This window comes from Lagopus leucura, unplaced genomic scaffold (assembly GCF_019238085.1).
Source record: "Lagopus leucura isolate 7727_CA_CO unplaced genomic scaffold, USGS_WTPT01 Super-Scaffold_100004, whole genome shotgun sequence".
In the NCBI taxonomy this organism is placed as follows: Eukaryota; Metazoa; Chordata; class Aves; order Galliformes; family Phasianidae; genus Lagopus; species Lagopus leucura.
Genome location: NW_024962264.1, coordinates 53737567 through 53865666, shown reverse-complemented (window position 1 = coordinate 53865666; position 128100 = coordinate 53737567). Strand labels below are relative to the sequence as shown.

The window sequence follows — 128100 nt, the reverse complement described above, 5'->3', positions numbered from 1 at the left end:
CTAGTCCCTTCTCCAGCTTCACTGCACTGCTTTAGGTGCATTTCTGCAAGTCAATATCATTCTTATAGTGAGGGGCCCAATACTGAATACAATATTTGATGTGTGGTTTCAGCAGTGCAGAGTAAAGATGGATGATCATTTCTCTAGTCCTGCTAGCCACACTATGTCTGATACCATTGACCTCCTTGGCCACCTTAGCATATTGTTAGCTTGTGTTCAGCCATTGACCAGCACCCCTGGATTCTTTTTTGCTGGGCAATTTTCTAGTCCCTCTTCCTCAAGCCTGTTTTGTTGCATGCTGTTGTTACAATCTGGGCCCAGGGCCCAGCATTCAGCCTCCTTGAATGTTGCATTAGACTCAGCTCATCAATCTAGCATATCCAGTTCCCTCTGCAAAGTCTTTCTACCCTCAAGCAGATCAGCGAAGCCACCTAACCTAGTACCATTCATGAAACTGAGGATGTGATCCATCCTCTCATCCAGATTACTGAAAAAATGATCAAACAAAACTGGACCTAGCACCAAGCCCTGAGGAATGCCACTGGTGACCAGTTACCAATTGGATTGAATTTCATTTGCTAGGAGTCCAGCCATCTAGATTGCTTCATCCAGTGAACTGTACATCATCTAAGCCTTGAGCAGCTGATCTCTCCAGGAAAATACTGTAGGAGACACTGTCAAGCACATTTCTAAATCTGAGTAAACAACATCCACAGTCTTTCCCTCATATACTACAGAGATCATCTTGTCATAGGAGGAGTTCAGGTTAGTCAGACAGAATCTGCCCTTCATAAGCCCATGCTAGCTTCTTCTGATCACTTGATTGTCCCATTGTGCCATATGATAGCACTCAAGATGATCTGCTCCATAACCATCCCTGGTACCAAAGTCAGAGAGGCCTGTAATTTCCTAGATTGTCCTACCCATCTTTCTTGTAGTCTAGGTTTAAAGATGGGATTAGATGACTGGTTTACATTCACATTTTTGTTAAGGAAGCAGTGAATGGTTAGTCTCTTGTGAAGTCCAGGATGAAGAGATAAGATTCAGTAAAAAGCTGTTAGAGTTGCTATCATATTACAATTAAAAGGTGATGATCTGAAAGAGCAAGCTCTACAAGCATTCCACAGTCTTTTGGCTCTCTGAAGTAGCAAGAGTAAGACTTCACTGCACCAGTAGCCTGGAAGTATCTATTCCTTAGAAAGGCTAGGGTCATGGTCAACACTGGATTTGGATAAAGATTGTGAAGAGTCAAGTATCGGACATGTGAAGAGTTGCTAAATTCCCAGGAATTAAATGCTTATTAATTTGTGTTGATATTTAAACTTATTGATGTGATAAAACTGAAATAACTCATTATCACAAAGAAAGTGTCAGAGATTCCTCCTGCAGGAAATCAATGAGCTGTAGTTATTGTTTTCTTTCAGCACATAGCAACACTGAATTCGGATCCAGTTGAAGTCCTTGACACTGTACACACAAACTTGACAACAGCAGTCAACCTTAATCCTCTCTCAAGCATTTCTTCAGCTCAACTTTGATTTAAAATTTAAAACGTCACTTGAACCCATACGTACCCATACATACATACATACATACTATCCATACATACTACCTTGTCCTGCCAGAGTGTGATTGCACAAATCAAGGAAAAAAGCCACATCATTGTTTAAAAAAATAAGAAGGTGCATCTTCAAAAATAATTTCTCTATATTGACAGATTACTCAGAGTTGCTAGAAAATTCATTATCTTGATAGCAGCTGCAAGTTCATTTTTCTGAGTGTTGCAAACTAGCCTGAACTCTATTTTTTCCACAAATGAAAGCTAATCAGTATTGGTTGAAGACTGAAGGTAAGTGATTTGAATAAAATTCAAGTAGTAGAGGGCTTGAATCCATAGCCTTTCCTCCGCAAACATATCAAGGTGTAGCTGTAACCCAAACTCTAGCCTGGCACATAAAGTAGGTAACAAATACTGTTCTCAAACCCAGGAGAGGAAAAAGAACAACAACAGCAACAAAAAAAAGAAAACAGAACTCTGTATAGTTCTTAAATTTCACCAAATTTAAGAGTTGAAACAGCTTTGAAAGACCTTCTTCCTAAAGTTGGTAAATAGATTTTAACCCTACCAATAGTATGTCTCTCAGGCAAGCAGCACAGTTACAAAAATTGAGGAAAAAGCATTGTCACTGAACGGTAACTGTTTCTAATTTGTTTATACAGAATGAACTGAAATTCAGCAGCTTATAAAGAGGCTCTAGAGACTTTTCTTACCAAAGACATAAATCTTCCATATTGTCTTCAATAACTATATTGAAAAAACTTTGGTATCAGACACAACTTTCTAGATAGGCAAGATTCATTGGCCTTCTACGTAAGGACAGAAATTATTCATATGAAGCAGTTTTAGTTAATCATCTACCTTTTTAAGATTTGCAATTTTATAATAGAATTGCTATAAAAGCAACATTCTCTGAAAATGACAGTAATCTACCACTGTTTTAACTGTGCAAGGATTTCTCTAAACACTTGGAGAACCAAGAACAACACTTTCTTGTTAACCTCTAACTATTCACTGTTCATGTAGCTGGTCTAGCTAAACTCTTATCAAAATAACAGCTCCTAGTTTCCAGGACTTTAAGCCCAACTATAATCCTAAATAACAATATCCAGATGGATCAGAAACCTAAGACTCCTAGAAAATTAATGGGAAGTGAGTCACAGTTGCAAGTGGCGTTTCCCAGATCATATCTTCCAGCCCATCTGAATTAATTAAATTCACTTACAGCTACATTAGTTTTACAGAAGCTATTTTCCATAATCGTAACCCAGCCATAACTTTATTCTTCAAAGGAGCAAGCTGCCTCCAACTCTCTGAAACATCCAGTTAAGCTGCTCACAATAACTGATCATAACTTTCCTTTTAAATCTTCATTCCTGCATATGGCTTTGCATACTCTCATTTTTTGAAACATCACAGAAGTTGGGAAAGTAGTCTCAGGTGAACTATGGTTTGCTTCTGTTTGCTTCTGTTGTTATAATTGTTTAATTACTGAGGTGATTCTGTAATCTGTGCTACCTTTAACTTTTTTGTGTATATAGCATTTCCTATAAGCATGATAGCCAAATATTGTAAAAAAAAAAGCATAAATTCCCAGTGACTGATAGATAGGAGCAACAGTTATTCATGTACTGGTTTCATAATTTTTTGGTATCTGTATTTCACGTCATAACACCATGTAGTGCTCTGGAATTAAAGAGTTAACGCTCCAGTTCAGTATATCATGGATAGTTCTGAGTACCTGGAGAATTAACTCTTTAATTCCCAGTGCACTACATGGTGTTATGATGTGGAAAACCAATAACAAACAGGCTCATGTCCCTACCTTTTCCTCTTTTCCCCTTTTTCCCTTTCCCGGGGCATGGGTCCATGGGTCTCCCCACCCTGCTAGTCATAGAACTGGGCTGAACCTGCCCATAAACTGTTGACAATTCCCTTTGCTTTCCTGAGATGATTAAGAATTAAACAGGGTCAGAAACAACCAAAATGGGTCAGAATCAAAATCCTGCCTCCAATTTTTGGACAGTACTTTGGCTGGGCTCACCAGAGCAGCAGGCTGCCACCAGTTCCTCTTGTCCCTCTCACAATTCTCAGTTTCAGGGCCCAAGTACATGAGCAAACTGTAGTCTCCTACTACCAGAGGTTCAGGTACCTGTGCTCAAAGCAGGTGAGGAAACCAGCCACCATATCTCTGCTGTGTGCTCCAGCAGACTTCTTCAAGCAGAGCTCTAGACCCCAAGATCCTTTCAAGGCTGCCAGGCCAAAGCTGCTTTGCAACAAAGAACTTCTTCACTCAGTCTTTCTTTTCAGTACCATTTGAATTCCCTTTTGTAGATAAACTATACAGTGATACCTCATAGAGAAGCAAGGCAAGATTTCCACTAAGGACAGCAAGCACTGACCTACTTGTGCACTTTATAGGCTTCATCATGCTGGAACCATCCTGCAAAAGTTTGTACCAGAGAGTAGATCCATGTTTTGACTGCGATCATGGGAAAACTTCCTTTTACTCCCATTTGAAGAGTTTTCAGTTGGAAGAGTGCATGTCAAGTGAAGTGACTCAGATGTGCACACTGTATTGGAGTAAGAAGGGCCAACAGCAGAGTGCAGGAACAGCTCCTAGAAAAGCTGGGCCTGAGAAAGGAAGCAGAGCAGGTCAAACATTATATAAAGTTCATTCTGATAATCACAGAGCACAGAGTATTTAGTTTATATTATTACAAAAAAAACCCAAACAAACAAAATAAAAACCAACCAAATATTTCTAATCTTCTAGCAAGGAAGATACAGAAAAAAAAAAAAAAAGACAGAACTAGGTCATTCTTTGCAATGGTGAAATGTGACAATGTGGTATATGCTAACAAGTTTAGAATCAAGAAAAAAAGGTTAGTGGTTATTTTTACTCCACCTGGTTACATATGTTGTTTAATTCATGTATAGCTCACAAAAAAGTGGTTGCATTTTTCATTATAATAAATGCCCATAATATTTTGAAATATCTTCTATAAAATAATGGATTGAGCTCTTCACAGTCATAAAGAAGATGTTTCAGTAGGTCTGTACCCACAGTACCAGATCTCTATGAAAGAATTAATGCAAAATGTGTAATTAATCTTCCTTTGTTCAAATCAAATTAAAAAGTATTTAGTCAGTGCATACCAGAATATAGTCTAAGAGCTTTAAAATGATATGAATACTTAAAAACTACATGGAAGCAGGCAAAAACCTTTCTTTGTAGAATCAAATTAACTCAAATGGATTATAGGTGGATTGAAATGAAATTGGTCCTATTATTAATTCTCCCCCCCCCCACATTTGCAAATAGATACCAAATCAAATCTCTTTTCATCCATTCAATTGGATAAAAGATATTTTTGTAATCTGTGTTTTCTTGCTCTTTGTTGTTACTGACCAATTTGTCAGAAAACATTTTGTCCAAAAATTGTTTCAGGTAACACATTTTCTGCAAATTTTGCCTATTTCTTTTTTATTATAAAGAAAAAAAAAGCAAGTTTTCAGTTTTTAGCAAAACTTTTCTATTTTCCATGAACGATGCGTTTTCTAAATGAAGGACCTTTCTTTAAAACCAATGGCTCTGTTGTTCTACAGTGTTGATGGCGCAGTTTTCATAACTACCATAAGACCCAAACACTCTGCTAAGTATTTTTTTCTTTCTATAGGTTCAATAGTTACAACATTACAACTCTGAGGAACCTGTTGCACGCCAATTTGTGCGCCCACATCATTAATTAGTCTTTTACTTATCATTAGAACCAGCTGTAGGTATCTTCTAGAACTGAGTATGAGAAACATGTGTCTGTGTTTTGAGCATAACCTAATTACCAGAAACATCTAATGATGTGTTAAAAGGCACATGGGAACAAATGTGTTATTAACAGAAGAGACATTTGGCAGCAACAGCACTGTCCTTTCACAACCACAAAAGCCAAATCTTCTCTTACATTTCTCAGAAAAGGAGAGGGGAATTATTATTTCATGCAATTAAAATACAAGAGTTGGAAGTTACAGTTGGAAGTGAAAGGACCAATAAAGTCATCAACGTATGTTACTCATAACCCAGGAGAAAAAATAAAAATTTTATATGAACTATAACCTTCAGATGTTTGTGATTCTTAACAGGTGCACTGAAGCAGTTTCCTGAACAGCATAGCTAATGGAATTTGTTTTGCCACGGATCATATCCCATGTCTGAGTGCAACATCTACCTGAAATTTTTCTCATGATAAGGTATGCGTAAGAGTGTTCCATAGAGATTCACTTGTGGCTGACAAGATTAAGTGACACCTGTAGCTTTTCCCTTACTCCATTTTGTGTCCTTTTTACACACCTGGTGTCTCTCTTTCATGATATTTGCATAAGCACTTTAAAAAGCATTTAAAGCTTATATTAGCTTCCAGATCTACCAAATATGTAGAAAAAGATGGAACTTTGAATAAAAACCCTAAACAACTGCTCAGCAAGAAACAGCCCTGAACACTGCTGATGATTCAAAGCAGTAAATCTATTTAAGCTTATCAGGTCCAGTTATAGCATGAGCAGATCTGTAAGCAACCACTTATTTTCAAAGCTTTTGCCTTTTTGGTCTTTACCTTGGAATAAAGAAATGGGGAATTAATAAAATGACAAGTAAGGAAAAAATTAGGACATGTCTATGAAAGAGAATTGTCATTAGGTGTGCTTGTCAATACCTGCAACAGTAGCTACAGTAATGGAGTCTTTCAGGTATTCATTCTGATGCTGAAAAGAAAAGACTGACTGAATCTATGTCTTGTTTATGTAATATTTAATAGCTGGAAGACATAACATTCTCACAAGTTCACTCACACTTCATTCTGCTTAATGAATTACAGTATTTCACTCTTTACTCCCTATTTTGCCCTAATACAGAAATGACTTCAGAAGAAGAGATTCTCTTGTCCTGGAACAGGCATAGCCCAAGAGAGATTAGTATGTAGAAATATAGCATCTTTTTTTCCCATATTTTGATCATGCATAAGTGGGCCCCATTAGGCTGCAATGTTAAAATTGCCTCCTGCAGTGCAAAGCAGAAATTAATAATTTGCCTTAAGATGACTCATTTACAAAGTAAAAATGAAAAGGAATTGGTAATAGCAATGCCAAAACCGACCAGAAATGTCTCATTTTTATTTTTATTTTTTGAATTCGTTTGCTGCAAACCAATAATGCTATTTAGTGTACAGGCTATCAATTAAGAATTGTTCTCCTACAATACTTTGTAACTCTTTTGGAAAAATATATTTTATCATTCTGGTTCATTTTCATTCATAACACCTCAAAAATAATAACAATTTATCAGTAGGTAGGACAAGCAAAATATTGGTGAAAGCATTCAGAAAGTAAAAAGGAACTGTGACAAAGTTTGCTAGAAGTTTAGGTGAACTTTAAAGGAAATTGAATATTTATCTATAGTAAGCAGCTTTCAGCAGAATTTAGGAACAAGGCAGTGCTTATAACTAATACTTGGAAGGTGAGCACTGAAAGAGAGTGAAAAGTAAAAGAATTAATTTAAAGATGGTGATAGTAAGTGGAAAATTATATAAAACAGCAGCAGACTGAAAAAAATTACCCAGAAAAGTTGTGGATGCCCCATCTGTGGAAGTGTTCAAGAACGGGTTTGGTAAGGCTCTGGGCAGTCTAGTGTAAGGTGTCCCTGCCCACAGCAGGGAGGTTGGAACTAAATGATCTTTAATGTCCCTTCCAACCCAAGCCATTCTACTCTATGATTGTGTGAATATTTCATGTTTCTGTGATTCTATGCCTCAAGTACAGGCACAACTCTTCTGTCCATCTGATAACCCCATCCAGATCCAAGGCCTCCTAACTGCTCCACAGATCTCCTACTTGACTACTGGTCTGTCTTAGTGCTCACTTGTTTCATAGGCATTTCACACTTGTGGATTCCCCAGATATGAGCAGAGACCCTCTGTTTGCCTGACACTCTGACCTGGACCCAGTAGGTTTAGCTCGTGAATGAGACATGTACCTTCTGCAAGGCAGGTTTGGGGAAAACGTAGACAGGCATGAAAAGGAGGTAATCCCAATGTTTAGAGTTCAGTAAAACATGGTGACTGAAGTTCATTGGAAGTTACTGAGATGAATTATATGAATACTGATGCAAAATTGTAAAAGAATTAATGAACTAGTATTTTAACAGATTGTACCGATAGAGTTGTACTAACACAAAGACACAAGATAATATTAAGCCATTATCTGAAATAGGTCTCAATTTTCTGCAAGATGAACAGAAAGTCTATCTTTCTAGCTGTAACCTGCAAACTGCTTGGGGGATAAAAATATGAAAGAAGGAGCTAAAGTTGAGATCTGGGACAATGTTAGCTCAGGAACACATGAGTATGAACTATCTATTAGTAAACTGAGGGTAAAATAAGAAGATGCTGAACTTAGCCACTTTGCTGAAGAAGAAACTTACCTTTATATAAACAAAGATCATAAGCTATCTTAAGATTATCAGAATTACTGAAGTTGGATGTGACAGCAATTTGATGTGCAGAGAAAAATTCCTTTGTCTGTTTTCTGTGATTTTAGGTACAGAACGTAAGCAACCTCACTGTAATAATATCCATATACAAAAAAAAACATTGAATATTTCTGATCCATACTCCATTTCCAAATTGATTCAGTTTATCAACTTGTGTTTATAAATATTTATCAGACATACAACATGACTGGCTTGACAGGAACAAACCAGATGGAGTGTATTGACTAGCAAATATAAATAGACACTGAAGTCATTAAACTCCACAACAATTTGCAATGGAATTCAGGCTGAAGTGAGTACAGAGATCAGACTTCAAAGCATGGCAACTGCATTTAACTGTTCTCAACTATTTTATAAAGACTTTCAAAGTGCAGCAAAACAGAGCAGTACTGCAATGTTTTCGGAGGTCTGGGGTTCTTGTGGGTGTTGGCCTGATGCCATAATGCAAACAGAGCTACTTCAGAGGCTGCCTTCTCTAATACACAGTATTTCCTACCTGTAAGCTCCCCCTCTTCTCCAATCAAGTCTAGCTTCTTGCCACTATTTTCTGAGAGAAATCTCTTCTGTCTTTTCATTTGGGTAACATACTGGTTGCTGGGATGGAGTTAATTTTCTTCTGAGCAGCTGTGTGATGCTATGTTTTACATTTGTAGATAAAACAGTATTGGTAACATATTGGTGTTCTGACTACTGCTAAGTAGATCTTACATGGACTGGTGGTTTTCTCTTTTTCACCTTGCACATGTGCCCACAGCTAGTGGTGGTTAAGAAGCTGGGAGGGGATATATCTGGGGCAGCTGACCAAGATAAACTACAGCAATATTTCACACTGTAGGACACTGTGCTCTGCAGTAAAAACTCAGGGAAAAAAACAAAGATGGATGTTTGTGGTTATGGCATTTGTTTTCCCTAGTAACTGCTAATTGTGCTTAGACTTCGCTTTCCAAGTGGCTAGGAAATAGCCATTAAATTCCGTATTTAGCTTTGCTTGAACATGTGGCTTTGGTTCACTTACTGAACTGTAAACTGTCATTATTTCAATCTGTACATTTTCTCAGCTTCCTTCTACCTTGTCTCCATGCCACTGGAGAAGAGAATGAACAAGAGGCTGTGTGGGTGCTTGGATGTTGGCCAGGCTCAGCCTGCCACAGAGCACTCAGCTTATATAACTTTTCGAGCTAGAACAAAAGCATTTGACATTCGTGTCAGGGAATCCTCTATAAGGTTCAATTACTTTGCTAAATAATCTTATAAATGCCTTACTATACAGTACTAACTGCTTCCTTATAAACTATTTTAAGGTCGAATTATGTGATTGTTCTTTTCAGCTCTACTATCTAGTTCCATAATTAAATCTTTTCTTTTTGAAGCTGCTTTATAATTATAATGTATGAAACAGAGGGCACCATTCAAAAGATTGCAAACAAGGGGTGCATGCTGACTCGTGCTCCACCTCTGTGCAGGATATAATACAAAGTAATTCCGTACACTCTTGGCTGTCTTTTTTCAGAGAGGCCTTTCAAATAACTTTGAGGGCCACAAACCACACACAGCTTGTCATATTCTTCATTTTATTATTAGATAATATGAAAGTAGCCACAAGTCACAACAACTGAAGTTGTAGGTCACCTCAGCTTCTCCCAGACCGTGTTCCCCATCCATGCACTCAACAGTCTACCCAGATACATACCACAGTTTTCCAGAGCCATCTGAATAACGGGTTGTCTGGACTATAACTGTCCCATTTTGTTGCCATGGAGGAATACTGAACATTGCCCTCTCTTAGATGTAAGTAGAAGGCACAGACATGGTTATCTAAATCTGCATGTACCCTGCCAGTTTCTTCCTGCACATGTTGTATCTCAAATCTGCCCAGGACATACATACAAGTATTTAACTGTGTATGCGTATCTGCACTATCATTTTATAGTGCCATCTGACAGAAAGCCACAGATATGTAGCTGTGAACTATTGGATTAATTGCAGAGTTTTTTAGAATAAAATTTTGTGGTAATTGTGCAGTATTGGCTGCTACTGTCTAGCCTAGAAATGTGTGTTTGTGTCTACATTGTGGAAAATCAGCATATCTGTACAATTACTTTATAATATAAGATAAATATCCATTTAAGAGAAATTTCTAAAATATCCTGCAAGTATACACGTTTTTTCACAGTGATCTTTATTGCCTTTTGATTTTAACGTTCTCATTGCCCACACTACCTGCACTAACATTACCAAACATATTTTTCGTACTATCAAAATCCTTAGTTTCAAGTTTTGCATAAAATATCAATACTGTTGATTCATCCCTTTTTCTCCACAGGACATGATTTAATTTCACATCAATTTGTTTAATGAAAAAAAGGAGTGACTCTGCCAAAAATGAATGCTAAAAATCAATTAGAATGCTTTATCAGTGGCAGTGATAGTCATATCCTTTTACTAATGAAGGGACACAGAAAATCAGAGCTAATCCAATACCTATTACTACTAGCAGACTTTGTACTTGAGTTAACTACGGGGGTTTTATGCTGGCATATTAGGATTTGCCCACTATCAGTATGAAGTCTGTGGAAGATTAAATAGACAGTTAATTAAGTCCAATGGAGTGAAAATGGAATTATCAATTTAAATAATCAAAAATAACTTTGGTATCTTATCCTTTTATATTTAGTTAGGTATTTAGTTTTGTTTCATCAGCATAAACAATTCATACAGCATAACTTCAACTCAAAGCCAGGACAACCAAATATAAGAACACATACATTTATTTTAGATATTTGGAAAGTCCAGCATAACAGTAGATTTTTTTTTTCCAAGAATGAAATATTGTTCTTGTTTAATCATGGAAATAATTCCCATTTAATTCAGTGGTGACAAGAGTTTACCCTGTGAATTCTGCATAAAAGTATACTAGTTAGTGTATTTTTATGAACCCTGGGATGTTAGCCAGAAGAAGCCGCTAACCCAGTTTTCAAGTAGGACCATCATCCATTCTTGTTCAGGTCAACAATAGCTTTGTCTAGTCAAGTCCTGAAAACTTCAAGATTGAAGTTTTAACAGTCTTTCAGAGTAGATGATAAGCTGCTGCTGTATCAAAGTAATGCAATTTAAAGCCTGACCTTCAAACCTTTAACACTGAGAATTTACATACAGCTCAGAGGTGTTCACTTCTCAAAATCAGATCCATCTTGCCTTCAATGAGTTTAGGTCTAAATTTTTCAGTTGTAATCTCTCTGGTTCTTTCATATGTGGTTTATTGTTAAGAATGGCACCTATTTCTTGAACATGCAGACAATGTGAACACTCTGAGTGACATGGCCCAATTCCAGGACCTGCTATATTGCCAAATACTAACATAATTCGTGTTATGTAGTATTTGTCTTAAAATCCAAAGAAATTACACAAAGTTTTGGGTAAAATGTTTTCACTAGCCTCAGTTGCACAAAATTTCAGAATGGCAGTGTCGAGAAAGGACTTCTGGAAGTCATCTGATTCAAGGCCCCACTCAAGCATCTAGGAAGGTTGCCCAGAACCATGTTGAGGCAGCTTTTGAAGATTTCCAAGGAGGGAGACGCCACAACCAATGTGGGCAACTCATTCTGTAGGTCAGTAAACTTCAAAGTGACTGACATCTTTGACCAGATCCATCTTTTTTTTTTTTTTCTTTTTTCTTTTTTATCTAAAATACACAGCTAAAGTCTGAAACAATATGCTTTTAAACATAGGCCAACTAGTGCATTAAAGTGGAGTCCAAAGTGCACAAAGAGATGTGTCTTTATAGTGGCGAGTCCTGAAGTCAATAAAGTTAAATTATTAAGGATTTTAAAATTAATCAGCAATTTATCTTAGGCTTGAAGTATTGTACTAATTCTCTTTAGCAAGAATTTCACTTGCCTCACAAGTGCCATAATATGCTGCATTTTCCAAAGTTTTTAAAAAATCTTTGAAGATTCAGATAATTTGGCTGTGAAATTTTCGAAACTTCAGTAACATATTTAAACTTAATTTTAAACTAAAAATTTATGGTGTTTTTGATAATCCTAGCAGAAACTGCCTACAACTGCTGAATATCTATTCCCAACAAGATGTCTATCTAACATACTATGGTCGTGAGCTATCACTGACTAACAAAAGCAGATGCACACCTTTTGTGCCATCTTTGTACTTTTCATCCATTTCCCTAGGTGATGTACGAGACAAAGACATACTTCTCAAGTTTAGCAGTGAACTTGATGAATCTAATTGCATTATAATGTAAGAAAGACAAAAATGGAATTAAAGGTAAATCTCCTTCCCTCTCTTTCTCTCCCTTCCTTCCTTTCTCTACCTCTTTCAAAATGATATAATTTGTTAGAGTTTAAATTTAGTAGAAACCCTTACAAACATTTTTGTGCTCTCTGTAGAACACAATCCATTGGACTTTCCTGTTTCATCTAAGTGTATCTGGAGGGAAGAAAGGAGTTTTCTGTCAAATGTTTGTGGTTTGATTTTCCTTGTGGTTAAAGAGCAAATAATTCATCCAAATCTGTCCTGAGGGTAATATTTAGAAATATAGTCACAATAAAATACAGACAGTAGTAAATTGGATTTACAGCCCAAAAAATTTGGCTGTGAAGACACGCAAGTTAGAGGTAAAAGATAGCATAGAATAAAAAGAGAGAAAAGGTAGAATTGCTGCTTTTTTTAGTGAGAGTATCTTCCCATACCTTATACTGTGGACAGTTATGTGATCCTCTTTCTCTTGGATATTTATAATTGGATTGTGAAATTATCATTTATAACCGTATTCAGGACATTTGAACTAATTATCAGAGCTGAAAAATCTATTTTGATCTTTGCATCTCTAACATACAATGGTCAGAAATAGTATGTGATCAAATATTCTGTCAGATTTGTGCATAAAATTGGAATTTTCATGATAATTGGAATAAAGTTGACATGTACTTCAGAGAACAGTTCAAATGTATTTACCAAGATGTGAGTTTCATTTGTTTTGTATTATTTTATGACAGCCCATAGCAATCCTTGTAAGACCTAATTTTTTAAATTGGCTTATTGAATTATATCTTGTTCTTCTATTTTTCTTTAAGCTTAACAATATACAAACAAGATATCCTAAGGGAAGGAGCAATGTACTTGCAAGATACTATAAGGAACACATTCCTCTTTTTTAATGCTCTTGACATAAAGCCAAAATCTGAAGCTGTTTGTTTCTGCAGCTTTTTTCTAGTTTTGCTTTCAAAGATTCCACTGGTGATAGGACAGACCTGATTTCTGAATTATGAACTTTGTTTGCCAGTGTTACAGGTTGGAACTTCTGAAAAGCAAAATCATTGGGTGACGTATAGAGGAGACTTTACGAAATAATTTTTTAAAACCTATTTTTTAAAAATACATGTAGGGAAGACAAGAATGAAACCACAGTAGAATTTTTTTTTTTAATAAAAGTAGCACATGTTTCCAAACAATTAGATAGAACAAATTAATGTAGGGATGACTAAGCATAGGGCTGATTTAGTAGTAAATCTACATGATTAGAAACCGCAAAAAACAAGATTGATTTTTCTACCAGAAGTTGTGGATTCAGCAAATACTATATGTTGTGGAGAAGTAGTCTGAATTTACCAAAAGACACCAATTTTCCGGTAGAGTTCTTGTCTCTTCTGATAGCATCTCAGAAGACAGTCTGAAAACTTTCCATACGGACAGTATCACAGCCAGAATGCCTCTTTCTTAGCATTTTAACATTTAGACAGAGTAAAATATGCTTTCCCTATTCTGTATTTGGAGAGAAGTAAAGGTCAGGGATTTGAGTAGCAAAATTCTCCTATGTACACTAACTGTCTGAATCCAAGCTGATGTGAAAATTGTCTATTACCTAAATAAAGATGAAAAACAGATACTGATAGGAAAGTGACAACAGTGAATATAATTTTATTAACATTTATACAATATTAGAGTCATAGTTAAGTAAAACTGTTGAATGTGAACACCATTGTAAGATTAAATTGAGAATATTGAATTTTGGGAATGTGTTTGTTTGGCTTCATATGAAAACCACCATCTAAGCCTAAAAGAATGCTGAATTAAAATTGTCCTGTATTGGCTTCATTTTATTTTCCATCAAAATTCTGAAGAAGCATAATACTAGTTTTAATGACAGATTAACAAGAGTTATTTGTGTGATTTAAGTAACCTTGATTTATGCCATTTGATGATTTACATGTATTTTGTAAGTGACGCTATCACACTTTTTTGTTAAAAACAATATAACTACATGCATTTATATTGTAATGAAACCAGATTATCACAGATGTTTTAGTTTTCAAATAGTACAGGATGCTACCTTTAGATACCCGCAAATACTCACGTGGCTAAAATACAGAGCTCTGATCGTAAATTCAACAAGCAGGTAGTTGCTTTCGAATGGCCAGATTATTCTAAAAGCCATTCTGTTGCATGGCACAAAGTGGTAGAGAAGTGCATCTACCCGGCCCAGATCTAGATGCTACAACCTACAAAATTATTAGAACAAATTTTTTAAATGCAGAGCGAGTTACTTTTGAACTGCAGATCTGAAGAGTCGGCTAATACTGGAAGCACATAATCAGGAAGTAGGAAGCTCACATTTCCATCCAGCCTGAAGAGATTTAAAACCATGTATCCTCTGTCCTGGAAGAACACCCAAACTCTCAGACTATGGGATTTTTCTGAGCTTTCTACTGAAACTGTGCCAAAGGCAGGAAATCAAAAGATTCATTAAGCATAGATGAGAATCTTGTGTCATTAAGCTGCAGCATTTTTCACCTTGAGGTACAGACCTTCCAGTTGTAGTTTCTGAATGCAGAACAGCTCGTGAAAGTTAAATGGAGCAGCTGTAACTACTGAATTATTATATAAAGGGCATTTTGAGGATGAGGTGTCAAGTCAGTGGGCTTTTTTTTTTTTTTTTTTAGGACACTAGGACTAAATTAAGTTCAGTCTCCCTGTTTGTGTCTTCTGACAGATGTGGCCGTCAACGGATACCTTTCAAAGTCAGTCAAAATACAAGTCAGCAAAGTGACTAGCAATTTAGAGGTGTCCTTCATATTTCCTGATGCCACAAATGTTTTATTAAAATATGGCATGTTTTTAGCACTTCATTTTAATTGTCCGATGCTTCTGAAAGTGGTGGAGGCTGCTAGCTGAATTAAACCAGAGCAGTTTCATGTTCTTTCAGCATCTAGATTTCAATCCAAAATTGACTGGTTTGCAATAACATAACTTGCAGAACTGTACTTCATGCATCTGTACAGGGTTTCTTTGTATTTGTCTTTCAGTTCTAAAAAGTAAAACGTCAATTGTCTTTCAATAATTTCGTATAATTTTTCTGAATGATACAACAGCATTCCAAAACCTTCGTATTCCTACATTTAATGTTTATTCATTGCTGCATATTGTAATCATTTCTCTTTTAATACTTTGTGCTCCAAATTAATGATCAGGGCACAGCAAATTTGCTTGCCTCTTAATTAACTATTATTAATAAATGATTTATTATCAATTTAAAGCAAAGAATTTGTTTGATGCTTTAAAAACAAAAAAATATATATAACCCAAGGACACAAAACAACTGACACCTCCCCATCAATCACATAAACAAACAAACAAGCAGAGAAATCATAACTGCTAAAAGCTCAGTTGTAGCAGCAGCTTGGTTTTGAGTGACTGACAGAGTTCAAGCTATGAGTTACATGTTTATAGACAGTGCCCATTTGCTTTAGTTTCTTCTGTTCCAGCAGCAGTGGTATTTACAAGGGTGCTCCAAAAGTAATGCCTCCTATTTTATTATGTTGGCCAATGATGTCAGATGATGGTATGGCAATAGAACCAATATTCCATTATATGTTATTGCCACATGACAGGTGGCAGCAGAGAAGCAGTCTGACAAATTGGCATCTGATGTGGAAGTGCAAATGAAGCAAATGTGTGTCACAATTCCTCCATGAAGAAGAAATGGCACCCACTAATATTTATCAAGAGTTCCTGAACACTTATGGAGACCAAAAAGCGGATGTGAACATAGTGAGGTGCATTTCAGTAGTAGCAACAGCAGGTCACCTCTGCTGGTGCAGATTTTTTAGTGTAATAATCAGACTCTTGTGAAAGAGTGTTTTGTAAGTGGGAATTTTGTGTATCAAGAGAAAAAGAGTGATTGCGCTCCTTGTATCTGTTGTGGATTCCTTGGAAATAAACAAGAGGCATTACTTTTGGAGCAAACTACATAAAACATCACCATACATTGAATGAAAATTCCAGAAGGCAACCACTTAAGTATCTAAATGTTTAATTTAGATACTTAAGTGGTTGCCTTCTGGAATTTTCATGCTCAGAGCAGTGGCTGATCCTCTTCTCTCTCTAACCCTTCCTTAGGCTTCTCTGTATCGTATAAGAAATTTGTATGCACTGAGGTCCATGAAATTTATTGATCTCTCTCCAAAACACAAGAGAAGTTTGGTATGCAGAAAGCACAATTCACAACAGACATTGAGCTGTACAAGATGTTCCTCAGTTAGCTGATTGGGAAAGCTGGACATTAAGATATCTACTGGAGAATTCATTAAAATCAGAACCCCTAATACTAGATGGGTGTGCTAAAAGGTTTATTTTCTCCCCTCCTTCTTGTCTATTATGAATTTTACTAATTATTTAGTTTAATTGTCGTACATTCTTCTGAAACTTACATTGCTGCTGCCACAGAAGAATAAATTTGAGTTCTAATATTAACATATTTTCTCCCTACACTTTTGGTTGAAGGCTGAGAGCCAGGGCTGAAAGTGTGGGGAGGAGATATACTCTTCTCCTAGCTCTCTGTTGTCTGGGGGTAGATGTACTTTGAAAATAGACTACAAATGATCCTCTGTAAGCAGAAATATGGAGAATGAAAGGCAATCCTGGCAGAGTTAGGTGCAAGCAATATATTTTATTTGAGGCAAAATTTACACGCTGAAGGAAAATCTCGTTATCAGTCAGTTAAGTACTCTGGGAATTTATTTAGTGGAAGTATAAGAGTTAACATACTAAACATTAAAATATAGCCATTACACAGCCTGTATTTTTATATGCTATAAATGCTATATATGCTATATATAATGCCATATGCTATATATGGCTGTATCTTCAGACCATTTCCCAGTGAACAGTTAAAATGCTGTTTTAGTAACAGACAAGATAGGTCAAAAATACATCAAAAATATGTGAACATGAAGATGTAGTGATTAAAAACTATGAGTATGTCCAAAATGTTTGCAGGGTTTAAAAGATCTATGTTTGAAACTTAAGCATATCCTCTTCCTTAGGGAATACTTAGAATACGTGTATAGTTCAGTGCAGGTTTGAGGTTCCAGAAAACTCACGGAATGTATAATAAATAACTAAATTTAATTCCTTAGCATTTACATTCTGTTTATGTAGTCTCAGCTATGGGAATAAATTGTTACAGTTTGCAACAGGAGAAAGTCACATTTTACTTTGAGAAACTGCAGAAATGTAAAACACACTGAAATTTTCATTCAGTTTATAGGAGTAACAATTATATAACACCAAGCATAGAATTTAATAGCCACATAATCTAAAAGGGAAAAAGTAGTTAACATTTTATTCTAACTAGAAGAAATAAGACTACAGTAACTTTAATGACATGAATTATTCTTATTAAAGGAAAAAAAATACGTCAGCATAACTTATCTTTTAATGTGGCAAGCACAAAATATTCTGCAAGAGCCTAGTTAGTGATTCTAACTGGTATAAAACAGCCATACAACATCAAATTAATCAATTCAGCCATACGGTTATAGACATCTGTTGAGGTCCTATTTCCTTAACTGCCATTTTCTCATATTCAAGGTTCCCACTTTTGCAGACATTCTCTTTCACTAAGAGGGACCCTAAGCATGGCACAAATAAACAGCTCATTTGATTCCGTGTCCTCCAGTTTGAGCTCTCAAATTTTTCCATTTTCAGATTACTAATAAAGCCAATGATATATGAGTCAGCTGGTATCTGTTGAGCATTGCCAAACTATTACCTGATAAAAATAAAATTTTGCTAAATTGGTTGTAAATCTTAGATTGGTAAATTAAGATCTCAGAAAGAGCGAGTTCTATCATAAAATGAAATCCTTATTCCCACTAATATAAAACAACATTCAGTTCAGAAAGATTCCTAGCAGAAGATCCAAGAATACTTTTACTCTGCTATCTGGCAGATTCCCAGTATCTATTCTCTATGCATTAACAAAAGCAGGTATTTGCAGTCTTTCTTACAGCTCCAGGAAGATGAGATCTTTGAATGCCCCATCAAAATATGTAACTCCTCACTTTTCTCTGCTAATAGAGCCTTTTCTACTTTCTCTGTGATTGAAGTTATTATTTACTGTAACCAAGCCAAAACACGTCAGCGTCACCAGCCCTCTCCTGATATGTCAGTGGGAGACTTGAATATTTTCCTCTCCTACCTCTTCCTACAGTTCCAGCCTTACAGCATAGTCAAGTGGAGTGAAGTGGCTTCCCATTTTGAGCTGTAGCTGGTGTGGGGACTTAGTAAGCAGGGAGTGTGGGTGATATTACACTACTGACAGTGCTGCACCTCCCCTTGGCTCCACGTGCTCTGAAGGACCTATGGTGAACACACCCTTAGAGTCACTGCAGCCCTGCTGCTATATGTTGGCAAGGACACTTGCCGCATAACCTCAGTAAGTCAGGCAACCTTATATGACCTAGCTTGCTATCTGGATGCATTAAAATACCTGTTGGCAGTTGCTTGTGCTGGAGATACGATGGTCTGGGGAGTGGCTTAAAGACAAATGTGCTCTGGGTGGAACATTCTAGCCTCCTCTCCACATATATTTTGGCTTTCCCTTTAGCAAAAAAAAAGCCCAGTAAGCCTATTATTCCTCAGGTCATTTCTAAGGACTGACATAGAAACAAGAATATATTAACTCTCATCAGGATTTGTGAGATTTGGTCCTACTACAAAACATAACAATCTCTTTAACAAGGCAATTAAACTAGCTTGGGGAAAAAAATTCTTAATGTGTTAGCTACAAGAGAAACTGCTTGATCACCCAGCTGCTTGAATTTCCCATTTTCAGAACATTGAAGCATCTATAAATCAGTAAGCTACTTTTATTTTTTTACTTGTTGGTAAACTGGTGAAACTTTAAATATATTTATAAATGCTCATATTTTCTATATTAACAGCAAGGTATTATATATAATATATATTAGCAGCAAGTTCAATACACAACACACCTGAGCCCACTGAATTTTTTCTGATTTTTTTTGTCATCTTATTTCTCTTCAGACTACTTCACCTCAGCTTCAGTTTCTTAATGAAAAACAGTCATTTCTCGTGCTGAATTGATTAAACATCTTACTGAACTTCATACTTAGGTGCGAGATAAACATCCCATTCTACCTCTTATTTACACTTTATAACGTTACCAAAAAGCATGCAAATGATGCTGTCTAAGCAGTTGAATATTTTAACAAGTACCAGTGAATTTGAACTATGACATTAAGTTGATAATTTTCTATATTTTAAATACACAGAGACACAGTGCAAGTTCAAATCAAAGCCATTCAAAATCAAAGGTAAATCTGTGTAATTACTACTTAATTTCATGTTATTCTTTCACTTAGATTTGTGTGTAAGCAGAATCAAAATTATGCAAAATTATGCACAGTCAGAAAATTTATTACTTAATTAGTAAGTTCAATTTCAAAAGCTTAATTGGGTTATAGGGAGAAGTTTATCCAAGAAACAGCCTCTTCATCGTGAAGTTCGTTGTGGGTAAGATTTGAGCCTGGAAGAATTACCTGAACCAGTCAATAGCTTTGCTATGGCATAGCCTAAACTATTTAAAGTATTCAATAGTTAAGATGGTAGTTGCTGTTAGAGAATCACTGGGATACAGGGCAGGTAGTTATACATATCCTTGGTACAAAGGTTCAATGACAATTTGGACTAAAATCCCTTTCTCATGCGTACTTTGGGGAAAGTTCAGTACAGGGTGAAGACAGTTTGAAAGCAGGGTGACTCCACTCATTTTAAAGGTTTGTTCTTCAGCATCAGCTTCTGTTTTATCTTGGTTGAGAGCACATGTTCTCCCTGAAAATGTATAAACATGCACCCAGGTTACTGTGGCAGAACTTCCTATAAGAAAGTGTTCAAACTGCAGCAGATCTAACCATAAAGGTTTGTAAGGTAGCAATTTCATCTCTTGATCTAGGTTAAATTGCTGCCCAAAGCATTATTTTTGTTATTTGTTTAAAAGCCTGGGGAAACTCCAAGCCCTGTTTCCCACAAGCTTTGAAGTTTTTCTCTACCTTACCTCAACTTCCTTCTATAGAAAGTGAATCTATCAGAATCCAGCTATGATTCTACTGTATCTGCTGACCTATTAGCAGTTGACAGTTCATTTTGCAGGGTTCCTGCAGCTCACAGCTTCTCTACATCCTGCTCTGAACTCTACTGCAGCCAGTCTGAGCAGCACTCAGCCTGTCATAAGCTGTTGCAGCAGTTGTCCTGTTTCTATACTGCAAAACTTCAGCTCTTCTGAAAATCTTTACTAAATCTTCTCTTAGTAAAGATTCAGCAGGACGTTTATGACGCATATATCAGCTGAAAGAGAGGCAGCTGGGGTTTGTATGGCAATAAGTGTTAGAATTCATTGCCAGGGATTGCAAAATACACCATACAGCCAACTAAAATTGTCAGGATGCATTTTTGAAAATTTGATGATATTTCAAAAAGATTTTCTCTACCTTTTACAATGATTAGATGTGACTAAGCAACATGAAGAAAATGAAAGCGCTAATTGTGTCTGGGCAGCTACATAAATGAACAATAAATCCATTTTCACTGAATAGGAAAGAGATGAAGAACTATCTTGGTGAGAGAACTGAGTCTCACTCAGTGGTTGAGGACAGGAGCATGTTCCTAGTGTGATAGGAAAAAGCTTGCTTAAATGCCAGCGGAGCAGAATCTTGGAAAACCACTTATATACCTTATGCACGTACCTTGTAACTTAGCTAGTTTCTATTTTGATCACTAATTGCTTTTTAAAACATTATCTAGAGTTATGGAAAAGTGATCACTGTTTGAATGAAACTATAAAACCTGTCACATCCAGTTTTGATTTCAGTGATCCCAAATACTGTATATTGTCTTCTGTATCTGAGTTGCTCCTGCTAAAACGCATGGCAGAGTTTTGCACGGAGTAGGGTAACAGGCTTTAACTTGAACTTAATGCTCACCATTATATAGCATGGAAGTTAATCTGATACAGTATGAAGATTCTCACATTTACAGTTTTGTAAACTGACTACTATGCTTTAATTTACCTAATACTCAGTGTTGAGTATTGATAGCAACAAAGTGAATGGTACCTCTTGGAATATGGCTCCAATGTAGTAAAGAAAGAAAAAAAATTTATTTTCCACTGAGCTGTAACAGATGGAAAATAAGCCAACCTCTAATTATTGAGAAATTTTACACAGTTTTTCCTCCAGGGGTTCCTAACTGCTTAACAAACTTCATTATTCCATCGTCTGAAGCAGTTACCAATTCCTGCATATATAATATCAGTCCTGTGACCTTGATGTATTTATTTCCATTGACTGCGTGACAGATCCCTCACCAAAGAAATTTCAGAGGCAGAGACAAATTGACAATGGAATTACTTATGAGATAACTGATTGGGTACATTTTTGTGGATAAATTTTGGGGTGTATATACTCCTTTGGATAAAACATTTCTGCCAACAAGTTTTCAGATGGTTTTAATGGGGCCTTCAAGAAAGGAAGCATAAAGATAGCAGAAATTGCTAGAATAAACTCTGTATGGAAGTACAGGATGAAAAAAAGAAAGATCTCTGTGTTGGCTATTCTAGAGCCCACAGAGAGATGGCTCTTGTAGCTCGTGGACATTTCCTTGTTGATTGCTACCCATAACTGAAAATTATTAAAATAGCTGCTTGTGGACAAGAGAGGGACAAGAATCATGATCACAGTCAAGGGCAAATGCAGAGTCCTACACTTGGGGAGGAATAATGGCATGCATCAGCGCAAGTTAGGGGCTGACCTGATGGAAAGGAGCTTTTAGGAGAAGGGCCTAGGAGTCCTGGTGGCCCATGAGCCATCAGTGTGCCCCTGTGGCCAAGAAGTGCAAATGATACCTTGGTGTGCATTAAAAATAGTATGGCCAGCAGGTTAAGGGAGGTTCTCCTACCCCTCTACTCTGTCCTTGCCAGCCACATCTGGAGTGCAGTGTCCAGTTTTGGGCTCCTCAGTTCAAAAAAGAAAAGGAACTACTGAAGAAAGCACACCAGAGGGCCGCAAAGCCACAGAACAAGGGGCAATGGGCACCAACTGTAACACTAAGCATTCTAAACAAACAGGAGGAAAAACTTTACCTTTGTAGGGTACAGAACACAGGGACGGGAGCCAAGAGATATTATGGAGTCTCCTTCCCTGAAGATATTCAGAACTCACTTAGACACTTTCCTGTGCAACCTACAGTAGGGAACCTTCTTTAACTGGGAGCTGGATTAAATGCTCTCCAGAGGTCCCTTCCAGCCCCTATGATTCTGGCAGTCTGTGATGCTGTGTAAATTTATAAAACACAAACCAAATTTATCCTAGTTACTTCTAGGAATTTGAATAGATTTCCTAATTTCAGACCCTGGTTGCCATCAACACCTTTTCTAGTTGATAGAAAATACCTGAGAAACATTTGGCCCACAGAAGGGCAAATCATGTTCCTGGAGATGCACGATTTGCTTTTTATCAAAGGTGTCTCCTTCTTCTAGCAGAAGCACAGTGCAACAGGGCTCCCATGAAGCTGTAATACATCCCAACAAATGTTGGGTATAACGGAGTAAAATGGCCTAAGGAAAATGAATCCAAAAACTTCAAATACACAGTCTCAGTTGTAATTCAGTTAACAGACTTTCAAATTAGTCAGAAAAATGTGATCAAAGCATCACATTAAGGAACTATTAAGAGGAATACACTTTGATCATGACTAATGAGGTGAAAGCAGAGGAAAGAAAAAAGAGAAAACCTCAGTGAAATTAAAAGATAATTAAGTATAAGAATTAATCTGCCTCTATAACATTTTATTGACAGGGCAAAGATTGGTATTAGTACATATTTAGACAGATATGGTCTTTTCAGCAAGTTCTATGCGTAAAAGCTGGGTTACTTTTCCCATGAATAAGTATCCATCTAACATAAAAGCTGTAGGTTTAAAATCGATGGTTTAGATATACTTTTTTTCTAAACACAAATGTAACTATCAAGCCTAAATTCTAGGTTTTTGGAAAAACTGTTGAAGCTTTAGTGATCCAAACAAGAACTAACACTGGTAGAATGCTGTATGTATTGATTAAGCTTTGTATCAGTCTGTGAGAGATTAAATAAGCGTTCCCTTCTGTTGACAGGAAAACAGAAACACATGGATTAAATGGATTTTCTAGTAAGAGTAGTAATAGTATAAATTTTTAGGTCTATGATTCATTTGCCAGATAGCACAGTGCTTCTGTGATAATCCCCTTAATAAGAAATCTGATATAGGTGCATTTTGTAGTGCAAAGAACTATAGCCATGCTACTAGACGTAAAGGATGAGGTATCTCCTTTGTTCTCTGAAGGACAAACACAATAAAACAGTATGATAATAAGGCTAGATTTATGAAAGTATTCATTATGAAAGTACTCATTTATCACCACTTATCTTCATATTTTATTGATCTGAAACAGGCTGTGCTACAAAAAAACCATATCTTATAAACAGTACTGAATCAACAGCTTCAAAGTACCATTACAGCTGTTGGTAGAATAAAAAAACTGTAAATATGATGCACAAAAATAATCAATGTCTTAAGTTAAATTTCAACCCAGTAGAACTTAACTGTCAGCAGCTGGTGCATTTCTATAAGCAGTATAAAATGCTGAACTTTTAGACATTATAGTGATGTTTCTTTATACTTTTCTGTGACCACTAATGGTTGCATCCTCAGTTGACTTAAGTCAGCACGTCCCTGTCAGCTCCATGCCCTATTAGCTGAGTGAACACATTTTACACCATCTGAGAGTCCCTTTTACAATTTTTTTTCCTCACAGAGTATTTGATTTTAAATTATAGAAAACAACAACAAAAAAATACATCATACACTTTGCTATTCACACGTGGACAGAACGCATAACTACCCAGCATCCATCTGTCATGGTTCTATGTTTTTGTTTTTGTTTTTTTTCTTTTGCTACCTATCCCTGTACATTACAGCAGTCACGGGATCTGACCCTTCCGGGTGGGGGAGCGCTCTCTTGCTGCCTGGCAGTGGGTGCTGGAGGGTGCTTTCCTAGCCATTCCAAGCTTTTCAGGTTTGACTCGGTCCCGGGAACTCTCTCTCTCATCTTGTCTGATTTATTCATCTCAATTGCAATTAAATTGTATCTATTGTGTTATCTTGTATTCCAATATTATAGTAAAATAAGTTTTCCTCCATAGATTGCTGCCGCTGCTCTTTTCCTCCCTTCCTTCCTTCCCGTTTTTGTGGGACTGGGGTGGGGGGGGGACGGCAGAGGCCTGTCGCCCCTGTCATGGACATAGATTGATCTGGTCAACTCCGTGACACCATCTCTTCCAAAATAAATGCTCAGCCACCATGTGTCAATCACAAACTCTGTGACCAAAGATCAACTTATGAACTTAGAAATTTCAACATTTCTAATGCAATTTTCATGACAATACCAAAAAAAGGCTGATATTATTTTTCAGTTTTTCAAAAACCAATTTTTCACTGTTTTTTTTTTTTTTTTTTTTTCCCCCCTAAGCTGGTATGCAGAGCATTTAAATAAGAAATAAGGAATTGGCTGATAATTTGGCATAGGAACAACCTTCTGCTTTATTCATTTAATTCAGTAATTTTTATGTTTTATTTTTTTGCCTTACCAGAAAGTCGAGCATTTCAATGAATAATCTTTTTTTTTTTTTTTTTTTTTTGCTATTTGATAATTAAAATCTTAAAACTGATACAGTTGCTGGACTAAAGGCCTACATTTTAGAATCATAAAAGCTGCTGGGGCTCATACTGGGGACAAGAATAGCTCATTACCTATGAGTAACCAAGGAGAGCACTGGGTAATAAAAAGAAGCTAATAGCACATCTATAATATAGAAGGAATTAAAACATAAATCAAAAGCAGATTGACTTCTTAGTCTGACAGATTCAGAAAATTCAGAACATTTCCAGTCTCTGGTTAAAAGTAAGAACAGTAGTACATGCAGGTACAGACTCTTTGAAGAGCGTGAATACAAAATATAAGGATAGCATCAGCCTCCAACCTGAAGAATATCTATGTCAACAATAGTCATAAAACATCACAAACCCAGGTAACAATAACCCTTTCCTTTCGAGAGGGAAGAGAACAGGAAATCAGAAATGTGATGGGCCTCTTCTCATTCTTTAAGGAAAATATGAACTGCTCCATAGTTAATTACCATAGCAGTCCAGCTATCGAGTTTTCCATTATCATCTTCACATCACTGGATTACTGTTGCTTTCTTTTCTGCTCAAAATATGGCAATGAAATACAGTTTAATAAAGTGTACCCAGCCAAGCCTTTCCTTGAAAACTGTCATTCACCTGGTATGAATAACAACACTCAGTTCTCTAGTTCTGCAGTATACTCATAAAAGCCATGTATATGAAAACATCAATATTTAATTTCAGTATAGAGTATCTTACAATGAAACACTATTACATTTTCCAGGTATTAATTTTTAAGTGTTTACATCAGACTAACACATTGCTCAGGTTCACAGAGCAGGCAATGATCCATTACTTCACCCATCAGCATCATTTGTGCTTTCCCAGTTCCTGCTGCTTTTGAAATAAACTTTCATTTTTTCCTCATACTCAGAGAAAATTTATGCTAGAGGCAGAAAGATACAGACAAAAACGTACCTACCACTAACTGAACTGTGTTTTTGTATGTCATAACTAAAATGTATTGATTGCAGACTTTATAATCTAAAACCTATATCTTCTTAAGTGTAATAAAACAGTCACACTTAGGAAGAGATGTTTTTCTCTCTTGCCAGAATCGTAAGAAAAAAAAACCCTTGGACTTCTTTCCTTTTTCTTTCTGAAATATTGGTATGCTGGTGAAGAATTAAAACTTCACAGGTATGTTTATAAATACGTTCCTGTCATTAGAAAGCAAAACCTTTGGATAGCTGAGATCTGACCCAATGCCCTTTTTTTTTTTTTTTTTTTTCTGATGTTCCACTTTATGCTCAGTATTTCTGTGATGTGCAAATGCACATTAATGTGTAGTAAATAAAAAACCCTCTGTCTTTTGATTACCTGGAGCCCTTACCATAATTACAATTCATCTATTTTCGCATTTTTGAAGTATCCACTGTAAAAATTCTGGAATTTTATGCAGTCCCTTCAGATCTCATTTTATACTTGATGTACTGTAGTTTGACAGTAAGGCATTTTTTGATAACATTTAAGTACAATGAATGAATAGATAGCATAAATCTGAAGTTTTTAATATATTAAAATCAGATTTCTGAATCAAAAATCTGTAGTCTTTAATATTGAATAGAGGTAGAGGAACACTATTATATTTATTACTTCAAAAATCCTATAGTTGGAAATATAAGAAATTGAAATTAGATAACTGAAAAGAAATTCACAGCTATGGTAATCCAACACTTAACCCAGTAACAATCCATAAGCAAATTCTCCTCTGAAGCTGGGGTCTGTCTTGCCTAACCTCCAATACTTGATAAGATCTGGTAAAAAATTCCAGTGTGTTTTACGGATTCAAACTTAAAAACATTTCCATTAATTAAGTTTAGAAACATTTCTGGTTCTGTTTTCTTTCATTTCAGTGTAGTTTGTCATTCACAAATGAGAAGAGGTAGAAAAACAAAAGGCTATCAACGTCTCAGAAGATGTGGATGAATTATTAAGTATGCAAAAAACTTGACAAATTTACAGTTTTCCCATAACTTTAATGCTTAGAAGTCGAAAGAGGCAGGTTCGTTTCCCTTAGATCTTTGACATAAGAGTAGCGTATGAGGGCTGTTCTGAAAGTAATGCCCCCTATTCATTGATGTTGACACATAACATCAGAGGTGGGTGTTGGTGATATGGCCGCAGAGGTTGAACCTTCTCATGTTGTTGCTGCACGACAGATGGCAGCAGAGGGGCAATCTGACAGGATGGTGTCTGATGTGGAAGAGTGTATGAAGAGTATGAAGCAAAGGCGTGTCATTGAATTCCTCCATGTGGAATAAATGTGTCCATTGACATTCATCGATGCTTGCTGAACACTGAAGGACACCAGAAAGTGGATGCGAGTACAGTGAGGTGGTGGTGGGGTGCTTCACAGTGGTGACAGTGGGTCACCCTCACTGGTATAGATTGTTACAAGAACAGCATGCAGGCTTTTGTTCATCCTTGGTGAAAACACACAGCTGATAGTGGTGACTGTGTTGAAAGAGTGTTTTGTAGCTGAGAATTTGCTCTATCAAGTACTATCATTATGCTCATTCTATCTGTTGTAGTTTCCTTGGAAATAAATGAGGCATTACTTTCGGAGTTACCTACATAGATGTGAAAAGACTACTGACTGAATGTTAAGACTGCTGTTTAAATCTTAAAATCAGGTAAACTTTGCTGAATTAAGTCATTAAAATGGAGTGATTGTAAGGACTGTTTGTCAGAAACTACGACTACTGGTGTATCTACTACACCTAGTAGATAGGACTGTTTAAGGAAGTCATGGACCAAAATATTTTTCCTCAATAAAAACAGAGATGAAATGGATCTGATGGCTCTGATAATTCTCAAGGGCTGCCCCTGAATTAAATCATATTTTGGAACTTTCCCTGTAGAAGGTGAAACAAATTATTTTAAAACAAATATTTTAAAACCTCTGTGCTACATTTAATTCCAGGGTGATGACATCATCTCTCATTATGGGAATTTTTTTTTTTTTTTTAAACAAAAGTTATATTCCTGGAATACACAGCTTTCAAATTTTTAACGTGATTTTCTTCTTCTGCTTGTGCTCCTTTTTGCTATTAACAAAAAACAAAAAACAAAAAAAAAAAAAAACAAAAAACAAGGAAATGCTTCTAGATCACTGTAAAGAATACTGTGTTGTTTCTAGCACTCATCAAAATAATCAGGATGAAGTGGTTTGCTGTCTACCTGCACAGAGCTCAAACTTTTTATATATTGATACTGTTGCTAGGAGAAACATGAACTCAACAGCTTGAACCAGAGATACTCAAACTAATTGACTATCTGAGCATAGGAACTGCAAAGTTAGATTTGTTACAAAACACTGTTTTACAATCACTGTATATTTTACCTAATTAATGCTTAATTAGAAGCTAAGGGTCAGTTTGGTTTATAATTATATATGATAAAACAGTTCTACAGGTACTGCTCTAATACAGAATTTCTTTAGGCATACCAAGTTGGGTTAAGGGTATTCAAGCTAGCTGAGGCATTTTCTATGAAGCAAGGTGCCCTATTTTAACAATTCTCTGCTACACAGATCAGGACAGCAAGCTCAACTGTGAAGATAGCTGAGCCCTTCTATATCAGCACATAAAACAACAGTGAAGGTTGAAAAGAAGGATAACAAATATTCCCTTCATTTAAGAAGTTGTTTTTGAAAGCCTGTAAGGCAGAAAATTCTTAACAGCAAAGGAAAAAGCTTAGAAAAATGCATATAAATTAGCAATTGGCAGCGGAAATGGGCTCTGAATTCACAGTTACCTTTAATGGATGCTAACTCATTTAACTAGAAAAAGAGCTTGAGAGATGTGGTTTGTAATTACCATTAAGCCACAATGCAAATCATGGTAAGTAGTGCAAATCTACTACTTTATTTTTATCCAAGAAATACAAGCAATTGTTGCTTGTCACTTACTGTGATTATGTGAATATGACCCATGCTTATCAAACATTAACTGAAGGAAATTTGTGGAAAGATTTCATTAACTTTATGAAGTTTGGAACTAGCCCTGAGATTATCTATTCTGCCTACAAGATTTTCTTGACTTCAAATTGAATAAGGCATTTGAACTGCAGGCACTAACATATAATGAATGGGCATATCTGAAATAAATGCCTCTGTCATCATACAACTAAACATTTTATGATCAACTTCCCTCTGCTTTTCTTGCAGCTCAGCTGCCTTTTTCAGGTGTCTTGAAACCTGAAAGGTACCTGTTCTTTGCTATATTTCGGTGTTTAAGACAGCACCCTTGGGGCACACTTATCAAGTGTCCAAGTGCTGTTTTATTCCTCCCTGTTCATGAAAGTCCTGCAAGCTTTAACAGTGAATGAATTATTGAGTATGTGTAGCTTGCAGAATGAAATGTGCACCAGAAATAATATTTGACTTAATTTCTTGCATAATTCTGAATAAAACAACAAATTGTAGATCCATTATAGGGAGAGTACAGAGGAACCCTAAGCATAATAGCCCCTAGAGAGAGACAAATGAGACAGAGGGAGTGAGAAATATCCTGAAAATATACTCTGGTTCCATTATTAAAATGTTTGCATGTAATTACAGGATGTACTGGAAGTATATTTTTAGACTTCATCAGCCAAAGTAATGGCAGATACTAAAAATATTTCAAATTATGATTAGACACTGTTCTCCCCCCTTCTTGGGATGCTTGAATGTGCTGACGTGAGGCCTAAATTACACTCTATGCGTAGTGAGGACAATATTTACAACATCTTTGAGTATCCTGCTGGACAAAATATTCATTGTGCAGCTAGACAAGTACGTAACAGCATGGCTGAACAATTGACTGACCAGTCAGACTCAAAAGACAATAGTAAGTGGTGTTACACTGTGCCAGTTGCTATGAGGATTTCCTGGGGCTCCATTTTTGAGCCAGATCTCTTCAATGTTTTTCTAAATTGTCTGCAGATAGGATTCATGTGCATACTATGTTTGCAATGTTTAGGAGGAATTGTTGAAGAGAGACTATAGAGAGATCATGACAAATTAGAGACCTGGGCTTTCTTTTCTCTAAAAGACAAAGTGCCAGATTCTGCACCTGCAATGGAGCAACCCTGGCTATATGCACAGACTGGGGGATGAGAGGCTGGAGAACAGTGCAGCAGAAAGAGATCAGAGTTAAAGCTGGCAGCAAGTTGAACCTGAGCCAGCAGCATGCCCTGACAGCCAAAAGGGCCAACCACAACCCAGAGTGCATCAGGCCCAGCACTGCCAGCTGTGTGAGGGATTGTTCTACTCTGTGCTGTGTGGAGCCAAGAATTGGACTTCATGATCCCTGTAGAATTTAGCTTCAGATATTCTATGATTCAATGAACATCACTCCAGATTACAAGTCTCAAAGCTCAATAACTTAATTCATCAATAGTTCTACCTTTGCTGTGATTCATATTATCTTCGTTGTGTATTTATATCCATCACAAGCAGCAGTTCTGATTTTAGGTATCTACCAAAAAAGTACTTTTTGGCTGTTTATGTTTTTTAAATGTGTTCAAACATTTTTCTGAGAAAGATATGCTGCCATCCAGAATTTCTCTCAGCCTCACTATGTTGATTTGACTGGATATTTGTCTAGTTCAATGTATTTAAGTTAGCAGCAGTCTTACATAAAAGAATTTATGGAATTAACACTTAATTCTCTTTTTTTTTTTCCCCTCCTCATTTTTGAACTAAAAACTAAGGAAGAAAATTCTCCTTTAAGGGCCAAGATAGGCAATGGAAAGTAAGAAAATTCTATGTTACATAAACTGGAAGATGAAGTGCTTCTTGCTTTTGATACTATCACCCTTCTGAAAGGTGATAAACGTAGAAATCTGAAAAATTGACTAAATTAGACTATTACCTGTGACTGAAAATCTTTCTCGGAATTGTGTGCAACAGAGTTAATTTAGGAAATTCTGAACTTCCCACTACTTCATTACATATTAGAAAATATTTTCTTTGCCATTTGTACTGTGGCTTGCTCCAAAAAGTTAAATCACACAGGAGCGTTCTTCACATATATTATCAATGGCACTCAGTTTGTGAATCTCAATGATTAGCAAAGTCCACACTTTACGCACAGAAAAAATGTGAGAAAGGGTATCCAAATTAAGTAGTTTCATTTTTGAGCTAGAATGAATTCCAGGCAAACAGTAAGAAAAAGATGACTTCTGAGATAATGAAATTCATATGAAATCTATGTGAAGAACTTAACAGTGGGTCTTCCTCAAAGTTGTAATAATAGGCTCTTATTTTGAAGCTGCTATCATTGCTGCCTTTTCCAATATGGCACATATTGAGTAAGGGAAGGTAGACTCATTTCCTTGCAATGCAGAGGTCACTCCAAAAGTAATGTCTCCTACTCAGCTCCACAGAAACTATGACAGACACAAAGGAGCTTACTCTTACTCTCATAAGAGTTACATTACCTTTAAAAGACAGACAAACAAACAACAACAAACAACAACAAAAAACAACCAAAACCACCTCTTTCTTCCTCCACTGTATTTCTCAACACACTTTAGAAAGTGGCCAAGGGTAACAAACTTCTTTTTGATAAGCTGTAGTTCCTTTAAGTAAATCAGTTTTAATTAAAATAACATCATCTGTGCTCCATGTCTCTCCTTCCTCACATATTTGTCTCAACATATCTGTCTATATGACTTCTGATAATTAATCATATCACTGTACTCACCAAAAGGATTTTTTCAGCGTTTCTCCCTGTGTAGTATCCATCTTCCAGTGAGCCTGCAACAAAAACAGACAAGCATCAATAAAGTTTTGTTGTGCAATGGCTATGCAGCTGAGCAGAGGTGCCCAGAAAAGATACACAACATCAAGTTTCAAAGACAAAAATTCAGAAAGCTGTAATAGCTTGTCATATACCTGAAATATTAAGCATCTTTCTAATTCTGCTCACCTGCGTTTTTAACTGCAACTTGTCTGCATGGTTTTAAGGTGCATTTCTGCAATCCTCAGCTTTGCTACTTGTGACTGAAAGGTCTGAGAGCTGAATACTCCAGCAAGAATCACGCTTAACCAGAACACAGTTGTCTCTCTCCTTTTCTCATTTTACGCTTCCACTAAGAAAAGACACCTAATAGAACTTCACCTAAACTTCAGCAGACCTCAAGTTCTTGTGCTGGGGTCCTAGGAGCAGCAGTTCCTCTAGAGCTTTGCTCCTGGCTTCACAAGGCAGAAAACAGTAGCAGGTGCTTCCTATAACTTCCTAAATAGACTGATCAATCAACAAATGATTCCTATTATCTATTAATGGATGATTATTGGTGGCGTTAGCCTCAGCCAAGAACCAATTCTTTAGGTCTGCTGCTTCTTTCTTTTAGTAAAATTAATCTTTTTTCTTTGTTTCACTGAATGTTTGTTTTATATGTAGTGTTCAGCTGTTACTATAAAATCATTGTTATTTGTACCTATGCATATATAACAGCACTGTAAATCTTCTCTTGTCTTGAAGTTTTAGAAGAATAACGGTTTCACATCAGTTTATAATGATATACTCTCACCTTCTGAAGAGAAAAGCTTTAGAATTGAATTAGTGGGGTTGAAGTAAATTTCAGCATCACAAGTGAAATCACCTTTTTTTGTTGTTGTTTGTTTGTTTTCTGCTACCTAATGAAAGCAGAGAATTACTGTCTTTATAAGAGTGACAAACCAAGTTGTAAAACTTGCTTAAATAATTTTTACACCATACATCCTTTTATCTACCTCATTTTCTGCTGCAACTAGCAAGTTGCAAAATAGCAGGAAAAAGCTAGTGTCAAAACTAGCTAAAATTGTTCCTCTAGACTCTGAAACTTATATCTCTGCCATTACTGGCTCAAATAAATTACTTTTCCCACCTGACAGTCTGTATACATATGCTGAGGCAACAGCTTTATAACAATGGGGAAATCCTTCTGTATTTCTTAATAGCTAATATCTGTGATTGGGATCCCAGGTGCACGGAGAGCTTACTGAAAAAGTGAGAAGGGTAAAAGGGGCACTCTTCAAGAATAGTGGTCTTTGCATGTAAAAGTCTTGCTGGTGACAAATATTAGAGGCAATAAACAGGACTTGATAAAGCCATGATTTCAATATCTGTGTGAGGAAGTAAAGTCTAGGGAGAGTCTGAGCTGAGTTCAGAAAGCTCCATATGGAGAATCTGGTATTGATCTGGGGTTGGAGATACGATGTGAGTAAATAAGATGCACCAAAGAAACACCAGATCCATATCAGACTGTTAGCTGACTGAAATTACCTGGTAAAGATTTATCTATCTGTTAGCTCCTAGGGGCTGAAAGTAACAAAGTTTGTCTTCATCTAGATGGCAAAAGCAAAATATAGATCAAAACTATGTTGTGAGGCAGAAATAAATTTAAGCAGAGTTAAGATATGCAATCTCAAACATTTAGTGCAGGAGTTGGGATATTTAAGAATGGGGTATGAAAAAGAAAAAAAAAAAAAAAGGGAAAGAAACTTGATGCATATTTAAAAGAACTCCCATTAATCTAACAAGCCAGTAAACCAGAAATGTATGTTTTTCCTTTCTAAGGACCTGAGGGATTGAAAGACTTCTGCTATGTTCTGAGTACTTTGTACTAACTTCTACGAAAAAGATTCATTTGTGACCTAGGCCATCTTTTGAAGGGGAGGAAGAAAGACTCATGGATTTTATTCTGGTTTGGTTGATTTGTGTCTGGAGAATCCCGCAGGATGCGATAGTGGGAAAAAGCCTTATCTATATGAACCCTAACAAGGCACACAAATATCAATACTCAGGTTTTGGAGCTTTGGTCTTGCATTACACGCAGTGTTACGTCGATTGTGGAAATTGAAGCTGCATTGTCCATAGATTCATTGGCAGAAATATTAAGAGTTTCTTAAGTCATCCAGAACCTAAGCTAATTTTTGGAACTGTGATATCAGATGTTGCCTATATAGTAATGTTGAGAGATGTATTCAACAACAAGCAGGATTAGTACTTATTTCTGCATGGGCTTTCTCCATTTATAGGAGAAATTGTATTCTGGCAGTGCAGCCACTATAAATTGCAAGTAGAGGAGGAATAATGCAGCTTATGGCATCTTTAATAAACTTTAATGGCTAACAAAAGATAATGACATAAAACAATCTTATTACTTTCCAACTGAAACTGGTCTTCTCATCTCTGATCTCTAAATAGTGTTTGGAATCCATAAAAATGACATAATACTTAATCAAGTTCCAGTATAGAAATCTCTTGACTCTTCTCTGAGTCTTTTTAAAATTACAGTGTGTGCTCTGTTAATCAAGGCCCTGATGCTGAGAACAGAAATCATTGTCTACCTGGTAATGGACATCTGTGCCCATTTAATGCAGAGAGTGACAACGTACACTAATCTTACTACACTGGTACAGAGCATACAGCTTAATACTTTGTCTAGAGGTTCAAATTTTCCAAAACAAATCAATTGTGTTATTCAGTCTCGTGGAATTCTTACGTGAAGAAATGCAATTAAACATGCAAATCAACTCAGTTGGACTTCAGCTGCTCTAAAAACTACCTCCAAGCTGTTCTGTCTTTCAGCCAAGGTGAGGCTTTCTTCTTTCAGGATGAACACTCTATATCCAATTTAGAACATCTCTGAAACTACCGTATCAGTGAATGGCCTCTGAAGAGTATCCCAATTTTCATTGTGATTTTCCAGAAAATAATTGGGAAAGGAAAGATAGGTTAGGATTGGCTGAAAATCAATTAGATCACAAAGCTATCATAATTTAATTACAGTCTTAGTGGGTCTTTTTTTCTGTCTTAAATGTAGTAAAGTGAAATATCATTATCCACAATAAACTGGGGTAGATCTGTGTAGACATAGGAAGTGTTGTTGCATCTCCTGGGAAGAGGAAATAATACAGTGAACATACACTGAATTACTGGTTGCTGAAAGAATGCATCAGCAATTGCATGACAAGCTTTTGTGTTTCTAGTGGCAGCTGTTGGGTGATCTGAGTGTAAGAAGTTTCCAGCACTGTCATTACATCAGAATGGTGTGAATTATAAACAAATGTTACTCTGGCAGATGCTTGTAGTGAGCTGCAACATCCTTAGGAGCTGCTTCCCTGTATCCTATTTCTTTTTCCCATCTCCACAGAACCCCCAGTGTCTGGACACCATTTCATCAGATTTGTGTGCTAATTGTTTATCCAGCTAATTACATCCAGTTGTATGTAATAAAAAATAATGGGGAAAATACTTTTTTCAATCTTTAGGTAGATCTGAAACTAGAATAGGAGAAACAGTTACTGAAAAATGCTTTCGTATTTTTTCTTTTATTAAACTACATCATAGCAAAATAGTGTATTTCTCTCTAGTGCAGTTCATTCTGAATTTAAGGACCACCAAATTTCTAAAGCCGGTCTTAAGTAGTGTTGTGTGCTTAGGGCTTGGATGAAAACATGCCTCTGCCAGCAGAAAACTTTAATAAGTTCTGAAATTAAAACTGAAGCATACAATATAAATGCAGCATTCTGTTTGTAGGTCTTTGGTCTCATTCTCCATTTTCTCTGTTTAGGCTCCGGGCAGTTCAGGGAGTTTAATTTACACCAATTACATGTGATTCTTATGTGTATTTTGTAAGGCTTGGGACAATTAGGGATGTAATCATCTCTGTGTCTGAATCAGTGATGGGTTTCATTTCAAATGCATTCATTATGCAGTGTGTACTTCAAAGGCTGGTATATTTGATGACTTTTTTGTTTACTTCTAGCTTACAAACTAGGATATACCTTGTCTATTAACAGTATAGCTTTAGATTCTTGGTAATGCAAAAATCAAAGAAAAATAAAGCTCTGACAGATTGCCCTTTTAAAATTATCATAAACATAATCCAGTCAATAAAATACACCATTTATCTGGGATTGAATTCTGTTCATCTAACAAAAACCCAACAATTCTGTAATAATGAGCTACACACCAGGCTAAAGTGGCTTCAATGTCTTTTATTCATTCATTATGTTCCTGTAGTAACCAACAAAGAGGCAAATATTCTTTACGTAAGACCTGCCTTTACTACTAATTTCCTTATTATGAATTAAAGCTGTGTTTTTGGTGTTATTTTCTAACAACAAATCAGCTCCTTGTTAGCGTTTCCTAATACTGCATTTTTCTGCTTTGTGATAGGAAAATGAATTTTTGAGTTGAATTAGAGAGATCAGACTGCTAGTCTTGTTCCCAGCCAGATCTGATAGTGCTCATACTCACAAATAAAACCCTGCATGGCTTGAATCTGAGCATCTGGCCCTTGTGAGTACTGCAGTGAAAGTGAAAGGCACCTTGAAATAAAAAACACACAGCTTCTAGAGCTTTCAAAATACAAAGCACAAACACAGTGGTAGTGGAAATGCCTCAGTACACAGGTGCTGGATACAGGTTTTCCAGGGGGAGCCTCTGTCCTTGGAAATAATTGCTCCTAGGAATGAGCGTATGCTTGTTTTTCTCAGAGAAACGCTTGCTGGCTTGGAAAGAGGCAAGGAAAGGACAGCAGAAGAGAGCATCTCCTTTTCATTACCTACCAATGATGTTTCTCAGGTGCTTCATTTGTGTAGGATATACAGGTTAAATTTCCAGATCTGTCCTGGAAATTCAAGAGATTGAAAATCTTGTTCATCTCCTCTAACAACTCTGTAAGGGCCAGACTTTGAGCGAGAGCCATCCTCCTCCTCTCTGAAGACTTGCATTTTTACATGGCTTACCAATCAAAAGGAAACAAATGAAAAAAATAAACAAAACAAAACAGCTTTTGTGATACTGGGCAGGGCTCTTACACTTTGTCTTCTTCATAAAATACCTGAAATATATGTTTTCTTCTTTTCTTTCCTTTTTTTTTCAGCGCCTAGCACCATGAATCACAAATTGAAAAAAACATTTTATTTTATTATGTGTCAGAGGAATAGGGCCTGTGGGACACATTCTCTTGTATGTGACTCCCAAGTTTACTGTCTGCAGGAACAAAGATGTTCTGAACAGAATTAATTCTAGTGATTATTAATAGTGACACTTTCACACACTTTCACATATTCTCATAGAAAACTGATTCACAAATACTTGGCGTAAGAGTTTATAAGAGCAGGGCTCAGGACAGCAGATCATCTCCTTTCAGAGAGTTAACTAGCGTAAGGTACATTGAGAGTCCTGCTTGTTTCTCAGAGATTAAGTTAAATGCTTCTTTGCAATTCATAAGAAGGAATTATCAAAGGTCAGCTGGCAGGTTGGAAAAAAAAATCTTTTTTCTAAGCAGAAAAATATTCCTGTCTAGCTAATCCATTAGTGACTTAAATTAGGCATTTTGTATTTCACAGCAATAAGTGGACCATAAGTCCAATTTTATTCAGCAGTATTGCTCTTTTGACCCTTAAAATCTCTGTAAATATAAAACCAAATGACATGGTTAAATAAAGAATGAGCAAGTTTGTAACACAGTCACTCAAACCTACAAAAGTTTATAAATTCATGGCCTGTGATATTCTCCTTTCATCTCTTGCTACCTTCCCTCAAAGTTATTCAACTTTACTTGACTTAAAATATTCCCTGTAGCTTAATCTTTGTAATAAACAGGGTTACCAGAGACTAAATTATCTTTGTTTGAAATACTGCAGGTAGGTAAAATTAATACCAAAATTTAGGATTCTGTTAAAATGTTGGTGAGTAAACACCACTGGTTTTCTCACAGCGCATGCTGAAGGTGCTTGCTACATTCTCTCTGCCTCTTCTTGCTATCAGCTTTACATTCACTTTTTAAAAATTGATTTCCATTGGCAATACTCTGTACTGACCATGCTTCAGGAACTGGCAGTGGAAAGATACAATGGATTTCATTGGAAGAGGCCTTAAACATCACCTAGTTCCAAGCCTGCAGCTGTCTTCAAGCCCCCTTCAGCAGTGTGTGGTGAGATGAGAAGCTATCACTCACATGCAATTGTGGCTAGTGGGGCTTGTCTAGTCCTCTATGGTTCCTCTGGACATGGCAGTTTCTGTCACTCCTATTACTAGTGAAGGTGTTAGACAATTTCTGTACTAAAATAGATGAAATTCTCTTTCAATATCATCACAATTAATGAGTCAGTTTTTAGAGGCTATTGAATGACGTGTGCTGAAGACGACTTCTTCATATATACCAAGAATTTGCTGTGTAGGAGTCTCGTGAAAGTGATGAACTTGTCTGTATTTTTGACATTATAAATCCTGTGTTTTTTTCTGAAATTAACATCTGCAAACTACAGATTTGACCATTAGTCAGTGGTTCATCATCATGACAAGCATCTGAATTCAACAGAATAGATTTAAGAAGTGTTGAAGAGTGTTGCTGAACAGAACTTGATTTAGAATCTTGTCTATCTAGAGCCTGAATTATGAGAAAGAGATCCTAATATTGAAACTTTTTTTCCCCCCTAAAAGTGTATCCTGAACATTTAAGCCTGGAGAATTCTGCATACTGAAATAGGGATTAGGAAAAAATGGCACAAAAGAAATGCACAGAGTAGAGGAAGAGAATATTTTACTATAACCATGAAAATTGAAATCATTGCAGAGAATGATTTAAAGTCACCTTCCAGTAAAACAAACCAGAAGGCTTGTGATCTGTTTCAGAAGCTTAGTGGAGGAGAAAGGGCACTCACCCTGTGCTCTAAGTATTCTCCCAGCTCTGCAGTTTCACGTCAGCTCACTTCTTTGATTCCAGTGGAACATATGCTTTGGCAAGCCAGCCCAGCTGATTTGCCCCAAATGGCACATTTATGACCTCTTTCTCTCTCTTTCAACTTCCTTCCAAAATGTTAGACCTGGTTGTCTGTTCTTCTTTCTTGTGATTTCATACACAATTTAATGAGACAAAGGTGGGTAGTTCAAGTTTCATTGGACTGTGCAGAATCATTTGTTGGCACAACTGATAACCTTTGGGATGTTTTGGGATGTACATAGAGGGAGCGTGGGAGGTGTTGCTTTATTTACCTCTGACTTGGGACAGGATTCTGTTACTCAGCTGATGCTGCTTGACATACTTACAACATCTTGAACGATAATGACCCCTATATTTACCTGCCAGTCGCAATGATTCAATAAGAGCTAAATCTAAGATACTGCAGTTTTTGCCGTAACCTTGAAAAACAAGTGTTTGTGCAGGCAGCAAAGCTTAAACACACTTTGTGTTGCATTGGACTTGTATTGGTCCCGTTATAGAATAGAACAGGTTTTTGAGCAGTTGAGGTACTTCTAGGTTTTGCTGGAGTTTCTCCTCAGTATCAGCATTATGTTGGCAGATTCTGTCTATAGCTATAAAACATAAAAACTTACGTACTGAGGTATGTTTTCTTTTTTAAGTGGAGTTCAAACAGCCAAGAGACTCCAAAAGTTTTTGTAAAGGTGGAAAATGTGTAAGACAAAGTGCCTAAGAGAACCAGAGTAAAGACGCTTCTTTTCTTGTTGTCTGTTGCTTAGGTTTAGGTTCGACTTCCCCACCAACCCAACTTCATTCCAAATCAAGGTCATGCATATCTGAAAGGCTCACAGATATTTTCAGCAAACTTAAGTTGAAATTTTTCAAAGGCTTTTGCTGAGATTCTATTTTTCTTCTGAGTATTTTATACAGCTGTATTTTCTCTCTTGATAATACATGCTGTTGTTTTGAATATGATTTTAACATGGTATGAAATTGTTTGAGTGCTACAGGGTCTGCTGCTACTGACCTGTGGAGTAAATGTTTCAAAGAGCTTCAATGAGCGCTTCTGAAATTCTTATGGCTTATGGAAACCCTGGCATCAGCTACTTCATTCATGTGGGACAATTGATTCTTTTTTTCTTATTCACTTACTCTTTTTCCACGTGTTTTCAGTTTGTCATAAACATTTTCTATAACTATAGATCTATATACTATAAACTATAAACTATAGATCACCTACCTTGCAGAATACAAGAATTTAAACCTCTTATTTTACAAAGTTACTTCAAGTTCCATTATTTCTAGAAAGCGGGTGAGATTAAATTGATATAAGGAATAAAATGTAACTATATTTATAAGCCTGAACAAATTAAACCCGAGAAGTCTGTTTCTCTCTGATGGACTTGAGTACTACGAATTAATTTCCTCTGTGCCTCCTCTCACCCATGCAAATGCCTACCACAAATAACAACACCATTTATTTTGCTTCTCTCTTATTCCAGGAGGATAAAAACATACTCCAAACCTCACCAAAGCCAGTATCAACATCAGTTAGAACTTTCCTCTATCTTACCTCTACAGTTGTATGTTAGTTGCAATCATTCCTTTTTTAATTATCCTGGGAAACAGCTGGTTTCTAATTCATTCAGCTGGATAGTTATACATACATAGAATTACATTTATGATCATTTGTTTATCTGCTCATGTAAATGTGTGTGGAAAAACAAGCAAGCAAATGTTAGCGTCATTACATTTAATGCACTGACCATTTATTTTTCTGTATGCAAAAGGAAGAGTTGCTCACTTAGCTGGCGGAATGGTGCAGACTGCAAAGAGGAGGTAATTAGTGCAACCTTAGGGACTTATTGCCTGGTAAAATTGTGTGGTTGTTTTGAATACAAACCTGCTTGAGTATGAGGCAAGCTTGTCTATCAAGCGCTTCAATGCAAAAACCTGAAAGTGTCTGTGTAGGCCAAGAGGAATGTCATACAAAGGGATATAAGTGAAGGCAGGTATTGCTCTGAGAGTAATGTGCCCCAGATGTCTGGATTTTTATTCTGCTTTTCTAAAAAGAGGAGAGGTTTATGATACAGAAAATCGTACGGGGAGTGTAACAGGCAGAAAGGGATAAGACAGACTATTTTTTTACACGTCTCAAACGAAAAATTGTTTCGGATGTTTCAATGTGATTTCCCTGATACAAAAGGTTACAGAACACACACAAGTCATCTCCCTCAAATACCTTTGGCAAAGGAGATTGCTTTCCCTGATGCTACCTGCTTACTGCAAGTATTCTGCTAAGTTAGAAACATCAGGGCTCTTTTCTGGGCTTCTCAGGCACATTTAGCAGGAATGGGAGAAAGACAGCGAATGTGCCATATCCCCAGCAGCCATGGATTTGTACTGAAGTTTGATGGATACAGTGCTTGAAAAGAGATTTTCTGGGCCTCTGACCTCTCTGGATTTGTTGCAGATGATCCTTCATCATTGAACATTTCAAAATCTTTTTCATACTTTGAGATCAGAATATTATCTATAAAGCTTAGTTTGAAAAGTAATCAACCCTCTCTCCAGGGAGACTACTACTTTTAAATGCTACTCCTTGAAACTCGTCCTTAATGTCAATGTGTCTACTAATCATTTTAGAGCACCTGAGGAGATTTGGGCATTTTACTTAATTCGGGAATGAAATTGCTTACATTCTTGCACATGCACACTGCTTCCTTCTCCCTTTGCTGAGTGGACACTGAGTTCTCAGAGCAACAGCAATAAGGCAATACAGCCCACATTATACTTGGAAATAAGTACTATTTACATTAAAAACTCCTGAAATTTCAACATAGTTGTCATGGAAACACTATTTTATTTTTTTTTAATCCGTTTTAAATGTGTAATAAAAACCTAAATTCTCAGTCACATTCTAGTCAGTGGTACACATTTTAAAGATCTACTGGGAACAGGTTCTACTCTTCGTTTTCACATCTCATCACTTGCAGTCTGCAACTGTCATTAAATTATGTTTGCAATTTGCAACATTAAAAGAAAAGTCTATAAAACTACTCAGTATTACCATTTTTATTACCCTTTCCAGTTTTATGAGAGCTATGCAATTTGAATATTTTTTTTCCTGGACTTCCTCATGTTTCAGTAATTAAATTATGAGATTTTGTAGCTTTATAAGACAAAGCCAAGATTTTTTATACCAATACATTTAAACCATGTTTAGATATAAAGATCAACCCCAAAATATTCTGCTTGCATTGTCAATAAATGTTAGTTCTGTGCACTTATTCTTTTGATTCATCAGCTTAACATGATTTTGAAGCAATCTTTAAAGATATCTTTCAGCAATGCCAACCACATGAGATTTCACCTCAATATGTTTATTAGCATACATCAAAATTCACAATTATTTTAAGGATAATTTTGTTAACATTTAAGCTACTTGATTTGAAATGAAAATGTGGCTCTCTTCCTTCCAAGTTTTGAAAAAAGCAAAGGCTAAAACTGCCCTTAATGCAATTCTTTTCTTTAATGATCCTTAGAAATAAGGAAGACGAGACCTTGATACAGACTGGCACATTTCAAAGACTGAAATCAGCTTTGTTTCTGGCAGCCATGAAAGTTTTCTGAAGAAGCTCTTTCTGCTTTGGAACAAACTATGCAAGAAATTCCAGGAATTTTATGGACAGAGAAAAAGCCGATTCTTTCCTTTTTGATTATTTTGTATTATTATGCTGAGAAGGAAAATTTCTGGAGCTTGACCTGGCTCTACGTCAATCTGATAAACCTTTCTAAGACATTGCCATGACTTACAGAACACAAAGAGTGGCCAAGGACCATAAGTTCCTGGGGCACTCAAAGGGCTCCTTTCTCAAACAGAGGGAACATAACATTAATTTGCTTGGAGAATATTCCAGTCATTAACCTAGATGCACAACACTCATTAATTTTCCTTTTTACTATTATTGCAGTGAGGTATAAATTCATGTTCAAGGCATTTTATGCTACTTTGCACATTTGCAATGCAAACCATTAGCACCGTGACTTCCACAACAAAATGTAAAGCTGCAGCAGTTTTAATGAATGAATCCATCACACGGTGTCTTTCAAAACAATTTTTATAATGGTCATAAATTCTAGAATTGCCATTGCTGATATTGGGAAAACTAAAATGAACAGGAAATTAAAATGTAAATCTGTAGTCCAATCAATAAACTAACAAACCTGAGGCAAATTTTTGAAAATAGTATGTTAAGTGTTGCTTTTTATTTTTTTTTTACTTCAGTGCATGGATTTTCTGACCCAGTATTGCAGTACAGTTCCCTCAGTGCCAGCTCTTTCCTTGGAGCAATACAATTCAAGACAATCACAGCATGAGATCATATTTTTGTCTTCTTGTGTATGGATTGGAGGTGAGAGAAAATTCAGTTTTGCCAAGGTAAATTAAGTTTCTTTCCCTCCTGCCACATTAGCATCGGTGATATTTGCATTTTGTTGATTGTTTACAGATGAGATGAATACAAAGACTTAACAAATAATCTAATTCTGCACAGAACTTACCCCTTCTGCTATCAAGAATACTCTGAAGCTTTACAGTATTTTTAAGGACTAGGTCTGACTCAGGAGAGAGAAGTCCTCTTTAAACAGCATTACCGTAGCAGAAGGATAAAGCTAAACAATGCTGTGAGCCACAGCTCCCCTTGCCACTGAGGTTACCCACAAGTCAGGGAAAGATTCCCTGACTGGGTTTGAGCAATAAGGGCAAAATAAAGAGCTGTACTCCAGGAATTATTTGCATGCTGGCTGCAAATTCCTCTGGCTCAATTGCCTGCAATATATCACACATGAAAAGGTTTTACACTGCCGCATGGAAAAATGTGTACTTTGCAATACGACCTTCTGGAGGGGAAAAAAAAAATGGATGTGTGCCAACATAGGAAATAATATTTAATAAAAAAAAAAAAAAGAGAGAGAGAGAGAAAAGGAAAAGGCAGCAGGAGCAAATAAACCATGCTTACTTCTTAAAAGTGTTCTAAATATTATATAAAAACAACAGGATGGGATTATAAAATATACACACACATACACTACACTACCTTCTTGTCATCTGCAGCATATCCTAATAAAGCAGCAAAAGTTTTAGAATGGCCACTACTGACAGAAGAATTTTTTCTGCCTTCTGCTGCTCTTCAGCGTGGCTGATTAAGCTTTCACCACTACAATTGGGCGTGGGAAACCACTGGAGTCCACAGCATGTATAAATTCATCACAATTCACCTGAGATTGGTGTGGTGAACACGCATGTAGCTTTTGTAGTCATGAGATTATGTTGCAAAACTCTTATCTGAAATCATTCCTGCAACATTGAAGGGTTCCTTGCAACTGAAATTCTGATTCTATGTACATTTTACGCAACAAATCTTAAAAGAACGCTATATTAATGTAAAAATGACCATGAAAAATCCAGAAAAAAAAATTGTTATGGTATCTATACTATGATAAAGCTTTTCCATATATTCTTATTCTGAGTTTGAAAGGTGAATATTTCAGCAATGCACTCTTTCAGGAATGCTAGGTAGCATCATGATGAGCATATTCTCATCCCCAGCTTTGAAACTATTTCAGAATCACTGAGTGTTATTATGTTATGTTAATAATGGAAAAGAATGTCTTTCATCTCCAAAAGCAATTTACAGCTTACAATAAACTGGCACATAAACTGCTCAGAAGGATCACTTTGTGCATTAACTTCCCCTGTGCCTTACAAATATATTTAGCCATGACGTAGAGTCTAAACGTGCTGAGCGGACCATAGAGCCCGATATCCTTTACTTTAACTTCACATGCAATGCAGAATCAAACGTGATGCATTAAATGTTAGAATAGGTCCTTAATACAGGGGGAGTATTTCAGAAATACAATGTGATTTTGAGTAATTTTCAGTGAAAGCTTTGTATTATCTTCCTATCTAAGAAAACAAGAATAGCATGTGAGGGACATTGCTGTATTTTGTTGGCTTTGTACCACAGAATTACTGTTGGAAGCAAACTTAAGCTTTAATTCCAAGGCCAGCTGTTATCTGTGTCTTTACAGCTTTAAATTCAGTGTTTTCAAACATGCTTAGGGAACGCTGATTTTTACTGACTGTTAATCACCTTAATTTATTTAATATTCCATCTCAATTCTTAAGACATAAAATGCACACGCAGGTGCCAGACGTCACCTGCCATCAATCAGTTTCCTTAATGCAATTAGTATATTGGTCAGGATGGGCAAGCAAGCTTGTATTTTCTGTGCCTGGGTTTTTTAATAGGAGCTTTTAGGTACCTGGAGTTTGTTATTCTCTCACTTCACAGATCAATGACAGCACCAGAATAATGCAATAGGTCACTCTGAAAATAAGCCTCCTATTTATTTTGATGGGAACTACAACAGCTACAAAGAGCACAATAACACTATTTGACAGAGCAAATTCTCAGCTACTGTTTTTTCCAACACAGTCACCACCATTAGCTATGCACTTTCATCAGCAAGACCAAGAGTCTCCATGCCACACTTGTAACCATCTGCACCAGTGGAGGTGATCCAGTGTCACCACTGCTGAAATGCATCACCCAGCACCTCACTGTGCTCACATCCACTATTTAGTCTCCATAAACGTTCAGTCAATGAATGTCAGTGGGTGCCATTTTTTTCTGCATAAAGAATTCAATGACACACCTTTGTTTCATCCACACTGTTATGTCAGACGCCATTCTGTCAGACTGCTCCTCTGCTGCCATCTGTCATACGGCATTTAATAGAACACTGGTGAGAAGGTTCAACCTCTGCTGCCGTTCTAGCATCCACCTCTGGCACTGCAGGCTATCAGCATAAAATAGGAGGTAAAATACTTTTGGAGCAGCCCTCTTAGATTACCCACAAAAAAGTGCAAATATTCTATTAGGAATATGCACATATTGTTCTAAAGGGATTTCTATCAAAGTCTAAAAGCAAAGATTCTGGGGATTGAGGAAGAGATTTCTTTTTTGAAGCCTTTACTTTTTTTCTGTTGCATCAGGTTCAGAATCCAGCATCCAATGGGAGTTAGCAGTGCAGGATACTGACAAATAAAAACAATATAATGAGTAGAAAATAACCAGTTCTCTAATGCAGATTAGAAGAAATAATAAAGGTTTTCGTTTATTAATGAAGGTAATGCAGTATTACCTGTCTGTTTCCTGCTTTTTCTGTTTCTTACCAGAGCTGTGCACTGCTTTTGGCTTTCACTGCCACCAATAGAGCTGAAGTAGGCTTTTATTTCTGGAGATGATCTCGAGTATGCTCTCATTTTGGAACTTCTTCCATTTTAATTTGGCTGCAGGCAACTTTGTCAGTCTGAGCTCTATTGAAATCCATGGCAACACTCTCAATGACTGAACCTGCCTATTGTGACAGCTGTCCACCAGCTCCTTACCATTCTGCTATTAGTCATATTGTTACTTCAGATCATTTCTTAATTATTATGCTCTTTCCATACATTTGTGATGACAGGGTTGCCATTCATTTATTTTTGTCTGTGACAGCTATAAGCGACTTGTCACTAGCAGCATTGTAACATATTTATACTGTTTTCTCCTCCATCTCTCCTTCTCTCATCCTCCTGGCTCCTTTCAGGCTCACAGCATTGCTTCTGTAGTTCCACATTTCACAGCCTCTTTGGAGGCCTGGGGCAGCATCCATCAGCAGAGCCATCTCTGCTGGCACCCACCAGCTCCCAGGCTAGAACTCAGCAAGCCTGACGTAGACACACAGTCTTTGTAGAAACTGCATTTTCTCTCATGTTTTCTTCCTCCATCACCATTCTCATCTCATCTCATCTCTCTCTATGCTCCTTTTCATCCTGTTTTCCTTTGCATTTTTGCCTCTCCACTCCCAAACAGGTTTGGTTGTAACGCTGCTGAAAAATGTAAGCTTTCTTTAAAGCCAAACATAGGAGACCTGGAAAAATTTGTAGCTTGAAGCACACCATTAATTTTATCCTTGTGAAGAAAACAATATTTGCATAATTGTTGGTCAGATATTTTTTTCCACTAGTAAGCTTCTGCAAAATAAAGGCTGTACCTTAAGGAACAAACATTTGCCAGTACTTTTGGTTGGATTATTTCCTCTTCAAAAACAGCATATCTACCATAACAGCTCCTGTTTTTCAGTTGCCTTCATAGCCCAGAGACCTGCTGCTGTCACTGAAAGCCCACAGAAATGTGTGAAATAAAGCAGTGAATGTTGCCAGCATTGTCCTTACCGGGCTGCAGGCAGAGGTATTGCTTTGCACATGGCTCCTTAAGCTCCTCCTAATGGATGAAAGCAGGGAAGCCCAAAAATCTTCCTCTGCATCTGATGCTCACTGTATGAAAAAATAAAATAAAAATTAAAGAGAGCCAGGACTTTACTGCTATTGGATTTGAGGCTACTTTTCTTGTAAGAGATGCCCCACTGAAGAAGGTGTATTAATCTTCTGCTACTGTCAACACTTAACTGCAAATTTTCAAGAAGCTCCAGCTAACACAGACTACAAAATTTCTTCACAATTTGATCTTGTTGATCTTAAGGCTTGCCCCATCTATTGCACTCAGAGAATGCAATATTTAGAAGGTGGCTCTGCTGAATTCAACTAAAACACTTAGTTCAGCCACTTCATTTGTACATATAAATTGTATATTTGGAGGTTTTATTTTGCATAATTTTCAATTTTCATCCTCATTGCAGGTTGCTGAAGTGACAGAAATTTTCGTTTTTAAACTGAAGCCACAACATTCATGTGCTCAACAGCCAATAAAGCACACTTGAAGAAACTGGAAAGCCCCATCTTGGCCCTGACCTTACAGCTGCTCTATTGACACATGGACATTCTCCACTCACTCAGGGTTTTGTGTATAACATATTGGTAAGGCACAGCAGCAGTCAGCAGAGAAGCCTGGCCAGCAGTGCCAGTTTTGCAGGGGCTTTAGTAAGTTGCCAGGTTAGTAAACACCAGGTATGGCAGTGTTAGGCTGATTTCCTCACCTCTGGGCTTCAGGACCGCAGCTACTGCCATTTGGGGTCTGCCTGTATAGAGGGGGTGTTGGTGGCTTTGTATTCCAGTAACAAAAACTTCTCATACTTCTGGATTTGCTAACCTCATCACTTTCAAAAGTTAAGTCTTCCACAGAAAACATTTTATATTCATAGCCACCACCCCTTCACATCCTCCTCCATCTCCCCAGATGTCCCTGCACAACCCTGGAACTGAGAAGGTATAAACCAAATGCAACCAATTAAAAAAAAAATCCCCACACTACAACAGGTCCTTCAGTTTTGGAAAGCGGGGATTAAACATTCACAATGTTGCTTACATTGCAAGCTTCCTTCATGCACTGTATGTGAGTTTTGAAGTATAAGGACAATTTCTCACAGGTAGCCACTGATTAAGATTCAGAAACAGACAAACAAACACTGAGTTCTATAAACTGTAAGCAAAAAAATGCCCATCCAACAATAAAAATCCACTGATCCTTCAGTTTGCTTAAGGGATGTGAAAGAGCAGCAATGCAACATACAAATCAGAGCTACAGCAAGCAGCACTGTGTTAATGTGGAACTACTCAAGTACTTAACATAAAAGTGAAATGCCTTCCTTTCAAAAGCTGACATATTTTCTAACCTACAGAAATTTAAAGCCAGTAATTAACATTTAACACATTCTGCTAAACCATCTTTACACATCACCCATGAGCAAAACAGTAATACAGAAAGCTCTTTTTTCAATAAAAGGGAAAATATTTGTACCTTCATATCTTAATCATACACTGATGCAATGCTTGCTTGCATGGAAAACAAGAAGTTCCCTTACAAAAATTTATTTTTTTCCTTATAAATGCTTTCTTCAAAAGATGCCTATGTAATTAAGCACATTTTAAAGTCTAAGTACTTTCTTTTTAACACGTTTCCCTGATAATACATTTAACAGCACTCTGACCAGGTGGATGTACTATCCTACATATGCTGGTGTCATTTCTCCTATAAGCCATAAAGCTACCTGATTTAGCTCTCAGAACCTGAGAGCTGTCAATTTGACCATGAAACAGATGATTTCTCATGTACATCTCTTATTAAAATCAATTCCTTATTAACACAACTTTTTTTCTGCCTGAATCTCCACCCTTGGTATCACTACTGAACCTCTATTAGAGCCAAAAGCTGTGACATGCTCATTGCCCTCTGCCTCCAAAGCCATGCCACCAGCTTTACAAAGCATTTTTTGTCTATCATTTGAGGACAAACTTACTCTTTTATTATAATTCCTATCACCAACTACTGCAGCCTCCAACCTTTTCTGCAGCAAGCAAAGCAGTCTTAAAAGAGATTTTTCTCACTTCAGTATTATCTACTCCCCTTTACGTATCTGATCATTGAATGATTGTTCAACTACTTCCTTTTTGTCTAGCTTCAACAAGCAAAATAAATGTCTATGGTGCTTTTCTTGTTCCACTGGAGCGATCCAAAGGGTTTTACATTAGGTTTAATTAAAAACCTCTGAAAATAAGCTTGTTTTACAATCTATTAGAAAAGAAGATGAGGAACCTTGAAAATTTTGTTTCCAATTTCCTTACACTTAATAACTGTGCTTTTTCACAGCTTAATAACCTGTCTTCCTCTTCTTTTAGTTACATAAATTCCTTTATTTAACATTCTTCATGTGAAACACAAGAGAAGCACGTAGTCTAGAAGTATCAAGGCTGTGCATCTGCTTCCATTACTGCCTACTTAGCACAGTTTATTTCTCAGTTCATCAACATTTAAGCCAAGCTTTGAAGCTATGAAGTATTACATACAGGATTAAAACTGAAGGCAGCTTCAAGACAGACTGAGTAAATATTTCCACACAAACTTATGGAAAAGATGCTAAAAGCCAAGGACAAGCTGCTTCTGAAAGGCATTTGTTTTTACCTTAAGCCATTCATACCTTGTTCATATCTATATACACACACACAGAATTTTCAATAAAGCACAAAGTAACTTGACTTATTTGCCTTAGTATAGATATTTGTAGCTATGAAAAACAGCACATATGCTTCATTAACCTGCAGAGATGCAAGGTCTGGGCTATAACCTAAATAAGGAACCCCAATGATTACACTGGCCCTAATTGCAACACTCAGCATGGAATTATGATCAAGCCACCTGGATTTTGACTTCATAGTTGAAAATGTATTTTTGGCACCAAGGGGAGCCATCAGCTAATACAAGCTTCAACAGCACCTCAAACAGCTGCCGTTGCTCCCCTTCCTCCCCAGTAAAGCAGTGAGTTGTCTAAAGAAGTTTAACAAGCTTGTCCAATAGCTTAAAATGTACATATTTTAAATGTATTTGGACATTCAGTTCAAATTCAATTTTTCTGGAGATACATATAAATGCACATCTACACACGGGGCAGTTCTGAGGTTGGTTACAAACTAAAAGCTAACTAACTCTCAGCCAGTGAAACAGCCCAGCAATTAAACTCAGTTATGCACTCCTCAAAGCATCACTTTGACAATTCATGGACAGAAACTACTCAGAAGAAGCAAGAATTCCACCCAAATCCTAGTAAAACTGTCCTTCAAGTGTTGTTTGTATACAAGATCAGTTCAGGCTACCAAACCAAATGGTAGGGAGGTGCAGTAGAGCTTGCAAGCAATAACTAAATGTACCTGGATGATCCTTGCATTGTAAAACACCTCCTCTGAGTAGTGAGAATGTCAGAGCCAGTCCTGTATTCAGAGAGTATGCTGAACAGTAAAATGCACAAGAGAGGAGTTTGAACTGGGGACAGCAGACAAATGCAGGCAGCCCAGAGACATGTATAAGCACTTTTTTGCTATTAAATACAAAGGGTTCCAGAAAACTGGGTAACAGTTAAAGGAACAAGTAAAACCCCCAACCATGACCTACAAACTCACATTTGTCACAGCATTAAGATGACACAAAATATGATCCTGTTTGTATTGCTAAATCAGCAATTTAAGTAAACTATAATCATAACTGAAAAAAATCATTATATTGCATTTCAAATAAAATAGTTTGACTAATGTTGTAGATAAATTCTAATTTAAATGGAATTGCAGTGCAACTACATGATTTTAATTTTCAAACTACACTTTATTGTGAAAGACTGTACAAGTTGCTTTTAAAAACCAACAAAGCTCTATAGAATATAACTTCGTTTCAAACAAACTCTAGAATTGATGCAATTAACTGAACTATTTGTATTGTCTATTTCAAACACCAAATATTTCTTTTGACTGAAACTGTCACAGTTTTTCAGACATGAAGTAAAATCACGATGACGTTAAATGCAATAATATTTCATTAAAAAACCAACAAATGAAGGCAAAACTGCTGCTGGGGAAAATACCATTTATTACACTTTTAAATACAAATTTGAAATGCATTGTGGACACATCTTCAGAGTTACACGTCAAAAATAAAAATGTACAAAGTTGTGTTTTGCATCGCTCAGCAAGATGAAGCTGGCTGCTCCCCCAGTGACATCAGCAGCCTCACGTGCCCCTCCTTTGCTCCTTCCCATTACACTCAGCCACCAGACAGAAAGAGGGGTAGAGAGACCCTCCACGAAGCCCTTGGTTGGCCAACTGAGACACCCCTGGCAGTGTCAACTTCAGGTTCCGGGCTCCAATCTAGATGGGATGAACTGTAAACATGCTCAGCCTTGTGGGGAATTTCAAAAGGAGGCCCAAGGTGTCTCTTGGAGAAGGGATGAAGAAAAGGCTTCTCTCCTGCAATGCAGGAGAGGCAAAAGAAAGAGGAAGGAAGGCAAAGGCTGAAAAATGCAGTAATAATCGAGTCACTGGTAAGAGGATACAGAGACAGAAGACATCAGCACTCTATCCAAAGCAGTGATTGCTGTGCTAATTTGGCCCAGTCTGGAGAAACCTTTTCTACTGCTAATGGAGCAAATTTGACCCTTTTAGTTCATCAGCTATTCTTTTACTACAGACAGAATGAGGATTATAAGCGTTTGATATGGATGTGTCAGAATTTAATTAAATAGAGTTAGTTTGTTAAGCAAACTTGCAAAAAACAAACAAACAAACAAAAAAAAACCAACAAAAAGAGAAACTTGCAAAGTTTTATCCATTCTGTTTCTCTTTGTGCCTGTACTGATTTTTTTTTAATGCATCAGACTCCTACTGCATACAAAGTACATGCAAAAGTCATCACTTTGGAAAAATACATATGTAACAACTATTAAAGTTTTCTGAACCTAATTTAAAAGGCTTTATATCTTTTATATTTGAAGCCTGTGGTGTTTTCGTTCCTTTTCCCTGTCACTCTTTTCCATCCTAAATACCCTATCTGTACTGTAGGCACTAGTCAAATTCATTATTTTTTTATTAGACATCTTTCACATCCATCTGCTAAGAGAAGTGGAAATATATTGCTTCCCTAGATACGTGGGAATAACTTAGTTTCACACGGAAGGAACTGTTCCTCTAACCTACTTGTAACCTACTGTAGGGAACCTGCTATAGCAGTAGGCTAGACTTGCTGATCTCCAGAGGTCCCTACGAACCCTGACAGTTTGGTGATTCTACAGTTCTGTGGAGACTGATGCTTCAAAAGAAAAAAAAATTAAAAAAAAAAAATCCCAAAACACAAATCACAAAAGTTCATCCTTGTAGGAAGAATAAAGATAATAATGCATACAATCTTTTGCTTGGCAGATTATCTCTGTTCCATCCCTGCATACAGTACCTACAATTTGTAAACAGTCTTTAGAAGCGTTTAATAGCTTTAAGGAATGTGTAATCACAGTTCATATGGATTTGTCCACTGAACGATAACGCTACACAGTAGTCTCATGTTTCCATAACCCAGTTCTAATATTACCAGTACTGTCTGCAGTGAGCAAGGGTCCATCCTGTCCACTGCTTTTAAGAGGTCCGTTCTGAATGGCTAAATTTAGGCCATAAGATTTTTGCTGGTTTTCAAGTTCAACCACTATTGGTTTCCTCAGTATATCTTTTTTGTTGTTGGCAGCTATTGTTTTTTCAGTATTTCTGCTGCTTTTTGGAAGCGTACTGCAAGCATCACTGCTATCTTGTTGGGACTGGTTGTACTGACGTTCCCGGTACGCCAAATAGGCTCTCCTGCTCCTTGAATGTCCTTCACTGTTGCTTGGTCGGCTTTTAGGTACACCATTTTGCACACTTCCTTCAACACTTGTAGGAACATCGTACGCATATTCCCTCAATACTGCAAGCCTGCTAGCACGGTGCCCCTTGCTTCTGTTCTTGTGATGCCGACTTAGGTGCCCATTTGTCCGAAACTGTACCTCTAATGGAGCTACGTGCATTTTGATATCGTTATCCACCGAATGTTCAGTGAGACTGTTATCAAGCTGAGGCCCTGTGTTTAATGGTAGAGAAGTAGAGTGGCACTGAGCTGCCGCAGCTTGTAAATTAGTTAGTTTACAACCTTGAGAAGAATTTTTTAGGCTTGATGCACTTTTATTCGTGCATGAAGATTCTGCACTACTGTTGGTGCACTTTGGGGTCTCCCCGTTGGTTCCACTGGAACTGGATGGCTGAACATTCACTTGCACAGAATATGTACTCCTTCCAGGGCAGCAAGTTGTTATCCATGCATGCCTGACATCTTCCCTGTTAACACAGTGATGCACCATAAGAAAGGCGCTGAGGCTTAAACAAGTTGCCCCAAAAAAACAGCTAAAAATCAGGTCCATAGGATAATACAGGGAAACGGACAGAGCTCCAAAAATCCACAGAGCAATGTACAAAAGCAAAGTAAGGCTCACTCCCATAAGCTGTGCTTGAAAGCTGTGCTCATTCTCTAATGCAGATGTGGACACTAATGACACTGACAAGGAATCTTGATGAGTCAGTTCCCCGTGTTCGTTGGTAGCCAGACGCTGCTGTTCCTCAGCTGGTTCCTTAAGCTCATATTTACGTTCAGGGTGCCGTTTTAGTTGTATGAATATGCTGAGAAAATACATGCAGTTTATGAAAATTATAAAGCTAGCTGGTCCATAAAATGCTCCTAAGCTAGGTTCCCAAGCCATCCAGCAACTGGAAAAAAAAAAAAAAAAAAAGAACATAAAAAGTCAAGACAAACACGTTTTCATAAGTGTCTTATACTTCCATTGGTTCAAAATGGTACCTTGAAATGATCTTGGCTGCATTACATTTTCTGAAGCATTCAAATCACAAAGAATATTCAGAAAAGCAAGACTGAAAGCTTATAACAGAACTGTCAGTTATACGGTACTTACTAAGGTGCATTAGGTCTGCTGCCATAATTTCGGATGTTTGCTGCTGCTGTTATTCCACAAACTATGACAGGGATTCCTCCACCAATAAGGTAGAACCTAAAAAGTAAAACTAATATATCAGTGATTGTTTAAAGGCAATATTTTATTCAGTAACCCTAGAGGAAAAGAGAAAGAGCTTTCCAGGATTCTAGAAATATTTCATCTTTTTAAGAAAAAAATCAGATGAGTTGTGTTTGTGCTCCAGCAAAACTTTTTTTTTTTTTTTTTTTTAAACTCTTCTACACCACAGTTTTGCTCTCCCAATGCAAATCCACTCCTCCTTCAACTTCTAACTTCCCTCTGAGGCACTAAGCATTCAAGGTACATAAAGTTAGAAGGGAGATGCAATAGCTGGCAGTCAGAAGTTATAAATTACTACAAAAGAATATATACACTTAGAAGGAAATAGTTCTTGAAAATGAATTAAGACGAATTTGTTTAATATGGACACTTTTCTGAAGATCAGCCACAAGAACTGGCCATTTGTTTTGTTTTAAAAGGACTGAAGTTGTAGTATACATCTCTTGCTTCCCTCTGGCAGCGTTAATGCAAAATGCATGCTTTCGTAAGAATGAGGGCATATAATGTTAGAGGATCTAGCTTTAACTTTTAATTCCAATTGTCATGAATTCATCTTGAATTACTTAGTGGCAGATCAATAACTGCAAACAATCATTCCAATCAATGCCACTAAGAACAGCACTTCATGTTAATCCTGTCAAAACTCAGATCAAATTCAGATCAACATGCACTGAAAACTATTTTTGTGGTATATACATGGGTAGTTACATGGGTAGTTTGTTTTGTCAACAACAAATATTCATTCCTGCAGTCTTGAATTTGCCCATTGCATTACAAACTATTTTGTCTTAACATAAAACAAAACAGTCTAAAATGAACTAAAGTCTTCCTTGGAGGTTCAGGTAGACTAAATATATTACTCAACTGCCAGGCCAAGAAGGATCACGTTTTGTCACTTGTTTATAAACTGTCAAAATACAGTTAACAGGAGGAAGACAGACAAAACAGATGGTTGTGGCAGACCTTACTCCACTTATCTATCATTACAAATTACTAAATCACTGCCTCAAACGTCTACCACTATTCAAACAAACAGCCAGTTTAACTTGGTTCTACACAAGACAAGCTATTATTAGTGGGGCAGTGAAGTAACATGGATTGTTTGCATATTGTAGTTCAGTCTGCTGTACTGAAGGATCATGTTTATTTACAATCAGCCTTGAACTCCTCTCTACCCTCTACCCAAAAAAACCCACACTGAATTGATTTCAGAAATCTTTTTTATATTGTTTATGACCTGTGACAAAGCTGCATGCACTAACACAAAGAACAGAGGTCATCATCAACAATAATATCTTACATGCAATGAACAAAACACAAAACAAAGCTTATCTGTGCTAGTGGGAAGGATGATTAATGGATATAAAATCCATTTCTCAAAAGGTACCCCCAGGAACTGAAGATCATTGTGTATGCATACTGTCTACCTACCAACTGCAAAGTGAACTTTTTGTAAACACAAAGAATGCAAAGCAGAATAATTTGTATATGGATATACAGTTTTCTTCTCATTTCTCATATACATCTACTGGGGTTTTAATTTGTCCACTTTAAAATATCCTTTGTTAACCTGAAAAGGCAGGTGAGAAGAAGAATCTAAGTAGCACGCAGACAAATTCTGAATTGGTTGTTTTGCCTCTTTCCACTCAAGAAACAGGAAGACTGAAAATAACCAATGACTGGTTCCATACAAACAAGAAACTCCTGCTCAGAAGTCCTTGCCCTCTGCTACAACTGGGGAGGCTTGTTTTGAGCACAAATATAATAGGCAATTGAGTGAAGAAAAATTCTTTCACAGCTGCTGAGCAAAAATATCACACGTTGAGTCAGGAAATCCTGATCTGCAGACAAGAATCCAAGAATACATAACGTATGTTCGCCCTGTTCTTGTACTTCTCTTCAGAGCTATTGATGAGGGTCCAAATCTGAAGAGGTGTATGTTTGTGTTTACATAGAGCTACGTCTGTGAGGCTGGTAATTTTACTAGAAAATTTTCCAGAGAAAGAATGGCATATAGTAATAGCGGATGGGGAAAAAAAATTGCAACAGATGTTAAAATGCCCATTCAATATTGCATGGGCATTGACATGATACCCTACAATAAATGGAAGACTCTTTTTCTTAATATAATGGACAAAATTAAATAATGCAATGGGAATGCTCAGTGGTACCAATACTAACCTTCTGGCTCACATACACTGTAATTCTATATGTTTGTACATTGTACTGCACATTTTAGCTGATACTTAGAAAAATGGTTCATGCTTCTGTATTTCAAAACTAAGCTTTCAAAACACTTGCCTGTGTAACTAATCAAAGTTAATCAATGTCTGCCACCTTGTGGAGAATTCGAGCTTAGCAGTTTTTAATTAATATCTGGAGGCTCAGTGAGCTATGTGTATAAATTACATTAATGTTTACCATTAGAAGTACTTCATAGGGGAAATTTTACAAATTAAAAGTTTGCCCCATTTCAGTGATTTCAGAAACAAATATTCCAAAGAGGAACACTTTACAAAGAACACTACTTTTATTTGATAATGACATTTTTGGAAAAATGTATTAAACCATACTTAAATGCAAGTCTTTGTTAATTTTCTGGTAACAGTTCTCCCCAGTCATTTCCCTATGACAATTTAAAGGAAAGTGTTCCAACCTAAAGCCACAGTCAAAACCTCAGATGCATTGCTGAAACAGTAACATAAGATCAAGCATCCTTCACCTCATCCTCACTACCAACTCCCGGAAACAGAGAAGTCTGGAAGAGGCTTGAATGGCGCTTGGAAAAAAATGCTATTGACTTTACAATTTCCAGTCAGAACATAAGCATGGTGATCTGGCATTGTTCAAACAACAGGCTCACCTCAGCATTGGTCTGGGTGGAGGTGGTGGCTCATCAGTATCTTGACATCTTTTTGCTTTTTTGGTTACTTGCTTGTAAATATTACGAGATGTCACTCCCAGCCACAGTACTGTTGCAAGAGTGGAATAATGGAGAATTATCCCAACCTTAAAAAATAAAAATAAACCCCTAAGCATTTATAGCTTACCAAGCTACAAAATCATCATCTACTGTATAATTGGCATAAAACCTGAATTTCCAAAATTTCAGTTCAAGAAAAGACAGTTTGCTACAATGTTTTCAACTCTCAATCTAATAATTGCAAATTTGAACAAAAGCACTAGGGAGCATTACAGTAAAGGATTAGAAACTTTTAGGAGTCACTGGAGGAAAATAAAACACTTCAAAAAATTTCCACTGACATTGTTCCAAAGAAGCAACTGCGTAACTGAAACATGGCAACGGAATGATAGATGGCTCAATCTCACAAGAACAATCATCACAAAAGAGAAGACCTGATAAAAGCTGTTTGTTTAGAGAAAGCACAGGTCTTTCACTTCAAACACTTCTCATTTCCTCCTTTTAAGTTATCCTGAGGCACTAAAAATAATTATGTTTCTATCTGCAGAAAGCAGTTTTTATATGGTCTGTAAATGTCACATACTTATTACAGAACTGTTACAGAGAGCTGTAAGTCTTGAAAATAGAAGATAAGGTAAAACAACCACTGTGATAGTATTTCTGGCTAAAAAGATCTGCTGCTCTTATGAAGTATTTTTCCAGTTTTCAAATAACAGATTCTTATCTTTAAGGTAGAAAAATGTGATTCTTCGCCTAAATTTAGCATTCTGATGAAAATGCCTATACAGTACTGCTGGTCTGTAGGAGGCAAAGGGGTGTATATGAATATAGTGGTATTAAATGTACCTGACTTTTTCAAAAGACATTAAGCACAATTCCAAAATGTTCACTGCTATAATAAATAAACCTCAAAATATTAAGTTTTCATATTTAAAGTTTCACTTTCCCTAGCAAAATAATGGGAGAGTTAAAATCTTAACATTATTTTCTGGAAATAATTTCAACTTATTTTCTTTTGCTTCTGTGTTTACTTACTGCTTGGCAAATGCTGGCATTCCTGGTCTGAGTTACGCCTCCAATGAACATCACACACGTCAGGAAAATGTGAAAACTCAGGTTAACCAGCATATGCCAGCTTTTCACACTGATCCTGATCAGACTTAAAAAAAAAAAAAAAAAAAAAAAAAAGTTAGACAACATAAAAACAGAGCACAGCTGCATTATCATCTTTCAGAAACGAAATATACAGTCATGTTAAATGAGATGTAATTACTGTTAATGACTGTTTGACTACCATGCATTTTGCAATCAAACAAGCTCTGGACTTCATTACAAGAAATTAACACGCCCTCCTATTAACCAGTTTAATACAACTATTTTGGCCTTGAATCAAAAGAATGTCAGGATCCAAGCTTTCATGTCAACACAAATGTAAAAAGTAGAACATTGTTTAATTTCTCTGTCGTTTTTGAGAGTGGTCATTTCCATCACCACAAAGGAAATGAGAATGATTAAAGAAACCCTAAGTTACAAGACATAGATTATCACACCAAAAAGAATAGATGAAATAGCTACTTCCTTAACAGTTTGTTTGCATCAACAAATTTTATAGGAAAACATGGATACAGATCACTATGTCACGTTCAAAACAGAAAGAAAAGGTTGTTGTAAGCACTAAGAAAGCAGTTTAGTCTTTAATTTTATTCATACCTGTGATGGTATATATAGCTGACTATGATCATCAAGAGGCACATTAGCAAAACCATTGCAGTGGCATAAATTACTGGATGCAAAAGATCAGCTGGCTGTGTATATAATTCAGCTTCTGTCAAGTCCTGACAACAAAACCAGAAGTAACGTTAGTCCATCTCCTTATTCTGTAGCAATGACAGAGGAAAAAAATATATAAATATATACACACAAAATTAACAGGAACCCTACAGATAAAATGCTATGTCCCCACTGTCTCCCCCAGTTAGTTAAGGTAGCTCACAAATACCTCCTGTTCTGGCTGAATGTTATAAACACAGTCATACTTTAAAGCACGCTTAAATGTCATGTATGTAGGAATACAGAGACAAGTTAGCGGTTCTGACAAAAGCAATTTTATTATTTTTAAAATGTATCTAAGTTTGTATAGTGTGTAGAATAACACTGTGTTCCAGTGAAGATTAGCACCTACAATAACTGGGACAATTTAAGAGAAACCACCCTGAGCAAGTTTGCAGATGATGCTGAAGTGGGGGAGCAGATCAGCAGGCTGGAGGATATTAAGGACAGAGAGAAGAGGGCTGGGAAACGTCATGAACTTCATCAAAGGAATAGCTGAACGTTCTGCATCTGGGATGAAATAACTCCCATGAATGCAACAGTATGGGCTAGGTGCTGGACTGAATAGAAAGCAAGGAAAGAAGAACCTGGGGGTGCTGGTAGACAGAACGTGAAAACAAGGGCTGTAGTGTATGCTGCTGACAAGGCCACACTTCACTGTACCAGTGAAAATGACACACAGGTGAATAGAAGCCATTCCCCTCTGCAGCCACCTGTGTAGAACTGTACTCAGCTGGAAGCCTCCTAGCACAAGACAGACACACACAGGATGGTGCAACAGGTGAAGCATACAATGGAGGCTGAAAAGGCTGGATCTCTGAGAAGAAAGATGGGTCAAAAAATCAATATTATTATATTGGACTAGTTATTCTAATAAGAAATCTCATCATTATATTGAGCTATCGACTGGGATAGTACGAAGATGACAAAGTCAAACTTTCTGGAGCTGAACAGAGAAGACTGAGAGGCAATGGATTTCTTATTATGAAGCTAAAAAAGAGAATTCTATGTAGTAGGTAGGTTTCAGCTCAAGTTGAAACAATTTAGTAGGATTGTTTCCCTAATGGTAACAAATTTGAAAAATAGTTCAGTCTTCTGACACAGAATGAACTGCTTTTTCACTGGTATTAGGCAAACATGTCTATTTTTTCCTTTCTGGAATAGACCATACACAGAAACATATCTTCTAGCTACAAATGGTGAGTCACTCAAACTTCAAGAGTTGTGCAAATTTCAAATGCCTGCTGAGGGAAAGGAGAACAAATTCAGCCTTCACAAAAAACAGAGAACATTAGGAAGAAGCTTCAGCTTGCTTTGGAGAAAAATCACAGTGATATACATTCTATTTTTAAGGTTTAGATGAGTAATCTGATTTCATGGGCAGGAGAAGAGTTCTTGAATCAACAATTAACATTAAATTAGAGTTAGCAGTATATTCACTACTCCTTCAATTCTTTTGTCAGAATATAAATTTGTTATTGCTAAGTAACTCACCAACCTCGATACAAATTTGATCAAACTGCTGTTTGATTTTTTTATATTTGTTTTTTTTTTTTCAGCACTTGGAAGAAAACGCTCTGGAAAAGATCATAAAACATTACAACTCAGGCAGCCAGTGGTATCAGAACCTAACGCTGCCCATGGTCCCGCCAGTACTCACCTGGAGATCCTTAGGACCACACTGCAGTGACAAGTATGAGCGAAGGTACTGTTACACAATTGAGAACAAAAATCTTAGGAGAACTCCAGTCACTGCTTCCAAGCTGGTGACAGGTAGCATGATGCCACCTACCATTTATTATAAGTTTAGAGAGCAAAAGCTACAAAATCACAAAATTTAAAATGAATTTCTAAAGTGTTTGAGAAAATTCAGCTGGACCCAATGCCCACTACATCAATGGAACTCTGACCGCACTGTCAATTTTTCATCATATCTACTAAAAAGGAGTGAGGAAGCAAATGTTATTTCTGAGCTAAACTGATCATAAATAAAAATTTGTTTATAAAATGTCAATAAAACAACAGAAGAGATGACATTAAGAACACTAGGGTGTTTACAGCCTAGCAGCACCGGGTTTCTTCTCCAGAAGCACTGCTTTTACTTTCCTCTCCACTGCAGGATGAGAAGTATATCTATACATACACACTAATGAGAGTTCTGATGAGTCTCCTAGTTATCTGTTCTATTATTAAGCAGTAGTTCAAATCATTTCAAAACACATACAGATTTTTATAGCTCTATCTTTCTAGATCACCAGATTAAAAAACCAGGCACTCAAATACAGCTCCCTTATCAGAAAGGAATTTACATTATGTTCTGAAACGTATACAGATATACAAGTACATCTGCTTTTATTTTAAATAGGTATAGAAGAATAAATAATTAAATAACTCAGGTTATTAGCCAGAAGTCATGCAGCCAAGATGATGAATACTGCTTTCAGACCCCTGGCTGCCACTCCTGTTTATGTATTTGATGTATTTGTTAATGATAGCTCTAGAATTAAAAACCAAACTTCTAAAACAGAAATCCAAAAACTTCTTATAAGCCACTGATCTGAATCCAGGCTTATGTACCACTAAGAGAGTCTATTAAGAAAATAGGCTATTGTGGCCTTTTTAAGTTTTCAGTTAAATAATACACAGGCATTATGAAAAGCATCTTCAGCAGCTACTTAGAGAGCCAGAGGTTCTGCAGTATTTTATACTATGTGCAAGGAACAGCTTAACAAATAAGATTTGGTCTTCCTTCTTTCACCTATCCTCTCCTCTCGTCTCTACTGTCTAATGCTTTGAACATTAGATAATATTTAAGGAGTTCTGAGCACACACAACGACAGACATTAGCAGAGAAGGATGAAAGCTGCCTCATACTCTTTTTTGACTTCTGATTGTCAGCAGTTTTCTACATGTCTCACAATATACGTAGATACTGATGCAATTGTGCCATATATAAATTTAGAAAGTCATTTACAGCTGCAGATTAAGTATGTCCTTCATTTTTCTTCCTCCAGATGGCAGAAACATGACCAACTTTAAGCAGAACTTCTCTCTGAACGTATACTATACCTACAGATGAAGTTTAATTCAGTTCTAAAGACAACAAATTCAGCAAGTTAGCATAATGCTTTCTTAAAGCTTTTACAATTTCACCCTGTTTCTTACTAGTTTACCACTTTTATGGCATCACATCTTATACACACTGATGACAGAGCCGGTCAACAGCTGCTGGCCATAAACTGGAAGCTTCCCAGGCCAAATTCCAAACTGAAGAGCTCTGGGAACAAAGAAGAAGTCCTACTTCCTAAGTGAACAGCAGGGAATGAAGGCACCTCTCTCCCTTTTTAAGCAGCTACCATTATATTTTAGAACCTGTTACCTATTCAAGTTGAGATAATGCTGTTTTAAACAACATTTAAAATGTTTTATTTTAGGTAGTAATTATTTATTTGTTCACCTTTTCAACTAATTTCTTTTGGTAACGGACCTACATATTAGGAAGCGAGTAGCTTATTTGTAACAAAACAGCTACAAATTATGGACTATAACAAAAACAACAACAAAAAAGCACACAAAAAGCCAACCCAACAACCTGGGAAGCATTAATAATGTTAATAAATTTTATCCAGCAGACAATAACAACTTCTCCAATATTACTTGCTCTTTATTTTCAGCTGCCATTATTAAAGTTCATAAAAGCACATATGATTAAAGCTCATTAGCATGATTTCTTTCCTATAGTATAGTACTTTCTGCCTAAAAGTTATTTTTATTTCAAATACTCAGCAGTTAATCCCACTTTGACAGTTTTCTTAAACCTCACCTTGAATGAAAACTTATATTTACAGAAGCAGCAACTGAAGATTTCTATGCCTTGTTTTCTTAATAAAGGAACAAGGGAATGCTTACTTTAATGCAAGAACAAAGAACAGTTGTGGTTCCAATACTTTTAAGTTCCAGAAAGAACATGTAATGTTAAGTATCATACCATTAAAACTGCATAGTTGCTGAGGGAGTAGCACTGAATGGTAGTAATGTTTTCATCAGACAGAAGAATGCGACAGCCATCAGACTTCCACCCTCCTTGTCCATTCAGTAGATCAAAGTCCCACTGAGCTGCAACAGCATCTGCTCCATGTGCAATACGCCTTAGTGTCACATTTATAGGAACATGGTGACTGGCTGGGTTCAAACCGTCTATGACAAAATAAATGCAGTTGAACATAAATTTCTCAGCTGGCCAAGTGCTAAAAAAAAATCTCTCATTTTTTAGACACGCACAAACTTGATGCAAATAAGTCATCAAAAGTGTCTCAAAGATCATAAAAATGTAATATAAAAAACAAACCTATCTTGGTGAGAATGACTGGTGTCACAACTGTACGACGTTTCCCATCATCAGCAAGGTTTGTTGAATTTCCTGTTGCTGGAAAAAGCTTTCCATTGCGAAATGCAATAAGCTGAAGCTTGTAGACAGACTCATCTGCTGGTCTGATTTCTCTTTTTTGCTTCTGGGTGAAAAGAGAAGCTGGCAGCTGGATAGAAGCCTCTATGATTGTATTCTAGAAATAAAGAGATTGTAAAAGTTTTAAAGACAAAGTGAAATTTTCTTTACAAACAACTCCTCCACCTGAACACTGTCAGAAATGAAAGCACTGCAACAAATTTATTTGACAGCACTTCCAAATAATCCACAGTAGAAGGCCCGAATCTATTGAAAGTCTTATCCCTCTCTTAAAAAGGAAGGAGAAGTGCTAAGACTCTGTAATTGCCTTAATTGTTGCAGCTGGTAAAGTTGAAATGGAAATCAGCAACTTGTTACAACAATTTCCACACTTCTGGCAACTAGAAGCAGTAACCAAGGCCAGGTGAGAACACATACATACAGCAAAGCACAATTTCCTGTAACTGCACATCACTGTCATAGAAAATGAAGCACTCTACCCAATAAGGCTTTGTTACATTGTACATAAACTATGGTAAGGGAGCATGCCTGTAAATTGTACAGAATTACACCATTATTTTATACATGGATCCTGCAGTGATGTTCAAGCACATTAAGTGTAAAAGCAAATTAGTGTGCAAGCCATTCTATCATTCTGATACACAGATGTGCATTTGTGTGGGCACGTACACACCTAAAATGAATACACATGCCTAAAATACACATATTAATAAAGTGACCCTTTCAAGTCCATGCACATGTACCATTTTCTAGTTGAATTAACACTGTATGTTGATTGATATGTAATTTAATATGTAATGAAGGAGAAAATACAGCAAAATAAGAGGTAATAACTACTATGACCTAGGGAGAATTTCAGTTTCCCTACTTTTGAAACACAGAATCTTTCCACTTAACATGTTTTAAAAAGGAAAACCACACCTATTCATTAAGAAGTGCGTCCGTTAAGAAATTATTCCAAAATCAAGCTACATTACTCCTTCTCATTTTAATTATCCTTTGTCACAGTCATTCTGGATTGCATAAGAATGCTACTTTAATATTAGAAATTGCTTTCCAAGTGATTCATATTTATTATATCATTACAAAGATAACAGTGGGATAAACAGTGAATATCCAACCTTTAAAGCCAGACTTGACAGCGTATTTGAAACATTGCACTTAAAACTTAGTTGCTTATCTAGATTTCCATCTGGATCTCTTCTGCCATAATCACTGAGTCCTGTACGGTCTGATGTAGCCACTTTCTGAAATACAGTGCACGTCATCCCAGTGAACCCAGCAGCCTTTATTACGTAAGCCTCAAGAGCAATATTTGGAGAATACTGTAACAACAACAGCAACAAAAATTTAATAAAAACATACGCATTACAGGAAGAATAACAAATAACCTGTAAGAGATTCTCAACTGTAACAGTATGCAAGAAAAAAAACAACCAAAAAGCAATCCTATTCCTATGTATCTGGTAGGGAACTCAGAATATTTCTACTCTCTTCTACACAAAAAAACAGCACACATTTTAGATAACGTCAAGTTCTATTAAACAAGGAAAAATAATCAGCAAAACATTTTCTAAACAAATCCATACTCACAGTAGAATAAACTTGAGCTCCATTTGCAAGCCGATACATAGCAATTTTTTGCAGACACTGTACAATTCTAGTGCAAGCCTTGGATTCCCTTTGTGCCATCCACAGAACACGTTCATCAGCTAACATAATGTTACTTGCTATATCCACCATCACATCGCCAAGCTAACAGGGAAAAGAAATATGGTTATTTTGCATTTTCAATAACATACATCAAGGAGAATAATCACCAGAATATGCAATACTACTTCTCAGCATCAACACTCAAACATCACACCAATGCAATTTGCATATTTACCGTGCACTTATAGAATAAAAACATGAAAAATGCAGGTATTTTATTAAGATTCAAAGGTATAATACTCCACATTCTCCTCTGCTAATTGTTTAAAAAAACAATTTACAATCAAATTGAAACCTAAAATAAAAACAAATAACCATAAATCGGCTATGGTATAGTTCACACATTGGGTAGAAAAAAAAGGAACAGAGTAATACAGGAAGAACTTGCACACAATCCTTCCACTCCTCTTCCTTTGGCTATGCCTTTCTTTGATTCCCTCCTTGCATATCATTAGTTTTACACTGTCAGTGTTAGGTCACAAGCTATTCACGAATGATGGCAAGTAACCACAGGTACAGAGTTGATTTCAAAGCCACTAGTTACACTGTTATGAAGTTGTTGCTCACATATCTTACCTGGTCTTACGTATGACGAAATACAAACCAACAAACCGAATTCCTTTATGTACACAACAACTATCAAGCATCTACACTGGATTTTTCGCAGCATTTTAGGAAGCGGCAAATGCTGCACCAGAAGTGAAAATGCATGCACTCTGAATTGAATGAAAAGCCATTTTCAGAGACTAAATTTTGTGACAAATTTTCTACATAAAGAATACAAGGTTAGGTATGGAAAAGACCTCCCTCACATCCGGAAGGTTTTTTTTTTTTTTTTTTTTTTTTTTAATTACCCTTTGTACTTTTAAGAACATTGCTAGCAAGGTTAGAACACAGCAGGTGGTTCTCCTTTTTAAAAATCTTTTAAAGTAAAGGCAAAAATGCTAATATAAAAATATTCACTGTTTTAGGAACTGATTTTTTAGGAACAGAACCTACAGACATTAAAAACTCAAAAACTATCAAACAGCATTGTGCAAAATCTACAGGCTGAAGCACTTTTTGTTGAATTCTCAAGAATAGGTCTTACTTAAATTAATGAAGATTTTATTATTTTTTTTATTTTAAAATAGGTACCATGCCCTATACATCTACAGATGGTGTTTTTACAACACATTATCAGTGTTAAGATCCTGAAATCATAGGACTCCTGTTTTAAATATTGCGTATTATTCTTTCACTTTAAGGTATGTGTAAGTTTTTCAAACTGCAATCTAATTTATGACAATCTACTGAAAACGTTCTGAGTGTTTTCAGCTTCTTTTCACATGTAAAAAAAAAAACGAAACATTTTACCATTTACAGTATTTATATTTCAGAATAGCCCACTGTAATGCAAACTGAAGTGACCACAAAATCATATCCACAGTTAAAAAGAGTCTGCAGACTGAGACACTAACAAGAAACATGTCAGTCTTCCTAACTAGTAGAGTATTAATTGAAATTGCACTCACATCCTTTCAACAAATTAAAACAAGGTTGATATAAAATCAAACCAGTTAAGATAAAAGAACATCAAGGATATGTGTGAAATTACCAAAAAATTTAACTTTTTCTTCTCCGTATCATTTATTACCTTCAAACATGCCAGATTGTGAAGCTCTCAGCTGTGATTTATTGTCTGTAGAAGAGAGTATCCTTATAATGTAACTAATGGCACAGCATTCTAAAATGCTTTCAGCTGAATACAAATATCAGCCATTTAATGAACTGCTTGTATAATTGCAAGATGTACCAAAAAAAATTGCAAGCTATGATTGTAAAAATGAATTGTAGACTGAAAATTCTCCAAGGAGTTCTATGAAGAATTTACAGCCAGCATTTATGTTTTTCTGAGAGGTGAAGAGGAAAATTTGGCTGTTTTTTTTTGGTGCAAGGCATTGTAATCAACAACTGCCCAACATGCACTGTAGAGTGAGATCAATTTAAACCTCTGTTCAGCAATGAAACAGAGAGTTCCTGCCCACCGGTGGGACTATTTCATCACTTACACTTTTCTCCCCAACAATGAGCGTTCTCTAAGATTTTATTTTAATGTCTTATCCTTCAAACTGTAGGAATTCTGAAAACCTTAGAGATACAGCTCAATACTGAATAAAGACATCCTACCATGGTGGGAGGGGAGAACATAAGTCTTGTTTTATTCATTATTGAGAGGATCTCTGAGGCTTTCATTATTCATCTTTTTAGATAAGAACAGACCAATGAAAACCTGCGTGACCCACTCCATATTAAATAAAAACAGACTTACTGTACCTATCTCCCTGCTCCAGTGCTGACCAGAGGTGTTACTCACATTACAGGTCCAGTGAATGCTGGATGATCTCAGCGCGAATGCAAAGTCTGTGACCATGGGTCAGCAACTTCAGAGACCTACTAAACAAACAAAAAAATGGGATAGAATCTGATAAACCACTAACTCGGTGCCTGCATCTACTGTTGAGAAGGCTTCACTGCCCAGAATACTTTAGGACACTGGTTATTTTTATGCAACGGCAAGTTATCCAGTTACCTCTTTGTACTTTTCTGCAAATCTTCCAAATTTCTCTATCATTTCAGCCACAAAAATAACATCCATCTTATCAGAAAAATTTGCTGCTTCAACAGTGTAAGCCAAAAGCTGTCTTGCTGTCGCCAATGCATTAGTGAGGTTGAGCGGCATCTGCACAAAGAAGAAACGATGTTCACTTTTTAAAAATGCGTAAGTACAAGACAAAGGAAAACACTTCAGCAATTCACAAACCAGCATTTTCCCAAAAAGAATAACAAACCCCACAGGGATCACAGGAGAGTTCAGTTTAAGTAGCTAGGAACTACTACCCTATCTGCTAGCAACGCATTCTCTAACATGCTGAAGAACCAAGACTTGCGGGCCTTAAATTTTATTTTGTCTTACTGTCTTAGAAAGGAGATTATTATTGTTATTATTTTTACCAAAAAGAGCAAAAATGACAGTGCCGTTAAAAGCTTATTCTGTTTTGCATGACAGCTTGAGTAATGTGAAACTCCTAAAACATGGTGGTTCATAGCAAGAGAAGCCAAAAAAAATTCTAACGCACCACTGCTGTTGCATTCTCTTGATTCTATAATTACTAGAAGTGTTTATAATGGAACTTGCACAAAAAAAAAAAAAAAAAAAATCAAACCCAAGACAGATTATTTCCATGACAAAGCTCAATTCCTTAATTTCTGAAATAAGTACCAGGTTGAAAAACTCTTTACCACTAAACAAAACCTAACTCCAAAATACCTGAGCTAGCAGGGACCAAAACCAGCAAATTTCATATAGTACAGTAGAATGCTGTGCAAATGTTATCAGCTCATGTTCAGTTGCTGTTTATCCATTATAATCCAAACAAGAAGCATCTTGCCTCTCCAATTTTTGGTGTACAAACATCCAGTCTGTCCCATTGTATTTGTAATCTGCCACATAAGCATAGCTGTACATCAGTCCCTGCAGGTCTTAGTCCATATACATAGATTTGAATGCAATTAATGGAAGATTATTTTTTTCCAAAACACTACTTACAATTTAAGTATGTGACTCACAGTTCGAGGTCATAATACACATTGAACAATGAAAACTTTCAAGGTCAGGTACTTTTTATAATTTCTTTGAACTTAAAACATGAATTTCTCTCCACCTAGAACTACATCTGAATAAAGGAAAAACAATAACAGTGAAATATAAACTTACGTTACAAAGATTTTCTTCCATTTTAAATGTAGGCCCCTATTTGATTTAAATTACTTGGCAGAGTTCTAACGTTCAAAAGAGCTCATCAACTATCTTTGTGTACAAAGACTCTAATGATGCTTATAATATCATTAAAACATTTAATATGTCTCAGTGAAGTGATAAACTTTTGTGCTAAAAAGACTGCCAAACCTACTACACATAAAATGAGGAAGGCTCTAATGAGTAAAAATCAGTCTCAGAAATCAAAACATGGCACTCTTCTCACTTTGAGGAAAAAAATGGAAATCTGTTTCACTGTAGTACACACCTGTCCCTGTACTTTTAAAGCAGATAATAGAAACAGTTACCAATTCCACACATGGAAATCATACTTGTGCTTTTCTGAAACCAGAATACCATTCTGATGCCCCTATTTTAAATTGGCAAATTCTTCTATAACCCGAGAAAAACTGCAGCTCCAAATTTGGGTGGTAGTACACAGTCTATACCACTGCCCTGCTACAGGTGCTGCTGGATGAACTTCCAGGGTTAAAAAAAACACAACCCAGTTTCATTAAAGCTCTCAGTAAGCAAATAGTGAATCTTGCTGTGTCCCCCAGTGGGGCAACACCTCCCACCTGCTAACCGGACACAGAGCACCACCATGACTTCACATTTCAATCCTGATATTTTCATGTGACAGCCAAAGGCTGCACCTCCAAGTGCCAGGAACGCGAAGCTACACTGCAAAATAGTTCACAGAATCACCAAATCACCAAGGCTGGAAAAGACCTCCAAGATCATCCAAGTCCAACTGTCACCTACCACCAGTATTTCCTCACTAAACCGTGCCTTTTATTACAATATCTAATTGCTCCTTGAACACCCTCAGGGATGGTGACTCAACAACCTCCCTGGGCAGCCTATTCCAGCACTTCACCACTCTTTCAGAGAAGAAATTTTTCCTAATATCCAACTGGAGACCACACTCTCTAGTTCTATTGCTCATTAGGTGGGTGAAGAAGCTGACTCTCATTTTCTCACAATCTCCCTGGGCCACAACATACAGCTTTCTCCCTTTCTCCTCCTCCTACATATCCCACATCACTGTTCATAGGTCCTCTGGACCAGAGTGGGAAAGTAAAAGCTACTAAATATGCAGTGCTAAGTAGAGAGGGAGCAAGTCAGCAACAATGTACTACAGTGTAGATCATAACAAAACATTCTCAGACATCCCTGCGTCCATCTGTTGCACAGGTGTTGGTGATACGACACACTGGAGAACATCAAGCTCAAACCAGAGGGCTCAAGGGTTTATGGAGTATTGTACAATGCAGTGCCTATACATGGAACATTTACACGTGCTGTTTTGCAATGATGTACATAAACTGGAGATAAGTGTGAAAAGGAATTTGGAATGCAAATATTTCATAGCTAAAAAAAATCTAAAAAATGCTAAAAAAAATCTTTATAAATTCTATCAGATTAGAAAAGTCTCATTAATTCTTACTATCCCTAGTTAACTCCCATTATCCACAAAAACAATTATGGGTGTACTGTGCCAGAACTGAGCAGAATTTGTCCACTTTATACTATTATAATTACAAAAGCTTTTCTCTGTTAAAAATAAAAATGTTTCCTTGTAGTACATATGCAGGATAAGGCATCCAGTTGACAAATACATTTATTACTCATACCATTCAATTCTCTTTATGCTTTACACAAACACACAAGAATAAAATTTTCCTGATACATTTAATCAGAGGACAGCCAAAATAGATCACTCAACATAAATCTACAAGTTCCATCGTACTCAGGAAATACCCATTTATCACAATTCAGCCAGACCACCAGTGCTACGTACTTAAAAGAAATGACAGACTGCAGAGTTTTTATTTTCATCAAAAATTGTGATTTTATAGAAATGCACAGATTACCTGATTGAACATGTAAAGAACTCGGGTCACATCATTTGCATATTGGCACCTAGAGTAGTCCTCTTCTGCCCAGTACCCTCCCCTATCACATCTGCGCCAAGCTCTTCTCTCATCTTGCGAGTTGCCAGGATATATCCCACTGCCAGCAGAGTAACGTGTACACAGTAGGTATGCTGTGATGCCTGCCAACGTTCTAGGCCACCTGGGGAGTCAAAAGCAAAAAATAAAATAAAATAAAAAGAGAAAGATATTTACATGAAAGTAAATAAAAGGATTACGCACTACAACATGAAACAGACACTCAAAATTAAGCATCGCTTAACTATTTAAAGGGCCACCGTGGCCCACCTTCCGTATTTTCAAGCTGTTTATATTTGAGCACTATTAACAAAACGAGTACTAATGCTAGCATATTTTTTCATACTTTCATGAGGTTGCAGGTGATGTGAAAAAGGTGCTCATTAAATCACACAACCATCTGAGTTGGAGGGGACCTTCACAGGTCACCTTGTCCAACTCCCCTGCAATGAACAGGGAAATCTACAGCTAGATCACATTACTCAGAGCCCCATCCAACCTGACTCTGAACGTCTCCAAGGACAGGGCATCCACCACATTTCTGGGCAACCTGTGCAAGTGTCTCACTGCTCTTAGTGTAATAAATCTTTTTTCTTATATTCAATTCAAACCTCCTCTATTTTTGTTTGAAACCATTTCCCCCTGTCACACCACAAGGAATCAAGTGTCTGTCCACTTCTTTCTTACAGTCCCCCTTTAGATACTGAAAGGCCACTATCAGGTCTCCTCAAAGCCGCCTCTTCTTGAGGCTGAACAGCCCCAGTTCTCATAGCCCATATTTGCAGGGAAGACATTCCACGCCATGGATCATTTCTGTGGTCCTCCTCAAACAGGCCTATCTTATACTGAGGACTCCACATCCAGATGTAGAACTCTAGGCAGGCCTCACCAGCACAGAGTAGGGGTGTGGGATTATGTCCCTCACCCTGCTGGCCATGCTGCTTTTGTTGCAGCATAGGGCACATTGCTGGCTCATGTCCAGCTTGCCACCCACCAGTATCCCCAAGTTCTTTTTGGTAGAACTGTGCTCTATCCTTTAGTCCCAGAGCTTGCATTGATAGAAAGGGTAAATTACCAATTAATAACAACAGTTTACAAGTGGTTTTTGTTGTTGTTGTGCGTGGGTTGTTTTTTTTTTTTTTTTTTTTTAATAAAACTAGCTTACTTCATGAAAAAAATGCATTAATGCTATCTAAATACTTGTTATATACAGTAGCAAGTCCTGCAAGCATTCTATTTGTCCTGTTCACATATACTGCATTCAGACTAATGCTAAGCTGCAGATGAACAGCAGAGGACTGCATTCAAAGTGATTAAGAAACAGTGGCAGTAGTACAACCAGTGACTGATACTGCAGACAAACATATAGCAGTTAAAAATTCACGTGAGAATTAAGCACTCACAATATGAAGAAATTTGGAAAGGACTCCTTTCACTAACATGACACAGAACTAAGTATTTTAAGGAAACTTTAATATTCTCCATGTTTCTTCTGTAATTTTATTGTATATTTTATCTGCAGATGCTTATTTTTATTTATGTCAGTGTAAGAATAAATACAGGAAATTAAACTGCAATACAATCTTAGTGCACTGATCACTCAAGAAGAATTGTTTCAAAAGGAAACAATAAGAATACAAAGAAACCAGGCCTAAATTATGCTGCAATGCTGAGAACAAGGAATGCCAGTCACGGCCTGCCCATGCTTCCTGCTCTCTCCCTGGAAAGATGCAAATAAGCAGTATTTCATAATTCAGAACACTAATACTTGAAATTCAAAGCAAAAATGACACGTACCCACAATAAAGAAGGCTAAATATATCAACTCTTACAACCTAACAGACTAGGCTTAACTAAAACCTAGCAAAAGATCCACTTCATCAACTCAGGCCTTCTGTACCATAACCAAGACAAGCTAACGCAAGCTCTCTTTCAACAGGCTGAAGAACTAACATACCTCTTTCCCAGTCTTAAGAATTTCTATTGGTTTATACACACCACAGTTGTCTCCAAAAACTGAAAAAAAATTGCTAGCCTACACTTGTGATTTAAAATTTGTAGTTTTTGTTTTGTTTTGTTTTTTAAACATACAGACTGTATTTCAATAAACAGCCATTTAATCAATTCTATCATCTAGAACACCTAATTTTGTAATACATATTTCTGTGTTTGGAGTCTGAAATGAACACATTGATGAATGTTCCAGGCAAGTAAAATTTAAGCAAAAAAAAAAAAAAAAAAAAAAACACAGAAACCGAACAACTCTCTGATCAGTTCCATTTTCCTTTCTTATTCAGTTAATAAAGTTCTCATACCGAAGACATTGGAGTTATCCCAGTTTTCTCTAAAAGAGAAAACTTTTTGGGGTATCCTAAAAGTCCTCTCTAGCTGAATTTCCCATCAATTTCCAATAAACTCCAACAGGTCATTTCAGATATCTTCAGTAGTGAAAGAAAAGTGTCAAGAGGCATTTTGGAAAAACAAAACAAAGAAAAAACCCAAGCAACACATAGAAAGAAAGCTGCAGGTATCCTCAGAATGCATGAGTCATGGCATCACCAAAAAATTCAAGTCAGTAAGGAATCTAATGGAAGAAACTAGACAATTATTACAATAAGCCAAAAGAGAAAACAAAGAGTTAAATTTTTGTGTCTTTTCTAAGAGCTTCAGCATAAGAAGGCAATTCTCTGTACTGCAATGGCATGACTGAGTCAAGATGTGGAAAGATACGGATATATCCATATACAAGACACGGATTATTATGACCATCATCTGAATTTCTGAGTATCTGGAAGCTAATGATCGAGTCTTAAAGCACCGCTTCATCAAACCTAACAAATACGCACTACACTTCTATTCAGTACCTCAGGAGTCACTCCAAGAAATTAAAGTGTCACTATTCAACCCCTACGTGGAAGAAAAACCCAACACAAGAATTAGACACTATAGACAATGTTAAAAGGAAAAAGAAGAGAACAATTACCACAGTTTTAAAATAACAGCAATGAATGACATGTTAATGACTGCTTACATGGGTGGATAGTGACAGAACAGGGGGAACATTTTTAAATTGAGACGGGAAGATTAGGTCAGATATCAGGGTGGAAGTTTTTCCACACAGAGGGTGGTGACGCACTGGAACTGGATGCCTGGAAAGGTTGTGGATGCCCCATCTCTGGAAGCATTCAAGGCCAGGCTGGAAGTGGCTCTGGGCAGCCTGGTCCAGTGGTTGGCAACCCTGCCAGTGTCAGGGGGGTTGAAACTAGATGACCTTTGAGCTCCTTCTCAACTCAGGCCATTCTATGATGTACAGACATCGTAGGGAATGTAAACCAATTCAAATAATGTGTGCGTAATCTATATATATATAGATAAATAAAAATATAAAATACACTCACTATACACTGGTAATTTCTATTCTTCAATAGGTTCCATAATTATGTGGTATTTTATCTCCTATAGAAAAGGAAAGGCAGCAGAAAGGACAATATCTTCTGTAGAAAAATCACTTTGAAGTGCTGCAATCTCAGCAGCAAACTTAGCACAGCATTATGTGCGCACTCACAAGCTAATAAAAATAACACTGTTGGATCATGTCTGGCCAACTGATTACAGTCTGAACAAATTATGGATCTGTGGGAAGTGAGGAATGGGAAACAGAATACAATGGAAGTTAGCCAGAACATGTAAACATGTCTCAAGTCTCTGAAAAGTCTCTGAAATTGCTGTATGGACAAACCAAAGCATAGTCCAATAGCACATATGGGAGAAAATACAAGTTAAAGGATGAATTATCTCTTATGGATATAAAAACCTCTCAGGGAATGAAGAAAAAACAACCGGAAAAAAAAAAAAAAAAGACAACTGATTACACAGCTGGAACAGCTATTAGACAACACATAGGCCTACCAGTACCTCAAATACAGCCAAAACTCAACTTCTAGCATGCCAAGTTCTCCAGAAACACTGTCATGAAGATGCTAAAAGACCACTTCTTTACAAAAATAATTTTATCGACATCATTTTTTTTTTTAAATAAGTTTCTGCATCGGTGAAGACATAAGTAGATATCGAGAGGATAAAGTGGATAGCTTTAAACAAAGGAGGGTAGATTTAAGTTAGATGATAGGGAGAAATTCTTTACTCAGAGGTCATGAGGCAATGGAACAGGTTGCCCAGAGAAGCTTTGGATGCTCCATCCCTGGAAGCATTTGAGTTAAGGTTGGATAGGGCCCTGGGCAGCCTGATTTAGCAGGCAGCAACCCTATCCATAACAGGAGGGCTGGAAGTAGTAGATTCTAAAGGTCACAGAATTGTAGGTGCTAAAGGGACCTCTAGAGATCAAGTCCAGTCTCCTTGCAAAGCAGGCCCCCTACAGCAGGTCCCTTCCAACATAAGCCATTTTACGTTTCTGTGATAAACTGGACATGAACAGTGGGACAATTAAAGCTTCCAAGCTTCCTGTCATTACTTCACATATCCAAATCAACGCAAATAAGTACAATCATTAGGGAATGATGGGGAATTAAGTCCCTTACTGTTTCCTCTCATTCACACCACACTATGTACAGGCACAGCCCAGCAGTGGAAACTGATTCCAGCTCTAATTATGCTTCCCTACTTCCCTATTTTTCCATAGTGAATGTCAACCTGAACCATTCTCAGACATGAACTGTTCAACTCCAGTGCATCCACAAGGTGAGGCATTGCTCCCCGGAGCAGGGTTCAAATTGTAACATGAAATTTTTGTCATTGGAAAAAAAAAAAAAAAAAAAAAAAGAAAAAAGCCTAAGCAAGCCTGACAGCATTTGTCTCTTGTGAATCATCAACATCTTTCACACTTCAACCAACTGCTAGCAGAAGTACAGATTCAGATTGTATTAGCTCTCTTATTGTGTCACTGTATATAATTAGGTGCTCAAAGTTTATCATACACACGTGAAAGTAGACATCTGTGGGAGAAAATATGATTCATTAACATTTAAGTACTATAATTTCATTTCAGGAAAAAAAAGCCAGACAATGAGGTTACAGAAGCATTCTCTCTTTCATGCATGTTAATTCTGTTTTGAAAGCATTTATTTCTTGCAGCAGTAAATTTTAGTAACCAATGTGTTTTGCTATCGTAATTGCATTAGCTTACAGGCAGTCTAATGTTTTTTATTATTATATCTTGGTAATTATCTAACTTCAACATGACTATTACATTTTTAACATTAAGCCCACCAACAGTTTTCCAAAGGGTAATAATTACATTTATGACAGAATTCTATCAACTACTAGAATAAACTTACACTACGCACCACAGCAGTTGAAGGACTTACTGAAGCAGAAGCGATAGGTTATATTTTGATACATAAATTCTGTTGTCTATTCATTCATAGACTGTAACATATTTCAGGATATTAGCTAAAGCCTCACAGGATGAATATATTAAAAGAAAAAAAAAAAAAACAGAAGAGAAAACATTCCCATGATGAATACTGTTTTCCCTAATCTTTATGAACTCATGCTGAACTATTACAGCACCACAGACACTGAAGACAAACCTTTCTCCATCGCTACTCTTTGCTGTCCCATTTCTAAAGGATAAAAATCTAGCTGCCAGTTTTGAAGCTGCTTCCAAGCTAAAATGACTAGCCAGTTCCAACTAAAAAACTATAAAATCTCATTCACCTAGGATCATTTACAACCATCTGCTCAGAACCATTTTCTCGCTAGTCAAAGTCTTATCTCCATATGGTCTCAAAAGTAAAAAATTACCCTTTATTATTACTCTACCTAAACTACAAATAGAAGACCGTTACAATAAACCCAGACATAGTGAAGCTTTTGATAAGCTGAACATTTCCTGAAATCTTATTTCTTTCCACTGAATTCTAGAGGGGGTAAAACCTATTACACTGAACAGTCGCTGAACAGCACAGGTTAATTTAATGGAAAACACTTTGAAATAGGCCCTTACCATCTGTTTTCACCTCTAATGGCAAATCAAAGAAGAACAATTCACACTTGTATCATAAAAAAATGCATAAGTGATTTAAATAGATGTGTATGCTCTTTGATGAATACAGCATCCATCTCTTTGACTTTCTTCACCTTTTATCTTAAGCAGGAAGTTCTCGTTTGCTAATGTAGTGCTCATTCCCGCAGTATGAGCCAACACAGTGTAAAAAGAGGATGTTCAGTGTTTCCTATATAAATAATTCATTACAATGTGAAAGTGAAACTTCAGTAATTCCAAATTGCTTTTGTGCGGCAAGCATGCTTACAGTTTCTTTCCTTACTAACAGTTTTTTAGTACCCAGAAACCCACTACTTTTCTTCTCAAAATCATCCATATGGTGAACAAGATGAACTCAGCAAAAAAATATTCTTAGCCAGCTCTTTACCTGAATTTTTACTACAAATGGAGGAGGCCTTCTGCACTTGAAAGCTTATCTTTTTCCCCCCCATAAGCTATGTCCCTATGTCCCTATTAAGCAAGTTAAACCATACTTTAACTTGTTTTTCATTCCTTAAAATGTTTTATTTCTATAGAAAGAAGATGACTGAAGAGCTCTAATGTACATAGAGAAAGGAACTAAAGTTTATAAATAGATCAGACAGAAGATTAGCATAGCCAAGCAGCATAAATGAACACAAATAAAAAGCAGTTGCTATAATGTTATGAAACCCTACAAATACAGGGTTTATTTATGTTGTGACAAACTAATTATTTGTAGAAACTACTGCAGGGAGGGAGGTACAACACAGAGTATTATAAAGGGAATTACCTTACATACAGAGAATCTATACAGAAGCTACCTGGCACCTCCAGGAGTAACGTGTTGTTAAGAGTGACCAGCAGCAGAAAGATCAGAAAAGGGAAAACAGGTGAAGAGGTAAGAAGAAAAGACAAAATACTCTGCAACATCCAGCACAATGGAATATCAGAGCTAGCTTTACAGTTCCACCATCAGTCATAAAAAGGAAGCAGCATTCATATTTTCTAAAGTTACATGTTTCTTGCATAGTTATGTTGTTATACGGGAGCAGCAAATTTTTCAAAATATAAAGACAACTTGGTGGAAAACCCACCCCCATCAGTACATACTCTAATTAACAGCTCTTCCAAAAAGTTTTATTCCAATAGTTCATATGTTTATATGTATATATAAAAATATAACAATATCAAGTTTGCTTTCCATCTATTCCAAAGATGCAAATTTACAAGATAAAAATTTACTAACTCAGTCGTGTACACTTCAACGTATTAATCCAGAATAGATAAAAATCTATTCAATATAATTTACAAATGAAGATCGAAGTATGTGTCTTTAAAGCAAAAAAACTTCAGTTGAAAACCAACCTGAAGTCTCCTTTATTGTTCACAACTCTCTCTGGAGGGCAGTATTGTGCAGAACTTTCTAATACCACAATGTCTACTGTCCTCGTATTATTTCCACGTCTGGTTTGTACATGGCAGCCCCAGTTTCCTGTGGAGCCAGCCTGAATGTTCGAGATTGTCAGTGCACTGGAAAGATAGAATAAACAAACAAGCCTCAACAATCTTGCAACAATTTATTAAGTTTTCAGGAAACAAAGAAAGCACAGATACACAATGGAAAAAGCAACCAGTTACATAAAACTGGGATCTTATAAGTTATCAATGAATAAATGCACTGTAATAAACAGAGAAATATTTGCTATTCTTCTCATTTATGCTAAGACAGGAGAGAAAAAGAAAAGCTATGAAAAAAGTTTCTCACTTTATGAAAGAAGAGACAGGAAGTCCAAATTACCACTGCTCTTAACAGTTGTTGCAGAAATGTCAAACTAAGACAATTACCTAAGTGCATAATTTGTGATAAATCTCTAATTTACTAATACAATTACTAGACACATAATCACTCTGTAGATGCTGAAAGAGTCAAAAATCTACTGTAAGTGGAATAAGTAATACTTATATACATGTAAGTGTCCACTGGAGAACTTCAGTATTACAAATGTGGTATAGTCAGAAACAAGAGGAAAGAATTCCATGTGCTTACCTAAGACTGGTTTTTGCAATTTTAACATTCTATAATGACAAATGTATCATACCACAAACTATTATTTAATGTTAACTGCATTAGGAAATCTTTATAGTTTCTCAAAATACAACTTTAACAGCCCTGGACAATCTGCTCTGTTTTGAACGGGAGCGGGTGGGAGGAGGGGGAGTTCAACTACACAATCTATAGAGTTCCCTCCTTAATAGTTAGTAACAATGACCAAAACCAGTTACTGTAAGATATGAAGTCACAGACTATGTCCCTGATAGGAAAATTTCTGTCTACACACGTTCACTCTATGTGGTCCTTACTGGTCCTTGAAATAGTCACCAAATCAGAGCAAGGAACAAGAGTGAAGAAATACAGTTTCACTGCAGACATTTACCTTGCAATCAGTGAGCAGTTATGAATCATATTTTTTTCAACAAAAATACCCTGAGACTCATCTGTTTCCACAATTTTTCCATCTTGATACCACAAGACTTGCATGTCTTGATCAATATATGAAGCCATACATTGGAAGGGTAGACTGTCTCCTTCAAAAACAACCTGGCGGTGAGATGGAGTCATATAGAAAGACGGTAATTCAAGAGGAGGTTCTAAAATTCGAGAAATAAAAGCACAATTATTAGCCAGAAGTGTCATGTAAGTATTTTTCAAAAGAGGAAAAACATTTGTGAACTATTGATACAGTCACATAAGCTGATGTTTGATGCATCAGAAATTCAAACTCAAAGTATATATTCCATTAAATTCAGAAATAATTTGATAGTCCACGTTTAGAAGAATGAATACAAAACAGTGAAAATATGGCTACACATTATTTCTTCATAATTTCATAGAATTATAATTTAGCATTACAGGTATTCATACATACACAACAGAATCACAGATGTATTTTTGAAAGCAAGCAACACTGGAAAAGGAATAACGATGAGTCTTTAGGATCACTATTACCAAATTTCATTACCTGAATTTCATATCTGAATTTCGGATAAACAAAAAGTCTACTCAACAATATTAATAGAATAGGGAATGAATTAGCAAACAAGGACTAGTTGTCAGAAGTGCTTACCACAGGTTAGAAGTTCTTGCTTAACACCAGTCACTGTCTGCGACTGAAGTGACTTGGGATAGGCACACTTAGTCTCACGCACGGTTATATTTCTTTCTCTTAGCCACTGATGCATCCAGAGTATGTTACAATCACAAAGAAGATAATCAGTCTGAAATTCTCTGCAGTGCAAAATGAGTATACACAGTGACGAAATGGAACACTCAGATATCTGAAAGCTTTACAGGAATAGCTGCAGATGGCCTTGCACAGTCATAGACATGCAGGCTGCAGACAACCAAACCCCAGAACACAGCTGCGTGGCCTGCTACTACATAATGGAAGCTGCTCTAACATATTGCAAGCTGTGGTGCCAGCACAAAAGCACACACCCCTCAGGAAAGTAATCTTCCCCATACAGATCAGGGGAGCCATACCTGTGTATGAAATAATTTCTAGTAATTTCTTTAACTGAGAGAGCTTACATTGCTTAAGCAAACATAACGGGGAACTCGAATATGCATCACCACAACATAAGAACACACTTCACTGGCAAAAGGTTATTATAGCAATCAGATGCTATAACATTAAAAAATAACGGAAATACAAAGATATCCTCTCACTTACTTCTCTTACGAGGCACTACTCACACAACCTTAAGGATTATTCTGCTCTATATGCAAATCATATAAGGTTTTTCAGTGATTAATAAAATCTCCTACATATAGTTTAATATTTCCTATTAAAAAGATAAACCAGGCCCTCCATTAGTGCCTGTTGAAGTCAGCTAAATTCAAAGAGAGCATCAACAGTCTACCAGTTTAGAAAGAGTTAAAATGCATCAAAATGGATCACTGTTTTTACCTCTATTAAAAGCCTAATTTTCATTTTTGCAAATGTCTAGAAGATAGAACATCATCATAGGCAGAGCACTTCAAATATTAAATCAACATCCTTGTGAAACTCCATTTAGTCTTTGTTCACAATAATTCCTCCAGACATATATTTTTAACAGCAACTGTTATTTTCAGATTGTCTTACCAAACCCATGATGTTCTTTGACAGCAATCTTTTTGTATACAATAAAAAAAAATAAAATCAGTAGTAACAACTTATTAACAATTGAAAGAAGCCGGAGGAAGAAAGAAAACATTTACTTTTATATGCAATCAATTTTCTCAATACCAAAGCCACGAAGCCCAGTACAGTGAACAAGTAAAAGATGATCAGAGAAAAATGCAAGCTAATCATAAGCAGTGACAAAATTTTTAACTTCCTTTCTTACACTGAGTTCATAAAATTAAAGAAGAGAAAAATGAGGTTGAGATGTAGCCACCAGTATGTATAACAAAATATCATGCTTCAAGGTAAGACTAAAGTTTTCCTTTAAAATATTTGTTCCCTTGATTAAAAAAGGGTGTATGATACTATTTGTTTAAGACAGAAGTAATAAATTACACAAAGTAAAACTTTCTCAAACTCTGAAGTTGGTATAACTTTATTGTCTTACACCTATATAATAACTAACAAGCATTTTTTGAGGGTAGTTAAATCGTCAGACATCTGTACGCATATTTCTCATGCATTTACAAAATTTATTTTTTTTTTTGCTAGTGAGTACACACATCAATGTGAAAAACTCTCATTCAAAATCTGGAATATTGCAGTAATTTGTTTCAGCTATTTTTGGTTCAAACATAGGGCAATTCCAAGAAATGTTTTATGATACAATAAGGACGTTTTGTGAAGAACAAATGATCGTGCATTTTAAAATCAGATGCAGTAAGTACTTACAGAGACTTCAGTGAACCAAGATGATCAAATGTCCCCTGCGTAAGCGTAGAAAACAGATTTCCAGAAAGATTTCTAAGAAATAAAAGTAGAATTATTTCAACTCATGCTCAAGAGATTGACATTTGAAATTCACCTGTATAAAAATTCCCTCTTGAGGACAGCGTTATTTTTAAAACCTACACGATACTATTCTGGCACAGTGCTGTAGTCCATATGACTGAGAATTACATCAAATTTCACAGTCTAGCAAAAAATAACTAAAACAATTGTTTCCTAAAAGTTTTTTACCTCAAGATTTTTAAGCCTGGAAGCAAGCAAGATTTGACAGCAAATACTTTATTAAAAGCAACAACCAGCAATGTTCATCTCTGGAGGCATTCAAGCCCAGGCTGGATGTGGCTCTGGGCACAGCCTGGTTTGGCAGTTGCAATCCTGCACATAGCAGGGGGGTTGAAACTAGATGATCATTGTGGTCCTTTTCAACCCAGGCGATTCTATGCATGGTTCATTATGCATTTCAAGAAGTTTAAAAATAATGTCACTGTTCACAGTGAATTAATACGTCATTACTAACAAGTTGCAATAAAATGTTTCTTATAGCAGTTTAGCAAAAACTATAATCTGCATCTCAGGCTCCATGTCCTTCAGGCACTTGCTTACAACAAATGAGTCCCACTCAAACAAAAGATTAACTTACACAGTAAAAATACTTAGATGAAATAATATACAACAAAATTGTACTTACAATCTAATAAGATTTACAAGTCCTTTAAATACATCTGCATTCAGGCAGCCTATTCTGTTATTAGTTAAGTCTCTACAAATAAGAAGAATGTAAAACATGAGAATAAACTCGTTTCAAGATGCCATACAGTCTAGAAACCAAAGTCTTTTACCTATAATTCATGATATTGGAATGCACCATATACACAGACTTTTTCAGCAAAAAATCAAAAGGCACAGGTGTATAGATGTACAAACAGATGCATGCAGACTCCTTAACCCGTTTCTAAAGCAGTAGTGGTTTGCTCAAATGGAGCTTTCAAGTCACTTCTTATTTAATGATCTTTGCTTGTTTCACCACAAAGCATATTTTTGCATCTGTACAGTATATTCATGTGCTACTTCAGTTAATTTTTTTACTTGCCAAAATATTTATCAGTTCTTTTATGACACACAGATATGTCTATATTTATATTAATATATATTACATTATTTATAATGTAGATCCTAAAATTCCTAATAACTCTTGAAGGGATAAAACTTAAGCTTCAAGAAGTCCATAGTTGGTCCACAGTAAGTGAGCCAGATCACCTAAACAATGACAAATATATGTGATGAAAATATAAGAGGGAAAGTGGCAAAATTAAATAAAAATAAAAATAACTAAGACCTCCATGCTGTAAAATCTGTTCCAGATATTTTGAAAATTTGAAGTCTTTAAGAAAAGCTGTCATAACTGACATCCTGTTTTTTCAAGCTTCATCTGAAACAGTTTTGAGTCAAGGTATAAATCCTGCAGAAACGTGTTAATGGAAACATTGGCACAACCTTCAATAATGCAGCATTAGCAGCCCTGTTGCTACAGTGTAATATTAATAGCAAGGGACTCTGTGTTCCACTATGACCTTTTGAAGAAAAAAGCCAAAACCATGACAGGTTTAACATTCATCAAAGCAACACTTGATGGCATCAAAGCTCTGACTGAACATTCACCCAGTGATGTCGGAGGTCATAGAAATAGAAAAAGAGAGGAATAATACAAGAGAGACTACCAGTAACATCAAGTGAGACTTCCAAGCCACATGCAGTAGATGATCTTCAGTCAGATCAACTGAAGAACTTTGTTCTTCTATTTATACATAGATGTAAATGTGTATATGTTTAGACAGCAAAACTCTCAATATATATGCATTCCTACATATAAAAGTGTATATATATATATATGTGTGTGTATATACATATATAAAGATACATATGTAGATATATATAAAGATATTAAAAGATATCTTTTTTTTTTCTTCCCCCTTAAACTGATGGGTTAGATATACTACTTACAGTCTTTTCAGAGATGAAAGCCCCAGAAAAGCTCCTGGATCTATAGTACTTATAAGGTTGTTCTTAAGATCCCTGCAGAGAAAAATTAAGACATTACTTCAGTCACAAACTACCCATTAAGTATAGACATTCATGATTCAAGATTACACCTAAATTGTTTCAGCTAATTTGCAAACTGCCCCAAAACACTACATGATACATTTCTCATTTTTCTAACACAATCACATCTTTCAAAATTTGCAAATCCATATTTTAACCAGAAAGAGGAACATGAACAGCATGTGTTATTTTAAATGTCCTATCAGTTTTCAGTACAGTAGGGGTACAATAGAAGATATTTTTACCATAGTACCCAAATAGATTACAGCTGCTCAGGATGTACTATATTTGCTTATTATACAGTATAATGCATTTTATCTTGGTGTCATAATGTTCAGTCACATCTTAATACTTGTCCAACATCTACCAAAAGCAGCAAAACAAGATCCTAAAAATACTGAAGACAACTGAAAGTTTCCATCAATATTACCGGAAAAAAAAAAGAAAGCTTTGGCTGAAAATCCCAAATAAAGATGGTGAAAACACAGAGCATAAGTTTTTAGATCTTCCACTTTCAGAACAGAAGACCGGAGCTATTAATCTGCTTTATTAACTGTATAAGTGACATAGGAGTTTTAAAGCCTAACTTCAGATGTATTGCAGATACAGTGTAGCTTCAAAGATCAGAGAAAGTATCTGTCAGCATTTACTGTTTTGAACAAACTTTATCACTGCTGAAAATATTTTCACCTCCTTATTCATCCAATATTTGTACTGTATTATGATTCAAAGCTTCTCAGGCACTAGAGTTGGAATAGAAAAAAAACTATTTAAATCTACTGCAACATTAATAATTCTGCCAAAAAAAACAACAAAAACAGTACATGAGGATTATATCTACCATTACACAGATACACATGAATGGAAACCCAAGTTTGCCACAAGATTTCACAATAGCATTTCCTGCAGCCAGATGAGTCAGATAGGGTACAACAGACAATGGCACATGCTTCATGCCTCACTGCCAAGCCTAATACATATTTTCAATAGTCGAAATACTTTACATTTACCTTGCAGCATTGCAAATTAAAATTAAACAAAGCAATGGTATATACGCCAATCTCTCATCTCAATTTCATTTTCTTGCCCCATATGGAGCAGGGACTGCCGCACAGGGATCTGAAAAGCGAACATTTTTAAAGCTCTTTCAAGAAGGCTGAAAAATCCAGTCCTGACACTGACAAATCTGAGAATATGAAATGTTGGTCATCATTTATTTACCATCAGTCTTTGGGGCAAAGAAGAAAAATGACACTGTTCATATTTAAAACTTTAATTTAAAAGCCATGCAACTCTCACTTGAGGAGAAAAAAAGTCTTGGCAGCATGCCTTGGAAACCCAGTAGTTCAAATTATCAGTGATCTTTAATTTCATTAATTCAAATCGTAACTCCCTGATGCATCTCTTACTTACATTTAACACTTCAGTGGAAAAACAAAAACAAACAACACACTTTCAAAATTAAAGGTGAGTTTTACTGTGACAGAAATCTGTTTTGGATTAGTTCACAGTAAGCGACTAGTCAGATTTACACGATATTTTGCTTTTTCCCTCCCTTAATAGGTCTTAAAACCAGTTCCAGAAGGGATCATGAAACCAGAACTATTAAAAAAAAAAAAGCACCAACACAACTGTCATCTTTTCACAGTAGTTGTACGATGTATACTCCAACGTTTTGTATTAAGATAGCAAAGCAATAAAGAAACAATAAAACAAACAAGCAGACCAGAACCTTGAATATGACAACTGTTAGTTTTTTCTCAACTTGCAACACCAACAGTCAGGAAAGTCTGTTGGGATTCATCCCCCTCCCCACTGCAGTCATTTGGAAGACAACTCTTCTTCATCTCTCAAAAGGCATTAAAATATGAAAACTGTGAAATGTAAAAGACATCGGAAGAGCACAAAATTATGGCAGTGCTGACATGTCTGGCAGCTCTTCAGAAATAGTATGAGATGTTGATGCACGAGCGGGTGCAACTGCCAGGACGCCAGGAACAGGGAGTGTTTCTAGAAGAAATTGCAGCTGTAGTTGAATTAGTGGGAGTCTTATGAAAGGGGTGGGGAAGACAATCTTATTAAAAAGTTATGTTTGGCTTGGAGATCTCTGTTCTATTTTTACTGCTTCTAAATATGTGCCAACAGAACTACTGGTTTTTAGCAATTGGAATTCAGTCCTCTTACTCGCTGATTTTAATCATTCTCTCTGGCAAAACTTAACCAACAGAATCACCACAGGATATAATTATTTATCTGTCCAAATAGAAGTTTATTTAAACAGACGGAAGTCCATTAGAAGGGCTTCAGTTGAGGATTTGTTGAGGTCATATGGTCCATCTCCATCTCAAAGCACAACTAAATCAGATCAGCTGCTCTGCTGTTACATCCAGTCAAGTTCTGACATCCTCAAAGGATGGAGATTTTGCTGTGGAACCACGTAACCTCTTCCACTACTTAACCATTCTCATTATGAAGGATTTTCTTATGTCCAGTTAAAAAAGCTCTCTCCCCAAATATGTGATTAATTAGGCAAATTGCAACTCCTCACAAGAAAAAAGAACACTGAATGCCTGACAACCAATCCTTATGTTATTTGGTTCAAATTTAAACAAACAAAAAAAAAAATACTTACATTTATCTATGGTTTGTCATGTAAAAAAAATCATTTTATTATAAAACTGTATGTTTCTGTGTCTAGTTGTCTGCAATTAAAAGTGCATGTATACATTACTTACCTAAGAGTACACATTATTTACAATTTATCTTTTTCTGTCTCAAGACAATAACGATTGTTTAAGTAATTCTTAAAGCATCTCGGAGGCATGAATGACACAACTACTGAAACGTAAAAATTATTTAGCTCTCAAGTACCACTGAACAACCCCTTCGTTCTGAATGAAGGAAGGGCACAATGGCTACCAGGGACTCTTAAGATATAAAATATGTCTTTTCAGAATGGACATAAAGAAATTAAGAAATTACAATTCACGAATCATTATAAAAGCCAACATCTCCCTCCTGCAGCTTTATGAGGTATACACTAAAAGAAGCCCTACTTTTCCCCATCAATAAGTTTCTACAGTATTTCCAACAGTCCAGAATAGTTTGAACTACTCAATTTCACAGCAGACACTGAAGAAAAATTTTCCTGTCTAACTCAACTTTCATAAACAGAGCTTCCAGAACATTGATGCAGAAAACGAGTTCCTGAATATCCATAAAACCATTTTCTCTGTTCAGAAACATTCAAACAAGGAATACTGACACTCTCCAATCACTCATAAAGACTGGAAAAAAAGTTCCAGCATTAGCAGAATGCAAAGTCCACGCTCCGCAACACCATAACAGAAACTATAATCAAAAACTGCCACTGCCTGAAAAACTATTCAGTTCTTTAATTATTTTTTTTTTTAATTTATTTCAGGCATCCACATATATATAAATATATAAAAATATAAAATCAGGGTTGACAAACACAGGTGAAAAAGGACTGTCCACAAATAATACTCCCTTTATACTGCGTATTTTCCAAGGTGCACTATTAAATTCTAAAACGTAATTGGTAAACCTCTGTTATTATTTAGAGTTTAATAAATATCAAATTTTTCTGGTACCTAAATATTTAACCGAAATCCACATCTGTCTCTTCCTCCTCTCTCCCTCATGTGCAAGGACAAATGGCACTTCAGAAAAAGATTAACTAATCTTCCTTATCCATGCAAAGGTTCAACAGACTGCATCAGTTAAGCTGTCAGACTTTGGATAATGCTATATGAGGTGAAGCACCTACATGATGAAAAATACTCTGTTATAGACTTGTGCAAGAAGTTACTTCTACAACTAAATGGCAGGAAATCATAACAATACACAGCATTAGTAAAGCCACTGAAGATTACAGCATTTAATATCTTTTTGAACAGACACTGGTTACTAGTAAAATCTTGGACCTCTTCACTATTACTCAGCCATTAATTTCTCCCCACCAGAGTAGAGGTATACACAGTATAATCATTTTCTACTGTACTAAACAAACATTCCACCTCCAGTTAAACAGAAATTCTTATTTTGGTCGTTACCCCCTGTTTACAAAATAAGGGATTACTGAATTGTACATTTTCATAAATTAACAGACAAGCACAAAACTATGAACAAACAGGTTCAGAATTCCCATTTGTGGTAAGGAAGTTTCAGCAGCAAGAGGTAAGCATTCTTTGCTTTTAAAGGCACCACTCTGAATTAAAAAGACAAGCATGCAATTCCACAAACCTGATATAAGCAATGTTTCCTTAAGCTATATAAGATTTAAAATTAAAATAAAAAGAAATTAAAACTATTTCTATAGCTTACCTCCCCTACTCAAAATCATTTTGGAAAAAAAAAAAGTTTACTCAGAGTCTTCTATCAAGCTATTCACAAAATTGTATCTTTTCCACACAGCAGTCTTCATAGAATGGTAATTCCCTCATTGGGAGGTGAGAAGAAACGATTTAAAATGCTTAAAATTTTAAATGACAGATAATTGGTTAATGAGTAGTTGCATCAATAGGTAACATGCTAATGCCTATGAGCACAGACACAGACTGACACAAACAGGAAAATTAAAATAAACACATCTGGAAATTTTCTCAGTACTTACTGCATCCTGGATTACCCTAGCAAATACTGGCATATATGTAATTATATTCTCCTTTCAAAACAATATAGGCTTCACTACGAAATGTAAATATTTCTTCTTTTTTCTACTCTCCCTGGGTCACTGAATGAGGTTTCCTTCATATCTAATTCTAATTTTCCCGTATTGAGAGAAAAATAATCCAGTGGGAAAACAAATCCATGATTTCTTCAGACAGAACAACAGCACTGAGAACAGCTTTGAAGTTTGAATAGAGACGCAGTGTTAGAGAACTGGGAGGGTGTTTCTGTTATGTCTGAAAGAGGCAGACACTTGGGCACTCTACCTTCTGCCAGCAGTGTTGAAGGCCAGAGAGGAACACCATTCTGTACACGTACTCCCTGTTTTTAAGGCAATAAGCACACAGGCAGAAAAAGTCAAACTTCATCACCTTCTTTCTTTCACTTTACCTGACATACACATACATACCAGAGCTCTGTTGCTACTGAGGTAATCATTTAACAGGAGATATTTGAAGGAAACAGTACATATTTCACAATTCTACCATGGATTAAATATTCTCTTCCATAGACGCATCCACAATTCTTTTCTAGCTATTCTCAGTTAGAATTCCCACACTTTACAAAGTTTTCAGTATTAAGGTAATGCAAGAATATTGTCATATTGTGTATATATCTTATTAAACAATATTATATTTTCATTTTCTTAAAAGGGAAAACAAAACAGTCTGCTTTTTAGGGAGAGTTGGCCAATGCCAATGTAAAAACTGAAGGCTTTGAAGAGAAGGCTTGTTTTCATCAGTATCAAAGTGACATGGGTAAGTAAAGAACCTCTAGAATAGCAAAAATAACACAAAATATCACATACACAACAGAGATTCCTCCCATGAAGAAGGAAATCTGATATGAGTGAAATTCAGCCAACACATTTTTCCAAGCATATGATTAAGAGGCAAATGTTTAACATTTCAAACATATCAGGTAGGAAAAAAAAGCAAAAAATTACTTTAGCTTCTGTTATATCTTTCATCTTGGATACTCAAAAGGCATAGTGAGACTTGTGAGAGAAACAGCATGTTATTTTCTCAAACTATCATCTCTAAATCTATGCATGCATATATGGGGCTGCAGAATAAATTCAAACAGTCATCTTTCCTCAAGCTGTTTGCAATAACTTTCAAAGTGGACCTTTCAAGTAAAGAAATATTTTGTCTATTTTTCAGAAAAGACAAAAATCAAGGCAGAATTCAAGGATTAACAACTAAGGTTAGTTAATGAAGTCTCAAGACACTTTTACAGTGAGGCAAGTGCTAAACTTTCAAGTTGAAAAATTCAGAGATAAGGTGTAATTTCAAATACCAGCTGCAGAACATTTGTCTGGACTATTGAAAATCATGATGAAATATTTTCCCTAACAAACAGCAGCGTATTTAACACAACAAAACTCAGTAAAGACTCTGGGTTTCTCTAGGCAAGGGTACCCTGTCAGATTCAGTTCCCTCAGAAAACAAATCAAGAGAATGATTATTCAACTCTGTTTCATAAAATATTTTTATTACATGATTATCCTCTGTCCTAAAGTTACACGCGCAGGTCTTAAGAACATTTAAGGCAAAAAAATAAAAAAGAAAAGATGGTCACTAATGATTAATATGTCATACCATTTATCCCTTCCTTCCTTCATGAAGAAGACGACTAACTCTCAACAATAATTTGTTAATGTTTTCACCAGCACACACAAAGTATGTTATCTCATTCAAATTAAAGCACCATATCATCTGAAAAGCTGCCTAGTCCAGATCTCTTTAAAGATGGAATGCATGACGGATTACTTACTGCTTTATTTTTCTTTTCTTGACAGGAGATTTAAAAATAACCCAAAAACCCCTTACAAGTGACCAGTATCAAATGAGAGAACTCTGGATTCTAATTTTATTAAACACAATTAAGACTTAGATTCATGAAACAAATGCAAATGATCACCTCAAACTAATTAGAGTTTCAAGTATTTCCTGTCTGAAAATTGTAATGAGTTGCAAAAACTAACAACTGTCAGCAGATGCTTTTATTACCCTGAGCAGTGATGCCAAAATAACACATAAAGATCTAGAATACTGTCCCTACTGATAACCTTGCCTTTTTGGCACAAAAGCTTATTTCTACAATAAAGCTCATCTGTCGGTGTAGGAGACGTATCTTTTTCTCCTAGCGCATGGGGGGGTGGGATGATAGAAGCATTTGAATTTATTTAGGCCAGGTGACTGGGATTGCAGCCTTCAAGTTTCAGAGGATGAATAAAATACTTTTAATCCCCTGAAGCCAAAAGACTTTGGAACTCTTCCTAGATGTTGCAAGATGATTATGAAACTGGCTACTTTCCCAGTCAAATGGCCTAGAAAAATCCCTATCTCTAAAGTTTCTGCTTGCTCCCAGGTAGATCAACCTGCCAATCCTGACCTTCTATCAGCTGGAAAAAAAGCTGACTATAACAGAAGCTACAATGCTTCTTATCCCACAAGCAATATATCATCTGAAAGGGAAAGTGAAAACAGGAAGCAAGAGAAGTTAAAGAGGTTACTCCCATTGGGCTCACTCCCATTTTTCCCCATACATATGATATATGCAAGGATAGTAAAATAACAAGAAAAACTGTTAACATATATGTCAATAACAAACTGACACTGCAGATACCCTCTTTTAGAGGTTATAATACATTTGCATCCTCTGGAAAAGTCACAGAATCACCAGGATTGGGAGAGAGCTTTAAAGGTCATAGAATGGTTTGAGTTGGAAGGGATATTTAAGACCCTTCCACTAGACCAGGTTGCTCAAAGCGCCATCCACCCTGGCCTTGAATGCTACCAGAGAGAAGACATCCACAACCTCTCTGGATAACCTGTTCCAGAGTCTCACCACACTCAGAGTAAAGAACTTCTTCCTAATATCTTGTCTAAATCTACCCTCTTCCAGTCAAAATCATTTCCCCTTTTCCTGTTGCTACATGCCCTTACAAAAAGCCTCTATCCAGCTTCCCCATAGGCCCCGTTAAGGTACTGGAAGGTCATCTAATTCAACTCCCCTGCAATGAACAGGGACACCTACATCTAGATCAGGCTGCTCAGAGTCCCATCCAGCCTGACCTCGAATGTCCCCAAGGACAGGGTATCCACAACTCTGGGCAATCCATTCCAGTGCCTCACCACAGTTATTTAAAATAAACTTTTTTTCTTATTTCCAATAAAAATCTCCCCTCTTTTAATTTCAAACTATTTCTCCACATCCTACCACAACAGACCCCGATTAAGATTCCATCCCCTTCCTACTTATAGCTCCCCTTTAGATATTGAAAGGCCACTATCAGGCCTCCTCACAACCTTCACTTCTCCAGGCTGAACTGCCCAAGCTCTCCTAGCCTGCCCTTGTAGGGGAGGCATTCTACCACTTCAATCATTTTTGTGGCCCTCCTCTGGACATACTCCAAGAGGTCTACATCTCTCCTGTGCTGAGAACTCCATATCTGGACACAGTACTCCTGGTGAGGTCTCACCAGCACAGAGTAGAGGTGCAGGATCACCCTTCTCAACCAAAAAGATGGCCACGCTTCTTTCAATGCAGCCCAGGATGGGCGTCTTGGTTGGGTTTCTGGGCTGCGAAGGCACACTGCTGGTTCATGTCCAGCTTGCCATCCACCAGCAGATTCGTTTAGGCAGGGCTATGCTCTATCCTCTAGTTTCCCAAGTTGTATTAATAGTGAGGGTTGCCATGATCCAGGTGCAAGATCTTGTATTTTTCAAACCTCCCGAGGTTTACTGCTCAAGCCTGTCTAGTCCTCTGTGTGTGGCAACCCATCTCTCAGGCATGCTGACTGCAACACACAGTTTACTGTCACCTACAATCTTGTTGAGGTAGCGTGCAATCCCATTGCCAATGTCATTGATGAATTTTCAGGGTTGGCTGGCCGTTCTTGTTCTTCTTGTTTGGTTTGATTTATGTGGGTCGGGTTTCTTTGGTTGGTCAATTGGGTTTCAATTTTTTTTCGTTTACACCTAATTCCATCGTTTGCAACTTTAGCTAAGTTCCCTTTTTGCTGTTATATAAAACTAATTTTCATGTATTCTTAACTATATTAACACTGCAATCACAGAAGGCTACATTCAAATAAAACAAACATCTTGATACCAGAGTTATTAATGAAATAAACAGAATATAACTCTTATTTTGAAGTGAAAAATATTTTAAAGAAGCGCTTACAGTCTTTCAAGAAGGTTTAATCCAGAGAAGGAACAATTCTTCAGCTCTGTTATTTTATTGTTGCTCAGAATCCTGTAAATAGAACAGAAATGAACAGTATATTACAAATTGAATAACAAAATTATTTGCTATATTATTTGCTAAATAAGCTGATAAGTCCTTCTATCCATTACTTGTTTCTCTTTGAAGGACCACATGTAATTGCAAGTTTCTTCTTCCATACAGTACCCTGTTTCAAACAGCAGTCATCTGCAAATGCAAATATCCTCAAGATATGAAATCTCATGGATGATTCCTTACTTCGGAGGTTGCACTTTCTACTTCTATCACCTTTTTCCTATTTTCCTTCTGAAACCATTCTTGAATACCATTCTGACATCCAAAACATTCCTTAGCAAAGGGTTTCACATTACGAAACTTTGACAAAGAACACCTCATTTCCTTTGCTTTCATCGTGGCTCCTATCAGCTTCCTTCAATGCTATACAGGGGAAGCACTAAAGCAAGCAGCGATCAATCCATATCTATCCTCTCTTTACCACACACAATTGTGTATAGTTCCAGACTGCCTTTTGCCAGATGGGAAGATGCATATTTTCCTTAATTACTTCTCACACAGAAGTCATTTACTACTTTCTCACTAGTTTCTGAGCTTCTTCCAGTTTTATTAACTCAAAATTTGCGACAAGACTACAAAAACCAAAATAGCAGTCAAGGCTTGGAAAAGTTACAAACCTACATAGTGATGTAACAATGTTTTATTTTGTTCCCTATTGTTTTCCCAGCAATTCTTAACATCTGGTCTGCCTTTACCACTGGTACTGTAAACTGAAGTACGCTGGTCAGCCCACAGCCTGCCATCTCACATATTTAGACAGAACAGTTATTGTTACCAATAACATTTTTTACTTCCCTAGTGTGCTACTTCTGCCATTTTGCTGCCCAGTTATTGCTTTCATAAACTTCTGAAATCCATTGATTTATCCTCATCCTTATTAGGTAACTCAAAATTGTCACCCCAGAAACCCTCTTCCACAGGTCACTAACAAATACATTATACATTTCAGGTCTGGAACACTCCATTCCATTGAGAACACTGACCATTTACTTCCACGTTTGCTCTTATCTTTTAACAATTTAGCTATTGATACAATGCTTTCTCATTTTGTGCTGACATTTTTCTTCAAAAGCCTTTGGCAAGGGACTGCAAGATGCCTTTTAGAAAATGTCCTATGTCTTACTCCATCAACTGGATCATTTTTGTCAATATTTTGCTGATTGTGAAGAACTTCCCACAACAGGATATGTAAGTTCATTCTAAGTGCGACTTCAGTCATCCATCATTTGACTCTTCATCCTCGAGTTCTTCTAAAAGCTCTCCAGTGAACACCGTCTCATCCTGTAAAATTTATTCACTCCGTCAATCTCTTCCATAACTTCAGCTACAGTCACTTCAGTTTCTGACAGATCCTCTATCAAATGTGTCCTGCAGATCCAGCAAGTCTGTTCTCTTCTTCACTAGCACCAATTATATCCTCAGGCTGGATCACACTGCTTCAGCACTAACAACTGCCACTAGGAGATTTTCTCCACTCTGCTGCACCTTTCAGATCTCCTTCACAGTAGCAATAAAAACAAACACACCTTCCCTCCAACGCATAAAATTCATTATCTGATGACAAGGTTTAGTACTTCTAAACACAACAAGAATAAGATGAAACTAAAATACAGGGATACCTTCTATGAAAACAGCATCATTTTGACATAGCCATATATTACACTGAGAAATCTGGAGAAGAAAACTACTTACAGACTGCCACAAGCATCTACAGTTTCAACAAACAGCGCAGGCAGCTTTTTTGTCTCAAAGCTCTGGCTTTGAGTCAGTATCTCTTAATCACACACATGTACACAGGATCTAGACAGCTGAACAATTTTTGTGAAATTCTGTAAGAATCTTTCATTCTAACAGGATGAAGGAGGTTTGAAAATTCTTGAAGTTAGAACTGAATCAGTCAACGAAGGTAACAGTTCTGATGCTTAAAGGAGATCCTACCTTTTCTCCTTTGTCAGTTACACCACGTATTTCTGCAGTTGATCTCAAGTATCTCTGGTGCCCAATGCTCCATAAGCAATGATAAGCTGCAGAAACACCCAAGCATCTTTCAGACACTAATTTACACATCTACTACATAAGCATGATCACCACAGCATTCCAAACAGCCAGTCAGTCCTGGATGAAAACTGATCACAGCAATGGATGGAAAGGTAAAAGTGTAAGAAAAATGCTTATTTTTAAAAGTATACAAAAAAATTTGCTATTATACAAAATAATTTGCTTATATTGCCTGTAGCTTGACATGCTGGTAGATGTTAAGAAGAAAAATTAGCTAAAATTGCCCTTCGTCTGCTTCTGTGATAACCTAAATGACACAACAAATAACATATATACACACACACTCTGCAAGTTTCAAAGACAGACGTACAAATTAAAAACTCATAGGTGATCTCATCTGCATCAAAGAAGATCCAAAACAGAGCAGAATTGAAATATATATTTCTGAGACTGATGTTTGGCAAGGCAGAGTGCTGATATTTTAATAGAAGCAAGAGAAAAATAAATAAATAAGCAAAATCTTTGGCATGGAATGCCTGAAATACTATCACTACTTCACTGAAGTGTTAAAAGTAGTGCACCTTGAAGGCTTGAAGCTATTTTTACTTTTACTCTGAGAAAGGTTTCAATCTAGGCAGAAAGAAGAAATAGCAGGAAGGTACAGGATTCATTTTGCAGCCTAAACCAATCTGAACCAAGTACACATTTATTTCTACGTCTTTCCTGGTTCCAGAAACATACACAGAAAGGAATAAAATGAAATAAATGAAGGCGCTTATGAAAAAATTTCATAATTACTTCATGCAAACAGAATATAAGGCATAACAGCAGCAGCAAAAAAAAAAAAAAAAAAAAAAAAAAAGCCACCACAGCCACAAATCCAATTTAGGTCTATGGTTAAAAAGAAAAAAAACCATGAGAGTTAGAAAACACCCAAGTCAACACAAGCAAGCACACTACAGTCTTTGGTGGCACAAAAATCCCTTGCATTTTAGTTGTAATTGATTTTGTTTCATAATTTAATGAACTTATTTGTGCTTTTCCAGAAAAAATAAACAAGCAGCTATTTAAGATGGAACAGAAACCACTTCAAAAGTAGAAGCAACTGAGTGAACTAAATTTGTACTAAATAAAAAGTACAATTCTGTTTAAAAAAAATCAGTTTTCTGACATTGCCTATAAATAATAGGCCTAAAGTAGAAGCCTTTGAATATCTGAGCACTAGGTATATTTGTCTCTGGAGTGTGATGTACAAATTATAGTCAGCCTGATTTAGTATTTTCTGTGGAAGCTGTTAGTTGCTCAACCATAAAGGTTTAGTACAATAAATGATAGATTTTACAACACTCCATATAACCTAAGACATTTCATCATACTTAATGCTGTAACCGTAATCTTTAAAAAGTCAGTTTAAAACTTGCTATTAATATACTTAGTCTATACATTATTAGAAGTGTTTAGGGATGTGGCACAACACGACAAAACACCATAAAGCACTCACTTCAAAGTAGACATTTTAGATCCACTTTTACAATTCCTGTGCATTAATATACAGTAAAATGATGGGCTATTATGTACCACTTAGATACAGACAATTATTTGTGATCAATAATAACTTTAAGTTATCAGTTTAAGAACATAATTCTTCCTAAGAGGGAAGTGATTCAGAAAATACCTGAACTTTTCCATCATTAAGAAGTTTAAAGTGAAAAATCATAGAGAGAGAAATATCACTCATTCTTATCTTGTTCAACTCTTCTGTAACTAGTGACCCAACAGAAATGATCATCTGGAGGATTTGTGAAGAGGTTCCAATAGCCAAGCATCACCAATGCACTGTATGTCTCATAAGCTACAGATCAGATATTGGCTGTTCTTGTGTTTTGTTTGTGGTTTTGTTGTTGTTGTTGTTGTTTTTGTTTTGTTAAATATCAAGAAAACCTGCTTGAATCAAACGTGTTTTGCTTGTCCACTACCCATCCCCTGTGTAAGAATACAAACTGGGATGTGGAACTGCCACATACAAATACACTACAGCATTAACAGGAAAAGGCAGCTGAAAAGCAGGTTCTGGACAATGTCTCAAAGCCATCTTCAAACATTTCCCTTTTCCTTGGAATGAAATGGTTGCGAAGAATAACCTGAAACAAGACAGTAACAACCTTCTTCCCATAGGAAATAAAACAGAAAGGCTCCCCAACTTCTCACTCATCCAATGAACAGCGCTGAAGTTTTCCTTCATCAATTATAGCCTGGTTTGGAAAGCCTTGCTTTCACTTTACCCCAGAGCTTAGTAAAACTGCAAAGAAACTCACCTCTGACTCATTAATTGGCAAGATCTTTGGCAACAGATGCCCAACTGCTACTATGCAAAACACTTAGATCACTTATGAGCAGATCAAGTTGCTGCCATCAGCCATTTCTTTATGATAGTGCAATAACAGAGGGGGGAGTAAATAAATAAAAATCAAGGCTTGTTTTGTCTTTACCTTTAGAATGAGGTAATAAACACTGTGCACAAAAAGTTTTGTCCTAATAAAACTACTACTACTAAGCCAGGAATCAGCTAGTCAGGAATACACCTCCAAATTTCACAAATGAATCCTTTCATAGTATGCTACTGAAACACACAAATCCATTAGCACAATAAAATAGTCAACATGGGCTCTTAAGAAGTACAAACAATGGGAGATGGCGTAAATTTAAGCTGAATGTTAAAGTAGCTTTCAGAACACAATTTAAGAGACTCAAACAGAGAGCCAGGAAGCAAAAAATAGATCATTTCATTGCGACAGCTGGATACTCTAAGGACTGGGAAAGTGGCCACCAGCAAAAATTAAGCTAAAATAACCATCTGTACTATCCTTGCTGTTGAAAGCAGTGAACATGCAAAAACAAATATTGTTCAAAGTTTATTTTGTAGGAGCTGCGGTTTAGCAAGGACATAAAAACAGTACTTTTCAAGAGTTAGTAGTTTGCCTTCTAGAGAGTTCCTGGTGTCAAAAGCAAAGCAGCATCAAGTAATGGACTGTGCACATCACCAACAGTACTTGCTTAAAAGTAAAACCCTGGAATGAAAACAATCTACAAGCTATTACACAGAAAAATCTTTCCAAAGTCCCTACTAAAGGAGAACAAAACCAATACAATTAGGGAAGCTTAGTAATGAAGTATTTCCAAAACAGAAATTCACAACAGATAAAGAATCTCCTGTGCTATGTTATTATTATGCACATTAGGTAATATTAAAGATTGTGAACTGGAACACAAAGAAGTAATGAAGTTACCAAATTAAATCTGTGTCTATTTATATCTTTCCATTTTTTAACTGGAAATGTATTAACTTCATACGAAGTAATGACTAACCTTTATTTTTCCTGCATAAACTCAGTGTCTTTAATTTATAAAGATAACAATGCACATTCCGCACGCTGCTATTCAACATGTGCCTACATGCTTTATTCACTACATTTAAGGACAGAAATCTTGATTTCTAGTGAAATACAGTTCACATCACTGGAATAGGTAACAAAAAAATACTACATGAAAAGCATCTTGGAATAAAGAGACAAAGTAGAAGGCAACAATGAATAGCAATGCTGCTGAAAAAGATAGTACCATAGCAAGAAACTATAAGCTTCACAACCAAACCTCTCTTTCTAGTACTTAGCCTAGGTTGGAAAGCCTACCTAGGATAGAAAACCAGGAGTACAAAGCAGCATCCAGCCTTTTCCCACACTGGGTTGCTAGTCCTAAAACTAACCAAAAGCACTGGCAATCTAACCCCTGTGCCCATGACATCCTCAGAGACGTCCTCCAAGTTCTCTTCCAACCCCTCTGTATCTGTAGCATCTGCATCAGTTTGAGTTCTGCTGCAAACTCCTGCCTTACTCCCTTTCCTTCTGTTCCTTCCTTTCTCTTGTCCAACAGTTGCGTATTTTTTAGGATGCTCCTTTGCATTTCAGTGCAAGCTTACCCTACTCCTCCAACATCCAAATACACAGGAAACATAATAGCTCACCTTACAGGGCACACAGCACACACTAGTTTAGCCAGACTCTCTTAACTTAAGCTGCTACAGCCAGTACATTCTCTAAGTCCTATCACAGAAGCATTAATTATAGCATACGCTGTCAAACCCACAGTCTCATGTACTTATATTTCCAGTGAGTACATTACCTGATAACAAAGTACTTTGTCTAGACATGATTTGTCTAGACATGTTTGCAGGTACTTCCTGTCAACTGCTAACACACAGACACATTTGCAGAAGAATTTATACGCTAGCCCTATAGAACTTAACAGGTTTGGAATAGTTTAGCTCCTCGGACTGACTGCATGTGGAGCCATACAGAGAAGGAAGAGCAAGCCACCCACAGAGCCAGAGCCTGGAGGTAAAGGCACGTGCCCAGCACACCTGCTTGGGCAGCGGCGTTTCAGTCAGCTAGCATGGATATCACTTTCTGCTGTCAGCGGTGAGACTTTACTTCCTGTTCCTTGCTCCAGACAACCGCTGTGTCAGAAACAGCAAGTGCAAGAGGAAGGGGCTCCCATTCTCCAGCACAGAGCTGTAACACACCTACTCACTGCCAACCACAGAAAGGGGGCAGGTTTAACGAGACAATCATCACTGTTGTGAGGATTCTTTTTGAGGGCTGCTGTTGCCCTGAAGCATGACTTTGAGGCAGTAGATAGGGCTAATGTCTTTCTGACAGGATGATTTCAGAAATCTGAGCGCAACTTATAAGCAAATTCTGCCAACTGCTAAGTACCAGGGTTAAATCTGTTCTGTAACAACATGGATTAATTCATAATAAATTAGCTTTTTAATCTGACAGAAAAGTCTTGTTCATCCCCTCATATGGCAACACCACGTGGACAAAACAGAAGTTTTCCATGGTACCGTTGGATGATCCATTTCCTCATGGCAACCCGTTCCTAATTTTACAAAGATTTCCTGGGTAGCAGTTCTATTTCCAAGGATTCTTGCTCACCTCTCACTAAACCAGTTGTATCCCCTTCAGCACCTTATTTACTCTACTTTCACTGCTTCCAGAGCCCTTCAGATCTCTCACCTCCATAACCAACAAATGCACGCAAAGAAGCTCCCCATTCCCTCACCCCTCCCCAGCTGCCAGCCTTAGTTTCTGCTCACCCAACAGAGCTCTGGCATCCCAGACATGCAAGAGCAGCCTGGGTATCTGCAGGACCGCACTGCTTTGAGTGCTGGACATGCTCATGTCTTTGCTGAAGGAGGAGCAATGTACAGAAACACTAAGTTCAGCAAGACATTGTAGTTTTCACTGCCAAACAGCCATACAGTGACATCCAAAAGTGAAAATAAAATTCTCACTTGTTTACTATTAAAGAATTTATGTATTTTACAACGTAAAATCTAAAAATCATTAATTATGTCCTCACAGAAAGCTAAATATGCTTTAATTATCTTCTCTGATGCTCTTAAAATTAAAACAACTTACTGTTGCGAATAAGAAGAAAAGCTCAACTGGTTTTAATCTCCATGAGTTAGCTGTACTAAGAAAGCACTTAAACAGTATAGAATTAGAATTTATAGAGATTATAACAGTGAAGGTAAAGACTAACTACTGAAGCAGTAATAATAAATCCATGAACCTGCAACATATGTGGCCCATGTGAAGTACACATGGGACCCATCACATTCTAAAAAAAAAAAAAAAAAAAAATCTGATCTTGCATCTCCCAACTCATTTACTCATTTTCAATTACAAAAATAAGATCTACAAAGTGAACAAACCTCAAGCAAAAAAGAAATGAGAGATGTAGTTGTTCATTCCTCATTCATCAATGCAGCACAAAGTCTACTCCTATTTCTTAAACTCTTAATTTAACTTTACATTTAAAAGTTCTACAACTCTGTACATTTGCAGAACAAAACCAGGCATACTAGCCATGAACAAAAGATCAAAAGAAGAAAAAAATGTTAGCACTGAAGTTGAAAATACCAATTCTTGAGGCAAAATAGTGAATGACACATTGAAATGTATGTATAAAGGGCACTGCATATATCTTCTTGGGGAATAAAAGGCTTTGTACAATTCTACATAAATATGTGAGCTGCAAAAATTAAGAAACTGGATTTTGCCTCATTTCAAAATTTTAAATTTGTTCTCGAGAATTCTGCAGAATTTACCTCTATCCTCCTCTCTCCTTAGCAGTAATCAACATGAAGCTCCGATTCAAAATCTAAAAGCCTATCACATGCAACAATTGCCTACAGTTGTACCCATTATAAAAAGCCACATTTAACTTTGTCATGTATTGATTAGAAGTATAATAACCTTCTTGAAAAGGACTTAGCATAATCCAAACATTTGTATGGAAGAATCTCAAGAAATATCAGTATATATTGATGTCACCATTATTGCATGGAGGTTATTATTTCCAATGACAATCACCATATATATGGCAAATATATGAACACATGTATACAATAATCACCATATATTCACTATATACATTAAAGACTTCACTACTACACTAAAAGAAACCACAGAACACTATACAAATTTGAGTGCCCCAATGCACACTTAATAAATAACAAAATTATCACAGTTATTTAGGCAGAACAAAATACTACAAATTAGAAGAAAGTGCTGCTCAAGTTGTGAGCTAAGTTTTCTTGCAACGCTCAAATATACATGGGAGCATACCTATTTATAAAAGAACACTGCACATACTCAATACTGTGTAATAACAACCCCACCCACAATGATGAATCAGTGCTGAAATAGGATATAAAATAAAACGTTATGTGATTTTCAATGTGGATAGCGATCTTCTCAACAAGGTAAAAAAAAAAAAATGTACACAAATGATAGGCATATACTGTATAGATCTACAAGAATAAAAGCCTAACAGAAAATGAAACACCACCAATTCTTGCAGGTTGGATGCCACTGGTAAACTGTGGCTGTGACAGTTCTCAAGTACTGCACTGTCTCCATACTGCCAGGCACTCCTGAGAAACACATATTTTGCACAGTTCACGTATCCAATGACTGAAGAAAATTTTAAGATAAATTTTAATGGGAATTATTAGCCTTTTGTGTCTTCAAAAAAATGTTATCACTGTTGAAGTTATTAGTACAGAGCACTTACAACAGTCTCAGATAGACTACATTAACAAAAAAGGGATTAGCTGTCAAGAGTACCATTCAAGTTAATAATGGAAATGTACTTTAAAAGAAAGAAGAGGGAAACTTCCACTGAATACATTTACTATGCCAGTTTTTCCTGTTTGACAATTTTTTTTTTGTAAAGGACACTTTCTCTAACACATAATAAAGGCTCTACAAAGGAAAAGAAATTAATCAACATAGTTTAGCAAAGCAACAGATGATGCGTTAAAAAAGGAAGAATATTAATAGCCATAAATATAAGTCACAGTATAATAACAATATGCTTTATTTTTAAAAACCTGAAGATCCATTTACTTCAAGTAGGAAAAAACTATTCGTGTAACTACACGCAGTTACTGTAATTACAGTGCAATCACATGCTGTGATAGGAGTGATTCCTTGTGATGTGAGTGATCTTTTGCTATGAAAAGCTGGGAGTTTAGGAATTCAAGTTAAAAAAAAAAAAAAAAGGAAAAGCTCTGAAGGTCCTTGGAAGGCCAAATAAATACGCCCTTGAGTTGCTTAACAGATGTAGTTTGATATTCTTATATTTGGAAAGTGGGCAAAAAAATGTGACATTTTTACATGTTTCTCAATAGGAATCCAGTTAAATGTATCTTTGAACAGTTCTGAACACAAATCCAGGCTACTGTAGTGGCTTGTAAATGCTAACTTGCAAGTGCAAACACTGATATTCATATGTTCCTTTCAGAGCATGTGGCTAAGCAAAGCTGTTTGCAGGTCAGTAAAGCTCCTGTTTCAAAAACATTGCTCTTCACTGACTATACATGCATTTCCTCCATTCATTTACATTCCTATAGGATAATTTTTATGTAAATCAGTGACTAAAATTCTCAACAAGGATTTTAACTTCATTGGCTTGTCTTCAGTGGGACAGCACTGTTCAACAGAAAAAGTTGTGAAATCATCAGTTGAGCTTGCATCAAAGAAACAACAGCAATGGTTATCTTATCTCAAACTTCTACTGCACAGGTATAGCATGCTCCTGCTCCTTAAACGTGAATCATGGCAATGACTTCAGTATCTACTGAAATACAGTAGACAAAGAATGAAGTTACATTCACCCAGTTATATTATCTTCACACCAAAAGCATCTCATCTGGCCGGTTAAACTACAAAGGTCAAAGCAATGTGGGATGTTCATGTAGGTACACCCTTCATTTGCATCCTAATCACTTTTTATTATATAAGGCTACAAGTCCCTTCCTTGGCCATAACTGAAGGTCAAATTTCAAGGTGAATGTGAGTAACTGCTTAGCAAAGCACTAGCTAATTCTAATTAGATTCTAAAGGAATCTCAATCTGCAGTCCTAAATCCTAAACATTACTTATTCTCCTGTACACATCTCTCCATACTTTAAAGCACTTATTTCAGTATTTTCTTCTTCAACCACAAAGCAACCTTACTTTAACCTTTATTAATTGAAATAGTTAGGGTTTTACTTTTTTCTGAATTGTAACTGCAGATTCTAAGTAATTGTAACCAGTAGTGACCTAAATTACAAGGGCAATGAAAGGTTTTGTGGCAAACAAAAGCCAGCCATTTCCTAAGTTGAGACCTTGCCAAACCTACCAAAGCCATTATTAACCACCAACTACAACAATGTGCAAGAACTGGGATGCAAACTTGTTTATCCTCATTTCCTTTGATTTTCTTTTCCTCACTTTTTAGACAGTTTTATCCTCAAAAATAGGTCAGAAGGAAAAATACGGAGGTGTAAATGCTAAATGCGCAGCAGTTCATCTACTGAAAGCGCAGGAGTTTGAACAGTGATGAGGATGGAATCAAGATTCTCAAGAATAAACACTTGAGTCCTTCCCAGCTCACTCTCAGAAAAACAAGACACTGTTTATATAAAACTACACAAATGTCCTCATATTTAAAATTGCTTTGTGCAAAATAAGAACATAAAAGAAAATTAACTGAATTAAAACATAGCTGATTTACACAACAGTGATCTATTTTCAGCTACTTATCTCAGCAGTGATCCACTAATCCAAAAAGCTATAATACAAGTAGGACTTATCTTAATAGAAGAATCCCACAAGAATCAAGATTCAAGATAATTCAGGGCAGTTTGACTCTAATCAGAAAACTTTCCACTACCCACCAACCACTGCAGTTCCAAGTATCAGCTTGGAGGAAAAAAAGAAAAAAAAAGTAATTTTGGAAAAAGATTAGATAACAATTAACTCAGCCACTATTAAACAACATGTTAGTGAAATTGCACATAATGGCACAAGGCAACCCAACTCATAAATCACCAATGTTTTCTAACCAGGTTAACACTGACTCGGTACAATGATCTCAGAGATATGGAAAGTTACACCTCTGAAATGAAGAAACCTGAAAGATTCCGAAACACAACAACCACTGTGTCCACTTACTTAGAAAAACCAGAAGCATCAGTTTAATAATCTTTTAAGTAACATTTAAGTAAAATTTCAAAGCGTGCATTCACATTGATTCTATCAACACTGTTATGATACTTACTAGAGAAAACAGCAAGAAACAATGTGTTTTCCAGTTAAGACATTTAAAAAGTTAGGAGTACTGAAGGGAAAATCTGTTTCAGAAGTAGTCATGCACTTCAAAGGCTGGTTAGAAATGAAAGCAAATAATTAATGTATGAAGATATGCTCTAGATAACGAAGGAGTATGAAGAATCAAAACGAAATGAATTCTTCCAAATTATTCTGTCACTGCAATTATGAACAAAGGTCCATTCACAGCAAGGATGCTATATTTGATATTTGCTTGTCTTTCACAGTAATCACAGCTGTGACTCCAAGCTTTTTGAATCAAAAGACCCCCACCGTCAACTTCAGCATATCATCCAGACTAATACATACTTTTATCTTTTTTTTGTGGATAATACTGTATTTTTAACAGCTAATCAGCTGCATAACACTTACAGCTAACAAAGACCAAAATCAATTTGCTGATCAAAGAGCTGTCACCTTTCACTTTTTGCTTTCCTTTCTACTTCAGAAACTTCACACAGGAATAATTCTGGTCACTTCTCACAGGTCATTTAAAAATGTTCCAATCCCTTGCACACTGACAAGCTGAGGGAAACTACTTAGGCCCCTCTTTTTTGGTCTTCCCCTTTCCCACTGACTGGCCCTTATGACTAGGGTACACACCTCACTCTAACTTCTCAAAGAAGCCCTTCCACCAGGTTTAAGTGCTGTCAAAGTTCACAAAGGCAACAGTCAAACTGTTGTTCTCAGGACAAAAGTACATAAGTTTAGAGATATGGATCTGTTAGAGCATGTCCAGAGGAAGGCCACAAAAATGATCCAAGGGATGGAACACCTCTCCTACAACGAAGGCTGGGAGAACTGAGGCTGTTCAGCCTGGAGACTACTCTGAAGTGACCTGAAAGCAGCTTTTCAGTATCTAAAGGGAACCTTCAAGAAAGAAGGGTACAGACTCTTTAGTAGGGTCTGTGATGATAGCACAAAGGGAAATGGTTTCAAATGAAAAGAGGAAAGATTTAGATTGGGTATAAAGAAAATGTTGTTTACAATAAGGGTAGTGAGGCAGTGTAACAGGCTGACCAGAGATGTGGTGGATGTCCCATTCCTGGAGACATTCATTGCAGCAAAATAAGTAAGCATATTAAGCCAGACCCTATGCTACTGTCACTTTTCATCAACTTTCTTGCACACTACTCAATCACACTCGAGTCCTCCCACAGAAACACAGGCTCCCTAAAAAAAAAATCACAGGCTTTTGGGCCATCTCTGATGAAATTCAGTGTTACTGCATAGCTTCGGATAGCGTCTCAGGAAGAAAAGAAAAACAACTTGCAAACCCTTCCCGTGAAGAGTAACGCATTACTTAGTTTGGAATAAGCTGCACATCCTGCTGGAAACTTGTTATTCAAATGGCTGAGCTCGGATCGAGTCCACGTACAAACAGCGCGCCTGAACGTAACCCGAAGTTAGGACGAAGCTGGGAGCACGGGGACGATGCACGGCGGGGCGGGACCACCCCGCGCAGCCCCCACACGCACAGCGCTTCACGGACTTCTTTCCCAACAAAATCACCACCCCCGGGACCGTACTCACAGCGTGACCGTCCGGTTGGGCAGAGCCTCGGGAGGCAGGACATGAGCGAGCTCCAGGTTGCTGCACACCACCTTCACCTCCAGCGGGCCGCCAGCCGCCGCTTTGCCGGAGCTTTTGGGGCGCCCGTCGTACTTACAGCCCGGGGGCAGCGCGGTGCCGCCGCCCCTCAGCGCCGCCACGAGAAGGAGCGCGGCCAGGAGGCGCGCGGGGCGCCGGGCACGGGGGCGAAGCGGGCGGCAGGGAGCGCGGCGGAGCGGGGGCAGCATGGCGCTCGGGGCCGGGCCCCGCTCCTCCTGGAGGTGCCGGATGGGAGAGGAGCGAGGAGAGAGCGCGGCTCGCGGGCCCTCACTTAGTTCCGCGGGGGCGGCGCTAGGCGCGGCCGCAGCTCCGCCGCCATGTGGTGCCGGGGGGTGGCGGGCCGGAGCCGCCACCGCCGCACCCGCCCTCGTCTTTGTGTCGGGGCCGGGAGGACCCCGCGCGCCGGCAGCAGCGCCGCCTTCCGCCGGTGTGAGAACCCCGCGCTTGTGCGCCCGCCGGGCCTCGGCCCCGCCGCGCAAGCGCCGCCGCCGTGGCGGTCCTCACCGCGCTTGCGCGTCGCCGGCTGAGGGGGCGCGGCGGAGAGGTGCCGCTCTCCGGAGGAGAGGGGTGTGGGGTGCGGCCTGCGGCCTGGTGAACCTCGGGCTGCCCTGCGGTGCCTCTGTCGGCGCGGTGTGTTTCGCTGCCCGGGCGACGGCTCCATTTCTGTTCGCCTTTGGGTCCCCATCTCTCTGGGGGACGCTGGTGCTTCGTGGTCCGCATTCCCCTTGTAGAGTAGTGCAGTTTGTCTTCCTGCTGCACACCTCGTCACACACTCTGAATCCGCGGTCTTCCAGGAGTTCTGCTTGCCATTGTGCTTCCTGGAAAAAGGAAACCTGGTGCCTGGATACTGCACAGCCTTCAGTGCCATAAAGTCAGGCATCTTGCAAAGTTAGACATTATCCTCATATTATCCCTGTAAAAATGAGGTAGCACTGTTACTCCCAGTTCCCCACGAGCCAAAGGATGGGAAAAGTCATTTCGGTAACATCAGACTCAAGTGTTAAACAAAAGAAAAAAGAAAAAAAAAAAGAAAAAAAAAGAAAAAAAAAAAAGAAAAAAAAAACCACCCAAAAAACCTTGTGTGTTTTCTAATTGCACATTCAGGAATGCTTTTCTGGGGGTATTTAAATCGTGTTTTTGCTTTTCTCTGCAGCCTGGACAGCCTGGCCCAAACACCTTTGTGCCAATAGAAGACAAAAACTCTCAGTACATTGCCGCCGCTATGTCTGAGGCTAACAGAATAACTGTTATCTAACCTGCAATTAAGTTATAAAATCTGCCTGTGCCTAATTAAAAAAGTTGAATGGAGACTTTCCAGAGCCCGTCAGAAGCTGTTGGTCACTAACCATGAATTCAAAAAGCCACAGCCTTACAGCAGAGTGCTGGCAAATAGCGTCCTTCAAAATACCCACTATGACATAGAAATACAATACTCTGTATTGTCAATAACAGCTTCTAAAATGATGCTAACAAAATCTTTAATGTACATTTTCCTTGATTAACGTGGAACACCTCTGGTTGCAGCCTAGTTTTAAATGCAGCCTAATAAAAGATACGGGCAAGGAATTCGAATTGTGGATGGGGCAGGTAGAACAAGGCTACAGTAACAGCATCAAAATTACTTGGGCATGTTGTAGATACTCTGTAGCTACCATGCACTTTATCTACCTTTGTGTTTTCTCATTTGTCTGGCCTCTCACAAATCAAAATGGAGTCTGTCCCACTTAATGAAGTTGTTGACCAGAATACACAGGCTATGGCTTCCTGACCATTAACATTAGTCACTGAGTCATTCAGAAGGACCGACCTGATCTGAATTGAAATGCCATGCCAAAATTACACTTGAATTAAATTAGGTCAGGGCACAAAATACAAAATTGACAATATTCATGCTCTTATGTTGCTATTGTGCCAACTATAAGAAAATAGATATCTGTTAACTCAGCAGTATAAATTTAATTCTTCAGCTCATGCCTTTGTTTTAAACAAATTCAAACTACAGTGAAATTCTATTGGATCAGTACTTTGTATCTTACAACCCCACCACTTTTGGTCTGGCACCAGAAGTTTTAAAATGGGATATACTCTATCAAAACAAGGTCATCACATGTGAAGATCAGCATTTAGACAGGTTCTCACCACTACTTTTCATATTAATTAAGAATGTTTCCATTCTTTTTAATTTATAAATTAGCATGTTACTTGCCCTTGATTTTCTCAACTATCTGCTCTGTTCTTACTACTCCACTGAGATCACCCCTACTAAGATCTGTAACGGTGGATTGTAGTTGCAAAGCTCTTACTGTTTATAATGATATTTCTGTTTAAAATGGTACTGTTAAAACCTTGCTGTGTTTTCTGTTGATTTTTATTCTGTTTTCTTCTCTTAGTTACATTACTTCTTCAGTGAATCTGAAGTTCCTTACCTGTTTTAGAAAGGCTTGAAGGTTTTAAGCAAAAGATTGTTCTTGCAGGCTTGTGCTTTTACCCTCTTTTTTCCTTAGTGCAAATACTGCAGTTCCATTCCGTGCTAAAGATTTGGGAAACCATTGTTTTCACAGTAACTTAGAAAAGCTTTTAATCCAAAACAAATGTCCCACAGGAGTCCCTTAACATATTTCAAGTGTTTTTTTTTTTTTTTTTCCTGTTATTTTTTATTTTTTTGGAACCATAATGTACTCTTGTCAAGTTTATTAGATCACTACTTCTATATTGTAGTTGTGGTCTAAGGATGTAAGGATGAGATGATGCACTGCAGATGCTTCAGAAACCAGGAAGTCCCATTCCTCTTGGATTTCCCACACCCCTCTAGCTTTAGGTTACATATTCTGTCTCGTGGTCTACCTGTGGTAGTAATCTGATTGTACAGTAAACAGATTCAACTCAACAACTAAACTTTTTCTTTAATTTAAAAAAAAAAAAAAAAAATTCCTGATTTTCTGTCAAGTTACAGAGTTAAGTCAGCTCAGGACAGGATTAAAGTAGTAACTGGAGCAAGGTGAGAACACTAGCAAAGGGAGTGTAACGTTCTGCTTTAGCAGCAAAACTAGCTGGAGTATGGAATTTCAGGAAAGACAAGATTTGTAGAGGGAGGCAATATAAAATAAAAATCTTTTATTACAGAAGCTGATATATCTGAAAAAAAAAAAAAAAAAAAAAAAAAAAGGCAAACTGTATCCAAAACTCACAGAATATAGCCGAAATAGCAACTACTCAGAAAATACTGTATCTTTCTGCAATTTTTGATTATTTTTCTTAAACTGATGTATGGAAACTGTTGATCATAGCCTGAACCTCTGATTAACCACCTGAGGCAAGCAATGAGTCAGCTGTAGGAGCACAGCTGAAGGCAATTCACCTGTGCTACCTGAAAGGGGTGCAGCCTGGCTGCACCTCTCCTAGACCCCATTTAAGGGCTGACTGCCCCGAGGAAGGCTCTCTCTCTGGAGGTTGCTCCTTGTGGAGTTTACTGTGGGTGTACAATGTTAGTGAATGTTTTTTTATTATTATTATCTTTCCACTGTGGTAATCTCACTAAGCCTAACATCTGTTTGCTTATTGATCTTATAGCTGTATACTTATTGACTGTACAACTGAATTGAAGTAAACCCTCAAGTTTCTTTCCATTAATCTCATAATTTCCTGTCAGCGTTGGTAATCCTGTTATTACTGGCAGTGCTTTACTTGAGGTGACACTTAAACTTTTTTGAATGTGTCTTGCTTCCAGACTGTGAACAAGTACTCTCTGTGCTTTTTTGTTGTTTTCCTTTTCTTCATTAAATTATCCCTAATATATTTTGTTTTCAAAATTAATTTTTCCTGTCATTATGTAGTGATTGCTGGAGGAAAAAAAATAAACAACTTACCACATTTAATCTCTTCCCTTAATGGCCTGGGATATCATCAGTTATGTTTTGTTTGCTACAGCAATCGCCAAGGAAAAGGAAGGATTTGGTTGCCCTTAGCTATGTCTGCAATACTGTGGTTATTTATTATTCCAAGTAGACAGAGGTGATGATAACTGTTGGCAAATGCTGGCTTGCTGTTAACCACTAAATCCAGCAGGCATAGAGTCACCTTTATACAGCAAGTACTTCTTACATACCTGCAGGTTGTACTATTACATTCCTGCCTCTGTTGGTTCTAACTTGGTTAGACCAAGCTCTGCTTGTGACAAATACAGACATTACCAGGCATGTGTCTTGTTTGATGTGTTGGATACAACAAACTGGACACTGCTGTGATCAAGGGTTAGAGATCTTCAGCATCAGTAATTCTATAGGATGAAGTATAGTTTTTAGATTTGTTTGAGAAATTCAGAAGAAAACTCTATTATCCTTTTTCTTTACCTAGTTGTTCTTTTAAGTAGTCACGAGTATTTCAAGAATGCTTTGGCAGAACCCCAAATGTTAGTTGGCTTGTTTGCGAATTTCTTATGGAATCTTTTTGGAAATACATAAAAGGAGACTGCTCTCGAAGTTGTTTACTTAGAAGTTGCTGGTTTTGGTTTTCAATGAATCTCAAGTTAAGTCTGAATTAGGTAGTGAAATTTAATATGCTAAAACCTGAAATATCATATGCAATTCTATGGGGGAAAAAAAGATAGCTAGGCCCTGAAGAGTTTCATGCTCAGCTTTTCCATATTTTCTTTGCCTTCAGTGAAGAAAAAGAACTATACTCAATTCATACAGGGACCTTATTCCTCCTCTGCTGCTTTAATCTACAGTTGTAGGTGAAACACTGGCTGTGAAATACAGTCTCAATGCTAAATTTTTCAAAGCAGTATATGCTGCACAGAAACATATAAAATATATTGTGCCGCTTCCCTTTACTCTATCACCACAGCCCCTGTGAGTTTGTCCCCTTCTTTCTTGTAGGTTCCCTTTAGATACTGAAAAGTTGTGCTTCAGAGCCTTCTCTTCTCCATGATGAACAACCCCAGCTCTCTCAGCCCATCCTCATAGGAAAGGTGTTCCATCCTTTGGATGATTTTTGTGGCCCTACTTTGGATGCATTCCAACAGATCCATGTCTCTCTTGTACTGAGTACTCCACATCTGGATGCAGTACTCCAGGTAAGGTCTCACCAGCACAGAGTAGAGTAGCAGGATCACCTCCCTTGCTCTGCTGGCAACGCTTCTTTTGATGCAGCACAGGATAGGGTTGGCTTTCTGGACTGCAAGAGCACATTAATCTACATTAATAAGCTTAGAGGCTTCCAAGCAGTAAGCTACTAATAAAAACAGAAATAAGAGTTTTCCTTCTATTCTTTGTTATACTTCAATAAGTATTCTAATAGATATTATAATGGGCAAAGAATCCAAACACACAGATCTTGGGGGAAAAACTAGCAGGGAAAACAGTAGCTGAACTCCTTTGTTACTAACACATCAGTGCTTATGGCTGAAAACTAGGAAAAGGTATTCCAAGATGAAGGTGATTATGTCTAGCCAGATAGATGGGGATTTGCACTGTTGTGTGAACAACACATGAAAGAGAAGCTGTCTGATGCTTAAGCATATGAATGGTTCAGGAGTTAAACTTCCTTAACATTAATACTTTGAAGAATTTCCTTCACTCTCAATTCTTATCACCTTAGATTTTACAGCACATTAACTCTAGAAAAGTCTGAATTTTATTGGCTGCATAATGGTGCCTGAAACAAGAGATTCTATTTATTTCCCTTGCAAATACCTAAAATTGAGGCAGAAAACTCTGAAGGGAAAAAAGTAAAAAGGGGAAAGGCTAATATGTTTGTTAAAATAAAAAAGCGACACTGGCCAAAGGTAAGCAGCCTTGAGCAGCACACTGACATGAGACTGTAGCTCAGTGTCCTACAACACCATGCCAGATTGTTAGAAAATGGGAAAGGGAAAAAAGAAGAAAAATGGGAGGGCGATGAGAAACACATCTAGGCTCAGAGGTATACCTACACTCAGATGATGCAGGAGTTACAGGCCTGTTGATGGCGACTAGTATCATGTTGCACTTCAGACAGAAGCTTGATTCTTCTTGTTACCAAGTAACCAAGATGCATGCACACCCTATATAATATAAAGACATGGCACAGCCAGTACCATGCAGATGCAAAAAAAAGCAGCAAAGGAATAGAAGCTGTAATGTGTCTTAACTATGGTGCTCTTCTGAACTCAAACCTATACCTTTCAGCAGGTGGAGCTACAGCAGAGATTATAGCATGCCTGTCTGATCTCAGAGCTACTGCTCCGGTCATTAGAGAAGTGATCTTTGTGCCACCCTCAGTTACAATAAAAACATTGAGAAGTCTGCAGTAAGGCTCATAGGGGTCTTTTATCCTACTACGTTTTATCAGCAGTATTACTTTTACTTCTGGTAAGCAGCCACAAGTCATAAAACATGAATCAGTAGGAAGCATAATAAATAGCAATTAATACATCATCACAAGTTTTCTAAGGAGGACGGAAATAAGGAAAAATGCATTTTGATGTCAACAGCAAAATTTCTGGATCCTGCTTTTTGGATACTTCATCATCCTGACACCTGCTTACTTTCTTAGGCATTTTAGCAGTGAACTTATCCAGTGAAAACTTTTTACTCAAGCAGACCTCACAGACTTTTCACATTTTTGTTGATTTTGAAACTGCTGGATTTGATCTTGATAAACATAGCAAAATAAATGCATCCCATGTTCTGCTTTGCATTTCCCTAAGACATTTTCAGCTGAGATTTAAGTATTTAATTTAGACTTCATAAAACTGTTAAAATATACAAAATAAATAGCAACTACACACTCAAACGTATTTGCAGAGTACTGTGGCTATGCAATAGGTTCATATCAAATTCACAATTACGAATCTATTATATAACTTTTAATCCTTTGTGAATTAATAATCAGTATTCAAATAACATACATTAACTGTCCTATTAAATCTAAATTAATTGCGGTTCAGGGAACATCAGTTTAAAAGGTTACCTATTTTCCCAGCAGATCTGATCTTTGTTTCATATTTTTTCATTAAAATTAGCGTTGAAGACTGAGTAAATGTGTTTCATTTAGAATAGTTACTTACTGCTGTGAATCATGGTCTGCCAGTCTCCTTTGCTATCAGCAATATTTAAGATTCACTCATATTTCCTTCCATCGTCACTGGCAGTACCTGGAGATAACAAAATATCACACATTTGTTTAGGAAAGTTAGTCCCTTTTGACTGAAGGAACTGACATTCATCAGATTGCCACAATACTTGAGTATCCATTATTTTACTGTGAATTGTGCATATTGTGAATTTAATAAATGGCCATCTCTCGGAATGAAGTGTAAGACTGAAAATCTACAGAATCACTTTCCCCTCTAAATGAATAGGGATCACCACAGAATTGATCTACTAGTAACTTTATCCCTTGCAGTATTCTGAATAACAAATTTGAGTAGATTTTGCTTTTGCTAAAGGACTGCTTAGCAATGAGCAATAACTGGTGTCAGTTTTGATCTGTGGACCAAGATGTTTCATTGGAGAAAAGAACAAGATTCGTTGCAATTAATGTTAGTTGTTGCATCATGTGATCTAACTTATACTACAAGAAACTACTGAAAGCCTGTATTGACCTCGATAAATTGTATCCAATAGAAGCACTCTTAAAAAAAAAAAATGCTTGTCAGAATACCCAGAGCTAGAGAATTCATTGCTTCTCTTGGTAAAGTATTCCCTTCTGGCTGCTCAGGTCATTATCTTGTTTTGTACAGGTTCTTATCCAAGTTCCACGCAAGCGGATGTGCTGCAATCCTAAAGGATCCAAATTGCTACCCTGAACTTCTTATCCATCATATCACGCCCCATCATTTATTTCCCAACTTAGAATGAAAATATTGCAGAATTTTCTAGAATGAAGTCTCTCATAAGAGACACTAGAAACATCTGAGCTTAAGGAAACTTTAGGTGTATTATTTATTGAAGACTGAACCCAAATAACATGTATCCTAATGTTAATGTGTAGCTCAGATTTCTTTTAAACCAGAATTATGTTTGGTAAGGTGTTACAGCACTCTGAGAGAAATTATATCTATGAAGTTAACTCAATCATTCAAACTTTGTGTCAAGAAAGAATGAGCTCAAATGCACTTAGGAGGTGTACTTAGAAAATGGCAGATGTTAATTTAGAATTTTTTTCCTGTTGAACAATTAAATCACATGTTGACTTTTGCTATACTTTTCCAGATTAAAAGTTTGCACAGGTCATAATGCTTTGAATACTTTCACAACAGTAACACTGCATCTGTTCTCTGAAATTTATTCAGCTTTGAAAGACATATTAAAGTGAACTTCTCTGAGTAAGAACTATGCTTAGCAGTCTCTTCTTGGAATCTCAGCTGCAAGATAATTGAACATTGCAAAAAAAAAAAAAAAAAAAAAAAAAAAAAAAAAAAAAAAAAGAAAAGAAAAGAAAAATGATGTGTTTTATAGATGTTTGACATTCTTCATGGTCACAGTAATGAGTTGAAAACAATTGTGTTCTTTTCACAAACAGGAGTCTTCCAAATACAAGATATGTAGCCTTGAACTGCATTTTCTCCATTCCTGTGCTGGCCTGTTATGTTTGTCCATTAGTTGCTGTTTTGCAGCATTTTACAGCTGGGCTGTATTCATTTAAGTTTGCAATACTGTGTTGTAGATTTTCCTCTCGCTGCATGCCAGATGTGTCAACTGACTACCTGTTGCTGGCAGAGAAAGTCACAAAGCAGGATGGAAGATGGCAGGATTGCTGTAAAAAAAAAAAAAAAAAAAACACCAAACAAACAAACAAAAACATTCCTGAAATGCTGGTTGGCATTGAGCTTGTGTGGCTAGCTTCAGGTTTGATGCATAGATCTTAATACTTGCTGCAGGAGTAAAACAGTGTTAGTGAGACATCTTCCACAATTCCCTCTAGGGTTGTGATCAGCCTGTGTGCTCCTTCCCATGAAAGCTGGATATTGAGGGAGCTAATGATACTAACTTGAAAGACTATGAGCTTCATAACCTTGTCCAGTCTGTGAAAACAAGGGGTGTTTAAAAAGAGTTCAGTTGTGTTAGCTAAAGGAGTAATATAGACAGATTTACCACCCTGTAAATTGTTTAGCTGTTTGCAGCTGAGCATTGAGTTTAAGGCCAGTATCGCAAGAGCTGATGAGATTTAAGTAAGAAATGTTTTTGTGGATCAGTCTTCAGCTACTTAAGAACCAAATATTTTATATTACTCTGCCCTTTTAAAACAGTGCCCATTTTCTTTGTCTTGATAGGACTTAATTTTTCTCTCACATGAAGCCAAAGATTACATCACTTCTGGCTCTTGGCATGCTATTTCTTACTGTTGTAGCTCCAGCTCCAGTTTGGCTAGAGCAGTGATCTTTAATTTCAGTTGATTCATGATCCAAAAATAATAAGCAAACAGCAGTGTCAACATTTTACTTTGAACTGAACACATGCTTGCAGAAAACAAAAAGCACAGGCAACAAGAGAAGGTATGGCCTTGTGAGACAAAAATGGAATCTACTTCTCTTGTACAGTTTGAGTACAACTTGCTCCTTTTCTCACTGAAGTCATTTATTACTCAAACTAGATTTTATTAGTCAAACATTAGTGTTTATTGCTTAGTTCAAAATCTGCCTTCAATTATTTATATGCCTCTGGAAACCAATAAGGATTGGGGTTTAAGTTATATCAAAATTTTAAAGAAGAGAATAAGTGAGGGTTGAGGAAAGATTAAGAATTATAGGCCACTAAATTTAACTTCAATACCTGACAAGTAACTAGAAGAATTAGCAAAGCAAGAGTAATCAGTATATAAACAGCTTGAGGAAAATGCAGTGATAAATTGGTAGCACATTTGTAAAAAGCACAAATGAAGTGAAACCAAACTAATTGGATTCTTTAAAAGAATAATGAATGCATACAGGTAAAGTGGTAGATGCAGAACTTCTTAATAACACTGATAGTGGTTCCACATAGCATTCTCAGAAAGAAGCCAAATAAAATCAGATTAGATTGAAGCAGCAAAAAATGTATACACAGGTAAATAAATCAAACACTGGGAAACTTTATGAACTGTTGAGCTGGTAGCCAGGAAGAGAACAAAAATATTTTAGATTATCTGACAACCTACATAGATCAATTTAGATGTGAAAGGGGTTTTGTTTGCATTTTTTAAAAGGATTAAAAAAAAAAAAAAAAAAGCAGCCCACAACCATCCTACAATAAAGCAGCAGAAAACCTAAATAAAGAAACCAAGTAGAACAGCAAAAATGTCATCCATTTTGGTTCCATGCCAGCACCAGAATAGTATACATCAGCATCGTTTTTCTGCTACACAGCTGAGTTTCTTTATTTAGACATATTAGATACGCCAAAGCATGTCTAAATAGAGTTTGATTGCTGCAGTATTATCTCAGATTTATTTATTGACATTGCTTCTGTTGACTGATATTTCTGTTCATTCATCTAAAAATTTCTCAATTCATGAAATGTTTATGCCTTTTTGTTGTGACTGAGTGAGAAAGGATGTCTAGTGGCATCATGTCTCCAAGAACTTTTGCTCTGCTTTCTTTATGAAAGAAATAAAAGATTCTTATCTTTTATTGTACTAATAAAAGAAATAAAGATTCTTATGTTTGTTCATTTGTTTTACCGTAGTAGATAAGCATATTATTGTCAGTCATGGCCACCTACTTATTTTGACAACTCAGAGAATGTTTTGGAAAACAGAACAAAAACTTGTAGGCCCAAAAGCTAAGATCTGATAAGAGACCAAGGGACAACAGCTGATAGAGAAGAGAGATATCAATGAGATTTTTTGGTAAGCATTATAGATAGCAATTGTAGCAAGCACGTTAGCTTCCTTACCATTGTCAAGATTTTTCATAGCTATCAGAGGAAAATATATTTTTTATAACTTTAAAGTAAGGATTATCAGGTAGTTTTCCAGATTTTTATGAGACAATCTTCCCAAATAAAAGGGGTAGCACAAACCTGAGCAGTGTGCACTGATCAAATCTGATAATAAAAGACAACAAATGTATTTTAGTTATTAGAGTGGCAGCAGATGTAGAAAAGATAGAAATCCAGAGCACAGACAATATGGAGATGCAATGAACAAAATCTTTTACACAAGAAAAAGCAAATACCATTGTGATGAAGACTTGATTTTATGTCTGTCCTTACAGACTGCAGTAGTGGTTATTTTAATATATAATGGGTAGAACCAATAAGATACAGGCAACAAATAAAATCCTAGTCAGTGAAGATTTTGTCACAGTAATTTCTGCACCCTTAATATAGCCCATGTTGCATTAAAGTAAATGCAAAATTGCTTCTGACTTCATCAGGAATGGCTTTGCACTCTCAAGTGCTGTGCCTTCTAATTTCGGCAGAGTACCAGATGACTTGAATAATGAATTTTTTTTAAAGGGCAAGGATAAAATATCATTAAATAGATTGGGGTTACAAGATCGTGTGCTTATATTTAAAATTATAGAAAAATACTGCATTGGGTTTCTTCAGTAAAAGTATGGCATGGAAAGATATATAAAAAAAAAATAAGGCAAATGTTCCCCTCCATAGTTAATGTGCATACTAGTACAATCACAGTTATCTTAAAATCTGTTTAAGAGTCAAAAACTTATAATAAAAATGAATTGATTTAGTTGTGATTTTTTTTCTTGTTAACTCAATTTCTCAGTAACTCATGGGCATATTCATTTCATAGAAAAGAATGAAAGCAAAGCTTAATAGCCTACAGATACATATGTATATTAATTAGGTTGCAAATACTGCTTGCTGAGAACAAATGGGAAATTACAAAGGAGAAATTTTGTTTACAGTGAGTATACTAGACAGTAAGTAAGAATGACTGTGGAACTGCTGTTACTGGAAACACATATGGCTGGAGTTGATGCCGCAATGTGGAAATAGAAGACGTGAGATACATTAAATGTGTCGCCCCAAGCAGCAGACTTTCTAAGGCTTCAGATTCCAAATCAGAGGCTACGAAGACATTTGAATTCTCAACCACTTAAGAATCCCACATGCACTTCTGAGAATGTGACGTGTCAGGAACCTTTTACAAAACCTTCTGGGAAGATTGCAGCCTATCAGATGTCTCCATTCTTTGATGCCAGCTAATTACTGGCTTGTTTTAAACACTGGTGTTTCGAAGTAACAAATGCAGAGAAGAGTGCAAAGGTTTATGAAGTATCTAAGTTTTAACATTCTTCCTTGTAAGTTACAATGGGTGCAAATACTTGACTTTCTACTCTAGAAGAAAAATCATTTGTTGTAGCATACCTAGACAGATTTTTTCATAAGTAACAGTATTTTCACTTATAAGAACTGTACAGCATCTCATTTAGGTAGGTCTGGCCAGAGCTTATTGCTTGAAATGCGGTTTAAGGAATGTTTCCAAGATTTGGAAAGGTAGATTTTTCTTTTTTTTAAATGAGATACTTTTGGTGCATGTATGCAAACACGAAGAGTTCTCTAAGAATTTTAAATTATTTTTCAGATCTACCCCATAGAAATGCATTTGGCACATGTACATATGTAAATATATAAAACAAGATAACAAATGTTAAGATAATTATAGATATATATTTTATGAATACTCCCCCCCCCCCAAAAAAAAAAAAACCTTACAACAGTATAAGTAATTCCAAGTTCAAATTCTGATTACTCATAATTACTATTCTCTAAAAGCCAATTTACAGGGAGAAGCAGAAACTCCAAAACCTGAAGATTTTTAAGTGAATTATTAGCATAATTTATATTCAAAGACATATCTCTCACAAATCTCCTCTAACAACCATATCCATCAGAGAAATACAGATTCTTCTGGGCTGTTGTAGCAAAGACTACCATACAATGATCCATTAAACAGTGTTCTAAACCAAAAATCGAAGACTATAACTAAGACTTGGTGAGCGAAACAAAAAGATTTTAAACAGGCAGAATTTTATTACTGGATGGTATTTAACAAAGTTAAATAGTACAATACATATTACCTCAGCTTCACTGAATATAATCAATCTAATTTCTACTTGCAATCTTGAAGAAGGTCTTTCTAATGTAGATATACTTTAATTCTCTTGTGGGTCTTGCATACCTACATATTAATATTACCTAAGTAATGCAAGGCTCTCAAAACTGCACTGATAGAATAATAACCCAGCAAATCAAAAACTCATGGCTGAACAGCCAACACCATGTCTAGTGCAGGCTTATCATCTTAGTATTTATACAAATTCCTCATAGATTGCTAAGCTTAATTGCTAGCTCAGTATCGCAACTAACAGCAGTTAAACTAGTTAGCTGAAACCCTAACCTCCGTAAATATATAGACACAGCCTTCATTACAGAATAAATGTAGTTCAAGAAGGAAAAGTATTACTTCTGACTTGCTCTTGAGATTCTCTGTTTCCTTCAAGTGGCTTCTGGTTCAGTTATTGACTTTTCCTAGTTTCACTAAGCATGAAGAGATTCCACAGGGCCTCAGCTTTCTTCAACCATGTGTACAGACCAAGAGAAAGTTCATTAGTTCCACTGTGAGTTCGTCTTCTTCTGAGGCATCTCCTGAAGCACTTTCCACACACACAACACTTGCATACACACAACACCGCATTGACTAGTTAGTGTATCACCTTTTATGCTCCTAGCCTTTAAACAGATTTCAGTGAAAAAAATAATAGTGAAAACCCTAAGAAACACAGAATGTTGGGATGACCTTCTCAGGGCTTGACATCAGACACAGGGAAGCAAAGCTGCATATACAATTAATTTATTCATATCGCAGGGAAAAAAAAGTTGTACTGATGGTGCCTAAAAGAACCTACACTTGTGATAAATTATCCTGTGCTGGTATGCTAGGATTTTAACATGAATTTTAGCATAGCATCCCTTTGTATAAATAATAGCAATGAGTTAACAAAGGTATACACCCAAATCTCACTCAGGTCTCCAATTGGAATAATGTCATTGTAAATCAATAGTCTTATGTTGCCAACTTAGTCTTGCTTTTGTCACTGGAAAAACCATTCATAATCCACTGTGGAATAGTAGCCATTGTCCTTAATTTTTCTTGTGTGGAGGTAGATTACCCCCTAAGATTTTCATAGTTTTAAGAAAGCTGAATTCGCCAAACACCTGACCCTTGCTTTGCCCACATCTTGCCCCACCAATTTGAGATGCAGCCAGATTTTATCTGACTCTTGCTGGTCATCATTATATTTTGACTTAGAGCATAACTGTGTATTTTTCACTTCACATGGAATGATCTAATCCTTTGTGATTTTGGAGCTGGGCCGAAGAGCTGTAATTCTTAGCAAGTTTATATTTCTGGCTTAAAATGCCTGGGGTGCTTGAGCTGACAGTCTGTACATCTGCCTTGCTTAGGCAGCATTTGTCGGTGAAACACCCTTTTTCTCAGCATTTGTGCTCCAGATAGTCTGGCAAGTCATTGTATTCATACCTTCAGAGTGTGCTCCAATTTTCCTAGTCTTTTCTAAATAGGAGATGTAATATCAGGAGAACAATTCTGTCTTCATAATCAATGCCCATGTTGATGACTGTATTGTTTATGAACCCTGCCTAATGTACAGTCAAGCAGTATATTATACAAATGTGAAAATAAAATGCTTATTTTAGGGTATTACAGATGCACAGCTGAAGACCTCCTTCCTTTCCTACATGCAGATGGTATTAAAATCACCTTTTCAGCAACTAAAGAGCATTAGGTAGAGTCTCTGTTAAGATACATTTACCTCAAAAATGCATTCATCACTCTCTTCAAAAGTAAAGCCCCAAAGCAAAATGCACGTAGTTGCCAGAAGCTTTACTTTAAGCTAAAATTAGCCATGCTGATTAAGTGGATTTTACATAACCTTAACTATTAATCCCTCATATTGGTCTTCTTTTCTTTGAAAAAAACTTAGAAGTACCAATAACATAAAGGTTTATAGAATCACTTTTTAATACTACTTATTTAAGATTTAATCCTTTATATAATAGTTAACATTGACAACATCTTTTAATAGCTCAAGATTTCTAACATCCACTTGCTGAACAAAACAGACATTTTAAATTCCAGAGAAATAATGGCAACAGCCACAGAGCAGAAGTTGATTTACAGAATTTTAAAAAGAACTTATGAGAGATTAAAGTAGAGTAACAGTAAGCTAATCCCTCATATTTTACCCTTCCTTTAAACAGCTTTCTTTTCATTGTAATTTCCCTCTCCATAAGGACTGAGATCTTTATTTTCTAACAGCTAGACTGTTATTTTAACTGACCAAGCAAGACATACATTCACTTCTAGTGTAATCAGTATGGAATTTGATTTGAATTTTCTTTTTTAAAGTAGCCGTTGTTTTATGGCATTTTCCTCTCAAAAGCTGTGGTAGAACTCAGTCTTGGAGCATTCTATTGATGTAGAAGATAAAATAAATTCCTGAATTAAAAGTTGGAATTGTTCTTATTCTCAAATCAGTACAAAGGGAAGTCAGATTGTTCTTTGTGATGTGCCATTGCAAACATGACACTTTTTTGGGGCTGGTCCTGCTAACAGAAGATGGATGCTCTCCCTGAAGATCAATCTAACGTGTTTTGCTTTAGATTCGCTTCAGGCTAACAGTACAAATGTTGTTAGTTACCCAAGCTCAGCTGACACCTGGAAGCTCATTAGTTTCCAATAATTCCTTTTTTGTGTCCAAGCCCTACCTTCACATACCACGGCATTTTCTCTTGTGCCTATTTGTACAAAAAGTAATCAACCATCACATTTTGTAATAACTGGCACTGTCTGAGATTTATTTATATTTATTTATATTGCTAATAAATGGAAGAGAGCTTGGCAGGCACAAAGATCTGCTTTCTTCACTTCAGAAACACTTAAAAGAAGTAAAAAAATGAGTAAATGTAGGAAGCTTGTAATTATTGTTCACACATTTCTTTTGCCAGTCAAATGATTTAAAAATCAATTATAAAACAAATTATTAATTAAATGAGCAATAAACATCTTTACTCTTTTATATCACTTAGGCTTCTTTCTTCCATGTTCAACCAATTATTCATTAATTATTTTAAACATCGCTTCATCAGTAATGAACTGAGAGCAGCTGACAGTTGTGTTTTGTGTTTCTATTTGATCAATACGAGCAACTGAAAACTTTCAGATCATTGATCATGTCAGGTTCTGCTGAGTAATTGGCTAGTAAATCTGGATATTTGGAAACTGATGACTTAGTGGTTCAAGGGTCAATTCAGCAAAGCACTGAAGTTAGCTAAACAGAATTTTATTTTTCTCTTCTATTTTTTCAGTGGGTGTTCTGAATGATCCATGATCTCATCTGCAGTCTTTCTAGTGTTTTTCCTCTTTGTTAGTAACAGATTGTTGCTTCATAGATCACCTTGCTCTGTTGTCTGTACTATATTGTAACTAGGAATGGTATTTCAGAAGGAGAGTATAGTGACATCTATGATTTTAATGTTTTCTTTCTGTCCTTTTCAGTTATAAGTGTCAAGTTTTCACCTTCATAGCTGAAAGTTGTCAGATGTGATCAGTGGCCAAAGTTCACTTACTGTTTTACATTTCAGCAAAACACAGTCATATGAGTTTGCCTTTTTTTCTTGCATGATGCATTATGATCTTTTTTTCTTGTAGAGGTTTATGTAACACCTATAGTTGCAGACTTAGAAATTTAGCTTGGAAAGCATTTAGTATGGGCATCCTTTTCAGTGCTCTATTAACAGTCTATTCCTATTTGCTACAGGTATACAGATTACTCAAACTATTTATATTTTTCAATGATGTTGACTATGGAAAGGAGTAGAACTTCAAAAAAAAAAAAAAAAAAAAAAAAACAACAAACAAATGAAAATTATGAGATTGCCAATATTTGGAAATCTGAATTATTTCTTCTCCTCTTGCAGAGATTCATGTTTCAGAATAAGTACACGCAAGCATTTATCTCACTAAATGATGTAGAGACTTCATTTAGGAAACTAGCGCCTGGGAGAGACTGAACAGTTGTCAAAGTCGAAGTATCATAGAGAGACATTGTGTCTAAAAAAGTGAATGCACGAGTGAACTCATGGAAAGTTGCAAGTGTCAGATGCTGTGAACAGGGTAACAGCTTTACTCCGTAGATTTCCGTGAGTAAGGCTCAAGCAGCTAACAGAATTTCAGGGTATTTCCAGCCTTCAACAGCAACTTTCCTTCATTTATCATAGTGATGAATATTTACTCTGTATGTACACAAACACAGTTTGGGAAGAGTTTGTTTTCAAGTTTTAATGATTGCTAAGAGGATAAATTTTAAAGTGGTACATGGACAACAGCAAAGATAAACCACAACAGAAAAGCGTAGCAGTTTTATAATGCTGTCCAATGAAAAAGTTTGTTTGCAGATAGATTTGCCACATCTTTTAAAGTTCCAATTCTTCCTTCAAATACTTATCCATCCTCTCATGAGATTGTGATCACAACTTGCTTAAACAGCAATTCCAATTATTTATTTAACAAAACCACCTCTTTCTCTGACAGATTCACAGGAGAAATTTGAATGATAAAAAGGTAATCTATAACATCATTTACACCATTCGTGCTTGAATTGGTTGTATGGTGAACACAAACATTTAAGATTTACTTCTCCACAGGGACTGTTATTCTAGCATTTACTTTAACAGGCAATCATTCAACTTTTTAACTTAAAATGCAAAGGAAATCTAGTACAGGAAACTTGCCATCGCAAAGTTATGAATCCAATGATATGTTTTTAGCATCCACTCAGCAATACATAGAAGTTACTGCATACAAAATGTTCAGAAGGGCAGAGCTGAGATGCATGATTTTGAGTTTAAAGTCTTTTTTCTGACACTTTAATATCTGAGTTTATAAAGCTCTGTTAATGTCAGTTTTTGAAGGACTATTTGAGTCCATTATTCCATTGAGCATTTTTTCCACATAAGCTTTCCAGACAGATCAGCACAGTAACTTAATTTAATTAAATCTAACAAAAATATTCTACTAGATTTTTGTTTTTCTGATCACATATTGTAGAACAAAATATCCATCTGCATGTTTTTCAAACTCTTCAGAAATGTGCTCAGTGACAGATGATAATTTTACAGTTGCAGAAGGTACAGATAGATATTATCCTGAAAAGGACATTAGCCTGATGAAAGATCTAAATGTCTTCCTAATCCTGATATTGACCTTTCTTACGGCTTTTAAGAAATCATTTGTCTTTCCTCCAGGGAGTCTCTTCTCCTTCATAGTATCTTTTCAGGGACAGAGAAAGAAGATCTAAGCATAACAGCACTGGAATCTTCTTGTGCTGGAATCTGTATTGTAGACATTTGATATCAGTTGTGGTTTTTTTGTTGTTGTTGGTGGTTTTTTTTTTATGGATTCTTTGTCTTGAACACTTGACGCTATTATTCCCTACTTATTTTGCTCTCTTTCTGCTGTTCCATCTGGGAACTCTTCTCCTTAGAATACTCAGTACATACAAGAAAAGTAATTGCAAAAAAAAGTTCAGAAATCAATATTATCCTTTTTTTCTTTTTTTAAGTCAAAAGACAAATTTAGGAGTGAGAATAAACCAATGCCTAGATAAATGAATGGCTTCTGTAAGGTACCCATGCAAATAGCTAGATATTACCATAAATAAAATTTGTAGTCATCACAGTAACTTCTCTTAAGAAAATATTCCCAGCTTGCTTTGCCATGCTGAGATTCTTACCACACTTTTCTGGGAGTGCAAAAGTTTTGTTGTGTTTGAACCTTCTCCTTGAAAGGCAAAGGTATGCTTAAGGCACTACTCTAGCTGTATAACAACTGCAAACTTTATAACCAACTGCACATGACAGAGCATGCTGAGATACACATCTTGGGTCTGTTCTAGGCATCAGTCCAAAATTCTATGCTGTAACTGCAAAAGAAATATAGATATTTTGAGCATATGTAACCTACAGTCTTTAGAAAACCTTTAGAAATCTTATCTATAGCCTATGTTAGCTAGGAGTTGGTTAATCTTGATTGGGATAGAGAGAGTGAAAATTCCAATCCACTTGTGCAATAACCATTTAACGTCCTGTTGCAATAGTGGCAGTGCAGTTGTGTTAAAAGAAGTCTGAGAAAGTAGCTTTTGAAACATCAGATACAATTATGAAAAAAAGATGTTTTGCTGGAGGAAAAAAAATGGTTCCATTCATGTGTCATGTTTTCTGCTCCTTTCATTCAGATTGACTAAATTCAATTCAGATTGACTAAATGTATATATGTGTACATATACACATATATAAACATATATATAAACATATATATATTTGTGAAAACTAAGACCTGATCTAACTTCCAATGACTTTAATGGAAAGCTTGAGCTGATTTTGATCATAGAAGCTGTTTCTATCCATGAAGAGTCTGAAGTGGGAATTTTTTGTATTTATTATTTATTTATTATTATTATTATGGGAATTTAGTAATGTAATTTAGCAGTTTTTGTTGATAAGATGTTCAGAAAGGAAAAAAAATGGGGGAGGCAAGAATAATTTCAGTGTATGGTTAGGCAACACGTGCTGCTTAGGGCATGCATATAGTTAATGTTCTAACCTGACTGGTGCAGAGTAAGAACTTGATTCTTTTCTTGCAAATACTTCTAACTGCTAACTCCTCTGGCTTGCATCTACTCCTCATTGCTTTGAAGCACAATTGCTTCTCTTTTCTCTTTTCTTTCTTTTTCTGGTCTCAGATTTGCCCTGGTTGGATCAGAGAAAAGGGAAAAGCAAGCATCTTCAAACACTGAAGGAACAAATTGAAATTTGGACAGAAATGCCAAATGTGTGTTAGCATTTGAATTAGTTTCTTGCCATATCTGGCATGATTCATTAAAATTTGGACCCAATATAAGCCCTGGAAGAAAAACCCCTTGCATAAGCCCAGTGGAGAACTTGTTAGAGTTTGGCTGTTCAATTTTCTGACGATTCAGACTCCTGTGAGAATCTTTCAGTCCTTCGCAGCTTCTTTGAATTACCTGTACTGGGCTGTTCCTGCAGAGACTGAACAGGCCCCGTTCTGGAGTTCAGAGGCCAAGGAAAACATTCCCTTCCATTTTCGTACTGCTGCCAAAGGTTGTTTAAAAAAAAACAACAGGCACTAAGATCAGGGATTCAGGCCAGAAGCAGAGTATAAAAATAATTTATAATCAGTAGAGCACACTCTACTGCAGAACTTGGAACCCAACATAAAGTTCCTTAGTCTTTGGCAAGAAAACAAATAACTGGAACAAGTGACATGCTGTAGTAATAGTCCACATAAAGGGTAACAGTTTTCTATTGCTACAGGTTTTTGCCTTGGCTTAGACAAAGAGAGGAAAATGACGTGGGTATCAGCAACACAAGTGGCTGTATTTTAAATACAGTTAATAAAGTGCTCTATGCATTCTTCTAACAGAATGGTAATTTGCAACATCTGCTTTTCAAAGGCTAGAAAATAGTAGATTGCCTTTCCCCCCTCCCAGTCTGTATCAATCTGATCACGACATATTCCTTTAATTACACAAACACCCACTACTTTTCCACAGGCCTTCATGGGAATGTAAAGAGCCAGACTGTAAAGAGCTTGGTATGTGCATTCAGCCAGCCTTCCCATCTGCGCATCGTTACTTATTGCCTCCTACTGGAAACTGATCACTTCACAGCCAAAAGCTTTAAAACAGCAACCATTACTAGAGCTGTTCACCAGTTTTATTTGAAAAAGGTAATTAAGAGGTACTGAGGAGGTGGATAGAAAAACAGGCTTGCTTACTCGTAAACCCCATTTTTTTTTCTTGTGTGGTGTTTATAAAATTAGTTAGTATTTAATCAGAAGAGGAAAAATGTACATGATTCTGTCTATGCTGTGTGAATGTTTAGCTTTCTCTGAGCAAACTAAAATATGGGGAAAGATTAAAGAAGTTAAATTGAATGAGATACTGTATTCATCTGCCTGACTTCTGTGCTAAGTAGACAACCTCTGTGATGATAAAAAGGTCATTGCTGCACCATTAAACCTGTCACATCCTTTAATCTTTCTGTTTGTTTGTTTGTTATTATTATTTGTATGTTTAAATCAAACAGGAGGCATCTATGTTAAACAGTTATACTGAATTTTGATTTTCTTTTGATTCTGTTAGTTTAGATTCAGGGTCAGGTACATGTTTTGTGATACTTCCTGAATAACATCATCTTCAGACATCACTGCACATCTGTAACACTGTTTGGAAGACCAAAAAATATGTCTGAAGCATAAGTTGTTTGAAAAATAACCTGTATTTACTGAAGTCCAAATAGGTACTTGGATTACTTTGTCAAATTAAAGTACTGCTCTGCTACTTATCTCATTTTCCAGGTGCAAGCAGTAGTATTCACTAATATTTTTCAGGATAAAAATGAAGAGTACAATGGATGGTATATCTTGCAAAAGGAAAAAATATTTACAGCATAATGGCATAGCACAAATCTTTTGAAAAGTAATATCAGCTACTGTCTCTCATACTGTGCTGCTGCTTAATAGTAGATAGTTCCATATTGCTGATATAGAGAAGTGGATTTTATGTAAATGCACTAGTATAATGGGATTTCTTAATCCTGACTGGTGGAAGAAGCTTTTCAAGCATATTTGCTAAAGTCATAGTCAATGTCATTAGTCATAGTCAGTGACATTAGAAACAGCATT

At 36.6% G+C, this 128100-nt stretch overlaps 1 protein-coding gene and 1 long non-coding RNA gene across 2 annotated transcripts; both read right to left on the bottom strand.

Moving 5' to 3' along the window:
- Positions 1–19325: 19325 nt before the first annotated feature.
- LOC122180346 lies at positions 19326–32375 on the bottom strand. The gene is made up of 3 exons (XR_006179018.1): positions 32117–32375; positions 31892–31944; positions 19326–20252 (listed from the first exon to the last, which is right to left on the bottom strand). It is a non-coding gene; the product is annotated as an uncharacterized LOC122180346 (long non-coding RNA).
- An 18915-nt stretch (positions 32376–51290) lies between these two features.
- ADGRA3 (adhesion G protein-coupled receptor A3) lies at positions 51291–106571 on the bottom strand. Its single transcript, XM_042871721.1, has 19 exons — positions 106306–106571; positions 92933–93004; positions 83951–84022; positions 82638–82709; positions 81893–81964; positions 80120–80280; positions 79430–79643; positions 78360–78524; positions 70931–71132; positions 67827–67976; positions 65135–65296; positions 64663–64866; positions 63425–63638; positions 63065–63273; positions 58957–59081; positions 58282–58405; positions 57187–57332; positions 54204–54299; positions 51291–54000 (listed from the first exon to the last, which is right to left on the bottom strand). The coding sequence occupies exons 1-19, from the start codon at positions 106569–106571 to the stop codon at positions 52758–52760; spliced, it is 3969 nt and encodes a 1322-aa protein (XP_042727655.1). The 3' UTR covers positions 51291–52757.
- Positions 106572–128100: the final 21529 nt, after the last annotated feature.

What these genes read in the sequence shown, in the direction of transcription:
- ADGRA3 (XM_042871721.1), bottom strand. Translation starts at nt 106,571, where the DNA reads ATGCTGCCCCCGCTCCGCCGCGCTCCCTGCCGCCCGCTTCGCCCCCGT. An exon ending in ATGCCAGCATTTGCCAAGCA is followed by an intron (nt 57,333 to 58,281) that starts GTAAGTAAACAC and finishes TTATTTTTTAAG; the next exon opens with GTTGGGATAATTCTCCATTA. An exon ending in AGCAGACCTAATGCACCTTA is followed by an intron (nt 54,001 to 54,203) that starts GTAAGTACCGTA and finishes TTTTTTTTCCAG; the next exon opens with TTGCTGGATGGCTTGGGAAC.